This window comes from Zingiber officinale, chromosome 4A, assembly GCF_018446385.1.
Source record: "Zingiber officinale cultivar Zhangliang chromosome 4A, Zo_v1.1, whole genome shotgun sequence".
In the NCBI taxonomy this organism is placed as follows: Eukaryota; Viridiplantae; Streptophyta; class Magnoliopsida; order Zingiberales; family Zingiberaceae; genus Zingiber; species Zingiber officinale.
In genome coordinates, this window is record NC_055992.1 from 63146536 (window position 1) to 63290714 (window position 144179).

General features: G+C 37.1%; 2 protein-coding genes across 3 annotated transcripts; one reads left to right on the forward strand and one right to left on the reverse strand.

The window, feature by feature from the left end:
• Window positions 1-16331: 16331 nt before the first annotated feature.
• On the reverse strand, window positions 16332-40906 carry LOC121972424 (NAD(P)H-quinone oxidoreductase chain 4, chloroplastic-like). Its single transcript, XM_042524094.1, has 2 exons — window positions 40711-40906; window positions 16332-17356 (listed from the first exon to the last, which is right to left on the reverse strand). Exons 1-2 carry the CDS (start codon window positions 40904-40906, stop codon window positions 16440-16442), a joined length of 1113 nt encoding a protein of 370 aa, XP_042380028.1. The 3' UTR covers window positions 16332-16439.
• An 8194-nt stretch (window positions 40907-49100) lies between these two features.
• On the forward strand, window positions 49101-91731 carry LOC121969958 (proteinaceous RNase P 2-like). 2 transcript variants are annotated; one of them, XM_042520292.1, is made up of 6 exons: window positions 49101-50074; window positions 71296-71397; window positions 71512-71687; window positions 73313-73433; window positions 91158-91226; window positions 91340-91731. In XM_042520292.1, exons 1-6 carry the CDS (start codon window positions 49160-49162, stop codon window positions 91577-91579), a joined length of 1623 nt encoding a protein of 540 aa, XP_042376226.1. In that variant the 5' UTR covers window positions 49101-49159; the 3' UTR covers window positions 91580-91731. The 2 variants fall into 2 exon arrangements, with proteins under 2 accessions (XP_042376226.1, XP_042376227.1); XM_042520293.1 differs by having other exon boundaries at window positions 91179-91226.
• Window positions 91732-144179: the final 52448 nt, after the last annotated feature.

Genomic DNA, 144179 nt, shown 5'->3' on the forward strand with positions numbered 1-144179 from the left:
ACTCGTAAAATAGATAAAATGATAGTAAAATTACATAAATTTATAAAATACATAATTTAGAATTATGTGTGATGTTGTGATGATCATGGCCCAAAAAGACCCAATATGATTGGTTAATAATGTGTTGTAATTCATAATATGGCCTGCGCGCTATTTTTGTGTTATGTGTGTTGTATTTGTTACGCGACCTGCGTGTCGTGCCTTCTTTTTTATATTCTGGTTGTAAAATAGTTTTAGACTTGAATGTAACTCGATTTTCACATTTGTAATGTACAAAATTGAAGCCGTGGAAGGTCCACTCAAGGAGGAGTTACGAGGAGGCTGAAGTCAACACATGGTGGTCAAAGAAGGCGCTTGATGAAGCGGCTAACCCTAGGCTGACCATCGAATCTTCTCATTGGCTTGAGAAGATCGTAGGAGGGCCATGATCTCATTATAATTTAATTAAATAGTTAATTAATTAATATATATATATATATATATATATCATTGCTCTTGTATGTGATGCATGCTAATTTAGTGAAATTAGTGCTTTTATGCGTATTTGATACACATCCTCGATTAGATTAGATCATAATCAAATCAACTCGAAAAATGTCTAACAAGTTTTGATACCCATCACTACCTCGATCATATGCTATTGTTGAATCTGCCAAAGAAGAGCAACGCATTTTATCTTGGTAGGGTGCGGAGGGACAACCTTGGTCCCGCCTATCAAAGCTTGGGTGAGAACAAACTCAATTAGATTGAGTCAAACTAGTTAACTCAACTGGATCGAGTAAACTATTGGAATATTCCAACAGTTGGAAAGATAGGATAAAGTGTTAGTTAGAGCCCTAGAGCCAATCATTTGATGATTATACGGACTCATGTATATCATATTCTTGTATATTAATAAAGGCATTTGTTTGGTTATTATACTTATTTATATTAGTGCCAAATAGACTAAGTATAATAGCGTCCTTGAGTAGAAGGTTCATACCTATATCAATCGATTAGTTGAATCGATAGTGAGATGATATAGGGAACACTACTTTAAATCATTCCTAGTCGAGTATTAGCATTCAGGGACAATGTTAATACAATAAGACTAGCATGTAGGTCAGCTCGATGACTTGATCTCACAAGTCATGGATATAGAGATATCAAGCTGACACATGGGTATGCATTAGAGAATGTATACTGAATGACCCGCCATGAGAAAGTATCATGGATCATTATATGAGTGTCATATACTTTCTCATGTGGCTATTAGTATGACTATTAGTCCTTAGACCTGAAGTCACCATGGATCCCTACATAAGGAGTTATGTACTTTAGTTTCGTCAAACGTCACCCGTAACTGGGTGGACTATAAAGGCGATTACTGGGTATGTAATGAATTATGCAGAGGGATGTGAGTGATGTAGATGGAATCTATCCCTCCCATATGACGGGAGCGACATCTGTATTCTTGATAGAGTGAGACCACTAAGTGCATGGTCATGCCCAAATGAGTCAACATTAGATGTTGAGCTCATTTGATCGAGTGAGTCTAACTTGGAGTTCAAGATTTAGATTGATTAGAGGATGACACGGTCTATGCCTCATATTGATCAATCTAGATGTCTAGGATAGAAGGACACTTGTCATTATTTTGTGAGTAGTCACAATTGGTAGTCACAAGGTGATGTCGGATCTCGACATTCTTGTAACTTGGGTAGTAATGATGTGTTGCTAGATACCGCTCATTACTTATGCTCCTAAATGGGTTTAGGGCATTGCCAACGTTACAAGAACCTATAGGGTCACACACTTAGGACAATTAGGTGGAGATTAGGTTCATATGATGAACCAAGAGGATTAGATTCATTTGATGAATCAAATTGGATTAAGAGTAATCCTAATTGGGCTAACTTGAGTTCGACTCAAGTTGATTCATGTGTTAAATGAGTCTAATTTAGATTTTGACTCATTGAATCAATTTAATTTAATGAATTAGATTCATTATATTAAGTTGGCTCGAATCAAATGGTTGGATTAGATCCACCATGGTAGAGATGGAGTCAAGTTTGACTTGACTTGAGAAGGAAGACCAAAGGTCAATTTTGACTTGACCTTTTTGCCACCTCATTGGTGAGTTGGCATTAGGTGGACCAATAATGATGTTCCACATCATCATGGGTGCCACCTCATGGAAGTAACAAAGCCACTCTCTTAATGGTTTCATATTAATTGCAATTAATGCAATTAATGTGATTTTATGGTTTCATATTAATTGCAATTAATGCAATTAATGTGAATTTTGAAATGTGGCCGACCATTTGGTTTTTGGGTGGAAAAATTCATTTTTCATTCACTTGTGTGCATCTTCCTCCTTCTCCCTCTCAAGCTCTCCCTCTCCCTCTCCTCCCTTGGCCGAACCACATAGGTGCTAGCACACCTTGGTTTTGGTCATCTCCATCTAGTGTGTCCGTGTGGATACTTCTAGAGGACCGGCACTTGACGGTCTTGATTTGGACGAGCGGGAACGCGAAGGGCATCGCATCAAGGGTAAACACTTTTCCTCATAGATCTAAGTAGTAGATCAGTTTTGAACTCGTACAAGAAATAGTTTTTCGAATTTTTATACGAATCTTTGCACGGATCTACGGCTTTGGGTCGCGGTTTTCGCGGCTCGAAGAACCCAACAGTGGTATCAGAGCCACGTGCAAAGACTTGTACGAGTTAGTTTTTGGTTTTTGGAAAACAAAAAAAAAACTTCTGTGATTTTCTATAAAAATTCAATTTTTATGTTTTTATGGGTAATTTTTCCTTATAGGCGAAGCACAAGTGTCTCGGCACTTGTAGGCTTCGGCTATCGGGAAGAATTTTTCCAAACGGCTTCGTTTCGACCCAAAACCATTTGGGACAGCGGACTCGGGTGCCTTTAGATCGCAACGGAGCAACTCACGATGGTTAGATCGTGGGTAGGGGCGCTGCCCCTAACCCCGCAAGGGGATTTGCTCCGCGATCGCTAAAAACGAACCCGTCAGGAAGATTTTTCCGAAACGGTAATGTCTCGGCCCAAATCGTTTTGGGACAGCGGGTTTAGGCGCTGTTGGATCGCAAAGGAACCCTTGCGATGGTTAGATCGCGGGTAGGGGCGCTGCCCCTGGGCCCCGCAAGGGGATCCCGAAACCGCTAAACGGGACCGCCGGGAAATTTTACTTGTAAAATTGTAAAAGTTAATTTTAAAATTATAGAAAATTATGAAAATATATAATTTTGAATTATATATATTAATTTGTGATAGTCATGGCCCAAAGCCCAATATGATTGGTTGTGTTGTAATTCATAATACGGCCTGCGTGCCGTGATGTGTTTTCGCGTGTTGTATTTATTTTATTATTCGCGACCTGCGCGTCGTGCCTCGTCTTTTATTCTTGTTGTAAATTAGATTTAGACTCGAATGTAACTCGAGTTTCAAATTGTAATGTACAAATTGGAGCGGTGGAGGGTCCACACGAGACGGAGTTCCGAGGCAGGCACGAGCAACACAAGGTGGTCAAAGGGAGGCGCTTGGAGAAGCTGTTGACCCTAGGTTGACCAATCGATCTACTCATTGGCTTGAGAAGATCGTAGTAGGGCCATGACTAAATCACAAATAGATTAATTAATTAATTATTATGTATTTGATGCATGTTTAATAATTAATTAATTAATTAGTGCCTTAACGATTAGATTAGATCTAAGTCGTGCACATGATGTACCCTTGCGATTAGATTAGATCTAAGTCGTGCACAAGATGCATTCTTCTCGATTAGATTAGATCTCGATCGAACCAACTCTAAAATGCCTAACCGTGCCGTGATACCTATCACTACCTCGATCACATGTATTGTTGAATCTGCCAAAGCAGAGCAATACATATTATCTTGGTAGGGTACGAAGGAACAATCTTGGTCCCGCCTATCAACGCATGGGTGAATACAAACTCAATTAGATTGAGTATTCATAGTTACTCGGTTGGATCGAGTCAACTATAGGCATTTTTCCAATAGTTGGAAAGATAGGTCAAAATCACATCTATATTAACTCTCGGGCGTATTAGCCAAAGCTAACTCGAGTTTTAATATAAATGCGGATATTGATTCTATAAACAAGAGTTGCATAGAGATGTAATTGGTAATCGTTACCTACCGATCATACTAAGCCTTGGGCGTATTAGCCAAAGCTAACTCAAGGGTTAGTATGATGTGGATCTTGTCCCACAAGAATTATAGAATTCAGTGGGAGCATCATTTAATTAAAGGTCTAATTAAATGATTTTAAAAGAATATGATAATTATTTCTGCATTTATTTTTGTTGTAGAATTGCCATGACGTCGAATACGAACATTTTCTCCCTGCGATCTGTCCTTAAGAAGGACAAGCTCAACGGAGCAAATTTCCTGGATGGTACAGGAACCAGAATTGTTCTCACTCGGGAACGTAAACTGACGTTGGAGCGGCCCATTCCGGAGGCTCCTCTGCCAATGCCGAGGTGACAAAGATGCTTACAAGAAGCATCAAGATGGCGATTAGATGTGTCATGTCTAATGCTCTCGACCATGAACTCTGAGCTTGAAGCAACATGAGTTAATGGGTGCTTCGATATGGTTGCACATCTTTGTCAACTATATCAAGGACAAGCGAGACATGAGAGACTTCAGGATACCTGGAAGATCTTAAGAAGAGAAATAAGATTTCTACTTGGTATACATGTTATAGAAGTCAACCTCTATTTCTTCATCGTGGGTATTAGATACCGGATGTGCTTAGCACATTTGTACTAATGTACAAACGCTGAGAAGCAGGGCATTGACGAAGGGTGAAATAGACCTACGAGTAGGCAATGGAGCACGAGTTGTTGCTATTTCTGTAGGAACTTATCATCTATCTCTTCCCTGGCTTGTACTAGAATTAGATGATTGTTGTTATGCTGCCTTGACTAAGAACATAATTTACATTTCTTGTTTGGACAAGAAAGGGTTCTCGTTATAATAAAGAACAAATGTTGTTCATCTATTTAAACGATATGTTCTATTATAGTGCACCTTTAATAAGCGGACTCTATATTCTAGACCTTGAGAGCCCTATCTATAACATAAATACCAAGAGGTTCAAGTCAAATGACATGAACCAAACCTATCTGGCAATGTCGCTTAGGTCATATAAATGATAAGCGCTTATCCCACTCCATAAAGATGGTTTCTTTGGACTCATTTGATTTTGAATCATATGAGATATGTGAGTCATGCCTACGAGGCAAGATGACCAAGACCCCTTTAGTGGGCATAGCGAGAGAACCGATTTGTTAGGACTCATACATAGTGATGTATTCAATGTCGTTGCTAGAGGCGGTTATAGGTACTTCATCACATTTTTGATGATTTGTAGATACGGTTATGTGTACTTGATGACACATAAGTCGAATCCTTTGAAAAGTTCAAAGAATTCAGGAATGAAGTCAGAACCGACTTGGCAAGAGTATTAAGGTACTTGATCAGATCGAGGTGGTGAATACTTAAGCCATGAGTTTTGTGACTACTTAGTGAGTGTGGGATTTTATCTCAACTCACTCCTCTGGAACACCACGGTGGAATGGTGTATCCGAAAGGAGGAATCGTACCTTATTAGATATGGTACGATCTATGATGAGTCACACGGATCTTCCGACATATCTAGGGATATGCTCTAGACACGGCACTTTCATACTCAACCGAGTTCCATCAAAGGCCGTGATAAAGACACCATATAGGATATGAACTGGGAGATGCCCGGTGTCTTTCATGAGGATTTGGGGTTGTGAGGCTTACGTTGACGTCAAGTCTCGGACAAGTTAGGACCCAAATCCGACAAGTGTTTTTCATCGGATATCCCAAGGAAACTAAGGATATTACTTCTACATTCCCAGGCAGCACATGGCTGGGGTCTTTCTAGAAAGGGATTTTGTTTCTAGAAAGACTAGTGGGAGCACGTTCGATCTTGAAGAAGTTCAAGATGCGAACAATAGCACTGATGCCTCGATGAAAATTGAACTGGAACCACAAAGTGTTGTGGATGATGTTGTTCCACAAGGAGTTGAGGAACAACAACCAGTTCAAGTAGACATACCTCTTCGCAGGTCTGATAGGGTACATCGTCAGCCTGAGAGATATTCATTTCTCTTGTCTGACCATGATGACATTGTGCTCATAGAGGATGAGCCTACCACCTATCAAGAAGCTGTGATGAGACCAGATTCTGAGAAATGGCTAGAAGTCATGAGATCCGAGATAGAATCCATGTACACCAATCAAGTATGGACTTTGGTTGATCCACCTGAAGGGGTAAAACCCATTAGGTGCAAGTGGGTCTTTAAGAGAAAGACTGACATGGATGGACTTATCTATAAGGGTCGCTTGGTAGCTAAAGGTTTCAAGCATATTCATGGTATTGACTATGATGAAACCTTTTCTCCAGTGGCGATGTTTAAGTCCATTCGGATCATGCTTGCTATTGCAGCCTACCATGACTATGAGATATGGCAGATGGATGTCAAAACCGCGTTTCTGAATGGAAACCTACTCGAGGATGTGTACATGACACAACCTGAGGGTTTTGTAGATCCACATACGAGTAGTATGAGACCAGATTCCATTTATGGCTAAAGGCCATTCTCGGAGCTGGAATCTTCGATTCGATGATGCGATCAAACAGTTTGGTTTCATCAAGAATGAAGATGAGCCTTGTGTCTACAAGAAGGTTGTAGAAAACATAGCTGTCTTCCTCATACTGTATGTGGATGACATACTACTCATTGGGAAGGACATCCCTATGCTTCAGTCTGTCAAGACATGGCTAGGGAGTTGCTTCTCAATAAAGGACTTAGGTGAGGCATCTCGTATTCTTGGGATACAGATCTATAGAGATAGATCTAAGAGATTGCTTGGCCTAAGTCAGAGTACATATATTGACAAGGTACTCCTTCGGTTTGCCATGCAGAACTCCAAGAAGGGATTTCTGCCGATGTCACATGGCGTGAGTCTTTCGAAGACTCAAGGTCCCTCTTCTAGAGAGGAGAGAGACCGCATGGATCAGATCCCTTATGCCTCAGTCATAGGATCGATCATGTACGCCATGCTGTGTACTCGACCTGATGTCTCGTATGCTTTGAGCATGACGAGCAGATACCAGTCAGATCCAGGTGAAAGTCACTGGATAGCGGTCAAGAATATTCTTAAGTACTTACGAAGGACTAAAGAATATTTCTTGATATATGGAGGCAATGATGAGCTAGCTGTAAAGGGTTACAGTGATGCCAGCTTCCAGACCGATCAGGATGATTATCGATCGTAGTCAAGGTTCGTATTTTGCATTAATGGTGGTGCTGTGAGCTAGAAGGATACAGTAGCTGATTCTACGACAGAGGCCGAGTACATTGCTGCATCAGAGGCAGCAAAGGAGGCAGTTTGGATCCGCAAGTTCATCACTGAACTTGGGGTAGTTCCTAGCATTGCTGACCCTATTGAGCTCTATTATGACAACAATGGAGCTATAACACAGGCGAAGGAACCTCGCTCACACCAGCGGACCAAACACATACTACCGCGCTTCCATCTCATTCGAGAGATCAACGAGAGAGGAGATATGAAGATTTGCAGAGTACCTACAGAGGCTAACATCGTAGATCCCTTGACCAAGGCTTTGGCACAGAGGAAGCATGATGGTCTCACTAGGTCATTTGGGCTTAGAGCCTACACTGATTGACACTAGTGCTAGTGGGAGATTGTTAGCTAGAGCCCTAGAGCCAATCATTTGATGATTATACGAACTCATGTATATCATATTCTTGTATATTAATAAAGGCATTTGTTTGGTTATTATACTTATTTATATTAGTGCCAAATAGACTAAGTATAATAGCGTCCTTGAGTAGAAGGTTCATACCTATATCAATCGATTAGTTGAATCGATAGTGAGATGATATAGGGAACACTACTCTAAATCATTCCTAGTCGAGTATTAGCATTCAGGGACAATGTTAATACAATAAGACTAGCATGTAGGTCAGCTCGATGACTTGATCTCACAAGTCATGGATATAGAGATATCAAGCTGACACATGGGTATGCATTAGAGAATGTAAACAGAATGACCCGCCATGAGAAAGTATCATGGATCGTTATATGAGTGTCATATACTTTCTCATGTGGCTATTAGTATGACTATTAGTCCTTAGACCTGAAGTCACCATGGATCCCTACATAAGGAGTTATGTACTTTAGTTTCGTCAACTGGGTGGACTATAAAGGCGATTACTGGGTATATAATGAATTATGTAGAGGGATGTGAGTGATGTAGATGGAATCTATCCCTCCCATATGACGGGAGCGACATCTGTATTCTTGATAGAGTGAGACCACTAAGTGCATGGCCATGCCCAAATGAGTCAACATTAGATGTTGAGCTCATTTGATCGAGTGAGTCTAACTTGGAGTTCAAGATTTAGATTGATTAGAGGATGACACGGTCTATGCCTTATATTGATCAATCTAGATGTCTAGGATAGAAGGACACTTGTCATTATTTTGTGAGTAGTCACAATTGGTAGTCACAAGGTGATGTCGGATCTCGACATTCTTGTAACTTGGGTAGTAATGATGTGTTGCTAGATACCGCTCATTACTTATGCTCCTAAATGGGTTTAGGGCATTGCCAACGTTACAAGAACCTATAGGGTCACACACTTAGGACAATTAGGTAGAGATTAGGTTCATATGATGAACCAAGAGGATTAGATTCATTTGATGAATCAAATTGGATTATGAGTAATCCTAATTGGGCTAACTTGAGTTCGACTCAAGTTGATTCATGTGTTAAATGAGTCTAATTTAGATTTTGACTCATTGAATCAATTTAATTTAATGAATTAGATTCATTATATTAAGTTGGCTCGAATCAAATGGTTGGATTAGATCCACCATGGTAGAGATGGAGTCAAGTTTGACTTGACTTGAGAAGGAAGACCAAAGGTCAATTTTGACTTGACCTTTTTGCCACCTCATTGGTGAGTTGGCATTAGGTGGACCAATAATGATGTTCCACATCATCATGGGTGCCACCTCATGGAAGTAACAAAGCCACTCTCTTAATGGTTTCATATTAATTGCAATTAATGCAATTAATGTGATTTTATGGTTTCATATTAATTGCAATTAATGCAATTAATGTGATTTTATGGTTTCATATTAATTGCAATTAATGCAATTAATGTGAATTTTGAAATGTGGCCGGCCACATGGTTTTTGGGTGGAAAAATTCATTTTTCATTCACTTGTGTGCATCTTCCTCCTTCTCCCTCTCAAGCTCTCCCTCTCCCTCTCCTCCCTTGGCCGAACCACATAGGTGCTAGCACACCTTGGTTTTTGGTCATCTCCATCTAGTGTGTCCCTGTGGATACTTCTAGAGGACCGGCGCTTGACGGTCTTGAGATCCAGCATCATTTGGACGAGCGGGAATGCGAAGGGCATCGCATCAAGGGTAAACACTTTTTCCTCATAGATCTAAGTAGTAGATCAGTTTTTGAACTCGTACAAGAAATAGTTTTTCAAATTTTTATACGAATCTTTGCACGGATCTACGGCTTTGGGTCCTTCGGGGTTTCCGCGACGCGAAAAAGCGGTTTTCGCGGCTCGAAGAACCCAACATAAAGTTCGCATTTATACTAAAACTTGGGCGATTTAGCCAAAGCTAACTCAAGTTTTCTTATAAATGAGGGTCTTTATTCTATAAACAAGAGCTGCATAGAGATGTAATTGATAATTAGTTATCTACCGATCATAGTAGGTCTTGGGCGATTTAGCCAAAGCTAACTCAAGGCATAGTATGATGTGGATCTTGTCCCACGAGTATTATAGCTACTTGGTGGAATCTAGTAGTGTGGTTTGACCATATCCATGACTTGATTCTACAAAGACCCTATAATTCAGTGGGAGCATCATTTAGTTAAAGGCCTAATTAAATGATTAGAGGAATATGATTATTTATTTTTCTGCATTTTCTATTGTAGATTACCATATCGTCAAACACGAACACCTTCTCCCTGCATTCTGTCCTTGATAAGGACAAGCTCAATGGAGCTAACTTCTTGGACTAGTACAAGAACCTGAGAATTGTTCTCACACAGGAACGAAAATTATACGTCATGGAGTAGCCCATTCCCGCAGCACCTCCTGCTACTGCCACGCGAGCTGACCGTGATGCTTACAAGAAGCATCAAGATGACGTATTAGATGTGTCCTGTCTTATGCTCGTGACCATGAACTCTGAGCTTCAGAAGCAACACGAGTTGATGGGTTCTTATGATATGGTTGAACATCTTCATCAACTATATCAAGGACAAGCAGGGCACTGGAAGAGCAACTGCAAAGGATACCTGGAATATCTTAAAAAGAAGAGAAATAAGATTTCTACTTCAGGTATACATGTTATAGAAGTCAATCTCTCTATTTCTTCATCGTGAGTATTAGATACCGGATGTACTTCTCACATTTGTACTAATGTACAGGCGCTGAGAAATAGCAGGACATTGAGGAAGGGTGAGATAGACCTACGAGTAGGCAATGGAGCACGGGTTGCTGCTGTTGTTGTAGGGATTTATTCTCTATCTCTGCCCTCTGGGCTTGTACTAGAATTAGATGATTGTTGTTATGTGTCTGCTCTTACTAAGAACATTATATCAGTTTCTTGTTTTGACAAGAAAGGTTTTTCATTTATAATAAAGAACAAATATTGTTCAGTTTATTTAAATGATATGTTCTATTGTAGTACACCTCTGATGAACGGACTCTATATTCTAGACTTGGAAAACCCTATCTATAACATAAGTACCAAAAGGTTCAAGTCAAATGACATGATCCAAACCAATCTCTAGCACTGTCGCTTAGGTCACATAAATGAGAGTCGCTTATCCCAGCTCCATAAAGATGGTTTGTTGGACTCATTTAATTTTGAATCATATGAGACATGCGAGTCATGCCTACTAGGCAAGATGACTAAAACTCCCTTTAGTGGACACAGCGAAAGAGCGACAGACTTGTTAGGACTTATACATAGTGATGTATGTGGCCCTTTAAATGTTGCTGCCAGAGGTGGTTATAGGTACTTCATTACATTTACTGATGACTTCAGTAGATATGGTTATGTGTATCTGATGACACATAAATCAGAATCCTTTGAAAAGTTCAAAGAATTCATAAATGAAGTACAAAACCAGCTTGGCAAGAGTATCAAGATGCTTCGATCAGATCGAGGTGGTGAATACCTTAGCCATGAGTTTCATGACTATCTAGCTGAGTGTGGGATTCTATCCCAACTCACTCCTCCTGGAACACCACAGTGGAATGGTGTATCCGAAAGGAGGAATCGTACCCTATTAGATATGGTTCGATCTATGATGAGTCACACAGATCTTCCTATATCCTTTTGGGGATATGCTCTAGACACAGCAGCCTTTACACTTAACCGTGTTCCATCTAAAGCTGTGATAAAGACACCATATACGATATGGACGGGGAGAAATCCTAAGATGTCCTTTATAAGAATTTGGGGTTGTGAGGCTTACGTTCGACGTCAAGTCTCGGACAAACTGGGACTCAAATCCGATAAGTGCTATTTTGTAGGATATCCCAAGGAAACAAAGGGATATTACTTCTACATTCTCAGTCAGCATAAAGTGTTTGTGGCTAAGACTGGGGTTTTTCTAGAAAGGGATTTTGTTTCTAGAAAAACTAGTGGGAGTATGTTCAATCTTAAAGAAGTTCAAGATATGAACCATAGCACTGAGGCCTTGATGGAAGTTGAACTGGAACCACAAAGAGTTGTGAATGATGAGATTGTTGCACAAGGAGTTGAGCAACAACCAGTTCAAGTAGACATATCTCTTCGCAGATCTGATAGGGTACGTCGTCAGCCTGAGAGATACTCATTTCTCTTGTCTGACCCTAATGACGCTATGCTTATTGAGAATGAGCCTACCACCTATCAGGAAGCTGTGATGAGACCAGATTCTGAGAAATGGCTAGAGGCCATGAGATCCGAGATGAAAACCATGTACACCAACCAAGTATGGACTTTGGTTGATCCACCTGAGGGCATCAAACCCATAGGGTGTAAGTGGGTCTTTAAGAGAAAGACTGACATGGATGGACTTATCTATAAAGGTCGCTTGGTAGCTAAAGGTTTCAAACAAATTCATGGTATTAACTATGATGAAACCTTTTCTCCAGTAGCGATGTTTAAGTCTATTCGGATCTTGCTTGCTATTGCAGCATACCATGATTATGAGATCTGGCAGATGGATGTCAAAACCGTATTTCTGAATGAAAACTTGCTGGAGGATGTGTATATGACACAACCTGAGGGTTTTGTAGATCCACAGCATACTGGCAAAGTATGCAAGCTGCATAGGTCTATTTATGGACTAAAGCAAGCCTCTCGGAGTTGGAATCTTCGATTTGATGATGCGATCAAATAGTTTGGTTTCATCAATAATGAAGATGAACCCTGTGTCTATAAGAAGGTTGTAGGGAACACAGTTGTCTTCCTTGTGTTGTATGTGGATGACATACTACTCATTGGGAACGACATCTCCTTGTTGCAGTCTGTAAAGTCTTGGCTGGGGAATTGTTTCTCAATGAAGGACTTAGGTGAAGCAACCCATATTTTAGGCATACAGATCTATAGAGATAGATCTAAGAGATTGCTTGGCCTAAGTCAAAGTACATATATTGACAAGATATTACTACGGTTTGTCATGCAGAACTCCAAGAAGGGATTTCTGCCGATGTCACATGATGTGAGTCTTTCAAAGACTCAAGATCCCTCTTCTAGAGAGGAGAGAGACCGCATGGATCAGATCCCTTATGCCTCAGCCATAGGATCTATCATGTACGTCATGCTATGTACTCGTCCTAATGTCTCGTATGCTTTGAGCATGATGAGCAGATATCAGTCAGATCCAGGTGAAAGTCACTGGATAGCAGTCAAGAATATTGTTAAGTACTTGAGAAGGACTAAAGAATATTTCTTGATGTATGGAGGCGATGACGAGCTAGTTGTAAAGGGTTACAGTGATGCCAGCTTCCAAATAGACCAGGATGATTATCGATCGCGATCTAGGTTCGTGTTTTGCTTGAATGGTGGTGCTGTGAGCTGGAAGAGTTTGAAGCAGGACACAGTCGCTGATTCTACAACAGAGGCCGAGTATATTGCTGCATCAAAAGCAACAAAGGAGGCAGTTTATATCCGCAAGTTCATTACGGAGCTTGGGGTGGTTCCTAGCATAGTTGATCCCATAGAGCTCTATTGTGACAACAATGAAGCGATTGCATAGGCTAAGGAACCTCACTCACACCAGCGGACCAAACACATACTACGGCGCTTCCATCTCATTCGAGAGATTATCGATAAAGGAGATGTGAAGATTTGCAGAGTACCCACAGAGGCTAACATCGCAGATCCCTTGACCAAGGCTTTGGCACACAGAAAGCATGATGGTCACACTAGGTCATTAGGCCTTAGAGCCTACACTGATTGGCACTAGTGATAGTGGGAGATTGTTAGTTAGAGCCCTAGAGCCAATCATTTGATGATTGCTATATGGACTCATTGTATCATATTCTTATATATATAAATGCATTTGTTTATAGTTATTATACTTGCGTGTATTGGTACCAAATAACTAAGTATAATAGCGTCCTTGAGTAGAATGTTCTTACCTATATCAATCGATTGGTTGAATCGATAGTGAGATGATATAGGGAACACTACTCTTAATCATTCCTAGTCAAGTATTAACATTCAAGGACAATGTTAATACGACGAGACTAGCATGTAGGTCAACTCGATGACTTGATCTCACAAGTAATGGATATAGAGATATGCATTGGAGAATGTATACTGAATGACCCGCCATGAGAAAGTATCATGGATCGTTATATGAGTGTCATATACTTTCTCATGTGGCTATTAGTATGACTATTAGTCCTTGGACCTAAAGTCACCATGGTTCCCTACATAAGGAGTTGCATACTTTGGCTTCGTCAAACGTCACCCGTAATTGGTGTTAGAATTTTTCGGGCCACGAAAACCGCTTTTCGCGTCGCGGAAACCCCGAAACACCCTAGCCAAGGATCTCGTGCAAAGAAAAATCCGATTCGAAAAATTCCACGTATTTATATCATGCTTAATACCCGAATATGTTAGATCTACTCCTAGATCTATAGTTTAAAGAAAAACTACCTTTGATGCGTGCCCTTCGCTTATCCCGCTCGACTAAGGTTGAAGTTGGATCTAGAGGGCACAAAGTAGAGCCCCTCTATATGTGTCCACACAAGCAATTAGGTGGAGAAGATGACCGAAACAAGGTGTGCTAGCACCTATGTGGTTTTCGGCCAAGAAGAGGAGGAAGAGAGGGAGAAGTTGCCGAGAGCACCAAGGAAGAAGAAGAATCAAAAAATTGAATTCAAAAATTCAATCAATCCACCATATCATGTGGCCGGCCACATAAATGTCATTAAGTGGGCAATTAATGCTCTTAATTGCCCCCTTAATGTGGTCGGCCACTCATGGGTAACCTCCCATGAGGTGGCAAGCATGAGGTGGCATGGTGATGTGTAGCATCCCCATTGGTTCTCCCATGCCACCTCATCAAATGTGGTGGCATCCAAGTCAAGTCAATATTGACTTTCAACCTTCCTAATTTGGCCAAAGTCAAACATGACCAAATTAACTCCCTTAATTGATTTATCCAACATTTGGATCATACTTGAGTCTAACTCATAGTCAAGTCAAACTTGTGGATTTAGGTCAAGTCAAACTTGCCTTTTATAGACTTTCCATATTTAGCCAAGTCAAACTTGACTTCATCTTTCCTCTTGGTTCATCATATGAACTAGTCTCCATCTATTGCTCTATGTGTGTGACCCTATAGGTTCTTGTCAACGTTGGCAATGTCCCTAAATCCAATTAGGGACATAAGCAATGAGAGGTATCTAGCAACACATCATTGCTACCCAAGTTACAAGAATGTTGAGATCCAACATCACCAATATGACTAATAATTGTGACTCTCACAATATGTGACATTGTCCTTCTATCCTTGATATCTAGATTGATCTTATATGAGGCATAGACCGTGTCATCCTCCAATCAATCTAAGTGTCTTGAACTCCAAGTAGACTCACTATAATCAAATAAGCACAATATCACATATTGCCTTATTTGGGCATGGCCATGCACTTAGTGATCTCACTCTATCAAGACTATGATATCACTCCTATAATATAGGAGGGATAGATCCCATCTACATCACTCACATCCCTCCGCATAATTTGTTACATACCCAGTAATCGCCTTTATAGTCCACCCAGTTACGGGTGACGTTTGACGAAACCAAAGTACATAACTCCTTATGTAGGGAACCATGGTGACTTCAGATCTAAGGACTAAAGTCATACTAATAGTCACTTGAGAAAGTATATGACACTCATATAACGATCCATGATACTTTCTCATGGCGGGTCATTCAGTATACATTCTCCAATGTATACCCATGTGTCAACTTGATATCTCATATCCATGACTTGTGAGATCAAGTCATCATGTTGACCTACATGCTAGTCTCAATGCATTAACATTGTCCTTCTATGTTAATACTTGACTAGGAATAATTAAGTGTAGTGTTCTCTATATCATCTCACTATCGATTTAACTAATCGATTGATATAGATATGAACCTACTACCCTAGGACATTATTATACTTATTTATATAGCACAAATACACACAAGTATAATAATCACAATGCCTTTATTTATATATCAGAAATATATGTACAAGAATATGATACAAAGAGTCCAAAAAGTAACCATCACATGATTGGCTTTAGGGCTCTCACTAACAATTGGGTGGACTATAAAGGCGATTATTGGGTATGTAACAAATTATGCAGAGGGATGTGAGTGATGTAGATGGGATCTATCCCTCCTATATAACGGGAGTGATATCATTATTCTTGATAGAGTGAGACCAATAAGTGCATGGTCATGCCAAATGAGTTCAATATAACTCATTTGATTATAGTGAGTCTACTTGGAGTTCAAGATTTAGATTGATTAGAGGATGACACGGTCTATTCCTCAAGTTAATCAATCTAGATGTCAAGGATAGAAGGACTGTTGGTGCAACATCCCTCAGGTCAAGGTTGACCTGGTTGACCAAGCTTGAGTCTTGGTTTGGGTATCGATGTTTGACAATGCAAGGTTCTAAAAAACTCGAAATGTATCTGATTAAAATTGAGATTTTTAATTCATTTAATTCTTTTGCATTGTTCGGCGTTTAAAAGCGGAAAATAAAAAGACAAAAAAATTTGATTTCCATATTTTTAATGAAAGACTATCGATAAAAATAATTAGATAGTATAGCTTGTACCCTATCAACTGATAACGAGAGAATGAAATCGGGATAAATACCAGTCCCTAGTATGGGTAAAAAGATACATATTGAAACAAATAGTTCTCGTGGTCCAGAATCCAAAAAATTAGAATTTGTAACATGAAATAACTTGTATCCATAGAACATCTGACGTAACATAGATAATAAATAAATAGGAGTTAATATCATTCCTATTGCCATTACAAAAGTAATTAGTATTTTTGACATTAAAAGAAATCTTTTACTAGTAATTATTCCAAAAAAAATTAATGATTCTGCAACAAAACCACTCATTCCCGGCAATGCAAGAGAAGCCATTGAAAAACTACTGAACATGGTAAAAAGTTTTGGCATTGGGATCGATACCCCCCCCATTTCGTCGAGATAAACAAGACCCATTCTATCACAAGTCGTTCCCGTCAAGAAAAAAAGTGCAGCACCAATAAATCCATGAGAGAGTATTTGTAAAATAGCACCATTGAGCCCGATTCCAGTTATGGAACCAATTCCTATAATTGTAAAACCCATGTGAGATACAGAAGAATAGGCTATTCTCTTTTTCAAATTCCGTTGACCGAGAGAGGTCGAAGCTGCATAAATTATTTGAATAGTTCCTATTATTACCAACCAGGGAGAAAATATGGAATGAGCGTGGGATAATAATTCCATATTGATTCGAATAAGTCCATATGCTCCCATTTTTAATAAGATTCCAGCCAGAAGCATACATGTACTGTAATGTGCTTCTCCATGGGTATCGGGTAACCAAGTATGTAGAGGTATAATCGGTAATTTGACGGCATAAGCAATAAGGAATCCAAAATATAATATTATTTCCAATGCCACAGGATATGATTGATTAGCTAATTTTCCAAAATCTAATGCCACAGGATATGGTTGATTGAAGAAGAGTCAAGTAGGTCAAGGATGGCCGGATACTTGACTGGGAAGTCTTAACTGGGATGTTAGGCAGAAGGAAAGACCTAGTGAGTGAAGCTAGGCAGTGAGGAAAATCCTAGTAAGTGAAGCTAGGTGAAAGTCCTGGTGAGTGAAGCCAGACAGAAGAAAATCCTGGTGAGTGAAGTCAGGTGAAAATCCTAGTGAGTGAAGCTAGGTGAAAGTCCTGGTGAGTGATGCCAGGCAGAAGAAAATCCTGGTGAGTGAAGTCAGGTGAAAATCCTAGTGAGTGAAGCTAGGTGAAAGTCCTGGTGAGTGAAGCCAGGCAGAAGAAAATCCTGATGAGTGAAGTCAGGTGAAAATCCTAGTGAGTGAAGCCAGGTAGAAGAAAATCCTGGTGAGTGAAGCTAGGTGAAAATCCTAGTGAGTGAAGCTAGGTGAAAGACCTGGTGAGTGAAGCCAGGCAGAAGAGAAGTCCTAGTGAGTGAAGCTAGGCAGATTGCAAGTCCTGGTGAGTGAAGCCAGGCATGGGGAAATCCAGATCGGTCAAGATTGACCAGACATCTGGTGAAAGTCCAAGTAGGTCAAGGGAGTGACCGGATACTTGGCATGATGAAGGAAAGTCCAAGTAGGTCAAAGGATTTGACAGGATACTTGGCAAGAGGAGAAAAGTCCAAGTGGGTCAAAGGGATTGACCGGACACTTGGTGAGGAAGTCCTAGCAGGTCAAGGGAGTGACTAGATGCTAGGCATTATGTACCAACAGGTCAAGGTTGACCGAATGTTGGTTTGAGAGGCTTGGGACTTGGTTTTGGGCAAAAACCAAGAGCTGGATCGATCAGTGGATCGATCCAGGCTTTTCCCCAGCGAACAGAAAGCCTCTGGATCGATCAGTGGATCGATCCAGGCCTTTCCCAACGAATAGAGAGCCTCTGGATCGATCAGTGGATCGATCCAGATGTCCCAATCGATCAACCGATCGATTGGGACGCTGCTGGTTCGCGCGATAAGCGCTGGATCGATCCGTGGATCGATCCAGGAGTTTTCCCAGAGCACAGAGGTGCTCTGGATCGATCCGTGGATCGATCCAAAGCCTCCCCGATCGATTGGGAGCTTTCGAATCAATCGGGATCCGACCGTTGCATCGTATTTGAGCTGCAGGCGTGCGATGGCTGCAGTAGACTTTTACCGATTCATCTCAGATCTTCACCGGCAACTTCATAGAGCTCTCTACGCCAGTTCTTGAAGGATCTTGGAGTTTCTTCCAAGTCAAGAGGCGGCTCTATTGCAAGAAGAAGAAATATAGGGTTAGGGTTTTTACTGCATTTCTTGTAAGTTTTTGCTTATTCTTTACTACCCTTTCGTTCTTCTTGTATTGAGAGTCTTGTAGGGCTTCTCCGCCTTCGGTAGTTACCGAAAAGGAGTGTTTATATAGTGGAGGGTGTGTGAGTGTGTGGATCCTTGGACTAGTCACCTCCTTTGGAGGTGGATACCAAGTAAATCTACCTTGTTAGCGTTGTATGCATTTGTTTCTTGTATTTCCGCTGCACATCTCTGAAGAAACAAGCAACGCCAAACACACGAGCACGCGACAAGCTATTCACCCCCCCCCCCTAGCTACTTTTCGGTCCCAACTAGTGGTATCAGAGCGAGACCGCTCTTCACCGGAATCATCGCCGGAAGGGTCAAGCATAACAAGAAGAGCTAGAGGGTGAAGAAGTTGAAGCAAAATTGTCAAAGTCAAAGAAATTCAAAAGCTCAACTTCTACAATGGAATTCTGAGATGGGCTCGGACTCGACACGAGGGTGGCTCCACCATACACTTCCACGAGCTTCGATTCTTGGAAATCAAGAATCGAAAATTTTCTTATGATGGAGATAGAGCAATGGTTTGCTCTTATGGAAGGCTTCAAGACTCCAACAAACTCAAAGGGCAAAGTTCTCAAGAGGAGCAAGTGGAGCCAAGAGCAAGTCCAAAGGTGCGAGGCCAATGACAAAGTGACCAAGCTTTTAGTCAATTTATTGCCAAGCACCATCCTTTGCAAAATTGGAGAATTTGAAGATGCAAAGGAATTATGGAGTAAATTGGCCAAGCTTCATGAAGAGGTCACCTCCACTGTACAAGAGCAAGAAGAATCCAGAGAGGGTGACTCTTTGGAGCAAGACCAAGAGGAGGACTCCGAGGTTGAGAGATGCTCAACCTCCAAAGAAGAAGTCCAAGAAGAAGCTTCATCTTCAAGGGAGTGCAATGAAGAGAACAAGGAGGGAGCATACTCCTTGTTCCATGTACAAGATGATGAAGCCTCCACCTCTAGGATTGAGGGGGAGTGTAGATCAATGAACCCGGAGCAAGAAGAGGCCTCCACATCCGGGTCAAGTGAAGAAGAAGAAGATGGTGCCACCTCCAAAATTCAAGAAATATCAAATGGAGGAGCAAGTGTCATTCCTACACAAGAAGGTATAAATGTTTCAATTAAAAATAAAAATCATATAATATGTTTTGAGTGTAGGGAAAGTGGGCACTACAAGAGCAAGTGTCCCAACTTGGCCAAGAAGAAGGGTCAAGTGACACAAAAGGGCAAGGAGAAGCCCAAGGAGACCACCCCCGGGACAAAGAAGAGTAAGGAGCACATTGTGTGTTTCGTGTGTCAACAAAAAGGGCATTATCGAAGCCAATGCCCCAAGGGGAAGAAGATGATCAAGGCTCAAGGAGGCACTAGTCAAGGGGGAGCCTCCAAGGTAAAGAAGAAGGTAACATTTATTGAGTCTACCCCATTACGTTATGGTAAAAAGCATGTTAGTTCTAATTTTTATCATTTTAATGCAATTTACCATAAGAATAGAAAGCATGAGGGCATTAAGGAAAAGCATGTGGCCCTACATGCCAAGACTACCCAACCTAAGGTTAGGAAGATAGATAGACATTTGGGCAAGAAAACTAAGGATAATAGATACAAGCCCAAGAATAAAAAAGCTCATGGATCAAATGAAAAATCAAATACTAAGGACTTAGTAAGGGAAAATCAAGTCTTGAGGTCAAGACTTGATAAATTAGAAAAGCCCCTAAAAAGATTGGAAAATATCCTATTAGGGCAAAATGAGCATAACCTAGGTTTAGGGGTACAAAAGTCATCCAATGACCATAGAGGTTTGGGATACAAACCCAAAGCTAAAAAGGATGTGTCTAGTTATCATAGGGTTCCATATAGGTATGGAACAAACCCTAAGTCTAGAGGTCAAGTCAAGGATACAAGGGAAGATATCCCTAGAAGTATCTTTGCAGCCAAAGTGACTAAGACTTCTAAGAAGTCTAAGAAAGTCACTAACAAGGTCACAAGGGAGGCTATCCCTAGAGTTGACCTAGAAAACGTGACCAAGGCTTATAAGAAGCCCAACAAGGTCACTAGGAAGGTATCTAGGGAAGTTATCCCTAGTGAGTACCTAGAGCATCCAAGGAGCACCAATAGGTGTTGGGTTCCTAGGAGCATCTTCTCTTCCCCATAAATGGGTTAGAGAATGTCAACTCCGATTAGAAGGGTAGTTAACCCAACTTTGAGGAAATTGACACTCAAGGAGCATTTTCAAGGTTTTTGTTAACCTTTGAAAATGAAATGGAATTATTATTTACTCCTTGAAAGAGTAAAATGTGCCTAATGGTGGAAAATTGATTTTATCTTAAAATGGCATAAATTGGGAAAACCTAGAGAGATACCAAGTTGAGATTTTGGTATTCTCTTAAAAATTTAAGGCAATCCGGGCCTTGATTTATGTGATTACTCTTGAGGAAAAATGGAATATGCCAACAGTTGAGGATATGCTTAATTTTTAAGTGGCATAAACAAATCAAGAGAAATATAAATGTCAATTTCGATTTTGGCATTTCTTTGAAGCATTTAGGGCAATCTAGGTTTAACGTTTTAAGTTAAAACAAGTTGAATATTTTGAGTTAGCTAAGTGGTTAAGGATACTTAGATAGGTAATCTAGGTATATTTTATTTATGCTAAAACCTTGCCATGATTATTTGCCTATCATATGTCATGACATCATGTCTATTTTTTCATTCATGACTTATTATGAAAAATATAAAAATACCATGTCATGTCATACATACATCATGTAATTATAGGAATCTTTCTTTTGAAAGCTATTTTTTTATGTATGCCATAACATTATCATGCATTATGTTTAATTCCTTAAAAGCAAGGACAAATGTCATTTATCAACAAGTGTTTTTAACAAGTGTTTTCAACAAGTGTTGTCAACAAGTGGTATTAACAAGTAACATCCTAAGTGGATGTTCAATAACCACTCAAAATGCCTAATTAGATATGCATGATCCCTAGATTAGGGAAAAACCAAAATTTACATCTCACAAAGACCTATAAGATGACTTGTATGTGTTTTGTGTACAATAGATACAAGTGAGATGTTAGGATGATGAACAAAACTCAAAATGTTGATTTAGTGCATTTCTTTGAGTTTTAAATTCATCAAAACACATAGTTATGTGTGTTCCCATCATTGGGAAAGCTAATGTACAAGTCATGTGCATTAAGCCAAAGGAACATGGTGGGATATTGGTTTTGAAAATGTTTTAAAAATAATTTTGGAAAACCTTGGTGAAGGTTATCTTTTGATAGTAATCACCATTGAATAGTTAGACACAAACTTGAAGAAAACACTAAAGTTTTTGCAAGTTCTCAAGTTTGTGTCAATCTTTGAAAATATGATATATTTTCATAGATAACTATTTTCCCATGATAAATTATACCTTAAATAATGTCTACACAAATTTTTACGATTTTTGGAATTTTGTAGAATTTTCTAGGGGTTTCTGAAATTAGCTTAAATTGAATTTCAGCAATTTCAGGCCTTCAATCGATCCGTGGATCGATTGGAGTGCCTCAATCGATTAGCCGATCGATTGAGAAGGCATTTCTCGTGAGCAGAAGCTCGCTGGATCGATCAGCCGATCGATCCAAGAAGACTGAATCGATCAGTGGATCGATTCAGCAGGGTTCAATCGATTGGAACCCAACTCCAATCGATCGAAGATGCTGATTTTGGCTAGGAAGGTCTGATTTCAGCATCTTTGAACCTATTTTAGTCTAGGTAACCATTCTAAACCCCTGAAAATACATTTTTATACATAAAAAGGGTGTTTTCGTGTGGAAAACAAGGATGGATTGGTTAAGGAAGGCTAAGTTGAAGTTTAGGTTGAGGTTTGTTTCAAATTTTGAATATTGGAACCTCAAAATTTCTAAAATTGGGTTTCCTAAAGTTTTAGGGATTCCAAGTCATTGTTGGTGCAATGACAGAAGTTACCACCATGTCTTTAGGGGGAGGGACTCTTTAAAGACATGAAAATTATTTTTCATGAACTTTGGAAGGTGGTTAACCTTCCGTTAAGAACATGCTTAAGGTTGAGCGTTTGAACTTTAATGGGGAGTGGATATCCTCATTGTTCAAGTGGTTTCAAGTGGATAATGCTCAAGGATGGGCATTTGCCTACATTGGGGGAGAATGTAGGGTTAAGGATAATGAAGGGTATGGGACCTTCATTATCATGTTAATCACAACGAGTAAAGTTATGAACAACGATGAGCAAACTCTTCAGGGGGAGAGTTTTCAACAAGTGAATTTGTTGATGTGTGTCCAAAAATGGGGCATGGTTTGATGTGTGCCAATAGGGGGAAAATGAAAGGGAGTAAGTTAGGATTTTATTACCTAGAGGGAGTTTGCCCTCTTAGGGGGAGAATGAAAGGCTTAACTTATGTATTCATTACCCAGTGGCATGAAGCAGGTTTAGGCTATGGGATTAGCCTAACTTACATGTGGTATTGTAAGTGATAGTGTTGGTATTGTCAAACATCAAAAAGGGGGAGATTGTTGGTGCAACATCCCTCAGGTCAAGGTTGACCTGGTTGACCAAGCTTGAGTCTTGGTTTGGGTTTCGATGTTTGACAATGCAAGGTTGATTGAAGAAGAGTCAAGTAGGTCAAGGATGACCGGATACTTGACTGGGAAGTCCTAACTGGGATGTTAGGCAGAAGGAAAAACCTAGTGAGTGAAGCTAGGCAGTGAGGAAAATCCTAGTAAGTGAAGCTAGGTGAAAGTCCTGGTGAGTGAAGCCAGGCAGAAGAAAATCCTGGTGAGTGAAGCCAGGTGAAAATCCTAGTGAGTGAAGCTAGGTGAAAGTCCTGGTGAGTGAAGCCAGGCAGAAGAAAATCCTGGTGAGTGAAGCCAGGTGAAAATCCTAGTGAATGAAGCTAGGTGAAAGTCCTGGTGAGTGAAGCCAGGCAGAAGAAAATCCTGGTGAGTGAAGCCAGGTGAAAATCCTAGTGAGTGAAGCTAGGTGAAAGTCATGGTGAGTGAAGCCAGGCAGAAGAAAATCCTAGTGAGTGAAGCTAGGTGAAAGACCTGGTGAGTGAAGCCAAGCAGAAGAGAAGTCCTAGTGAGTGAAGCTAGGCAGATTGCAAGTCCTGGTGAGTGAAGCCAGGCATGGGGAAATCCAGATGGGTCAAGATTGACTAGACATCTGGTGAAAGTCCAAGTAGGTCAAGGGAGTGACCGGATACTTGGCATGATGAAGGAAAGTCCAAGTAGGTCAAAGGATTTGACAAGATACTTGGCAAGAGGAGAAAAGTCCAAGTGGGTCAAAGGGATTGACCGGACACTTGGTGAGGGAGTCCTAACAGGTCAAGGGAGTGACCAGATGCTAGGCATGATCTACCAACAGGTCAAGGTTGACCGAATGTTGGTTTGAGAGGCTTGGGACTTGGTTTTGGGCAAAAACCAAGAGCTGGATCGATCAGTGGATCGATCCAGGAGCTGGATCGATCAGTGGATCGATCCAGGCTTACAAATGCCCAATCGATCCACCGATCGATCCGAGCTTCTGTTCGCGGAGCCTCATCGGATCGATCGGTGGATCGATCGGAGGTTCTGATATCGATTGGGGCGGCTGATTCGCGATAGCTGGATCGATCGTGGATCGATCTAGGTGTTTTCCGATAGGCGCTGGATCGATCCGTTGATCGATCCAAAGCCTCCGATCGATTGGGAGCTGAATCGATCGAGATCCGATTGCTGCGTCGTATTTGAGGCTGCGCGTCGATGGTGCGATGAACTTTACCGATTCATCTCAGATCTTCACCAGCAACTCCACAGAGCTCTCCACGCCAGTTCTTGAAGGATCTTGGAGTTTCTTCCAAGTCAAGAGGCGGCTCTATTGCAAGAAGAAGAAATCTAGGGTTAGAGTTTTTACTGCATTTCTTGTAAGCTTTTGCTTATTCTTTACTACCCTTTCGTTCTTCTTGTATTGAGAGTCTTGTAGGGCTTCTCCTCCTTCGGTAGTTATCGAAAAGGAGTGTTTACATAGTGGAGGGTGTGTGAGTGTGTGAATCCTTGGACTAGTCACCTCCTTTGGAGGTGGATACCAAGTAAATCTACCTTGTTAGCGTTGTATGCATTTGTTTCTTGTATTTCCGCTGCACATCTCTGAAGAAACAAGCAACGCCAAGCACACGAGCACACGACGAGCTATTCACCCCCCCTCTAGCTACTTTTCGGTCCCAACAAGGACAATGTCACATATTGTGAAGAGTCACAATTAGTAGTCACAAGGTGATGTTGGATCTCAACATTCTTGTAACTTGGGTAGTAATGATGTGTTGCTAGATACCGCTCATTACTTATGCTTCTAAATGGGTTTAGGAGCATTACCAACGTTACAAGAACCTATAGGGTCACACATAAAGGGCAATTAGATGGAGATTAGGTTCATATGATGAACCAAGAGGATTAGGTTCATGTGATGAACCAAATTGGATTAAGAGTAATCCAAATTAAACTAATTGAATTGGACTCGATTTGATTCATGTGTTCAATGGATCTAATTTAGATTACGTTTCATTGAATCAATTTAATCAATGAATAAAGATTCATTATATTAAATTGATTTGAATCAAATGGTTAGATTTGATCAACCAAGGGAGATAAGAGATTCAAGTTTGACTTGAGTTGAGAGGGAAGATGAAGAGTCAAGTTTGACTTGACTACATGCCATGTCATTTGTGACTTGGCATGGGCTAGCCAATGATGATGTTCCACATCATCAAGGCCATATAATTAGTATTCCCAATGTGGCCGGTCATGTGAATGGAATAAGATTCATTTGACATGGAATGCATTAAATGCATTCAATGTGGCCGGCCATATGAATGGAATAAGATTCATTTGGCATGGAATGCATTAAATGCATTAAATGTGGTCGACCATATGTAGGAATGAGTGATTGTCATTCATTTTTCATCGAATTGAATTTTTCTTCCTCTCTTGAATTCCTCTTGCTCTCCCTCTCCTCCTCCTTGGCCGAAACCATCAAGAGTGCTAGCACACTCTAAAGGTTTTTCTCCACTTTTTTGTCCTTGTGGATACTTGTAGAGGAGTGTTCATTTGACACTCTTCGAGATCCGGCAAGAACTTTGGACGAGCGGGATACGCGAAGGGCATCGCTTCAAGGGTAACTTCTTTATCATTTAGATCTAATGTAGATCTCGAGTAGAAAACATGTACAAGTTTATTTTATTAATTTCGCACGGATCCGGTGGCAAGTTTTTCGGGGTTTCCGCAACGCGAAAAAGCGGTTTTTTGCGGCTCGAATTGCTTACATCCTCCCCATCGGAGTCAATGCTATTATTATTTATGTGACCGAAGAAAAATCAACTATTAATTTGTCATAAAGCTAGGAAAACCCCCCTCTTACAAATTATTGAAATTATATACGTCCACACTATCATGGCATACAAAATTCATGGTGTTTGAGGTAATTTTATTTGCTATAAAGTTAGGTTGACAAAATAAAATTAATGGGAAAAACTTCCTCTTACAAATGATCGAATTTATATACATCCACACTATTGTGGCATACAAAATTCACGGTGTTTGAGGTAATTATAGGTTGACAAGATAATTAGTGGGTAAAACCCTCCTCTTACAAATGTTTGAATTTGTATACGTTCACACTATCGTGGCATACAAAATTCACGGTGTTTGAGGTATTGGTGAATTTAAATGATATTGTTTGAGGAATCAATATTATTTTAAATTATAAAGTTTTGACCAAATATTTGAACGAAGACAGACCAACTTTTAATTTTATTCGTCATAAAGTTAGGTTGACAAAATAATAAAATTAATGTTTAAATTTGTATACGCCCACACTAACGTGGCATACAAAATTCACGGTGTTTTGAGGTGTTGGCAAATTTAAATGATATTGAGGAATCAATATTATTTTAAGGTCTGGATCAAATATTTTGTGATTCTTAGAATTTCAAATAGTTTTCAATCCTCTAGCTGTTATATTAGAGAATACACTTACAAGTCCCAATTATATTAATTGGAAACAAAAAGTAGACTGTCCTCATAATATTGAGAACAATAAATGTGTATCCTATTCATTAGTTGTAGAAATATGTTTAGTGGTGTTATCTACCGGTACCTGGTGTGTAGATACGGGAGCCACTGATCATGTCTGCAATTCATTACAGGGGTTCTAGGAAATCTGACAACTACATGAAGGGGAAATTACCGTTTATATGGGCAATACTATGAAAGTGGTGGTCGTTGCAGTGAGAGATGTTTATTTAGGAATAAAATATTAATTTTGAGAAATTATCTTTATGTACCAAGTTTTAAAAAGAACTTGATTTCAGTTTCTAAATTATTTAAGGATGGATATTCTATTTCTTTTGATGACAAAATGGTTGTCAAGAAAAATAGGAAGATTATCTGTTTTGGTACATTGGTTGGCAATTTGAGAACTCTAAATCCAATAACTCCCACGATGCAACAAAAGTAAATTAATAACACGTCTTCTAATTCTAATAAGAGAAAGCAACCTTTGAAAATGAATCAAACATATCTTTGGCATCTAAGGCTAGGTCATACTAACTTGAGTAGGATTCAAAGGTTAATAGGCGATGGAATTTTGAGTTCATTGGTGGTGGAAAACTTTCCAACCTGCAAGTCTTGCTTGGAAGGAAAAATAACCAAGAGACCTTTTAAGGCTAAGGGGTATAGAGCCAAAGATGTGTTGGAATTGGTTCATTCTAATTTGTGTGGACCTATGACTATCCAGGCAAGAGGTGGTTTCGGATATTTTGTCTTTTTTATAGACAACTATTCGAGATACGGGTATATTTACTTGATGCACCGCAAGTCTGAGTGCTTTGATAAGTTCAAAGAATACAAGGTTGATGTGGGGAAACGTAATGGTAAAAGTATCAAGACACCACGGTTTGATCGTGGTGGAGAGTACCTCTTAGGAGAGTTTAGGAGTTACTTATCAGAGGTCAGGATTCAATCCCAACTGTCTGCACCTGGTACACCCCGATAAAATGGTGTAGTAGAACGAAGGAATATGACTCTTATGGAAATGGTTAGATCAATGATGAGTTATTCAGATTTACCAAATTCGTTTTGGGGATATGCTTTGGAAATGAAAATATACATTCTGAATATGGTACCTTCTAAGTCAGTAAGTACCCTCTACTCCCATAGAATTATGGAATGGACGTAAGCCTAGTCTGAAGTATATTCGGATTTGGGGTAGTCCAGCACATGTGCTAAAGGGGGACACTGATAAGTTGGAATCATGAACAGAAGTTCGCTTGTTTGTGGGTTATCCTAAAGGAACGAAATGTGGTTTATTTTATAGTCCTAAAGATCAGAAGATCATTGTTAGCACCAATACCCGATTTTTAGAAGAAGACTATGTTATGAGACACAAGCCCATGAGTAAAATTGTTCTTAAGGAAATAAGAGAGGGTACGTCTAATCTAATACCGATAGTACAAGATGAGATACCACAAGAAACTACAACACGTGTCACAAATGATACACAATTACAGACAATGCCTCGTCGTAGTGGGAGGGTTGTTAGGCAACCTGAAAGATTCATGTTTTTGGGAGAGTCTTCAGACTTGATCCCAGGTAAATATGAACCTGATCCCTGAACATATGACGAAGCACTCCAAGATAAAGATGCAGCATCTTGGCAAGAAAGTTCATGGAGCATGAAAACAAGTTCTAACCACACTACAAACATGAGCATGTCATATTAATTTCATATCTTGTCTTAAGGAGGATCATGGCATGATTAGTTTAGGTTTAACAATTTTCCTAGGCCCCTAATCCTATCATGGCCGAATGCTTATGAGCATGGAATAAAGTTCAACCCAACATATAAACATGAGCATATCATATCAACTTCATATCTTATCTTAAGAAAGATCATGGCATGCTTAGTTTAGGTTTTAAAATTTCCTAGGCCCTTTAACCTACCATGGCCGAATGTTTATGAGTATGGAATAAAGTTCAATCAACATATAGGCATGAGCATATCATGTTAACAACTCTCTCATCATAAGGTACATATCATAAAACAAAAGGAGCATACTTGGTTTGAGTCTTAACTTACCTATTTCCTTTATTCCCTTTATTCATGCTTGGCCGAGATTCTAGGGACATGACTCTAAGTTCTAACCAAACATTCTAACATATAAACATTAGATAAATCCCCTACCATAAGATACATGTTACAAGAAACATATTGAGCATGTCAAACTTGGGTCTTCACATTTCCTAGGTCCTTCTCTTTTTTTTTTTTTTGTCTTAGCCGAAAATTCCATGAAGGTATCCTAGGTTTTTAGGCAACCTAATCTCATAGAAAATACATAAGCTATTGTACCACAGGTGAGGGGAAACTTACATAGTTTTTCGCTTGTTGTTCCTTAAGAAAAATAATACCCTTGTGAGGAGGAAGAAGAACTTCTCTTCCTAGTTTTCCCTTTTTGTTTTCTTCTTCTTGTAAGAGGTAAACCTTGAGATTCCTTCTTGGAAATAAGGTTTTCTTAGAGAGGAAACCCTAACTTGACCCTTGAGAATGAGAAGGAAAAGCTCCAAGTTTCGGTGGAGAAGGAAAGAGGAGGAAGAAGGAGGAAGAAGAAGAATTGGAAATTTTCTTTCTCTTTTCTCCTCTAAATCCTATTTATTCATCATGAGAGTGAATTATGTCTTCATTAATCCCTCCCTTAACTCTTCTATCCCTTCCCTCTTTGATTCCCACGAAAATGAGAAGAAGAAAAGGGGAGGAAGGCAATTTGCCTTCTTCTTGCTCCCTCTCTTAAACAAGAGGAAGAGGAGGTAAGCAACTTGGTTTTCTCTTGCTCTTTTGCTTAGTTTTTTTTTTCTTCTCACCTTTAACTACAATTTTCATTCCTTTCTATCCATATATTATTCATCATTCTAGTGGTTATCATACATCAATTTATCTCTATTATTTGTGGGAGGTTCAAGGTTCAAACTTTCACCTCTCTCTCTTTTTATTTCTATTATTCCTTTTTGATTCCTCTTACTTTTATGCTCTAAAGAAAATAACACCCATATACTTATCTTATAATTTCATGGGTGTTACAAATCTGTTGTTAGTTTTCAAAAATCAGTAACACTAGCAACAATGTATTGCTAATTTTTGAAAATCAACAATAATATGTTCTAGTTTTTGACAATCAGCAACACTAGTAGCACATGTTTTCAAAAATTAGTAACACCAGCAATAATGTGCATCTCATTGTTCAACCAAAATTAAAAGTTATGGTCTCTCAAAATTATAACTTATAGTTGCAGTAGCTATAATTTTGTACTTACTACAATGTGTTGCCTATCTTCAAAAGACCAGTAATATTGTGGTGTTGATCTTTTGAAGACCAGCAACCATCAACTAGTTTTATTTCAAAAGTGACTTATGGATCAAGAGATGTTCGATTCACTCCAAATAAAGTCTTATGTGTTTGGCTTAGTCTCCTTATTACATCCATGCCATCAAACATCATCGTGATACACTATATTGAGAGTAATGATAGTTTTTAACTCAATTTAATTATGATAAATTTTTTCAATATGAAGACCAGCAACAACATTGTTGCTGACTTAAACTTTAAGAGACCATAACTTTTGACTTCAATTGAACCATGAGACTCATAATATATCAAATCTAAGCCCATTTAGATATCTTTAATTTGATTTATTATGAATTTCATAATTCAATACAAGTTAAAAGTTATAACCTCTCAAAATTTATCCAGCATACACATTGTAGCAGCTACGAAATTGTAATTACTACAACTACAAGTTTAACTTTAAGAGGACATAACTTTTGATTCAAACTAAATCCTTCAATGTACTATATATAAAATAGAAGATCTTTGAATGAACTTTAATTTGATATATTGTGAGTGATGTAGTTCAATACAAATCAAAAGTTATGCTCTCTTAAAATTATAACTTATAGTTGTAGCAGCTACAATTTCATAGTTGCTACAACATATTACTGGTTTCTTAAAGTTAGTAACACGAAGATTTTCTGGTCTTTTAAAGATCAATAACACATTATTACTGATTTAAACTTTGAGTAATCATAACTTTTGATTAAGATTGAGCTATGAGACGTACAATATATCAAATCAAAGCTCGTTTAGATATCTTCGATTTGATTTATTGCTAGTTTATTAAGATCTACAACACTTTGTTGCTGGTTTCTTAAGATTAGCAACATGAAGACCAATAACAACATTGTTGTTGGCTTAAACTTTGAGAAACCATAATTTGTACTATGATTAAATTACTCGACACATAATATCTAAAATCAAAGCTTGTTTAAAGATATTTGATTTGATATATTATGCATCCCAAGATTTATTCTGAGACAAAAGCTATGACCTCTTAAAATTTATCTAGCATATACATTGTAGTAGCTACGGAATCGTAGCTACTACAACTATAAGTTTAACTTTAAAAAGACATACTTTTAATTCAGACCAAATCATTCAGTGCATAATATATCAAATCGAAGATTTTTGAATGAGCTTCGATTTAATATATTATGTGTCTTGTAGTTCAATCCAAATCAAAAGTTATGATCTCTCAAAGTTATAACTTGTAGTTATAGCATCTATAATTTCATAGCTGCTACAACATATTGTTGGTTTCTTAAGATCAACAACGCAAGGAGTTTTTAGTCTTCTAAAAATCAACGACACATTATTGTTGAATAAATTTTGAGAGACTGTAACTTTTAACGAGATTGAACCATGAGACATACAATATATCGAATCGAAGCTCATTTAGAGATCTTTGATTTGATATATTATGTATCCCATGGTTTAATCCAAGTGAAAAGTTATGGTCTCTCTAAGTTTAAGTCGACAATACTTTGTTGTTGGTTTTCTGAAAATAAACAACATGTTGTTGCTAATTTTCTTAAAATCAACAACATGTTGTTGTTGCTTTCTTAAGATCAACAACACCTTGCTGATGGTTTCTTAAGATTAATAACATGAAGACCAACAACAACATTGTTACTGACTTAAACTTTGATAAACCATAAGTTTTAACTGGGATTAAACCACAGGATGGACAATATATCAAATCGAAGATCTTTGAATATATCAAATTGAAGCTAGTTCAGAGATCTTCGATTTGATATATTGTGTATCCTAAGATTCAATCTGAGTCAAAAGTTATGACCTCTCAAAATTTATTTAGCATACACATTATAACTACTATGAAACTATAGCTGCTAAAACTATAAGTTTAACTTTAAGAGGACATAACTTTTGATTCAGACTAAACCATTTGATGCACAATATATTAAATCAAAGATCTTTGAATGAGCTTTGATTTGATATATTATGTGTCTCGTAGATTAATCTGAATCAAAATTTATGGTCTCTTAATGTTATAACTTGTAGTTGTAGCAGCTACAATTTCGTAGTCGCTACAATGCATTACTAGTTTCTTAAGATCAGCAACATGAAAAGTTGCTGGTGTTGCTGATTTTCAAAAACTTCAACATATTATTACTGGTGTTGCTAATTATCGAAAACCAGCAACACATTGTTACTAGTGTTTGAAAACTAGCAACACATTATTGCTGATGTTACTGATTTTTGGAAACCAACAGCACATTGTTGCTAGTGTTGCTGATTGTTGAAAATTAAAAACACATTATTGTTGATTTTCGAAAACCAACAACACATTGTTGTTGGTGTTGTTGATTGTTAAAAACTAGCAACAATGCACATTATTGCTAATTTCTGAAAACAAGCAACACATTATTATTGGTGTTGTTGATTTTTAAAAATCAGCAATATTGTGCTACTGAAAAATTAGTAGCAATATTATGTAGCTAATTTCGAAAAATCCGTAACACAATGTTGTTGCTTATTTTTAAAAATTAGTAACACAACAAAAAAAACTAGAAACATATTGTTACTGATTGTTGAAAACCAAAAACACATTATTGCTGATTTTCAAAAATTAGCAACACATTATTGCTAGTGTTACTGCTTTCGAAAACCAACAACAAATTGTTGATAGTGTTGCTAATTGTCAAAAACTAGCAACAATACACATTATTACTAATTTTTTAAAACAAGCAACACATTATTGCTGGTGTTGCTGATTTTCAAAAAGTTAGTAGCAACATTGTGTAGTTGATTTTAAAAAGAACAATAAAAAGGAAGAGAAAGAAGAAAAAAAGGAAGAGAGAAACAAGTAAAAAAGAAGAGAGAGCCTATGTTGTTCGGACATTTTCAAAACAACATACGTGATAAGAGAAAACGCATACTCACCTACGTTGTTTGGAAAATTATCGTTGATATATTGTGTGTCCCATATTTTAATCTCAGTTAAAAGTATGATTTCTTAAAGTTTATGTAATATACCCAAAAATGTAGATAAATATGTAAATAATTAAAATTTAACATAAATAGATTATTTTAAGGAAAAGAAATATATTTTAGTGGATAATTTATCCAGAATTAAGATGATATGCATTTATAGAATTTATTAGAATTTTTCTGGATTTTATAGAAATTATTTTAGTTTTTCTGGGGTAAAAGAAAATCCTGTTTAAAATATCCATTTAAAGGAGGAGTTGATTGATTATAAAGTTAGGTTTTTCTTTATTAAACAGTAAGTTAAGAAAAGCCTTGCACGTGGCTCTGATACCACTGTTGGATTTTTCGGGCCGCGAAAATCGCTTTTCGCGTCGCGGAAACCCCGAATCACCCATGCCACTGGATCTCATGCGAAGGATAGATTTCAAAAATACGAGTACGAGTTTCAAACTATGATCTACAGTAGATCTACAAAGGAAAAAACATTTTATACCTTCGATGCGTGCCCTTCGCGAATCCCACTCGTCCAAGGTACGCCGGATCTCGTGATTGTCAACGTAGACAATCCTCTAGAAGTATCCACACGAACAAGATGTGTTCTCTAACACACAAGGATGGAGAAGAGAGCACCACAAGTGTGCTAGCACTCTCTAGGGCTCTCGGGTAGGATTGGAAGAAGAAGAAAGGAAAAGAAAAGAACACACTCCTCTAAAATCTCTATGTGACTTTCACTAACCTTTCTTCTTGGATTAGATTTACTCTCCTTTCTTCTCCCTTGCTTGAAACCCACGACCAAGAGAAGAGAAGGAGCAAGAAGAGAGCTTAGGAGGAGGAAGATCACTTGAATAAGAGTTACACTTGCAAAATGAAACTCTTTTCATCTAATTAAGTGGTTTGTAACCTCCATGGGATACCAAGAGTCACAACTCTTGGTAACTCCCATGAGGTGGCACTTCACTTAAGTAACCATGATGATGTGGAGCATCATCATTGGTCCACTTAATGTCAACTCACCAATGAGGTGGCATAAAGTCAAGTCAAACTTGACTCTTCATCTTCCTCTCAAGTCAAGTCAAACTTGACTTAATCTCTCTCATGGTTGATCTAATCCAACAATTTAATTCAAGCCAATTTAATATAATGAATCTAATTCATTTAATTAAATTGATTCAATGAGTCATAATGTAAATTAGACTCATTGAACACATGAATCAACTTGAGTCCAACTCAATTAGCCCAATTAGGATTATTCTTAATCCAATTTGATTCATCAAATGAATCTAATCCTCTTGGTTCATCATATGAACCTAATCTCCATCCACTTGTTCTTTGTGTGTGACCCAATAGGTTCTTGTAACGTTGGCAATGCCCCTAAACTCATTTAGAAACATAAGTAATGAGCGGTATCTAGCAATACATCATTACCACCCAAGTTACAAGAATGTTGAGATCCAACATCACCTTGTGACTACTAATTGTGACTCCTCACAATATATGACAAGTGTCCTTCTATCCTAGACATCTAGATTGATTATGTGAGGCATAGACCGTGTCATCCTCTAATCAATCTAAATCTTGAACTCCAAGTAGACTCACTCAATCAAATGAGCTCAATATCTCATATTGACTCATTTGGGCATGGTTATTCACTTCGTGGTCTCACTCTATCAAGAATACCGATGTCTCTCCCGTCATATAGGAGAGATAGATCCTATCTACATGACTCACATCCCTCCACATAATTTGTTACATACCCAGTAATCGCCTTTATAGTCCACCCAGTTACGGGTGACGTTTGACGAAACCAAAGTACATAACTCCTTGTGTAGGGAACCATGGTGACTTCATGTCTAAGGACTAGTAGTCATACTAATAGCCACATGAGAAAATATATGACACTCATATAACGATCCATGATACTTTCTCATAGCGGGCCATTCAGCATACATTCTCCAATGCATACCCACGTATCAACTTGATATCTCTATATCCATGACTTGTGAGATCAAGTCATCGAGTTGACCTACATGCTAGTTCTATTGCATTAACATTGTCCCTGAATGTTAATACTCGACTAGGAATGATTAAAAGTAGTGTTTCCTATATCATCTCACTATCGGTTCAACTAACCGATTGATATAGGTGAGAACCTTCTACTCAAGGACGTTATTATACTTTGTTTATTTGGCACCAATACAAGTAAGTATAATAACCAAAAACCAAATGCCTTTATTTATATAGAATATGATACAACAAGTCCAAAATACAATCATCAAATGATTGGCTCTAGGGCTCTAGCTAACAATCTCTCACTAGCACTAGTGCCAATCAGTGTAGGCTCTAAGCCCCAATGACCTAGTGTGACAATCATGCTTCCTCTGTGCCAAAGCCTTGGTCAAGGGATCTGCGATGTTAGCCTCTGTAGGTACTCTGCAAATCATCACATCTCCTCTCTTGATGATCTCTCGAATGAGATGGAAGCGCCGTAGTATGTGTTTGGTCCGCTGGTGTGAGTGAGGTTCCTCTGCTATAGCTCCATTGTTGTCACAATAGAGCTCAATGGGGTCAAGAATGCTAGGAACCACCCCAAGTTCGATGATGAACTTGTGGATCAATCGCCTCCTTTTTGCCTCGATGCGAATGCACTCGACCTGTTGTAGAATCACTCGTGTCTGCTTGAACTCTTCGGTGTGCACCACCATTAATGCAAAATACGAACCCTGACTGCGATCGGTAATCATCCTGATCGGTTTGGAAGCTGGCATCACTGTAACCCTTTACAGCTAGCTCATCATTACCTCCATATATCAAGAAATATTCTTTAGTCCTTCTTAAGTACTTAAGAATATTCTTGACCACTATCCAGTGACTTTCACCTGGATCTTACTGGTATCTGCTCGTCATGCTCAAAGCATACGAGACATCAGGTCAAGTACATAGCATGGCGTACATGATAGATCCTATGGCTGAAGTATAAGGGATCTGATTCATGCGGTCTCTCTCCTCTCTAGAAGAGGGACCTTGAGTCTTCGAAAGACTCACGCCATTTGACATCGGCAGAAATCCCTTCTTGGAGTTCTGCATGGAAAACCGTAGGAGTACCTTGTCAATGTATGTACTCTGATTTAGGTCAAGCAATCTCTTAGATCTATCTCTATAGATCTGTATCCCTAGAATGCGGGATGCTTCACCTAAGTCCTTCATTGAGAAACAAGTCCCTAGCCAAGTCTTGACAAACTGTAGCAAAGGGATGTCCTTTCCAATGAGTAGTATGTCATCCACATACAATATGAGGAAGACTACTATATCCCCTACAACCTTCTTGTAGACACAAGGCTCATCTTCGTTCTTGATGAAACCAAACTGTTTGATTGCATCATCGAATCGAAGATTCCAGCTCCGAGAATATGCAGCTTGCATACTCTGCTAGTATGCTGTGAATCTACAAAACCCTCAGGTTGTGTCATGTACACATCCTCGAGTAAGTTTCCATTCAGAAACGTGGTTTTGACGTCCATCTGCCAGATCTCGTAATCGTGCTAAGCTGCAATAGCAAGCATGATCCGAATGGACTTAAACATCGCTACTGGAGAAAAGGTCTCATCATAGTCAATACCATGAATCTGCTTGAAACCTTTAGCTACCAAGCGACCCTTATAGATAAGTCCATCCATGTCAGTCTTTCTCTTAAAGACCCACTTACACCCTATGGGTTTTACCCCTTCAGGTGGATCAACCAAAGTCCAAACTTGGTTGGTGTACATGGATTCCATCTCGAATCTCATGGCCTCTAGCCATTTTTCGGAATCTGGTCTCATCACAGCTTCCTGATAGGTGGTAGACTCATCCTCTATGAGCATAACGTCATCATGGTCAGACAAGAGAAATGAGTATCTCTCAGGCAGACGACGTATCCTATCAAACCTACGAAGAGGTATGTCTACTTGAACTGGTTGTTCCTCAACTCCTTATGGAACAACATCATCCACAACACTTTGTGGTTCCAGTTCAATTTCCATCGAGGCATTAGTGCTATTGTTCGCATCTTGAACTTCTCCAAGATCGAACGCGCTCCCACTAGTCTTTCTAGAAACAAAGTCCCTTTCTAGAAAGACCCCAGTCTTTGCCACAACTACCTTGTGCTGACTGGGAATGTAGAAGTAATATCCCTTAGTTTCCTTGGGATATCCAATAAAGTAGCACTTGTCGGATTTGGGTCCTAACTTGTTTGAGACTTGACGTCGAACGTAAGCCTCACAACCCCAAATCCTCATGAAAGACACCTGGGCATCTCTCCCAGTCCATATCCTATATGGTGTCTTTATCACGGCCTTTGATGGAACTCGGTTGAGTATAAAAGCTGCCGTGTCTAGAGCATAGCCCCAAAGGAATGTCGGAAGATCTGTGTGACTCATCATAGATCGTACCATATCTAATAGGGTACGATTCCTCCTTTCGGATACACCATTCCACTGTGGTGTTCCAGGAGAAGTGAGTTGGGATAGGATCTCACACTCTACTAGATAGTCACGAAACTCATGGCTAAGGTATTCTCCACCTCGATCGGATCGAAATATTTTAATACTCTTGCCTAGCTGGTTCTGTACTTCATTCTTGAATTCTTTGAACTTTTCAAAGGATTCAGACTTATGTGTCATCAAGTACACATAACCATATCTACTGAAGTCATCAGTAAATGTGATGAAATACCTATAACCACCTCTAGCAGCGACATTGAAAGGGCCACATACATCACTATGTATGAGTCCTAACAAATCAGTCGCTCTCTCGCTGTGCCCACTAAAGGGATTCTTGGTCATCTTGCCTCGTAGGCATGACTGGCATATCTCATATGATTCTAAATCAAATGAGTCCTGCAAACCATCCTTATAGAGCTGGGATAAGCGCTTGTCATTTATATGACCTAAGCGACAGTGCCAGAGGTAGGTTTGGTTCATGTCATTTGACTTGAACATCTTGGTATTTATGTTATAGATAGGGCTCTCAAGGTCTAGAATATAGAGTCCGTTCATCAGAGGTGCACTACAATAGAACATATCGTTTAAATAGACAGAACAACATTTGTTCTTTATTGTAAACGAAAATCCTTTTGGGGCCAGGGGTAGCACCCTAACCCGCGATCTAACCATCGCGAGGGTTCCATTGCGATCTAACAGCACCTTAGCCCGCTGTCCCAAAAAATTTTGGGGCGAAACTTTGCCGTTTTGGAAAATTCTTCTCGGTAATCAAAGCCTACAAGTGCCGAAACACTTGTGCTTCGCTTCTACGAGAAAAATACCCATAAAAACTCTAAAAACCATAAAATTACAAAATATCACAGAACAAAATTTTTGTCATAAAAACAAAAACTAAACTCGTACAAGCTTCGCACGTGGCTCTGATACCACTATTGGGTTTTTCGAGCCGCGAAAACCGCTTTTCGCGTCGCGGAAACCCCGAATCACCCATGCCACTGGATCTCGTGCGAAGGATAGATTTCAAAAATACGAGTACGAGTTTCAAACTATGATCTACAGTAGATCTACAAAGGAAAAACATTTTATACCTTCGATGCGTGCCCTTCGCGAATCCCGCTCGTCCAAGGTACGCCGGATCTCATGATTGTCAACGTAGACAATCCTCTAGAAGTATCCACACGAACAAGATGTGTTCTCTAACACACAAGGATGGAGAAGAGAGCACCACAAGTGTGCTAGCACTCTCTAGGGCTCTCGGGTAGGATTGGAAGAAGAAGAAAGGAAAAGAAGAGAACACACTCCTCTAAAATCTCTATATGACTTTCACTAACCTTTCTTCTTGGATTAGATTCACTCTCCTTTCTTCTCCCTTGCTTGAAACCCACGACCAAGAGAAGAGAAGGAGCAAGAAGAGAGCTTAGGAGGAGGAAGATCACTTGAATAAGAGTTACACTTGCAAAATGAAACTCTTTTCATCTAATTAAGTGGTTTGTAACCTCCATGGGATACCAAGAGTCACAACTCTTGGTAACTCCCATGAGGTGGCACTTCACTTAAGTAACCATGATGATGTGGAGCATCATCATTGGTCCACTTAATGTCAACTCACCAATGAGGTGGCATAAAGTCAAGTCAAACTTGACTCTTCATCTTCCTCTCAAGTCAAGTCAAACTTGACTTAATCTCTCTCATGGTTGATCTAATCCAACAATTTAATTCAAGCCAATTTAATATAATGAATCTAATTCATTTAATTAAATTGATTCAATGAGTCATAATGTAAATTAGACTCATTGAACACATGAATCAACTTGAGTCCAACTCAATTAGCCCAATTAGGATTATTCTTAATCCAATTTGATTCATCAAATGAATCTAATCCTCTTGGTTCATCATATGAACCTAATCTCCATCCACTTGTTCTTTGTGTGTGACCTAATAGGTTCTTGTAACGTTGGCAATGCCCCTAAACTCATTTAGAAACATAAGTAATGAGCGGTATCTAGCAATACATCATTACTACCCAAGTTACAAGAATGTTGAGATCCAACATCACCTTGTGACTACTAATTGTGACTCCTCACAATATATGACAAGTGTCCTTCTATCCTAGACATCTAGATTGATTAATGTGAGGCATAGACCGTGTCATCCTCTAATCAATCTAAATCTTGAACTCCAAGTAGACTCACTCAATCAAATGAGCTCAATATCTCATATTGACTCATTTGGGCATGGTTATTCACTTCGTGGTCTCACTCTATCAAGAATACCGATGTCTCTCCCGTCATATAGGAGAGATAGATCCTATCTACATGACTCACATCCCTCCACATAATTTGTTACATACCCAGTAATCGCCTTTATAGTCCACCCAGTTACGGGTGACGTTTGACGAAACCAAAGTACATAACTCCTTATGTAGGGAACCATGGTGACTTCAGGTCTAAGGACTAGTAGTCATACTAATAGCCACATGAGAAAGTATATGACACTCATATAACGATCCATGATACTTTCTCATAGCGGGCCATTCAGTATACATTCTCCAATGCATACCCATGTATAAACTTGATATCTCTATATCCATGACTTGTGAGATCAAGTCATCGAGTTGACCTACATGCTAGTCTTATTGCATTAACATTGTCCCTGAATGTTAATACTCGACTAGGAATGATTAAGAGTAGTGTTCCCTATATCATCTCACTATCGGTTCAACTAACCGATTGATATAGGTGAGAACATTTTACTCAAGGACGTTATTATACTTAGTTTATTTGACACCAATACAAGTAAGTATAATAATCAAAAACCAAATGCTTTTATTTATATAGAATATGATACAACAAGTCCAAAATACAATCATCAAATGATTGGCTCTAGGGCTCTAGCTAACACGTTCGTCGGAGAACCCATCCTCTGGCCATCGAGAGCAGCATCCGCGATCACCTATGCGATCGTTGTGCCTCCGCGTGACTGCCTCCTCCGCGCGACCGCCACCTTCACGGACGTCGCGTCTCCTTTATTCCCGGTGATGACCTCCCGTCTGTCATCGTGCGACTACGCGGCCATCGTTGACGACGCTATACGATGACACCACTGTTGCACATCTCGGTGGACTGTCGCAGCCTCGAGCCACCGCGTCGCCTTCCATTTGCCTGTCGCGCGACGCCTCAAAGACCACACCGCAGCTTGTTATAGCCACCGTCCTTCTCATCGGATGCCATCGTCGGACGTCGTCAACCCTGTTCAAGTCGTGGCGTGCTGAGCCACCTCTGCTGCGACACAAGTCTCTTATCCCCATCGCTAGAAGTAACCATCGCCTCTTGGTGGCCGTGGGGTGTCATCTCCACGTGCAGCCGATGCCAGTCACCATAAGGAAGGTTGTCATGTCGTCGATGAAGAAGGAGAAGGAAACTACAGTCATGAGATGTTGGCTCGAGATAGACCTTTGACTGGAAGATTGGCAGCATATTCTATATTTAAAGCGGGTACTTCTTACTTTGTCTCTTTAGAGTGCATGAGCTATTTTTTGGATAAGAACCGTTTTACCTTGACTCCACTCTTATTTCCTTGCGCTTGATACTTTCACTCAAACCTTTGAGTTATTCGTTTATATATCCATACAGTCTCTTGTTGTCATCTATGATATTTAGCAGATACTGGATACCATGTTTGCATGTTTTGATTATTGTTTAGTTCTGTTCTGTGTTGAGCATGTTGGCTTCATGTAGTATATCTGATTTTTGTTATATATATATATATATATATATATATATATATATATATATATATATATATACTATTGCATTTGGTGCATCATATCATGGCAGACATGTCAACGACCAATTCTCCTTTGCGATCGAGAGAGTCGTTGACCAGGGCCGGTTGATGTCGCTTGTCCTGTCGTGTCGCACTCGGCCACTTCCAGTTGGTGGTAGCTGGAGTTGCGAGCAGCAGGGACCCCCTTCGCTGTGTCGAGAGTAGTGGCGGCCTTTGGGTGGTACAGTTGTCATTGATCCGGCCTCTTACCATACAGGGGGCGTGGTGCAGAGAGGTGGGCGAGGTGACCATCCATGCATATGCTGTTATTATTCTTGCTTTGGCTGCTAAAGTTTACATATACTGTTATTGCTTACTTCTGTTGCTGTGGTATATTTATGCTGCCGTTGCTTCTTGTCGTTGTTCACTTATGCTGATATGCTGCCGTATGTTGAGATATGCTCTCGTTGTAGGTGGTTAGACCTTGGGTTATTTATTGGAAATGTTTACATACCTTACGCATTCCCTCTATAGTTATGAGCAGTACTGTAGCATATTAGTTCTACTCCTGACATTCTATTACCTAGCCTAGGATATGGTTTCAGGTATGAGCATTGATTATGGTTTTATTTTGTATCTACTACTTCCCTTATGAGACTGTATACCTTTTTACATTCTCTATTTGTTTATTTTATGTTCATGCACTATCTTTCCTTACCCGCTGAGTTCCAATACTCACCACCCCGTAAAATGGTTTTCTTTCGACATCAACTTATTTTGTATCTGCACTATCTTTCTATTTGCACTATCTTTAATTTTTAAGTTTGTTCTCGGAAGGCGCTTTGTTCGCAAATTCGACATCAACAAAGCGCCTTCCAACCCAGTTTTCTCAACAACTTCATCCTCAAAGTCCCGGAAATGCCTCCTAGGTATACCCTACCTCAATATGTATCTTCAATACTTAGTTTATATGCATTTTTTCTTGTTTATTTATGCCTATATGTATATCAAATTAGGAAAAGATGACATGTTGCCCCTAGCACTAGTAATGCTCCATCTACTGATGATAGGTTTCCCACCGAGCGGCTTAGGCTAGATTTCATTAAGCATACATATGTTCCATTGAAATCTAGGCACTTGAATAGGATTTTTTTTACCCAATACTGCACCCCTATTATACAAGTCATTGAGCATTCCCAGTTAGAAAAATTGGTTTACTGCAGTCATGCAGTAAATCTAGATTTATGTGTTTAGTTCTATAATAATTTAGAACGGATAGATGACATAACCTACTCCACCAAAGTTAGTGGAAAGGATTTTCACTTTTCCCTTACTTTATTATATACTAGCCTAGGACTCAGGACATCTGCATGTCAATTTTTGTGTTACCGTAATAGGGATCTGTCATTTGGTGAGCCCTACTCCCATATTACATTAGATATTATCTACTTGTATTTTTTTGGGGAGGAGAGAGTACCTACAACGACTGACTTTAGGTTACTCTCCCTCAGGGTCTAGGACTATATGCTATATTAAGTCCTGACTACATGCATTTTGCAGATCACATCTCGCGACATTATGATCATGTGACCTTCCCACTCCTTCTTTTTGTATGCCCTCTGTCAACGTCTAGACATCGACATTACATTACATATGTTTCATAATGTTATACATGCATCCGGTCTTATCACTAGGTTTGAGGTCTGCATGCCCTATTGTCATATTTTGACATATATATTTTCGACCTTAGAGATAGATATGACCCAGGGGAGGACTACTTCCCTTAGTGTATATGACGAGTTTGGTCAGCACCAGCTAGCATTAGTGCATATAGACATCACAGCTCAGGGGACTCTAGCTTGGAGAGGTGCGCCTTAGCCAGCCATACCAGTCGGAGCCGAGGAGGAGTTTCCACCTTTTATTCCAGCCGAGGGAGAGGAGTGGCCAGAGTTTATGGCTGAGGAGATGTTTGGGTATGCTTTGACTTTGGACCAGCCTTCGACCTCGACCCAGCCCTCGACTTCTCTATCCGTCAATGATCGACTCGCTCGACTTGAGGAGTCCTCCGCTCAGCTTCGACAACCAATCTCGGATGGATTCAGCACACTTTGGGGGGAGATGATCATTGGATTTACTTCCCTTCGAGACGACATGACCACCAGATTTGAGCAGATTCTTCAGGCTCTGCGCACTCCTGAGTGACCCTTACCACCACCTGCTGACGATGATCATCAGACTTGATCATGTTACATACATTATTATGCATTGTATATGACTTGACTCACTATTTTCAATTAGTTGTTCTTCAGTATGATTGTTAAAATTAATTAGGAATATGTTTCATAGATTAGGATCAATATTTTTAATATTATTTTCAACATTTCCAAATTCTATGGTAAAATTCTTTATTTATTTTTCTCAAAATTTCCTTATTTTTAGAATTTTCAAAATCAATTTTAGCCTTGGCTTAGATCGAACCCATAAGAAAGCATGCTCCAATAGATTTAAGACTTGAGTATCTCACTAACATATTAGGGTTATCTTGTTTGTGTATTCCAAACTTAGAAAGGGGTGAGATGCATAGGCAGCTTACCTTGACTTAAGATGCTTATATCAGTGCATGAACATAAGTCTGGGCGTTAAATATCAAATCTACAGCAACCAGGTTAAGTAATCTAGGTTAGTCTAACACTAACTGGATTGATAGACCTAACCTAACTAACTAAGTGAACACTGCTATTTTCTGATAGTTAATTAGTAACTAACGGTTAGACAATTAAGAATAATTTATAGCTGATTAGATTATTTTAAAGTAATATCAGGTTCAGGGGGAGGAAAAATAAGTCAGTAAAATTTTGAAAACATTCCATTAAAAAAATCCATTTTTAAAATTATTACATGTCTTAAAAACTTATTTTGAAAATTGTCTCAAACAATTTTTAATATTGCAACATTTAGTATTTTAACATTTGTCTTGGAGAACTTTAACCTTAATTTTTTTAAAGTTTTTTTAGGGAGAACTCAACATTTTCAATTTTTTTTGAAAAACTTTAAAGTTTCTAAAGTTAGTAGATTTTAAAAGTATTTTCAACCTTATTTCTCTTGTGGAAATACTAATATCCAGTGTTTTTAAATTTATTCTACAAAATATCTTTAAAATCTTTTTCTTTACAAGATATCTTGAAACACTTTAAAAAAGTTTTTGAAAAGGTTCTTTTCAAAATTTATTTTTATAATTTTTAATAAGTTATTTTCTTTATCATTTTTTTTAAAAAAATGATAAATGATTTCAAAACTATCCTTGCACATATATGTTGTCAAATATTTTTGAATTTTTTTTTTTGTTATACATCCCCCCTCCCCTCTCAAAGTAGTCCTAAGACATATTGCCAAAAACTATTTTCTTACTTTTCCTAACAATTTTTTTCTGTCTATTCATGCTTTTTGATGAATGTTAAAGGGGGAGGGTTAAAAGGTTAAGTTGAAACAAATCAAAATCCAAATAACTTAAATCAAATCATGTGTCTATTTATACTTGTATTTTTTCCCCCTAACTTAATTCAAGTTGTCATTGCATCAAAAAAGGGGAGATTGTTGGTACGGTTTGCACTAATGGTCTAACCCGGATTTTGATGAATGATAAGTAAGTTAAGTTAGGTTCCGTTGTGATTTAACCACTTGATTGAGTGTGCAAGAAATCCAGTTAGGTCGACGGGTCGACCAGATAGCTGGTATGAAATCTAGCGAGGTCAACGGGCCGACCAGATAGTTGGTACAAAATCCAACTAGGTCAATGGGCCGATTAGATAACTGGTACAAAATCCAACTAAGTCGACAGGCCGACCGGATAGCTTATACAAAATCCAGCTGTTAGTACCCTCAAGGTTATTTTGATGTGATGAAATAAGTTAGGTTACGTCCTGTTGTGTTTAACCCTGTGTCTAAGTGTGCAGGAACTCAGGAGCACAGGATGTCAAGCAAAAAATGCAGCTAGCGAGAAGGACGGTACGAGAGAGAGCCGACGGGCTTGGTGCATCTAAGGGACGAGGTGCTGCAGAATAGTACGCAGGCGGACGAGAATGAGACACGCGACATTTCCGAGGGACGAGAAGATGGAATGGAAGCTTACTTAAGAAGAAGGCCGGAAGTTGAGTTTGGGTGAGCCCTATTCCAAATGGTCGAAATCACCCAAGCGAGCGGAGCCGGAGCGGAAAACCCGGACCAATGCAAGTGAAACTAGAGTAGGAGACCGGGACTAAAAGTCAACAAAATATTGAATTTTGTGCTCGGGGCACTCAAACCAGTCCGGGGCGCCCGGACCAAGTCGGGGCACTCGAACCAGCCTAGGGCCCCCGGACTCCGAGCACCCGGAACCCTTCCGGGTGCTCGGAACCCAAGTTTTATCAAGATCGACGTAAACATTGACTGACACATTGGGGATAAGGTTTTATCCTATTCTAGGCGTCTGGAATGCTTCCAGGCACCCCGAGCAGGGGCTATATAAGCAGCCCTGCTCCCAGAAGTTAAGGACCATGAGAATTACAAAGAAACATCACTTGTGCACTTTTAGTTTTTTGTTTAGCTTCTTTTCTGTGCGTTCATTGCTGTAAGAGGCTTCTCCGCCTAAAGAAGATTTTTTTGTGCTCTTTTTCACCTTGGATTAACAACCTCCCCGATTGTAACCAAGTAATTCGCTGTGCCTCTTTCTTTCCAATTTTTTATTATTCTTTTATGCAAGTGTTATATTAAGTTATAAGTTCGAGGAAGGTTTGTTTTGCCTGTTTTGTGCAGAGGTTATTCACCCCCTCTCTAGTCAGCCACCAAGGGTCCTAACACCAGCTAGGTCGATGGACAGACCAGATAGTTGGTACAAAATCCAGCTAGGTCGACGGGCCGATCGGATAGCTGGTACGAAGTTCAGCTAGGTCAATGGGCGATCGGATAGCTGGCACGAAGTCCAGATAGGTCAACGGGCTAACCGGATGTCTGTCAAACTGGTAAGTTAAGGTAAGTCATTGGAGGAGAGTGACCAAGTGAGGACACACCCCAGTTGAAGGGACAGTAGGCGTTGGTCTAATTTAGATCTATTGGGATCCCTAAGTTGAGACATTGACTAGTTCCTGTCCTTCTAGGACAGGAACTAATTGCTATTCTGCATTATTATTAAATTGCCCTAATACTTATTTTGTAGGGTATTTTTGGACTAACATTATTTTACAGGGCAAAAGAAGAAAATTGCCTTTAGATGAACAGTGTCCGAAGGCGCCTTCAAGCATTGAAAGCGCCTTCGTACTGTTCATAGAAGACTCCTTTTATGGCTATGGAAGACGCCTTCCATATGATAAAATTTTGGCGTCACAGCGGATAAGTCCCAGACCATTTGGGATCAAACTTGTCTCATTAGAGGCGCCTTCCATGGCTATGGAAGGCGCCTTCCATGCTTTATTTAAGGTTGCTCACCCAATGCTTCTTTAATAACTCCTATACGAGCTACCGCGCATTCGATTGAACTTTTGACTACTCCAGGCTTCTGATATGACTTCTACAAAACTACTGCACCCCGATGACTACTCGGAGGACTTTCGATCATGACCGACAGAACAACATCAGCATGAGTGCTCCCACTTCGATCTCCAAAGTGTCGGTAAATTTTTTTTGTGTGTAATTAAATACTGCAAAAGGACAGGTGCAGGGTGTTGCACTTGTTCTAACTTTCCCTGTACTTCGATTCCCTCTTTTGGAGGTACTGGAAGAGGTTTATAGTGAATTACCCATTGATAGATCCGCGAGACCTGGGTCTTGGAGTAGGAGTCGTCGAAGGCTCCGAACCAAGTAAACCGATTGTGTTCCTCTTGTGCCTGCTTTTTGTGTTTTTTTTCCGATGTGTTTGCACTCTGATTTTAAAATGAAGAAAAGAGAATTTTTGAAAATCACGTGATTCACCCCCTCTCTCACGTACGTAATCGATCCAACAAAATATTAGGTTTAGGGTTTATCAGTCGATTGGTGACTTTACCAGTCAACTGGTGGGAGTGAACAAAGGGCTCTGTTCGCTCATCTAATGTGGAGCAGTCGACTAGTCCAGTGATCAGTCAACTGGTATCGAGCCATTGAGTTCTAACGGTTGAATTTCCACAGAGACCAGCCGACTAATGAAGTTGGCAATCGACTAGTAGCGGAAACACAATTTGTGTGTTTCCTCCCGAGCTCTATATATTAAAGCTCAGGGTGAATGACTTAAGTGACGAAATTAGAGGTGGTTAACCCTTAATTAGAGTCTCCAAGCTCTCATGATCCAAGTACTCTTGATCGAGGTTGTGGTAAGGTTTCTCTACCTACAAGGAGACTTGAGCTAGCCGGAGTTCCAAGGACTAATCCACCGACGGATAAAGATTGTCCACCTTATGGACACATCGTGGAGTAGGAGCTTTATCTTCAAACTACGTTAAGCAGACGTGTTAGAGTTTATCTTCTTACTTTGTGATTTCATTATTCTGCTACGCAACTAATAAATTGTAGGAAGACAAGGAAGAGGGTGATCGTCTATTCAACCTCTCTTATAACTGGACCAAGATCCTTAACAAATACAACCACTCTTCTTTCGATATACAAATAAAAAAGCATAGAACATCTATTATCGATCTCAAGCATATCAACGATAAGATTAAATAATACAAAGAATCTTGATCAAATGTATATATAGTCTTATTTTTTCCTCTAAAAGAAAATCTAATCTCTCATCCATCCTTTTTCATCTCAATCTTGATGATTTTCCTCCATTATTGTCCACCTTGGTATTTTATCAAACAATTACTAGTAAAAAAAAATAGAACCACCTTAATACAAGAAATCCATATCTTTAGTCCAAAATCAAAAACTTATTTCATCATCGGGGGCACATCAACACTCCTGTGACTGAAGTCACCCTTCAGCAAAGAATCAATAAAGTCAGTCTCATCCTCCAAAAATGCTCATTTTCCTCCTCTCATGATTAACTTCTTCAACTTGTCAGACTTTACCTCTGACAATAATAAGAAACTTAAAAAAAGAGATTAAATGCTGAAAAATGCAATGCAACGACATGAATGTCATGAAAAGAGAGTGAATAAAGTTGGGATAAAATGATGAGGAAAGATCACCCCGATGCCCCTTTTAAAATCGATAGAGTTGGTCATCGTCACCGACTTGCCGTGTCTCTTTTTTTTATGAAAAGTAAATTATCGTATATGGAGCGAAAGGAACGTACAATAACCTATGGCTCAAAGGTTCTCGCCCGTCATGTATAACACAACCTATGACTTGCTATGTCTCTTTGCATTGTTGGGTGGAGGCGAAGGAATGATGACGTAGAGTCACCGTTGGTGCTCCGATGATGAAGGAAAAAGAGATGAAAGAGGAGAGTTAGGAAATTAAGTTTTTTTTGAAAAAATAAAATAGAAAGGAAGAGAGATTTTATGGGTAAGGAAATAGGATGATATATAATTTAGTTAATTTCAAAATGAATTTATTTTTGGGTAATATACAAAAATCTGCTAGGTTGTTGGGTAAACTATCATTATTTATTTATCAATGATATCAAAATAAGCTCATTAAATCTAATTTAATATTTAATTTATTTTTTACTTTAAATAACAGCCATCGTTTCATTTACCTTTTCTAAACCTAGGGCCGTAGTGTTTTTTTCTCTCTCTTTGTTTTTTTTACGCTTTAAAAGGCCCTCATTTACATTTTCTAAACGGAAAAGCCTCCTTAGGGTGCGTTGGGAGTTGGCCATGCTGCGACGGCGGCCCCGAAGATGAAGACGAAGAAAAGGAACGGCTCGCGCGAGGGGCAATTTCGTTACGCGCTAGACACCTGCTCTAAGAACGGAGATCTTTCAGGTGCACTCGAGCTCTATGAGACTGCCGTCGCCGAGGGCTTGCGGCTCTCTGCGTACCACTTCAATTCCCTGCTCCACATCCTCTCTTCCTCGGTAGAAAACTTGGACGACGAGTCTTCCAAGCAGTCTACTGTCGATACTGGCTCGCGAGTTTTCAACGCCATGATCGCTGCAGGCATCGTGCCAAACGAAGCCACGATCACTTCCATGGCCAGGATCGCATCCTGCCAACCCGATGGAAGCGGCGCAGACCTCGCTTTCGACCTCATCAGGAACATGAGGGAGAAGTACGCTGCCACTCCGAGGCTTAGGACCTATGGGCCGGCGCTCTTTGCCTTCTGCCGGCAATTGGAAGCAGAAAAGGCTTATGCGCTGGCGAATCATATGGTTTCATCGGCCATCATGCCGGAAGAGCCAGAGATTGCAGCACTACTGGATGTTAGCGCTAAGGTAGGAAGGGAGGGGAAAGTTTATGAGTATCTGCACATGCTGAGGAACAACGTGAGATGTGTGTCTTCTTCCACAGCTGGGATTTTGGAGGATTGGTTCAACAGCAAATCTGCAGCCGAGGCAGGGAGTTCTAGCTGGAGCACTGAAAGGGTTAAAGATGCAATAGTGATCAATGGCAGAGGCTGGCATGGCCTTGGGTGGTTGGGAGGTGGGAGATGGGATGTTAACCGAACAAGTGTTGGTGCTGATGGACATTGCGCAATGTGCTTCCAGCTATTGGACTGTGTGGATATCGCTCAAAAGGAAACCAAGGAGTTTGCAGATTCTGTGGCCAATTTGGCCATGGAAAGGGAAACCATGTCTAATTTCAAGCGATTTCAGGTAAATATCTGTGTTTCCTACTTCAAGTATTTTTTTTTTTTTCATAAGGACAAATGAGTGTATTCCTGTTAAAAAAACTTAAAAAATAAATCACACTATTCACATTATTCTGAAGAAAATATCAAGAAACTATCTCTTCTATCTATCTATCTATCAGCTATTTATAATTCAGTTCCATGGACGAACAATATCCACCATGTCAATATAGTTTGCATATTCACAGCAAACTTGAAAACAATACCCGGAGCCCCAACCAGTTCTTGAATTCACAGTAGAGATTAGCTTAATTCACACCAACCGGCCTGTCTGACGATCTGCAACTTTTGAAGCAGATTCAGACTCTTCAATAGGGAAAAGGTGGCTTTATATCTGAGTGCATTTTAGAAACAGGCTTCAGAAGCAACTCAGAAATTGCAACTCGGAACAGATTCAGGAGGTGTGACTGCCCCGGTTTCTATCACATCAATCATCCACATAGCTAAACAATCAGTTCAACATAGTATTCTTAACCTGGTGAACCAGTTCAGCACAGTATTTTGTATTTTCAAATTTTGTATTTCTGATGGACTAATCGCCCAGTCCCTAAAATTCTGTCATTCTATATATCAACAACAGCTGCAATTATTGCAACATTACTTGACTAGCCTTTCCCTTCATTCCTTGAAGGTTATATTCTTTCCATAAATGGTAAACTGTTGTACTAAAAATAGCAAAGATCTGAGACCAAAGGAAGTAAGTCTTGCTCATACCTGAATCTTTTCCATGTGCCATGAATAGGTTTCATGTGGAAAGCTACCCTCTATAGGAACATCCAAGAAATAAGTATCTATGCTTTTTTTCTCTTCCCTACATAGGCAGCAACAATTGTCAGATAAATATCCTATTGTACCAATCTGTCCATGGTGGGCAGTTTACCATGAAGTAGGTGTCACCAAATGAAAGAAAATCAGGGACAAACCCCTTGAACCACACCACCTCATACCAATCCACAGAACTCTCTTGAAAGTTGCAAAGAACAATAAGTACTTTTCAGTGAATAGCCTTTAAGAGCTGGAATCTAAATGAGTTGATCCTGTTTATGCAAACACAACGGTTTTGTTTTGAGTGTTGCCTCCCAAAATTAAAACTGCAACTAATGCAATTTATTTTTTCAGGAAATAATCATTAGGTGTGCTCCTGAATAGTATGTCAGCCACTTCTTCTCCCTAAGGTTCAAGCCAAAGTCTATAAGGCTTTTTTCCATTCCCTACCTTATGCCTAATTAATCTGATAGCTTGCATTCTAGCTTCCCAAAAGATACCTCTCCAACACCGTGAATACAATGGAGTCTTTATTCTCCAAAATTTTCTGTCTTTAGATATACAACATTTAGCCATATGAGTTTTAAAAATGAATCGGACCTGAGTCAACACGAAGAATATCGAGTTAGGGTTGGGAGTTTTAGAGTTTGGGTCAGATCGAATTGGACCTGAAATCTGACATGGTTTTTTCTTGGTTGGGTTGAGTTCGGTTCGGGTTGACCCATGTTGACGTGAATTTAGGATGGAATATAATTATTTCTACCATCTATGTGAGGGTAGAATTTCTACTGTAAAAATTCGGGTTGTGTTTAAATTAAAATATTATTATTATGTGTTTTGAATTTTTATTTAATTATTTTGTTAAAGAATAAAAGAATAATATCACATAGTAAAAAGATCGGATTGGTCGGATTCGGGTTTATAGTTTTCAGGTAGGTTCGGGTTGAGGTCGGGTTTGGGTTGAGATTCTTTTGTAATACCCTTGGTTTAACCTGACCCAAACCCACCCGAATTGACAATCCTATTTAGTCATGTGTTCCACATGCATGCATCATTCAAGGAAGACAAATCCTTTAATCTGAGTCCCCTATTTGCTTTAGGCTTTAGCAGACAAAGGCCATCTTATGCATCACTTCTTTTCATTCCCAATCAATAAAAATCTGGCCAATAGTTAATCCATTCTAGTGACATCCTTTTTGGTATGTTCAAAGCATGTTCAAAGCATAACACTAAAACTTGAATTTACCAAGCATCACTTTCCTAACAAGTTCAAGCCTCCCAATATAAACCTTTTCTCTTTAACCACTCATGGATTCACAATCCATCCTAGAAGAGGAAGATAATCTCTATACAACAATCTAGATAATAAGTGAAATGCCAAGATACCTAATTGGCAGAGAACCATATTGCATGCAAAATTTACTTCAAATCTGTACTTGTAATTCTTCACCATGCACCACAAAGTAAATTTAAGATTTCCTAACATTTGCCTTAATGCCACCATGATCAAAAAGGAAGCAAAGAGCAAATGTGTAATCAAAGGGTTTGCAAGATCGCCTGAACTTACAACTGATATGCCACACAGAACCTATATAGCATCATTAAAGAGGTATGCGAGATAGGCTATTCTTGCCTTAGTCCCTTAGTAATTGCAAATAACCCTACCAAACTTCCATTAACATTTATTGAAAATGCAGGGGAGGTGGTTCATACCTTTACAACAACAACAATAACAACAACAACCAAGCCTTTTCCCACTAGGTGGGGTCGGCTGTTTGAATCCTTTTACGCCATTGAGCTCTATCTCCTATTATATCATCATCTATATTTAAATATATTTTATCTTGTTTTATTGTTGCTAACCAAGTCTTTTTTGGTCTTCCTCTTCCTCGTTTGATATGCATATTTATCATAGTTTCACATCGCCTAACTGGAGCATTTATTGGTCGTCTAAGTACATGTCCGTACCATCTTAAACGTGTCTCTCGGAGTTTTCCCTCAATAGATGCAATTCCGACTTTCTCTCTAATGCTCTCATTTCTTATTTTGTCCATCTTTGTATGTCCACACATCCACCTTAACATCCTCATCTCTGCAACTCTCATCTTCTGCTCGTGTGCTCGAGTCATAGCTTAACATTCACCTTTAAGTTTAAGAGGTATTTTACGGTCACATAAAACACTCGACGCTCCCCTCCATTTCATCCATCCTGCTTGTATTCTATGTAAGACATCTCTCTCAATCCCTCCATCATTTTGTAAAAATGATCCTAAATATTTAAATCGTTCGGTTCCAGGCAACTCGTCCTCTCCTATCTTAACAATTGTTTCATTACTTCTAATATTGCTAAACTTAAATTCCATATATTCTGTCTTTAATCTACTAAGCTTAAAACCTTTCCCTTCTAGTGTTTCCCTCCAAGATTCTAGCTTAGCATTTACTCTTTCACGTGTCTCATCTACCAAAATAATATCATCTACAAACAACATGCACCACGGTACTGTGTCTTGAATGTGCGCAGTGAGTTCATTCATAATTAGTGTAAAAAGATAGGGACTTAGAGCTGATCCTTGATGTAACCCTATCAAGAAAACAAAGAGAAAAACAAACAACAAAATTTTCTTTGTGAAAACCGAGTTTAACCAACAACAAAACAAAGTCTCACCTAAGGAAAGAAACACATTGTGAATGTCAATTTTAAAACACATCGTAGGGGCTCCTCTAGTCGACTCCATCAAGTAGGATAAGACTTGATTATTGCTGGTTGTTGTATCCTTGGGGCTCCTCTTTAAATGATAAAAACAAAGAGTAATCTTCTCACACATCAATTCTCAACAATAATATTTGAGAGCATTTTTTGCATTATATACGGAAATGAAACAATAAATCACCCAACATATAAATAGCGGTCTAAAACTAGTGAAAGTGTGAGGACTCCTCTTTGGGAACCCAAGTAATAGAAATGGCGATTACTTCCTTAAGCGACAAAGAGGTTTTGAAAAAAAATCCACAATAGCTTTACTAGTTTCAACCTTATAAAGTTGTAATATTGTGGCACCTAATTCATTTTCATTTACCAGTAATATTGTGGCACCTAACAAAGAATTTAGAATTAAAACCATACACTTTAGGAGTAATGAGGAAAATAAATAACACCACGAAATTCTAACCGTCGAATCACTCAAGAACTAGTAATGAAGTGGATGAAACGAAGAAGAAAATAACCTCACATAGAGTAAAACTCACACAGAGCAGTAAAATTAGAAATTATATTAATTCAAAGATGATTAAAATACATGACTCCAGACTCCTTTTATAGACTGAACTCAATAGTAAATATGAAATAAATATTCTAAATAAACGAAATAGGCTAATCTAATAGAGATTATAATTATTCTCTATTTATTACCAAAATACCAAATAGAAAATATTAATCATCAAATAATAAAATATTAAATATCTGATTTGTTATAGATGCACTAATCTTGAATATTTTACAATTTAATTCCATTTATTGTAGATGCACCAATCTTGAGTATTTTTTTGTTCTTGAAGATTTTCAATTGCTTTCCTTCTATAACGGATGAATCGATTTGAAATTTATCTTCAATTTAATTTCTTCAAAATTATTTTCTTTTCTCTGCATTATTCTCTCCCATCGAGGAAAACTCAAATATGGACAAGTTGTCGACTATTATTTTTAGATTTTCATTTCTTAGCATAAGGAACAATTCAATAACTTTGCTCAGAATGTTTCTTTATTATTTTTATTCTTGGGACGCCCCTTCCAATGAGAAAGAAATTGATGCACTTTGTTTCTCTGTTTGCACTTTGATTTTGAAATATTCCTTTTTGGTCGTCCTTTCCTACAAGTAAGAGAATATCAGAGTTTCATATAGGGTGAGCATAATATTCATGTCTTCATTGAAATCATGCGGCATGAAGACAATAAAGATGACAATTCCGTAAAATCTATAACAAAATCAACATACAAAGACGAATGCTCGAACTTGTTGTAGCAGATTAGTATATCCTCTCATTTTAAAAGTGAACATGTGTTTAAATAGGTTGGAAAATTAAATAAACAAGTATTATAATCAATTTTTGTCACAATATGACCAAATAAAAAAAATATGTCCAAGCAGATTAGCATATCCTCTCATTTTAAAAGTGAACTTGTGTTTAAATAAGTTGGAAAATTAAATAAACAAGTATTATAATCAATCTTTCTCACAATATGACCAAAGAAAAAAAATATGGTATGGATGCATCTAATGTAGATGTGATGATGAAATTTGAATTAATAAGTACAATATGAAAATTTAGTGTACCATTAAATATTTTATATAACCATCACTCAGTGCAATTTCAATCATTGTATAAGTAGATATATTCTTAATATGCAAACAGGAGTTCTTCGTTTGTTATATAAATGAAAATCAAACATTTAATTCAATTGGTCGATAAACATCAATGATATAAGTAAATATGAAAGGAAACATACTAAGTGATTTGCAAATTTTTAAATTGTTATCTTGCATTACTAAATCATGATGCTTGTTGTGTTTAGTTTCTTTTAACTTCTCTAGGTAACATATATTGTCAAGAATTATGGAATGAAATTCTCTCACTTATTTTTTTATGCATAACAATGGGTATATATATATATAGAAACTGAAAAATTACTTGTTCATTGATTATACATAGAAACTGAAAAATAAAAAAAATAAATTAAAATATTATATTTCTAAATAAAGGGTTTTTCCATATCGGAATTTCCATGATAAGAGATTTCCCATACTAAAAGATTTCCATGATCAATTATCCTAAAATAATTAATCTTTCCAACACTCCCCCTTAAACTAGTGAATAGATATCATCCATTCCCAGCTTGGATATAAGTATAATCATTGAGAAATCGTGTCCATTAAGTCTCTTTGTGAACACATTTGCAAGTTGCTCCTTTGTAGACACATAGGGAGTGCAAATTAACTTGTTGTCTAACTTCTCTGTATGAAGTGTATATCGACTTCCACATGCTTTGTGCGATCATAAAGTACTGGATTGTGTGCAATTGAAATTGCTGCTCTGTTGTCACAGTGCATCTTTATTGGCGCCAACTCTGATATCTTCAATTCCAATAATAGTCTCTTGATCCACAAAACTTCACATATTCCATGAGCTAAGGCTCTAAACTCAGCCTCTGCGCTGCTTCGAGCTACCACATTTTGTTTCTTGCTACGCCAAGTGACCAAATTACCACCCACAAACGAGCAATATCCCGAAGTAGACCTTCTATCAGTTAGACTTCCTGCCCAGTCAGCATCAGTGTAAGCTTCAACTTGTAGATGTCCCCGGGTTTTAAACAGAAGTCCTTTACCGTGTGTTCTCTTTAGATACCTTAGGATCCGATATGCAGCATTGAAGTGTTTAGGGTTATGCATGAACTGACTTACCACACTCACAACATAGATAATGTCTGGTCGAGTGTGTGTTAAATATAAAGTTTTGGGAGGATCGAATTCACATCAGATTTATGTTTAAGAAGAAAAATCCATGAGACTCTAATGTAGTCATCAATGAAAGAAATAAACCACCGAGCTCCTATAATATTCAGTGTGAATAAAATAAAAAGGAGAACTTCTATTATTGCTAATTGGAAAGGAACCTCTATTGTGTTTGGCAAATTCACATACCTCATAATGAAAATCTTCTACTTTAACACTATTAAATAAGAAAGGAAACATTGTCTTTAAAATAGTAAATGAAGGATGACCAAGACAAAAATGTCGACGCCAAATGAGATTATTACTTGAAAATGACAAATAAGACTCTGAGAAAACATGTTTAACTATAGTTACATTGAGAAAGTAGAGGCCGCCCTTTTCCTTAGCAAGTCCAATCCTCTTCCCCGAAACTTGATCCTGAACAATAAGAGGGATAAAACAAGACATTACAATTCATAACACGGGTTAGTTTATGAATAGACAAGAGACTTGTGGACAATTTCAGAACATGGAGTACATCTTTTAATAACACGAATGGACTCAATTGAATGTGACCAGCACCCGCTACTGTAACAGAACCATCGGCAATAATAATTTTCCTATTGCTAGGACAAGGTGAATATGTTATAAAATGGACCGAAGGAGGTGTCTTGTGATCTATAGCTTAGTTAATAACCCAAGAGTCTTGTATAAATCGGTCTTAGACATGTAATCCATGAGAAAGAGACTTACCCGATAATGCTAATGACATAAGCCATTAGGTTGCTCTAATGACCCTAATAAACTTGGAAGCTTCTCATTCTCGGTTTGATTAAAATAGCCTAGAGAATTCTCTCTAGGAGGAGTTTTCTAGAATGACTTTTTTTTCGAGGAAACTTGATGAGCTTTTGTTGAAATTTTTGATCACCACGCTGACCCCATTCTCTGCTTGAAGTAGTGGGTTTTCAATGTAATTTCTAGCAACAATCCTTGGTATGTTTTGGCTTTTACTGTAAGTGCATCAAAGATTATCTCGAGGGTCGCTTTGAGATATATTCCTCATTTTGTTTCGGTTGGTATTCTCTTGTGCAACCATGACAGATCCTTCAGATGTTCCTGGATCAAGCATAATGCCTCTTTGACTCTCCTCAGTCCGAATCAATGCAATAACCATGGAAGATCTTCCTTGCCAAGAATTTGAATATGAACTTGATCAAATTCTACATTTAGTCTAACTAAAAAATCATACTCGATCTTTCCTAATAAATTTCTTCAAGACCACAACATCTTCAGGGTACTTCGTCTCAAGGACCCGATAATGATCAAGTTTTTGCCATAGATTTTGTAATATATTTGCATATTCTGTTATAGTTTTATTGCCTTATTTTACAGTTGAATACTTCAGAAGATTCCCTTAATTGTAGGGAATATGATTGATTTAAATTAGTTTGATTATAGAGATTGTTATTGATTGTAATTAATGATTAATAGACATACCATAAGTATAGGATCCTCTTTCTCTTCTTATATATATAAATACTTACATGTAAGCGGATTATTTTTTGATGAGAAATATATGATCTCTTTCTCTTGTACATGGTATAAGAGTAGAGTTCTCCTTCTTTGACCTAATTTTTTTGCTGTCCTCTATTGTTGCTTCCTGCTGCTGCTGCTATTGTCGATTTCGGCGCCGATGTTCTTTTTTTTGCCGATTTTGGCATCGACGCTATGTGATGCCAATTTTGGCACAATGTTCTTTTCTACTAATTTCAGCATCGACGCCCTAGTGCTGCCGATTTTGTGCAGACGTTCTTTTTTACCTTGAGTTCTTCGTGTGACCATGGGCCGTCCCAACACTAATTTTTTCTCATCTTCCGACACTTCGGTTATGACTGCTTGCGATTGTGGGTTCTTTTGGGGTTGTAATAGTAGTCGCGGTCGTGGAACTGATACCACTAGGAGTAGCCGTTCGTATGTTTACTGTGGCCGTTCCAATCATACCTTCGAGAAGTGTTGGATAAAGTTTGGTAATCCTGATTGTGAAGTTTGTTTTTTCTTCCTCTTTTATTTTCTCATCATTATCCCCTGCCCTTCTAGCCAATGGTACCTATTCTCCAATTACGGGAAGAGGTGTTGTCAAGCCCACTTCAAATATTACTTTTAATAATGTTCTCTTTGCACCTAAATTTCTTGTTAGTTTACTGTCCATAAGTCAGCTAACAAAAGCTCATAATTGTTCTGTATTTTTTTTATCTAGCCTAGTGTATTATTCAGGACTTGCATACGAAGAGGATAATTGGTGAAGGACATGAGAGTGATGGTCTGTTTATATTATCTAGATTTGGATACACCTATAAGTTCCTGGGCACCGTCAACAACTGTGCCTTCTTATCAGTGGCATTGTCATCTTGGTCGCTCATCTTCTTTTGCTCTCAAAAGTTTAGTTCTCGTTCTGTCTGATTTCCAGTATGAGTCTTATGAGTTCGACAAATACCATTGTACTTCTTTTCCTTCTAGAGTTGATAAACGTAGTTCTTTTGCTTTTGAATTTGTTCATTATGTTTGGGGACCTAATAGAGTTAAGTCTAGAGGAGGTTTTCAATATTTTATAATTTTTGTTGATGATTATTCTCGTATGAGTTGGTTAGATTAACTCAAAAATAGGAGTGAGGTTCCTAAGGTGTTAACATCATTTCATAACAAAATAAAAATTCAATATTTTGTTGCCTTACACATTCTTCGTACCAATAATACACTTGAGTTCACTCAGAAAAGAGTGTCTACATTAATTCTCATGATATAATTCATCAAATCTCTTGTTCATAGACTTCCAAACAAAATGGAGTTGTTGAACGCATACATCATTATGTTTTAGATGTAGCTTGTACTCTTCTTTGTCACATTCATGTTTTTAAGTTTCTGTGAGGTGATGCTGTACTCACAACTTGATTTCTCATAAATAGGTGGCCTTCTGCTGTGTTACATGGGGATATCCCCTTCTCGTCTTTATCATGATAAATCTCTTTTCTTTGTGCCTCCTCACATATTTGGTTGTGTTTATTTTGTTCATAATTTTACTCGTAGCTTAGATAAATTATCTCCTTGCTCGATTGAATACATCATGCTTGGATATTCTTGCACACAAAAAGAATATCATTGTCTTGTTACACTCACAAAATGCAGTTACACCTATGTTGATGTTACATTTTTTTTGAGTCCCAACCATAACATTAGCATCTTCTCCATTACCTATCCCACCATCCATGTCTCCCACTACAGATGCTCCGTCTCCTAAACCATTGAAGGTGCAAGATTCATATCGCTCACCTGCTCTTCCTGCAGATCCTGATGCTACTCACTCCTCCGATATTGATCTGCCTATTGCTCCTCATAGAGGAATTCGGTCTTGCACTACTCATCCTTTGTCTAATTATATTTCGTTTGATTACCATGGTCCTGCATTCCATGCTTTTGCTGTTTCTCTATCATGTACAGAAGTTTCAACTTCCTATTTATCAACACTTGGCTTGGCGAACTGCAATGGATAAGGAAATGTTTATCTTTATCTCTCGTGGTACTTGGGAGCTAGTGGCTGCACCATCTTCTGTTGATATTGTTGCTTGTCATTAGGTATTTACTCTAAAATTTAAAGTTGATGGTACTATTGATCGATACAAAACTTGTCAGGTGGCAAAAGAATTTACACAGACTTATGATGTTGATTACTTTGAGATCTCTCCTACTTCTCGCCTGAATTTTATTAGAGTTCTGTTCTCCGCTATCAATTAATCTTGGTCAATGTATCAGCTAGATGTGAAGAATACCTTTCTTTATGGTGATTTGCACGAAACTGTGTTTATGGAGCAACCTCCCGTGTATGTTGCTCAGGGGGAATGATACTATGATTCTTAAAAGGGCTATTTATGGAGCAACCTCCTACTGTGAAGAATGATACTATGATTTGTAGACTTAAAAGGACTATTTATGGTCTTAAACAAAACCCCAGAGCCTAGTTTGAAAAATTTAGTAATATAATTAGTATTATTGGCTTCAAATAGTGTAAATTGGATCATTATATGTTTGTATGATAGAGCATGAATGAGATTATTATTCATATTGTGTATGTTGATGACATCCTAATATCTGACAGTGATATATGTGAGATAGACGAAACCAAGAAGTATTTGTAGCGACACTTTGTGACAAGGGATATGGGACGTTCTAAATATTTCTTAGGAATTGAAATTGCTCACAACAAATCTAAAGTTTCATTATGCTAACGGAAGTATGTTATAGATTTACTCAAAGAAACTAGATTACTTGGAATGAAGTCGGTTTATACACCTATGGATATCAATTTAAGTGTTTGGGATAATATTGGAGAGTTCTTTGAGGATAAGATAAAATATAGACGACGTTGGAAAACTCATCTACTTATCAGTAATGAGACCAGAGATATCTTTTGCAGTTGGAATAATCACTCGTTTTATGGATAAGCTGAAGCAAGTTCACTGGAAAATTGCTATCAAGATTCTTAAGTACATTATGAAATCTCTAGGAAAAGTGTTGTCATTTAAGAGAAATAGGCATCTAAGGATTGAAGCTTATTCTAATGCCAACTATGCTGGATCTAAGATCGACAGACGGTCCACTTCTAGGTATTGCACTTATGAGGGGGAAATGTAGTAACATGACAAAGTAAGAAACAAATTGTTGTTGCTAGGTCGACTGTCGAAGTTGAGTACCGAGCCATGAATCACATTGTAACCGAGATGTTATGGCTGAAGAATTTGCTTGAAGAATTATGGTTTACCTATATTGAACCATTGCAATGTACTGTGATAACCAAGCTATTCACATTGCAAGTAACTCGATTTTTCATGAGAGGACTAAGATGACATTTGGTTTAGGGATTTGGGTTGAGGGAATGGAATAATAGAAATATAAAGTGTTTGGTTAATGTGTTTGAGAATAAAAATTTTAGAATCATTCCTAAATAATTTAGAATGGACAAAACCCAAGTAGAGTGGTGCGTTTAGAATTCATTCTTGATTCTTCACACCACGGGCGGAGTTCACAAAAAAAATATTATTTCATTTTTCTTCTAATAAAAGACTTTTTTTTTCCCTAAGCCATCGCTCCTTCCCCTCTTCGTTAATGATGGACGAATGACCACGTCATGTGTGACAACACTGTCGGCTCTCCGACGTAAGTTGTCGTAGGTTAGTAGCTCACAACCATTCGTCGTTGCCTCCTCTTTGTTTTGGCCGCCATCCCTTCCCATCAGCAGCTAGCCCCCTTTCCCATCTTCCATCGTCGTGTGCCAGGAATGCATCAAGGTCGAAGTACAAAGCCGAAAAAAAATCAAAACTTTGGCAGTGCGTTGCTCGAAGGAACCAAGAACATGTTCAGGAAAAGACTAAGGTGCCTTGTCTCACATAGAATTAGAGAGGGAGAGTGCAACAAAGGGAGAGGAGAGGGATGGGTTGGCGGAGAGCAGAGAAGGAAAGGGTTGATGCAAAGGAATGTTGTGTGGCAATTAAGAGGGAGTCAAATGGGGAAAGCAGCAGCAGAAATTGTCTTTTTTCATATATTGATTTATTAGAAGATCTTGGTAAAAGTTTTGAAGAATGAATTGATATTTGAAAAACGAATTGATACCTAATCCGAGCTTATAAACCAAACAACAACATCCAATGTCTAAAACCCATTTGCATTCCAGTCTACTATCAAATCACCCAAACCAAACACCCTCTAAGTATATTGAGGTTGGCTGTGACTTTATTCGTGAGTGTGTAATGAGCCAAAAAATTGTTATTTGATTCACATTATCATCCAACCAAGTTGCCGATGTCTTCACTAAAGCATTAGGAGGAAAACAATTCTCGAAACTGACAAGTTGGATATGATTGACATATATGCTCCAGCTTAAGGGGGAGTGTTGAATACTTTCGAAGATTCTCTTAATTGTTGGGATTATGATTGATTTAGATTAGCTTGATTATAGAGATTGTGATTGATTGTAATTAATGATTGATAGACACATTATAATTATAGGATTCTCTTTCTCTCCTTATGTATTTAAATACCTACATGTAAGTATATTATTTTTTGATGAGAAATATATGATCTTTTTCTTTTGTACAACAACTTTGGTCTTTACTTTGACTTCATATATATGGGTAGGCAGCATCTTTGGCTTTCGAATATGTTTGGTGAAGAGAATCCCATATATCTTTTGCAGAGGTGAGAAACATACACGTATTACTAATTTTTGGTGCCTTTGAACTCCATAACCAGGACATAATTATGGAGTCCTCTTCATCCCAAGCATCAAAATTTGGATCATCTTGTTTTGGTTCTACATCAAGAAGATGTCAAATTTTTCCATTAACTTTTAGGTAGGTATGAACCAATTGAGATTATTTTAGTAATTTGGTCCATTGAGTTTGTAAGAGTGGTGAATATTCTATAATTCAACGATAGGAAGATGGGATCTTATCTCTCCTTCATCAGATTGAGGGAGGTAGTTTGTTTTTGCAATCTTTGACATCATAGAATATTAAAAATACCAATTGTGAAAGTTGATATAACAAGAAGAGAAAATATATTGGTAATAAAGGCTAATAATAAATTGACAATGAAAGCTGACGAAAGAGCGAAAAAAGTTGACAACGAAGGCTAAAAAACTCCGAGGCACAATACCCTAGCCTTCTGATACCATGTCAAGAATTGTGGAATGAAATTCTCTCACTTATTTTCTTATGCATAACAATGGGTATATATATATACCTTGTATATTGATTATACGTAGAAACGAAAAAATAGAAAAAAATAAATTAAAATATTATATTTCTAAATAAAGAGATTTTTTATATCAGAATTTCTATGATAAGAGATTTCTCATATTAAAAGCTTTCCAAGATCAATTATCTTAAAATAATTAATGTTTCCAATGTATATTATGTGACTTAAAGTCATGATGAGTATTAGGCATATTAGACTTTAAAGAAGCTTCTAATATTGCATTATTAAAGAGCTTATCTAAAATATTATTGGACTTTTCTAAAATATTTTTCGAGGATTTCTCTAAAGTTGAGTTGTGAAGAGGTTTATTTGAACACATTTCTTTTATTTTAGCAACAAACTCATGGATTATAAGAGAACTAGTGTTTGTCGGTTCGAAGAGCTAGATACCTAGATTATCAAAAATAAATAAATAAATAAATAAATAAATAAATAAATAAACAAGAGAACTAACATGTAAGTAATGGTTTCAAAAATTAACTTCTTGTTAGATTCTTGTTGGGATATATCTTTTCATTAATTGTCTTTTCATTTCATGTCAATGTATGATGGGTTCTTGTTTGACTTGGTCTCTAATGCTTTGAACACATCGCTAATAAATTTTTGCAAGTCTATTAAGTGTAAATTTAACAAATATTATAGGAAAATTAATTGTCTAAGAGTTGGAATATAGAATTTAAGAACACTAATATTGGTACAATGGAGGTAAATTCGATGATTAGGAGATTTTTAATATTTTACGTGTATAAGAGACAATATGAGTAGAGTTTAGATAAGGATAATAGAGAATTCAGATTTTAAATTATGGTAAGGGAAGATTAAAATAAGAAATATAGTAGGTGTTGTTGTAGATAGTTCGCTAAAAGATAAAGTAGTAATTTAAAAAAGGATAGGATTATAACTGTGTGGTGGCAAAAGAAACTAACATATATGTATCTCAAGTAGGATTAGATGACAATACAAAATCTAACTTTTGGATGACCTAGATGTGGTATTACAAAACATTCCGCCAACCAAAAAGATTTTAATAGGGGGATTTAAATGGGCATGTTGGAATGAAAAATAAAGAATATTATAGAATGTATGAGTGTTATGAGTTTGGAACAAAAAATGAAGAATGAAAAATTATATTGAATTTTGCGATAACATATAATCTTATACTAACTAATATGCTTTTTTAAAAAAGAGAAGAATACTTTGTCACGTTTAAAAGTGTGAATAATAAGTTATAAATTGATTTTTTTTATGGTTAGAAAGAAAGATAGAAAGATTTGTAAGGTTATTTGGAGAAAACTTAACAACCAACATTTGCTAGCAATGTTGGATATGCGTCTCAAGTACAGTATCAATAGAAGAAAAATGTGCACGACTCTTAGAATTAAGTGGTGGAAATTAAAAGATGATAAACAAAATATATTTAAGGAGTATAGGAGTACAAGTATTAGGAGAAATATACAGCGATTCGAATACGACATGGGATAAGAAGATATTAAAGTTGAAAATAGTAGCCAAAAGTGTACTTTTAAAGGGACCTACAAAATAATATTGACGATGGAATGAGAAAGTACAAGAGAAAGTGAAGGAAAAATGAATTGCCTATAAGGTTATACACTTATAAGAACGAGGAAAACTTCAAAAAAGTATACAGTAGCCAAGAAAACAGAGAATGAAGCTAAAAATAAAACTTTTGAACGCTTATATCTAAAATTAAATTCAAAAAAAGGGGAAAGAGACATTTACATAAGCTAAAGAGAGAGAGAGGAAGACAAGAGATCTTATTCAAATAAGATGTGTTAAAAATACATGCAATAGGGTACTATTGATGATGAGGTAATAAAAGAACGATGAAATTGATATTTTCATAAACTTTTTAATGAAAGTTTAACTTAAGAAATTTATGTAGGTTAAATAAGTATATAAATTTAGCATAAGTACTTATATAAGAATAAAGGAAACATATAAAATTATGTAAACTATAGGGGTATTAAACTAATGAGTCATGTTATAAAACTTTTGAAAAGAATAATAGAAAAAAGTCTAAAGAAGGAAATCATGATAATCAAAAATCAATTTGGATTTATGCTTGAAAAGTCAACAATATAAGCTATACATCTTTTTAGGCAGCTAATTGAAAAGTATTGATAATAGAAATAAGATTTACATATGATATTCTCGATGTAGAAAAAGCTTATAATAGAGTTCCAAAGTAAATTATATAGAGATTTCTAAAAAAAAGAGGTGTTAGTATAACATATATTAACTAATTAAAGATATGTATGTGGATGTATTGATAAGAGTGAAGATGGATTAATCAAAACGTTTCCTATAAAGATAGGGTTACATCAAATATCAATTCTACGTCCCTATCTTTTTAAGATTAATCATGAACGAACTCACTAGACACATCTAGGATATGGTACCGCAGTGCTTCTTGTTTGTAGATGATATTATTTTGGTAGATGAGATGTATTAAATGCTAAACTCGAATTTTGGTGAGAAATTCTAGAAGTGAAAGGTTTTAGGCTTAATAGAGTAAAGACAGTATATGAAATTTAAGTTTAGTAATATTAGATGTAATGAGACAATTGTTAAGATAGGTGATGACGAGTTGTATGTAATTGAAAGTTTTAAATATTTAAGATCATTTTTGGCAAAAGGATGGAGGGATTGAGAGAGATGTCTTACACAAAATAAAAGCGGGATGGTTAAAATAGAGGAGAATGTTAGTGTTCTTTGTGATTGTAAAGTACCTCGAATACTTAAAGGAAAATTTTATAAAATGAAACTGAATGTTGTGTTATAACTCGAGCACATGAGCAGATGATGAGATTTGTAAAAATGAGAATGTTAACGTGGATGTGGGAACATATAAGGATGACATAAGAAATGAAAATATTAAAAAGAATGTTGGGATTACACTTATTGAGGGAAAACTTCGAGAGACATGTTTAAGATGGTATGAACATATACTAGATAACCGATAAATGTTCTAGTTACACGATTTGAAACTATGACGAATGTGCATATCAAATGAGAAAGAGGAGACCAAAAAAGACTTGGTTAGCAACGATAAAATAAGATGAAATATAAATATAAATAATGATATAAAAAGGGAGTCTTGGCAAAGGGGTAAAGTTGCTACTATGTTACGTAGAGGTCACGAGTTTGAGTATCAAAAACAACCTCTTGCAAAACAGGATAAAATTGTGTACAATAGATCGTTTCTTGGGAACCCACATTAGTGGGAGCTTTGTGCACTGGACTATCTTTTTTTTTATTAATGATGAAATAGTAACGGATAGAGCCCAATGACGTAGAAGGATCCCACCCCATTTAGTGGGATAAGACTTGATTGTTATGGATCATTCTAGTTTTGACAATTTCTTCATGGATTTATCTTAGCATTCTTATCTATACAGATTATTTTTTCCCCAAAACTCTAATAGAAAATGAAAAAATATAATCTTATAAAAAATTTTCTTTTAGCCTAATGACATGCAATGCCCATATAAAACTCTAAACTAATTGGGTTTCAACTTTCTATGGAATTATATCTTCAGCAATATAAATTCAAATCATCTAAAACTTTTATTTGAATTTTTTATGTTCCATCTTTTACTGTTCATTTATTTCTTTTATGATGATTAAAATTGCATTTCATATATTCAAATTTAGTTTATATATCTTAAAACGTTTGATTTATAGAGCAAGATTGACAAGGAATATAATACTTATTTTCGATGAATAGAATAATGTAAAAATATGACAAGAATATTTATTTCTTAACTTCATTTAGTATAATTTAAATGATAAGAACTTACAACTAACTCTTGGTGTAAATCTATAGTAAGGCAATCAAGAATTTAATTTTATTAAAAGTTATTTTAAGTTGTTAATTTTTATAGTTAGGTTGAACTTTTAAAAAAGTCGTTTCATTTTTTTATGAAAGCCTATTAGGTTTTTATTGGAAAAATTAGGATTTGGTTAGAAAAGTCTCTTATTTGATAAAGAATAGGCCGCGTCCTCAAACTATAAAAGGGGATTACGATCCCGTGTATTGATGACGTTTTGAGTTAATGCAATTTGCAATTTCCTTTTGGTGAGAATTGATAGCTTTCTTGTGGGTGAGGATGGTTTCTCTGTTCACTCCTACATCAAAAGGTATTAGAGTTTTCTTCTAGATGAGGATTGTATCTTTATCCTTCAACTGTGCTGTGCTACATTGGTATTAGAGCCAAATTTCTAATTCGGTATTCAATACTTTCCATTCATCTTAATTATTATTGTTTTTTCCAACCATCACTTTTTTTTTTCTCCCACCATCATCACCATATTTGTCATAATTTCATCCACGCCTTATTTCCTTTCTACACAATTGTTATTCCTGCTTTTGTGCTACTAATCCACCCACCACAATTTTATCATCAAGCAGTGTGACTTTATCTTCTCCATCCCTACTTTTATTAACATTTTCTTATCATCATCATCACACATCATTTCTTCCACTGCATCCTCCACCCATCTATTGCTATCTCCACCGTTTACTGTTTTATTCCACAACCAACCTCAAGTCCTTATTCTTTTCCATTTCGGGGTTCTAACTCTATGATCATCATTGTGCATCATCAGCTCCTTATTACCATCACTTTCGTTATCTTTGTTTCCTCACAATAACTACCTATAACATAGGAGATTACAAGTAAAGGAGATCAAATTTTCCCGTGAGTATCTTAACTGTTATGATTTCTTCCAACCATCACTTTTCTTTCCCCCACCACCATCATCCCGTTTGTCATATTGAGCAACTTTGTTTCATCTTCTCCACTACCACTTTTATTGAGATTTTCTTCTCTCATCGTCAACATTTGTTTCTTCCAAAACATCCTCTATCTATCTATTGCCATCTCCTACCACCATCAGCTTCCTTGAGTCAATTTTCAAAAATCATCATCAAGAGTTTTGGTTATTGCTCAACCTTAGTAAAATATATTTCCAATGACCATCCAGAAGAGTCCTCCGATGACACTTTATACAAGTCTCTTAATAATTTAACCTTAGAAAAATCTCTTGTTGACTTACCTCTTTAAGGTTAATGGACTTGATAATAATCATTACTTAGATTTTCATAATTATCAAAATAAGTTAAATGAAGAAACTAAAGAGTGTAATGCAAGATAACAATTTAAAAAGTTACAAATCACTTGACAAATCCTTTCATATTTACTTCATTTGGTGATATTGTGAGAGATTTATTATAAGGCTTGTTTATTTAACTTTCCAACTTATTTAAACACAAGTTCAATTTTCAAATTGGAGGATATGCTAATTTACTTGGAGAAGTTCGTGCATTCGTCTCCGTATGTTGATTTTGTTACCGCCTTATGGAATCATCCTCATCGTTGTCACCTTCACATTACATAATTTCATCAATGACATGGACGTCATTCTTGTCATACAACAAACTCAGATGTTTCCTTGTTAGAAAGGACGACCAAAGAAGATATTTGAAAGTTAAAATGTAAAAAGAGAAACAAAATGCATTTATTTCTTTTTCATTGGAAGAGATATCCAAAGAATTACTAGGAGAAGTTCAAACATTCGTCTCCGTTTGTTGACTTTGTTACAGGTTTTACGGAATCATTCTCATTGTTATCACCTTTACATTATATAATTTCAACAAAGACATGGACACTATTATTGTCATACAATAAACTTAGATGTTTTCTTATTCGTTGGAAAGGACGACTAAAAGAAGATATCTCAGAGTTAAAATACAGGGTTACTAAAGCAATTATTCCCTATGTTTAGAAAAGACGATCCAAGAACACCAACTGGTCAAGAGTTGAGTTTCTCTAAGTGGAGGAGAATAATGCAAACAAGGAACTATGTTAGCATCAAAAAGGTAATAATTAAAGAAACAAACCAACAATTATTTGGTTTGGCAAAAGAGGAGCCTCCACTTCACTATTATTCCACCTTCCCAACACATTGACATCAAAAAAGAAAACGGTCGAAGAGATAAATTAACATTGTGACTTAGCTGGAGAATAATGCAAACAAGGAACTATGTTAGCATCAAAAAGGTAATAATTAAAGAAACAAACCAACAATTATTTGGTTTGGCAAAAGAGGAGCCTCCACTTCACTATTATTCCACCTTCCCAACACATTGACATCAAAAAAGAAAACGGTCGAAGAGATAAATTAACATTGTGACTTAGCTAAAAAGTTGTCTCAGTTTCAAACTGCTCCACCTTCCCATTTGACGGAGTCGAGTTCTCTTCGGTTGAGGAGAATAATGCGGTCAAGAATTTAATTTTATTAAAAGTTGTTTAAGTCGTTAATTTTTATAGTTAGTTTGAACTTTTAAAAAAGTTTTTTAGGAAAGTCGGCTAGGTTTTATTAGAAAAATTAGGATTTTGTTAGACAAGTCTATTATTTTATAAAGAATAGATAGCATCCTCAAACTATAAAAAGGGATTAGATCTCATGTAGTGATCGCGTTTTAGAGTTAAATGCAATTTGAAATTTTCTTTTCTCTGGGTGAGAATTGGCAGCTTTCCTCTTGTATCCTTGTTCGCTCCGCTATGCTACATTAAAAGGTATTAGAGCTTGCTTTGGGTGAGGATTGTATCTCTTTATCCTTCTGCTATATTGCTTCATATAGTTAGAGGAAAATTATTTGTTACACTCTCACTAACACTAACATTATTAATTATACTACCTACATATTCTTTATAATATCAATATGATTGCCCTACAGGTTGGCACAGTTAGTATTTGCATGAGTGTTTGCTCCAATAGGTCTTATGTCAATTCCCAGCGGGAACAAAATACCTCGTTCGGTCCCTAACCTCCCCCATGCAAAGCACCAATGCGCTAGGGCAAAATGCCCCCTTGTGATTTACCTGCTCGAACCTTGTAATGGGCCGACAATCTGGGTTGCTTGTGGTAAGCAATATGACCTTTTGTTACAATAATATCAATATGATTAATAGATGATTTTTTATAACTTATAATAATAGGTATCTTCAATAAAATTGGTATATAAATCAGTCATTTTTTTTTCTATTTTTCTATTGCTTCTCTTATTAAAAAATAACATATATATCTTTCAGGAATAAAAACAACATTTTTAGAACTTTGCCTCGTCCCTTAGGCCTCGTTTCCTTATTGGGATAGAAAGCAATTTCCACAATCACCTGTTCAAATTCTGGATATTGATTAATTTGCACTTGAATCAAACTTTTTAGTGAAATGTAGCACCACTCTTAATAGTTACCTACAAATCCCATAGATCATCGAATAATGGGATGCTCATGGTGTGGAGTTGAGTGGAAGGGTTGTTGTATAAGATTGGATTGTAGGTTCATGAGATCCTAGCTTTATTAAGATCGTAATTAAGATTTGGATTGTTTAGGTCAAGTTGAACCATAGGATCATGAGATGGATTGCAGACCTAACAACCATGGCACAAATGGAACAAGGCACGCATACATCATAGTTGTAAATTTTAGTGGGTCTATCAAACAAAGTAGGGCTCAAGAACTCCACTTAACCGGAAACAATTCAAAATTCGTATAGAAACTAAATCAAGAACTTGATACCAAATTGATGCAGTAGGTAGATAATCTCAAACTTATAAAACTCACTAAGGGTATCTATATCATAAATTAAAGAATGTTCATTACATGGAGATCCATTTTTTTTTTATAAGCCATCATAAAGACAAGTCTCCTAAAGGTAAGGTTTATAACAAACTTCTTTTTCAAAACATACAAAACTTTAAAAAAATTTAATATTACAAAAATACAAAACCTAAATTTTAGAATAAATCCAAATTCAACCATGCTAGTAATTTTTTTAATGAAATCAAAGTAAATGGCACCCCAGTTTACTCTTAAAAGATAGTAACACTTGCTAGTTGTTGTGATGTCCAGAGGCATTTTATAACATCATGCTAAGTTAATTACTGCATATTGTTTTTTTCTATATGGTCATATGTACTTCCAGCATTTATCAACCAAGTACAAATTTTTGGAGGAACATTTTCCCAAAAAGAGAAGTAAAAAAAATGCCAAAAAGTGAGGATTTTTCTTTCTTCTTATATTTGTTTCCAAATATCCAGGAATGGTTGGAAGATAATAAGGGATGTGATGCTATTATTGATGGAGCCAATGTTGCACTCTATCAGCAGAACTTTGCAGATGGCGGATTTAGTTTGTCTCAGGTTTATTCCTTATTCTGATTTTGCAATTCGAATATACCATGTTCAAGTTCTCTTCTTACGTCGATTTTTAGATACTCGATATTTACTTTTGTGTCGTATTCCTAAATAGAGCAGTTAAATGATGTAGCTAGTGAGATTTTCAGAAGAAACAAGAAGAAATGGCCACTTATTATTCTACATAATAAGCGTATTCAAGCACTTATGGGAGATCCTTACAACAGGCAATTGTTGGATGCATGGAGATCTGAAGGAGCATTGTACATGACACCAAGCGGATCTAATGATGATTGGTATGGATCCTTGGTAATCTAGTTTGCCTTTGTGTCGTGCATTGCCATTATCATCAGTGGTCTATTTAATTATACTTGAATAGTGCAAAATACTGTGCTATCTTATTAACAATGGTAAGTATCAAAGGCAACAATATAGAGTGGTTTTAAAAGAAAATAAATGATCCCATGTGTATCAAGGGAGAGAAGGTGTTTGAGCATGCAATGATGAGTGTGCCAGATATTGTGTTATTAATAGTCTCCTACTAGCTAGATATTAGTGCTACTCCTCTGACAATCCATGAATTGGTTGTAAACAATGGTGTAGACTCCAGGCAACTACGATAGGTAATTATTAACGCACAATCCTTTGTGGTGGTTAGCAACACAATACATTTGGGAGAGAGGAGGAATAATCAAGGGAGAGAAGATGATTTTGACCATACTCATATTGCACTGGAGAGTACAGGGGAGACATTTAGGTCTCTTACAATGATAAAAAGGAAGGGGTATTTTACTATCCAAACAACCCTAACCCAACTTGACCTAGCCAATTGGGTTCAATTCAACCTAGTCTACTTTGGTCTTGTGTTCATTGTGATCACAAAGTATCTCTAAAGTTTAAAGATAAGTATTACAAAACGTTTGCTAGATTTGTTATATTATATGAAGCTAATATTGGAATTATGAAACGAGTATACGAGCAGAAGATGAAAGTTGCAGAGATGAGGGTGTTAAGGTCGATGTGCGGAGAGTATTAGAGAGAAAGTCGGGATTGCACAGGAAAAATTTCGAAAGACGCGTTTAAAATGATATGACATATACTTAGATGATCAATAAATGACCCATTTAGTCAATGTGAGATGGTGACAAATTCACACATTAATAGAGAAAGAGAGACCAAAGAAGACTTGGTAAGTAATTTTAAAATATGATAAACTTTATTTAAATATAGATGAGGATATAGTAAGAGATTGAACCAAATGACATAGGAGGATCCATATAACTGACCTCACTTTGTGAAATAAAAGCTTTATTGTTGTTGTCGTTGTCGTCAAGCCAAACTTAGGCTAAATGAGAAATTAAATAAATCCAAACCTTGTGCCTGTTGTTAATATCTAATCTCACCCCAAACTTTTGCCAAATAGAACTCAAAAATCACTATATCAGCTTATAAACAATTTTGTTCAGCCGTAAAATCCCAGTTAACCCCTAATTACGTATATCTTCCCCTAGTCAAACATCAGAAGATAACATGGTTTTGCTCTGATCGTAAAGAAGAAAATACTGGCTTTACTCTCTGGAGTAGCCTCTATCCAGCTATGGATCTCTATGTAGGGGGAGCAAGTTATAACTCTACAAGGCTCCATATGAACAACTTAAAATAAACTTAGTGAAGTAGAAATAGTAATGACACTGTTCAGTACAATCTATATAAAACATTACAAAAACAATTTAAGATAAGCTTAGTCTAAATATAGAGTGTTGTTTAACATTGTCAACAATTCAAATTTTTATGTGATGTTTTTTTATGTAATTAATCAACTTATTTTCTACAATGCAATTATTTCTTCCTAATTGGCGTACTTTTAAGTATATATTTGTACACAATTTTGTTGTTACAAAGTTACATTATTTGGAACCAGGTATTGGCTTTATGCAGCTGTTAAACTTGGATGTTTGCTTGTGACTAATGATGAAATGAGAGATCATATATTTGAGCTGCTAGGAAGATCCTTCTTTCCTAGGTGGAAAGAAAGACATCAGGTATCCATCCTCATATTGAACAGTAGTAGTTTACTAACAATGATATCAATTCTGTCATATGAACTTTGTAATGGTTTCCTCATAGTTTGTCTTCATCTGCACTAATACTATAACTATTAGAAGAGCAACTTGTATTAAGCCTAACTAGGGCTCACCTACTCAGATTTTTTCTTGTCATTCAACTCTACAAAATTGTTTATATTCACTCGTGCTAGTGTTATCATCCACAATGTAAACTTCCAGAGTCATTAGGCTGACTTTATATTGTTAGTTCTCAACAGGTCAATTATTTTATCCTGCAAATGTATTACATCACTTCAGTAGTCTATATTTAACTGCATTGACATTTCCATTTTAAAAGAAAAAACAGTGGCGTATTAATACAGGATAGTCAATGCATTTTTGGCTAATTTGGTAGATGACAATTTTCTCTTAACCAAGTAAATTTATGTGGAGCTCATCTATTTTTTTCCACTAATCTTTGAACCTCTCTTATAAAATGTTATCTCTGATGATATATCATGCAGTCAATTCAATAATATTTATGTGCTTATAAAATGAAATATGATCTTCATTTGATAGAAAAATAGAGAAGACGTTAGGGAGAAATATTATTTTAAAAAATCTTTGCATGCTGTGCGTGGTTAATTCATTAATGGCCTAATCCTTATGCAGCATGTTGATGCATATGGTGTTAAAAAATAACTAATTAGATCAACATTTATTATATTATCACGTGTCAATGATGTGTTGATATCTACTATATACATTTCAAATTAGTAAATATAATCACACAATAAAAATTAAAAATTAGATCTTTTACTTAATTAAATTTAACATTTTATGCAATTGATAATTCCATATAAAATATTTTTAAATAGATATAACCAATACATATAACAAAGGATACATACATTACATACAACCCATATTTAATGTCTTGTTCCTTGTCAATTTGTTGCTTGCTTGAACAAAGATGGTGTGATATTAAGCCAGTGTGAAGACACATGGTGTTAGTGGCATTGATTATTGGGAGGATTAAGAAGACGATGAGAGAAGACTTATTGAGAGGTATGACACTAGTTATTAGGATGGACGAGAAGAAGATGGAGACTTACCTAGAGTTTCAAGAGGAAGAAAATTCTCATTCCCCTTTGCTATCTTGACATAGCTGGTGGATGTAGACAAATCAGTTTGTATCAACATTGGTAGAAATCTGAAATGAGATAGTAGTTTAAAATTTCGAACTGTATTTGAGTTCTAGTTTATGACTGAAATTATATAATTTTAATATGGTATTGTGTCATGCCGATATGGTTTTGGTATATTTTAAATATAAAAAATAAAAATTTTAATAAAAAAATACAAAAAAATAATTTTTTTAAAAGAAGGAACAAAAATTGCGGGATTGTGGTGGCTCCGTAAGCCCACCAGATCACCACGGGATTGTGACGCCCTTGTGGAGGTCGTCGTGGGATTGCGGCGCCATCGTGACCTCGTGTAGGTCGCTGCGGGATTGAACAACCTTTGTGACCTGCGAAGGTCATCGCAAGATCGCGACCCCTAACCAACCTTACGGAGGTCGTTGCAGAATAGTTGCGATCCACGGTGCCTGTGCGGTGCTAGTATTAGTGTCGTTGGGTGGAACGATCAATTCTGCTCGTGCCGCCTCGACACAGTTTAAAATTTTAAACCATGCATTAGATTCTAGCTTCGTTTTATAGCTTGAAATAAGATCAAGTCGTTTAAAACGACCTATTTTGTCTTTAAAACTTATAACCAATTGACTTCTGAAAGGTGTAATTTATCTCTTAAAACTAACAAATTTTAGGAATAAAAAACATCTAGAATTTTTTAAATCCTAAAATTTAAAATGAATTTCTAAATTGATCCCTAATTTTGGAACCATATGATTCTCTCTCACCATGTAGACTAGACCTTAAGTTATTAGGACTTTCTTAGGTCGTTGTTTGTAACAAAAGTTGTGTTTGCTTTGTGAAGTTCATTGAGCATGACTTCTTTCATTCATTCCTTGGAGTACGCTTCCAATTTCCGAGGAGCTGATGTAGCTTCTTTGTGATTTTGTTCTCTTTTTTGTGGTCCCTTCCAATAAGTTAGAAAGGAAGGACTCGTGTGTGTAGTTCTCTTATGATAAAATCAACATAAAAAAAACATGGAAGTTTGAATATCTTGTAATGGTTTGGCATACAATTTAATTTTAAAATTGAACTATTGGTTAAATAAGTTTGAAAGACTAAATAACATTATAACTGTACTCACAATAAGAATGAATGTAAATCCCTCTATAGATTTCCTTATGAGATTTATAGGCTAATGAATGCATGGATATACCTTATATTGCTGTCTTCAAATGTAGGGGGTGCATTAGTAAATGTTTTTATAATAATCATTACTCAACTCAAAGCTTCTCCTAGTATTGACTACATAATCAATGTACAAAATGAAACAAATTGTCGTAGCGAAACTATTTTTGAAATTTGACATTTGTTCCCTAAGATTAAGATTGAGAAGAAGGTAAATACACTAAAATAAATTACCTTCATGGAGACATGCAAAGAAGTGAGTTATCTTTACTCCACATGGCCGGTCTTGTGGTAACCGGAGCATCGTCCCACTTGTGTAAGAGGAAGGAGAGGCTTTCTCATGTGATGAAGAGGTCAACAACCTAATAGGGTGGAGATAAGATGAAACAACACTAGGAAGAAGCACTTAATTAAGGCTATGAACACTTATGAACACTTTGCCATTAGCTAACCATTAAACTTCCCAATTGGATTAATACAACTCACACAAGATTCTTCTATAAGATCCTAACTCTACAAGCTACAACAACAACAATTAAGCCTTATTCCACTAGGTGGGGTTGACTATATGCCATTGAGCTTTATCTCCTATATGTCATCATTTATATTTAAATAAATTTATCTTATTTTATTATTACTAATCAAGTTTTTTTGGTTTTCTTTATTTGATATGTACATTTGTCATAGTTTTACATCGCCTAACTAGAGTATTTATTGATCGTCTAAGTATATGTCCGTACCATCTTAATGCGTTTCCCGAAGTTTTCCTAAATAGATGCAACTCGACTTTTTTTAAAAAATATTTTCATATCTTATTATGTCTATCCTTGTTTGTTTGCACATTCACCTTAACATCCTCATATCTGCAACTCTCATTTTTTGCTCATGCGTTCGAGTCATAATTCAATATTCAGCTCCATTTGACATAGCAGGTCTAACCACTGTTTTATAAAATTTTCCTTCAAGTCTTAAAGGCACTCTATGATCACAAAAAACACATGACGCTCTTTTCTCGATTTCAACAATTTCACTTGTATTCTATGTAAGACATCTTTCTCAATCTCTTTTTCCTTTTGCAAAAATCATTCTAAATACTTAAAATTATTAATTACAGATAACTCGTCATCACATATTTTAACAATTGTATCATTGCGTCTAATATTACTAAATTTAAATTTCATATATTCTGTCTTTACTCTATTAAGATAACTTTTCACTTATATCGTTTCCTGCTTAGATTTTAGTTTAACATTTACTGCGTCACATCTCTCATTTACTAAAATAATATGCAAACAACATGCACCGCAATATTATATCTTAGATGTGTCCAGTGAGTTCGTCTATGATTAGTGTAAAAAAAAAATTTTAGAGATAATCTTTGATGTAACCTTATCTTTATGGGAAGCGTTTCAGTTAATCCACTTGAAGTCTTTACTCTTATTATTACATCCTCATACATATCCTTAATTAGTTCAATATATGCTATTCTAATATCTCTATTTCTAGAAGTCTCCATAAAATTTTTCTTGGGACTTTATCATAAGTTTTTTCTAAATTGATGAATATCATAAGTCTTTCTATTTCTAATACTTTTCAATTAGTTGTCTAAGAAGATGCAAATATTTTATTATCGACCTTTTAGACATAAATCCAAATTAATTTTCGATCACCATAGTATCCTTTGTCATTTTTTTATTACTCTTTCTAAAATTTTATGGTATGACTCATTAGTTTAATACCCCTATAGTTTGCACAAGGTTTAAAATTTTTGCCCGTGCCTAGGTTTCGGTCCTGCATTGGAACGATAAGGTTTCGGTATCGTATGTGCTATGTCGGTATGGTTTTGATATGCACGTTTTTTTAATTAAAAGCACTGTTCCTGTTTCGCCTTCATCGTTGCTCCATTCTACCAGCGAACATCAGGCCAGCGAGGCTTCCATGGTGGTCGCGAGGCCTACGTGTGGCCTCGACGGTGGCGGCATCGTTGCTTGCGCGTGGCCTTGGTGGCGATCGCAAGGATCGTGTGAGGCCTTCGCGACGGCAAGGAGGTGGCTGCGAGGCCTTCTCGGCTGCCGTAACGATAGCATGTGGTCTATGAGTGGCCTCCGGGTGATCGCGACTCCTGGACGTGGTCTCGCAGCGCGAGGCCCACGTGGTGGCCGCGAGGCTTGCCCGTGGCCTCCGTGATGACCGGGAGGCCCACGCGTGGCATGCGTGATGCACGCGCGATGCCTGTGTGGCTGCGGTACCTCAAGTGTGTCGGTGCCGATTTCGGTTAGCGAGCTGAATGAATTTTTTTGCTCGTGTCGGGCAATACGACACGATATTTTGATTCTCGAGTTTGCACAATATTGTACGTCTTCGTTATTTTTATATAAGGGAAATAGAGTACTTACCTCTACTTATATGACATTTTTTAGTTATTAATATCAAGTTGAATAACTTTGTAAGTCATTCAATACCTTGTTTACCTAGACATCAACTACTTTTTTATTTCCTCATCATTTACTAGTACCATATTTTATTCATTTTTAATATATCTTATTTGGATAAGATCTCTTGTCTTGTCTTTCTCTCTCTCGTTTTAGCTATTTTGTAAATATCTCTTTCCCCTTTTCATATTCAATTTTTGATATAAGTATTTAAAAGTTTCAATTTTTGCTTCGTTCACTACTTTATTGACTTCTTTCTTAGCTACTATATATTTTTTTAAGTTTTCTTTATTCTTATATGTATATAATATCTTATAAACTGTTCATTTTTTTCTTAATTTTTTTATTCCACCATCAAAATTCTTTATTTGGTGATATATGTCCCTTTGACTCATCGAGTTTACTCTTGGTTACTATTTTCAACTTTGATACTATCTTATCTTATGTCGTATTCATGTCGCCGTATATTTCTCATAATGTCTGCTCTTACCCTCTCCTTAAATATGTTTTTTTTCTTATTCTTTAATTTCCACCACTTAATTTTAGGAGTTGTGTATATTTTTCTTCCATTGATACTATGCTTGAGGCGTATATCCAACACTATTAAGCTATGTTGGGTAGTTAAGTTTTCTCCATCTCTTGCAATTTTTACAGATCTTTTTATCCTTTTTTCCTAACCAGAAAATCAATTTGCGATTTATTATTTCCACTTTTGAACGTGACCAAGTGTTCTTATCTTTTTTTAAAAAACGTATTAGTTTATATAAGGTCATATGTTATCGTAAAATTCAATATAGTTTTTCCAAACCTATAATCCTCATGCACCCTATTTTATTTTTCATTTTATACTCCTATATGTCTATTTAGATCTCCTCCTATTAAAATCATTTCAGTTGACGAAATGTTTTGTAATACCTCACCTAGGTGTCCCAAAATCTAGAGTTTGTATACTATTGAACGTTCTTGGATTCCATGTTCCAGATCTTAGACAGTTAATTTTCTTATAGTATTTATTTTTATCCAATTTATAGTGTAAGAACTCTTGCACATTTAACACTATATTTATGTTTTCATGGAGATGTAGCGATTCTTACCGAGACGTTACAGTTGGACCTTGCAATATATTTTTTCTTGACAACAACCTAACATTAACACAATAGTTTGATGAATTCATTCATTGAACATTTGCTTGAAAGTCCATGCTGGCTAGCAACTTAATGCGCAATCCTTGCCCTTTTTCATCCGGGCTTGGTATCAATATTGGCGGGTTTATCCTAATTTTACAAGCTACTAGGATTATTCAGTTCCAACTTGAGATTGAATCTTAATCGCACAAATGTAACTAATTCAGTTCGCTAAATAATAAACTTTGTTATAAGCATAACAAATCTAGTTAGTTAGTCAGATATAAGCCAAACAAACTTAGATGAGATCAAATCTCATCCATTTGATCATAATAACTTGTTTGTTAGATGAGACTAAATCTCATCCATGTGATGTTACACTTGTGTTTGATCTCCATCACCAATTAATTATTAATCAATATCATTAACTCTTAATTATCCTTTAATCCTTCATCCAAGCTACAAACATCACATGCCAAGAACTAAAGGTGCATGTGGTTCTGTGGACTTTAGGACATAACGCTATGTGGCCTAGATGCAAAACCCATAACCCTGATGAAGTTCGACTTTATTGGTCTAGGCACACAAGCCAAGATGTATATCAACACTTCCCACTATTCCAGGATTTAAGTTCCACAAAAGGATTTTATAAAAGCATGTGACATTGCAGTTACCATGCAATTTGTTTCTCTATCATGTATATCACTAAATGTCCCTAAAATTTAGTGGGGTGCTGATCAAGAGATCACTCAATCCTGCCATAACCACTTGGACAAAAGAACAAGTTGAGAACTCTTCTCAACTAGCTTATGTGGACAAATAATTTGAGAAATCTTCTTAGTTGATTCCCACTGTGCTTGATTTAATTCATGTCGTCACCAATCAAGATCACATTATTAAAAGGATCTTCTAACTCAACAAATGATTTTCATAATAGGCTTAATTTTTAACTCTGGATTGTAGGTGAGGTAGGAGCTCTGGATGTTATTGTCAATGTAGGTGTTACTTTTCAATAATATACTAGCCTTTTAACTTGAGATAGTCTGTTTTTGGTTAATCCTTCAAAATTTTCTTACATTCAAGATTATATTCAATCAATTTGACTTTATAATAAGCATCATCCATTACAATGAATGAAAATGAGTTGCATTCTCTTTGATTTTATAATCTAAGTCTATTAGTGGGTCGAAGGGTCAACCTAGATTCTTTGTTAATACTACGTCTGCATAAATTTTCAATTATGATCAATATTTTGCTACACTTAAGATTTTTTGTCTTATAAATTTGTTATATAGATCATCATCAAAGCATGGTGGAACACATATTTCTCTAAGTTAACATTTTATTTTAAAACAACGTTTAACATATTGCTATTATTTCTTAGCAGATTTAATCATGGTTTAAAATCTCATATTGTGTTAGGCCAAATAGTTAAAACATATCGTTCCGATAAGTTACCGAAATTCGATACTATTGGGCACCGAGACAATGTCTTATGTATCATGTCAATTGTGTCGACAAGTATCCATTTATGTCAACATTCGACACCCCATGCCATGCGAAAATTAATATGTAAGTACCCTGTGGTAGTTTTGATATGATCAACCAAATTAAGTTAGGTCCTGTTATGTTTTGATGTCCTTGTGTCTAAGTGTGCAGGACTTTAGGACAGGAGGTAGAACGAGAGACGCAGCTAGCGAGAAGGAAGACACAGGAGAGAGTCGACAGACTTGGTGCGTCCGAGGGACGAGGTGCTGCGGAAGAGTACGTTGGCAGACGAGAAGGAAGCGCGCGGTGGTTTTGAGGGACAAGAAACTAGAGCGGAAGGTTGCTCGAGAAGGTCGGAAAATAGGTTCGGGTGAGTCTTATTCCGGATGGCCGAAATTACTTAAGCGAGGGGAGCTGAAGTGGAAGACCTAAACGAAAAGTCAACTGGATGTTGACTGTGGTCCGGGAGCCTGGAGAAATTCCAGGCTCTCAGACTTCGGGAGCCCGGATCTAGTCCAGGCGCTCGGACCATCTGGAGTGCCTAGGGCACCCTGGAGGCACCTTCGAATGCGGATCGGGTTTAAGCAGGTCCAGGCGCTCGGAGTGGATCTAGGCATCTGGACCAGAAAGTTTATCACAAAGTTTGCTATCGCGATCCATTGCGACGGGGATAAAATTTTGTCTCTCTCCAGACGCTTGGAACCCTTCCAGGCGCCCTGATTAGGGCTATAAATACAGGCGCTTGCAACCCTTCCAGGCGCTTGGAACCCCTCCAGGCGCTTGGAACCCTTTCTGTGCCTCTTCTTTTTAATTAGGTTCTTAATTCTTTATGCAAGTGTTTATTTTAATCAAGTTATAAGTTTCGAGGAAGGTGCTTTGTTTGAATTTATTGTGCAGGCTATTCACTTTCCTCTAGCTGGCCGCAAGGGACCTACAATTGGTATCAGAGCAAGGACGCTTCAAGAGGACTAACCGTCGATCGAAGCATAAGAGATGGTTGTGCCGAGCATTTACCCACCGAAGTTCAAGGGGGAATTCACGAATTGAAAGAAAAAGATGGAGGTATTCTTTAAGACAGATTTTGATTTATTACTGATTATGAAATTTGGTTTTGTAGCAACCGAGATTTGCTAAGGTACGCGCTTAACGCCTTTCCTAGGACTTTTGAATGAGTATTCTTAGTAGATGCATATTACATCTCCAAGGATCTAGAGGTAAGTACTTTAGAAGAATTATTTTCTACATTTGAAGTTAATGAAACTAGATGTGCATATCTGAAGGAGCCCAAGCATAACATTGCCTTAAAGGCAAAAATAGATGAACCAGAATCCGAAACGCCCCTCGACGATGAGGAAACGACATTCATGGTAAGAAAATTCAAAAAGTTGTTTAAAACGAGTAAGTTTAGTCAAGTGTAGGATAAAAGAAGCAAAAAAAAGATAAGATGTTACTACTGCGATGAAGAAGGGCACGTCAAAGACAACTGTCCCAAATTGAAAAACAAGGAGAAGAACAAGAAGCCAATCCAGTCAAAATATAAAAATTTAAAAGCGACGTGAGATGAAACGTCGTCAGAGTCAGAGATCAAGCCCAAGCTGAACTTCCGCAATGAGCATCGAGAGCATCGATGAAGGGGGAGCAAAGCAGATCTAAGGGGGAGCATCAGAAATCGACAAGGTAAGTCAGGTACGATCTCTACCTCCTGACTAGTTATTTAAATTCATAAAAATATTATCGAAAAATGCTTGTAAATTAGAAATTGAAAATAGAAAAAATAAAAAGGAAAATGATGAATTAAAACTAACCTTAGCAACATCTTGTCGATTAGAAGATTTTGACAAGATAAAAATTGAAAATGAAAAGTTGAAAATAGAAATAGAAAATTTGAAAAATTTTGCATACTCACATGTTCAACTAGCTTGAAATTATTAAGGACTTAATTGGTATTATAGATATCATAAGAACCAAATCAGAAAGGAATATATTTTGGATTCCAAGATCATGCTTAGGTTAAATTGTTATGCATGCCTTATTTTTTAAAGTTTTTTTTTGCTTATAAATAAATTGCTTTGCATGATTTTTGTTAGAAATTAATTAGAATTTAATTTTTCTGAGAAAGAGAATTTCATCACTTATCAATAGAAAAAATTTCAAATTTTTCTGACCATTAAATTATTTTGTATGAATTGTTTAAGAAAAATTATATTTGTCTATTTAAAAATATCTCGCAGAGTTATTTTTATAAAATATAATTTTATGTAGAACTTTATCATTTTCTCTATCTAAGAGAATTTTTTCAAAATTTTTTGACCATTGGTAAATTTTCTATAAATTATTTATCTAAATGAAAATTTTTAATATTAAAAACTCTCGAAAATATAATTTTTGAAAGTTTATTTTTTTTACAAAGTTACTTGCTATTATACATTCTCAGAAAATATTTCAAGATATTTCGAGATTAATAACTATTTTTAATCAGTTTCTTGAAAAATATGTCTTTATGTAGAAAAAAATTTATTTATGCTTAAAATAATATATATATTTTTAAAATTTTTATGTCTGCTTTATATATGACTATTCAACTGTTATAAAAATTTTCAAGATTTTTCCAAGTCTAAATTTTTTTTAATTAATTTTTCCAAAAATAATTTATTCAAATTTCCGAAATTTAAACTTCTTGATCTTTTCTGGATGATGGTCATTTTTTTTTACCTTTAGACTCTTGATTTATATTTATTTTAAAGTTGTTTTCATGGAATACCCCATTTTAATGTGATTAAAGGGGAGAATTAAAGATTATGGCTAGGGGGAGGGTATAATTTTTAAAACATGTACTTGCAATTTTATAATTGTTATTTGTTTGTTGAACTTAACTTGGGGTTGTTCACATCAAAAAAGGGCGATTGTAAGTACCCTTTGATAGTTTTGATGTGATTAATCAAGTCAAGTTACGCCTTGTTATGTTTTGATGTCCTTGTATCTAAGTGTGCAGGAATTTAGGAGCACAGGAGGTCGAGCGAGAGATGCAACTAGTGAGAAGGACGACACGGGAGAGAGTCGACGGACTCGATGCGTCCGAGGGATGAGGTGCTGCGGAAGAGTACATTGACGAACGAGAAGGAAGCGCGTGGTGGTTCCGAAGGACGAGAAGCCGGAGCGGAATGTTGCTCGAGAAGGCCGCAAAAGGGATTCGGGTGAGCCCTATTCTGGATGGTCGAAATCACCTAAGCGAGTGGAGCTGGAGCGGAAGACTTAGATGAAAAGTCAATTGGATGTTGACTGTGGTCCGAGCGCTTGGAGCAATTCCAGGCATCCAGACTCCGGGCACTCGGATTTGGTTCGGTCGCTCGGACCACCTCGAGTTCCAGGGCGCCCTCGGAGGCGCCTTCGAATGCGGATCGAGTTTAAGCAAGTCTAGGCGCTCGGAGCGGGTCCAGGCACTTGAACTAGAAAGTTTATCGCAAAGTTAGCTGTCGCGATCCATTGTGACGGTGATAAAATTTTATCCCCCTCCAGGCGCCTGGAATCCTTTCAGGCGCTCTGATCAGGGCTATAAATACAGTCATGATCCCATAAGCTAAAGATAACACTTGAAAACGATTCCATTTGAGTTTAACTTTGTAATTGTGAGCTTTGACTACTGTAAGAGGCTACTCCACCTAAAGGAGATTTTTAGTGAGCTTTAATTTCCTTGGATTAGCAATCTGCTGAGTGCAAACCGAGTAACTCTTTGTGTTTCTCTTCCTTTTAATTAGGTTTTTAATTCTTTATGCAAGTGTTTATTTTAATGAAACTATAGGTTTTGAGGAAGGTGTTTTGTTTGAATTTATTGTGCAGACTATTTACCCTCCTCTAGTCGGCCGCAAGAGACCTACATAATGTAATGTTATTTTTTTATAGTTTGTTTCCATACAAAATAATATCAAAATGGTAGCATTCCAAATGAAAAGTAAACATATTAAACTTAACTATATAGTTGTCTTATTTTTTTCTTCTTTATCTTTTTCATCTCACCTCCAATTTACTATTGACACCATACATGCCACCATCAACACCATACATCTTTTTCTTTCAGTCAAATACTGAAACTTTGACATGGCTTGAGGTTTTGCTTGTTCAATCGAAGTCTTGTCATGATAGTCAAAGTAGTCTTCTATTTTAATTAACCATATATTAGAATCCATTGATCCCATCAAAAGTAGGGGTTTCTTTCCTATTAAATTTGTTGTCATATTGATTTGCTATATCAGGAACATGACTAAATGTGACTGAAGTTTTCTCAAGAAATAGGATAATTTAATAGTGGGTGAGAGTTTCTACAATACATTGAGCTTATAATAAATATTGATGTTTATAATAAAAGAACGATAAATTAGGCACAATAATGGAAGAATGATAACTAAACTAAATAAGCGTATTTGTACGTTTTTTCCAAAAGATGATGGTTCAACGAGGACAAGAAATAATGCATGATTTTTCTTCTTCTAAAGGATATATCATATTATACAAAAATAGTTTGTTGTCGGGATTATACAAAACTAATTGAATGTCAGAAATATAAATTACCAACTAAATAGACAAAAATAATTTTCAAAACTAGAGGTAACAATTCTATTGGGATTATGTGAACTAAGTTCGTTGGTCAAGTTGTTACAAGGTTGTGTCTGATTAAGTTGTCTGATTACATGTGTTCTTTCTCAAACACGTCCCAAACCTTAAGCTTTGTTTACTCTGAGATGTAGATTGAGGAAGGAAAGGAATCAATGGTGGAAAAAAAATCCCTAGGGAAATGGAAGAGAAAAGGAAAGGAAAAGAGGGAAGAGGACGGGAAAAAGAAGGTAAAGAGAGGGGAAAGGAAAAAAAACATGTTAGCAAGGCCGATTGATTGCAAGACCGATTTACCTTACAGGGTAAAGAGAGGGGAAAGAGAGGGGAAAAAAACACGTTAGCAAGGCCGATTGTAGCAATAGTACTTTGTGTTTTATTGTAGCTACACTAAGTGATTACTAGATTTTGGGGCTTTAGTCAAATCTAATTTAGAATGCTGCCATTGATCAAACTTGTCACACAATGGTGAAGAGACATGTAGAGGAGGCAATGTGTGGGTTGTGAAAGTGGCAGGAACCAAAGTGGGAGATTCAACGTTGGGATCAGAGATTGTTGCTTTTTGGTATGACCAATGGGGAGGTGCGCAAGGAGGTTATTGCTTGGTGTGAATCGTGCATGTTATGGGTTGTGTTGCTGGTCATGGAATCACAACGGCGGTATGCCATGGTGGGTTGAGTGGAGTGTGGATGTTGAAAGAGGATGTTTGGGCGGTAGAGTGGTTGCGTAATTAAAGAAACATATCGCTCGATCATTTTGTGTGTTCGCTAGAGGTGATTGGCAGTGCAAACCACATTATTGGTGGTATGAGATCTCTCTAAGGACATGGGATTAGAGGTGAGCAAAAGTTGGTTAAATCAAATAAACCAACCAAATCAAGTTTAAAAATTAGGTTCGGTTATTTTAGAATTTGGATTTTTTTCTAAAAAATTTAATTCGGTTCAATTTCAGTTTAAAATCTCTTATTTAGTTAAACCGAATAAACCAAAATTAAAAAACTAATCTGTAAAATTCCTAAATAAGTGAACCTATAACTCCTAACTAATTGGTAAATTGTTAAAAAATTTAGTTAAAAGTAAGTGAACTTATAAATCTTAACTAATCGGTAAATTGTTGAAAAATTGTGGTAATTCAAGTTTTGACGAAATAATTGATATTTTATCGGTTCGGTTCTGTTTTTATTGGAAAATTCAGTCAGTTCAGTTTGTTTGGTTTCGGTTAATTTGGTTCGATTAATTTGGTTAATTTGGTTTGATTTTAACTGAATACTCAGCCTTACATGGGAGGAGACTCTTTAAGGGGCTTTGGATTGAAGGAAGGTGGAGGAGATCTATCTAATGGATGGGTAATGGAAGGGGGCATGGATATGGTAAGTGGAATAGAAAAGTTTGCTATGACATTCTTACGTCGATACAAGGAACAAACTTTGAGTGAAAAATCATGTTGGACATCTTCGAGGGACAAGAAAAAGATAGGAGCAAGATATCATCACTATTACTGAAAAAAATTAGGAATTTGACTTCGATATCATTTGATGCAACATGAAAAATCATCCTACACAAAACACACTCTCAATTCATCAAAGAGGTAAATATTATTAAAGAAAATATGAGACAACATAACTACTAGAAATCAGGAATTCAACTTTGATATCATTTGGTAACACAAAATATCATCCTGCATAAAACATAAACACAACTCTCAACTCACCAAAACGAAAATATTAAATTGAAAGATAAGCTAATACACAAGATCTTAACTCCTTTTTATAGAATTTAGATAAGATTAAGTCGTCTTATAAATGCCAGCTTATATCTAATGTTATAACTAACTTTTTAAAAGATCTAATTTATCTCTTAAAACTATAACAAACTCTTAAAGTTGATGTGGTGTAACCTTGTAGTTACGGATTCGAGTCGCGGAAATAATCTCTTATAATGCAAGGTAAGACTGCATATAATAGACTCAATGTGATGTGACCTTTCCATGGTGCCTCATATTGCACCAGACTGCCTTTATAACTATAACAAACTCTTAACTACTCTTAGAAATTAAAACCATACAGAATTTACTCTAAAATATATAAAAATTAAATTTCTAAATTGATCCATAATTCTTCATCTGTTACTTTGTGTCTCAACGTTGCCTTAACAAGGAGAATGAAGATCAAGCATAATGTCTTGACGTGCTTTGCGTCGAAATGAGAAGTGGAATGTCTTGACGTGCTTTGCGTCGAAATGAGAAGTGGAATGTCTTGACGTGCTTTGCGTCGAAATGAGAAGTGGAATGTCTTGATGTGCTTTGCTTGCCGGTCAACTGGAAGATATGGACCATAAGTTTTGGTCATGACGATTGACATGACTCATACACACACACAAAATTGATATGTTGCTCAACGCCTCCTGCACGACCGTGAACGAAATCAGACGTGGGCTATTTGACATGGCCAAAATCTATTTTTTTTAATTCCTCTATTATCTGCATGTAATAACTTTTCTCTTTCTTTTTAAATTAAAATAAACAACTTTTTTCTCTTTCTTAAATTAAAATAAAATTTTATTTCTCTCTCCTATGATTGCATGCAATAATCACTTTGGTGCTGATTTTTAACTGCACCGTTATAGCAGCTACTACATTGTAGCTATTACAACATTGACGCATCAGTACCATAGTGATTGTTGCATGTAATTATAGGAGAGAGAAGATTGAATTATATTTTAATTTAAGAGGAAAGAGAAAAAAGTTGTTGCATGCATATGAGAGATTATAAAAATTACGTTTTGGCCACGTCAGATTGCCCATGTCGGATGTCGCTGACAACCACGTACTAAGCTTTAGGCAGCATATCATCTCTCTCTCTATATATATCACAGTATTAATTGGGTTAATTTGACTTGTTAGGAACTAGTTTAGCCTACATAATTCTTATCTAACCACTATCAAATACAATATAATCTCTCACTGCATAGGCATGTGTTTGCTAAAACTGAGACCGAATGGTTATTTGACTAAGTCAAAGAAATGTTTGAGCTGGTTTGTCTTCTCATCTTGTTTTCAGAAGCAATTATGTTCTTTGGTTATGACTACTAAGCCCATTACTTTAAGGAAGACTTGTCTGATTGCAGCTAATTGGGTGAATTTGGTTAAGTTTTAAATTTCTGATTCTATGATGTCGAATATGATGTAGGGGGATTTGAAGATTTTTTTTACTTTTTTTTGTTAAAATTTCTTTTTTTAGGGTTATTTTCGTCTTTTGCATCTTAGGGATTTGAATCTATTTAAATAATTGTTTAGTCGATTTTAGAGTTAGTTTTGGATGAATAATATTTTTGACCGTGCAATTTATTTTCTTTTTTTCTATTTCTTGGTATTTTTCCGACAAGTTTTAGATGATTGTTTCTGGCGTTTGTGTTCAAAGCAATAGAATCAATACCGTCTACAGGATAATCTCTATTCTACTAGGCGTTAGTTGGTATCAGAGCCTTAACAACTTCAATGGTTTGTGGTCATGGTTGTGATAGGTAAGTTCCGATTAAGGAAGCCTCACATCATAATCAAGCCTCACATCATAATCATAGCATCTAGGATATGAAGATTGAGGATTTATAGAGGCTAGTCAAAAATTAACCTAACGTCTGGTGGCGCGGGATTTTTATGATCATGTGATCTTTTATCGTGATTCTAGTTCCGCTTTTAAAAATCCATATCACAATTGTGCTCAGTTCCGAGAATGTCGTGGTCAAGAGGAGCACCATGTGAACTTTGATTTTTGGGTTGATCTGCCTAAGTTTTCTGGTACATTACAAGTAAAGGAATTCGTTGGTTGGATTAGTAAAGTGGAGAGAATTATTATTATCAAGATGTGCTTGTTTTAAATTGGTTGCCATCAAACTCAAAGATTGAGAATCAGCATGGTGGGAGCAATTGTGACATCACGTGACAGATAGGGCAAAGCCAAGATCACTGATTGAGGGAAGGTGAAAAAGAAGATGAAAAGCCACTTTCTTCCCTTTGGTTACACTCAAACTTTGTTCTAGCGACTTCATGAGCGAGATCGGTCGATGATTTAGTGGCGAGGAAGACGATGAATCCATTGATGAAAATATGTTTGGGGATGAGTAGAAGAAATTGATGAAGATGATGAAGACAGGAATGACTTGGAGGATGATGAAGTTCATCAAACTTCTCATCTTGACATAGATCATGATGAGCATGAGATGGATGATAACGGATTTGATGAAAATGTCATGGAAGAAGAGGATGATGATTGAAGAATCCAAATTTGAAAGTGGTGAGTTTGTTGAGCTCGTTGTAGATATTTTTATGCAGGGTATGAATCTTAGCAATGCACAAATTAAAATAAATGAAGATCTTGAAGAACTGCGTGAACTGGGCTTTGCTTTACGACACAGTGATAATAAACTTGCAGTAATTATAAGCTTTTCACTGCTGTGGCCAACTTAGGACATGCATTATGGGGAAGAATCCATTCGCGATTTCTTTTTTTGCATCGAGGAGAACAAACAACGCTCTGCAAGGCTCACAGCTTGGTTCCATACACTAGAAAATTATTTTATCCAGGAACTTGAAAAATACCAACAGCTTGGATTAAGGAATCTTTGTGCTTTTACTTAGTAGTCCTCTCCAACCACACGTGTGCTTCAATATAATGATCGTGCGCTGTGTTTATATTGAGAACCCACAAGTAGTAGAATTCTTAACACATTCTGAATTCACTCACACTATTGATCTGAAGAAGGGCTGATATTATCTGGACTAGCATGCAAGTGGATTTAGAAGTGAAGAAGGCTCTTGAATTAACAAACCATCAGTATACAAATCAATTTCATGATTAGATAGAGAAGCTATGGAATACAGTTGCTTGCAATAACGACAGTTCTTAACTTTTTGATCGCTAAAGGAATTGAAGATTGTGATTCTAATACATCAATAGATGTAACAGAAGCATTTGCTACATATTTTTTAAGTAGTCAAACATATTAGTTTATATCTAGCACTCACCTGTCCACAACAAAGGATTGCCGAGTTGATGGTTGAGAATTTTCCTCTTGGGCTACTCCTGATGTAGGATGATCTGAAGATTTTTTTTTCTTTTTTGTTAATTTTTTTTCCTAGAGTTATTTTTGTCTTTTGCATGTTAGGATTTTGGGTCTATTTAAATAATTGTTTAGTTAATGTTAGAGTTATAATATTTTCGATAGTGTTGTTTATTATTTATTTTTCCAAATTTTCTAGTATTCTTCTAAATCAATTGGTTTTAGTAGATTGTTTCCAACGTTCGTGTTTGAATCAATGGAATTAGTGTTTGAATCAACGGAATTAATACAACCCGCAGGATAATTTTCTATCCTGTTGGATGTCAGAACTCCTGAACTAGTCTCACTATAGTTAAAGTATTTATTTTTTTCTTTATTATTTCTTCAAGATCACCTATGGCTTAAAATTGATTAATATGTGACATGTGAATGAAGAAAGTAGGATAGCTCTGAGGATAGGAAATTAGGTTGTGTTATAAGCAAGGTCTGTTCAAATAACATTCTTCCTTGGCATGTCTTCCTTTGAGTGGCATTTGTTTTAGCTTGTTGATCTGTAACGATTGCTAGAATAATTATATTGACCGGTAAATGCTACAATCAACCTATTATTGCTTTATACAGTTCGCTCTATTTATTATATATGTTTTTGCATATATATTTGAGAGTAATAATTTTATTATGGAACCTAATCCAGGTCAGGTATACTTTTGTGAAGGGTAAATTGACTCTCGTGATGCCACCTCCATATTCTGTAGTGATTCAGGTAGCTTTTCTAGGCTCCTTCATAGAATCTCATTTTATTCTTAGAAGACTTTTGATACAAGTTTATCAGAGATTTCTGCAACTATACGCTGATCATCCATTTATTCTTTTCAGGAATCTGAAACAGGTTCATGGCACGTGCCATTAGATGAGATGTGCGACGATGAGAAACAGCGAACTTGGCTCTGTATTAGGAGACAAGGATCCACCCATGGTCCTTTGGAAGATATAACTGACAGTTTGGTTCAAACAATTAGTGAATCATCGATTATTCCACCCGAGTGTAGCAACATTTTCAATAATAGCACGAGGCATGTGACTGGTAAAAGAAAGGATAGATCTGATGGTCTCTGACCACCAGGCAGTAGATTATCTTCAAACTGTTGTACAACTTATTTATATGGAGTTTGATTTATCTGTTTTAAATTGGTTTTTGTTTAGAATATCAGCTGGGGAAGTTGAAAATTTGGTTGGAAGTTGTTTGAGCAGTAAGCCTGTTCTTCTTATCTTGATGCTCGTTTCTCTTGATGCTCGTTTCGCAAATCATACAAAATGTAAGACGATGGGTGCTGTTTGTCTTCCTTGTGCCCATCTACTTTCCAGCTTCGTAAGCATGTGCTTTCACATCCAGTCTTATGCAATCTTAGCTCTGGCTCTCAACTGTAATTTTAAGGGTCTTAAACATGTTCTCAAACTCATTAATGATTTAAATGCTTATGAACTTTTAAAACTTTAGCATGGGTAAGATCATACTGTGTTAAAAGTAAATGAGATTAAATTTTTATTTTTTTTCTAAATTAATAGGGGTATGAGTCGAGTTTTTGGATTAAGATTCAGGATTTCAGGAGGGTGAAAGTAATCTTATTGGGTCAAATTGTTTGATGTTTCACCTTTAGAATTGCTTAGAGCTATTTTGGTCAATGCTCAAAATAATTTGGAGTTTTTAGCGCATTTTCATAAAATAAAATGTAAAGTATGGTATCTGACTTGGGAATTTTTCAAAGTCTAAGCGAGTCCTTTGGTGAATTATTGTTGAAACATTCGGCAAAATTATTCTAACTTGGTAAAATTTATTATACTAACTTAAATAAATTTAAGTAAAATTTGTTAATTTAGTGAAAATTATTTCAATATTGTAGTAGTAGTTATGACCATAACTGACATGGAGCAAATACGGTAGTAGCATACTGATGTATTTTTAATATATCAATAATTTTGATTAAAATAAAGTAATTTTGCTTTATATTATAGCAATAAGGGCAGTAGTCACTATAATAATACTATGGTAATTTATGAAAATGCATAGCTAGTTTTACGTTTTCTCTATTTCAGTATTTTATTTTGGAATTATCCAAATAATATAGCTTTGCTGACTTTATTTTCCATTTTACCCTCCTACATCCTCCCTTCTTCTTTATTATTGTTCATTCGAAAATCAACACCATAACATCTTATTATCATCGTTCTCCTCTTTCGATCTCCTCTCTCTTTGCCTCTTCTTCTTTCTACTCTTGAATGCCAGCCCACCATGGAAGGTTATTTCGAGTTTTCATAACTGGGAGATCCTAATGGGCCCCTACATCAGTGAGGACGATTGAAAACCCTTGCAGGAGCGTGACTCCGGCGATGGAACCATCATGCTCGACTACTTCACGTTAGATTCACGCGAGCGCCGTAAGGGAGCCTCCTTTGATGGCTATACTAGGGTGAAGTTTTCTTCCCATGGGCCATGAGACATGGCTATGTGAAATCACACGGCCATGCCTCTTTAGCAGAGCCGAAGCAAAGTGAGGCCGTGTGAACCCACATAGTCATGCCATAAAGCCGAGCAAGCAAGCTCCAGCTGTGTGGAATCAACACGGTCGTGTTAATGAACCAGTGAAGAAGCAGGCTGTAGCCGTGTGGAATCCACACAATCGTGTGAAATTTTCAAAGATGAAGTAGGCTGTGGCTGTGTGGAACCCATATGGCCGTTCCACCAAACTAGTGTTTAACACGACCATGTCTTTTTAGCATTGTAGATCAAAAGTAAAATGACCATAACCTTTTGCTCGATTGGAGTTTTGGGCTAATCTTTATATCGAAATGTAGATAACTTCAAGATTTACAACTTTACTTAGACTTCAACTCGAGAATACCACGTTAGGATATGATAAAAGTCTCTACAAGTGAGACACGATCTTGACACACGACCATGTGAAATCACATGACCGTGGTGGAAAGCATGAGGGGCTGTGTCCTTTGCTATAAAGGGAGTTTTTCTCCCCTTTTCACTCATTTTTAACTTGGGGCTTGCCCCATTTCTTGGGGAAGGGTTCTCCCCTTTGGGAGAACCCTAGAAGCTTCATCTTCGCCGATCTGTCCACCTTGGGAGCAAGGATTACATCCAAGAAGACCGGTGCTATATGAATAAGCCTTCTCTTCTCTTCTCTTTATGTTTTGAGTTGTCGATTACTTTACTTCTTATCTCTTGGTTATATTTCCTACTCTATGGAGTAGATCCTCTAGATCTAGGATATTGGAGGTCGTTATAATGCGATGTAATGTATGAACTATGTATTTGGATATTTTCCTTATGCTATGATATGTTTTTTGTATGTGTTTGACAAAATATGTGTGAGGTCAATACATTTAGATGTAGAGTTTTAATCACCATGTAGAGGAAAAATCTTGAATTGAGACCCTAAGACTTTGTGATAGAAGGTATCCCACACTTCTACAGAGTTTCCTTGAAACAAAGATCGATTCTCTACTAGGGAGTTTAATTAAAGTTTTAGAAATTTTATCTAAATTAATATTAGGAAGTAACATGTGCAATCTAGCGATTGTATAACCAAAGGGCCCTATGATAGAGGGCATACCTTTACCGAACATTCTAGGTTATCTTTCTATTTAATTGTATTAATCTATCGTTAGAAAATAAATTGGATAACTCTAGCGATTGTATGACTGGGGGGGGCCTTAGTGTAACCCTTTTGTTGGTGCGGTTAGTACTAACGGTCTAACTCAAGTTTGATGAATGACAAAATAGGTTAATTTAGTTTCGTTGTTATCTAACACTCTAATCGAGTGTGCAGGAGAAGGCCAGATAGGTCGACGGGCTGACTTGATGTCTAGCACAAAGCCTAGCTAGGTCAACGGGCCGACCGGATAGCTGGCACGAAGTCCAAATGGGTAGATGGGCTGACCGGACGTTTGGCACGAAGTCCAACTAGGTCGATGGGTTGACCAGATAGCTGGTATGAAGCCCAGATGGGTCGAAGGGCTGACCGGATGTCTTACAGGTAAGTGAAGGTAAGTCACTGGAGGGGAGTGACTGTGAGGACGCGTTCTCGAGAAGAGAACATTAGACGTCGATCCGACTTAGATCCATTTCGGACATCTAAGTCGAGATCGTGACTAGATTCCGGTCTCGAGGAGATGGAATCTAATTACTATCCTTTTTATCATAAACTGTGCTAACACTCTGTTTTGCAAGATATTTTGCATTTATGCTTCGGACTAACATTTTCTTGTAGGGAAATGAAGTTGCTGGAAAATGAAGTCCGGGCGCCCGGAATGCAATTTTATCCACAACGTACATCGCCACGTGGAGATCACTGATAAACTGTGCTAACACTCTGTTTTGCAAGATATTTTGCATTTATGCTTCGGACTAACATTTTCTTGTAGGGAAATGAAGTTGCTGGAAAATGAAGTTCGGGCGCCCGGAATGCAATTTTATCCACAACGTCACATCGCCACGTGGAGATCATTGATTGGCTCAGCTACGTCATATTCAGGGCAATCGAAAGAATCCAGGCACCCCGAACCTCCTATATAAGGAGGGTAAAGGCTGGAGCTAAAGAACAACTTACAATATGCTCTTCTGTGCTCCTGCGATGCTACGAAAACTCTCCGACAAAGTGCTGTTTCTTTTTTCTATCTTTTTTATTGTCGATTTTGTTTTCCATATATAATTCTCGTACTTTAATTCTGTAATTATTTCTTCGAATTATTAGGGATTGCCCAACGAAAGCACTCAACGAGTGTGGGCCTTGGAGTAGGAGTCGCCGAAGGCTCCGAACCAAGTAAAACTACTTGTGTCATTCTTTTTGCTTTTGATTTTTTCGCTGCGTACTTTCGTTAAAATTTTAAATCAATATTCACCGCCCTCTATCGAATTCACGATCCAACAAGTGGTATCAGAGTAGGCACCGCTCTGATTTGGTGCAACAACTAATCACACAAGGGGGTGAAACCTTTTCATTTTTTTCGGTTTTCAGTATTTTCGTTATTTTCCAAATTGGTATTGTTACCTTTTTGGAAATATTTTCCGTTGCAAGTTAGCTGAATTGGTTCAACACCAATTCAGCTTTTATATTATTTTTATTTCTTCCCGCACTACTAATCCAAGACCAAGTCTTGGGATTTCCCCTGTCTATTTCTTTACTTGTGTGCAGGTTAAAAAATGTCTCAAATTGAAAGTTTCAGCACAGTACGCCCTCCCCTATTCAATGGGGATGATTTTCTGTACTAGAAGAAGCGGATGGAAGTCTACCTGAAGATAGACTTCGACCAATGGTTCAGCATCACCAGAGGCTACAACGTGCCAGTCGACAACTCCAGAATTCCACTGGACCCGGAACAGTGGACTCCGGGCATGAAGAAAAGGTCGTCAACGGACTTCAAAGCCCTCAACACCCTATAATGCGGACTGAAAAAGGAAGAGTTGAACAGGATAGGACCGCATCAAAACGTGAAAGAGCTATGAGACAAATTGATCGAGCTACACGAAGGAACTAGCGACGCTAAGGCAACAAAATGCGACCTCCTCTTAAATAACTTATTTAATATTAAAATGCAGGAAGGAGAAACGGCGAGTCAACTTCACGCGAGGATCAAGGACAACCTCAACGGACTCCACGCGATAGGCCATCAAATGGAGAACCGCGATCTAATAAAGTATGCGTTAAATACCTTTCCACGTAACACCTTGTGGGCATCCATTGTGGATGCCTACAAGATTTCAAAAAATTTATCTAAATTAAAATTAGATGAACTGTTTTGCGAATTAGAATTGCACGAGCAAACTAACGCCGGGACCAAAAAAGGTGTAGCCTTGTTTGCAAGTTCATCCAAGGAAAGGACGAAAAACAAGTCTGAGGTTGCGGATGAGTCTGACCAGGACTCTGAAGACGAAGAATACCTTGTGAACCTGATAAGAAAAATGTTCACCAGGAGGAAGAAGAGCTTCAGCAAGAAGGACCTGCAAAAGATCAACCCCCCAACCGAACTGAGGAATGTGACCTGCTTCGGATGCAACAAGAAGGGTCACTACAAGAACGAGTGCCCAAGGTCGAAGAGCGACAAGACGAAGACATCCAAGAAGAAAGCTCTCAAAGCAACTTGGGACGACTCTTCATCGGAAGAATCAGAGGCCGAAAACCAGAAGCACCAGAGTCACCTCTCATTGATGTCCCTCGAAGCAGAGTCGGAGGACGAATCAGAAGACGAGTCTGAACCCGAATCGAGCAACGAGTCTGTACTAATTTCCGAAGGTCTCGACGAGGTAAATTTTAATTTGAATAGAAATTTTTTAAAATTATTGCATGTTTAAATAGTAAATTAATTACATTAGAAAAGGAAAACAAATTGCTCCTTGAAGAGAATCAAAATCTCAAGGAGCAAATTACAAATTCAAATCCAACTCAAGACCTAACACTTGAGGACGAAAACTTATCACTAAAAATAGAAATTAATAAATTAAAAGATCTCTTAGAAAAATTTACAACAAGATCTAAGAATTTAGATCTAATTTTAAACAATCAAAAAGTAATTTAAAACAAAACTGGACTTGGCTATAAGTCAAGTTCACATAAAACATTTAAATCTTTAATAACCCAACACAAACAATCAAGTAAAGCTTGGGTTCCGAAAGTGTGTCTAACTACGCAAGTAGGACTTAACCAATACTATATACCCAAAGAAAAAATATATTATGTAAAATTGAATACATCAAATCAAAAACCAAAATACAAACCTAGACCAACAAATTCAAAATCTAAATACTTTAAAACCCACCAAAACTTAGAATATCATCAAGTTAATTATAATTATAAAAGTAACAGACATAAACCAAGAACTAAAACTCAAAAATAAAGGCCAATAATTTAGGGGGAGGCTCCAGAATAGCTGACACCTCCAAAAATAATCTACCCGACAGGATAACCGAAACTAACCTACTCGGCAGGGTAACTAGGACTAGTTAGAAAGGGACCAAGTTTAACTTCACCTATGGTACTGGTGAAGTTTTGGATGATAGTACATTAGGGAAGCTTAGTCTATGCATGTCTAAGAAGATATGGCTTCAACCTGGTGCATTTGACTAAGTGGAACTGACCGAAGTTACCCTTTATGGATCCTAACTAGTTAGACCAAAGTTTTGTATTAAGTTCAGTGGATAGGACTATTTGAAAAACCTCGAAGGCATGATTACTCTAATGATGCCCAAGTGACTCACCATAGCCTAGAAGTTTATCCAGAGAATGCCTATTTGTTGAGCCCAAAGCTAAACCTGAATCTAACACAAAGTTAAACCAAACCCTAAAACTGAACCTAAATTCATCTCACAAAATTATAATTGAATTCCCTGATTGAAAACGTAGATCGGGTGAGATGACTAAGGACTAAATTACTTAAAATTAAATCAAGATTAAATTAATTAAATAAAATAAAATAAAAATTAATTAAATTAAATTAAATTAAATAAAATAAATAAAATTAAAATTAATTAAATTAAATTAAATTAAATTAAAATTAAATAAAATAAAATTTAAATTATTTTAAAAATTATTTTAAAAACATAAAAAATGATTTTAAAAATCCTTTTAAAAACTTTAAAAAATTACTTTAAAAATTCTATTAAAAACTTTAAAAACTATTTAAAAAATTCTTTTAAAAACTTTAAAAACTATTTAAAAAAATCTTTTAAAAAATTTAAAAAATTATTAAAAAAATTCTTTTAAAAACATTAAAAATTATTAAAAAAAATCTTTTTAAAAACTTTAAAAATTATTTTAAAAACTTTAAAAATTATTTTAAAAATCCTTTTAAAAACTTTAAAAGTTATTTTAAAAAATCCTTTTAAAAACTTTAAAAATTATTTTAAAAAATTTAAAAACTATTTTAAAAATCCTTTTAAAAACTTTAAAAATTATTTTAAAAATTCTTTTAAAAAAAACTTTAAAAATTATTTTAAAAACTTTAAAAATTATTTTAAAAACTTTAAAAATTATTTTAAAAACTTTAAAAATTATTTAAAAAACTTTAAAAATTATTTTAAAAACTTTAAAAATTATTTAAAAAATTCTTTTAAAAACTTTAAAAATCATTTAAAAAAAATTCTTTTAAAAACTTTAAAAATCATTTAAAAAAAATTCTTTTAAAAACTTTAAAAATTATTTAAAAAATTATTTTAAAATTACTTTAATAATCATGTTAAAAAAAATTAATAATAATAATTATTATTTTACTATTATTCTTACCTCAACAAAATTAGAATCAAAATATAGACTAACCCTCAATTCCTACCTATTGTAGGAAACCAAGTGGATCTTAGACAGTGGTTGCTCTAAACATATGATTGGAGATCACACCAAATCCACACAACTTACCTACAAAAGTTTAGGAACACTTGCCTTTGGAAACAATGACAAACTCCAGGTAATTGGTATAGGTAATATTGAGCTTAAAATTGACTTCATTATTACAAATGTTCTACTTGTTGAAAATTTCAAGTATAATCTCCTATGTATCAGTCAATTGCGTGACACTAGGTATAAGGTTAGGTTCTTATCTTCAGAATGCTTAATCAAACACCTAGATAATCCTAAGAAAGGGTTTAGAAAAGATAACATCTATGCAATTAACTTAACCACTTCTTCAATAAAGTGTTATTTAACACAAAAAGGAGAAACTTGGTTATGACATAGAAGAATGTCACACATAAATTTCAGAAATATAAGTAAATTAAATGGATTAGTTAGAGATTTACCAAAATTACCTAACTTAGACTCAACAATATGTAATGCTTGTCAACAAGGTAAACAAACAAAATCTACTCACAAACCAACTAATCAAACTCAAACAAACTTTATACTAGAACTTCTACACTTAGACTTATTTGACTCTCATGGGGTCAAATCAATAAATGATAGTTTATATTGCCTAGTAATAATTGACGACTATTCTAGGTTCACTTGGGTAAAATTCTTAAAAAATAAGGATGAAACTTTTGAAATTTTTACAAACTTTTGCAAACAAGTTGAAAATGAAAAAGACCTTAAAATTAAAAGAATTAGGAGTGATAATGAGGGAGAATTTAAAAATCATAACTTTAATAAATTTTATCTTAAAAACGAATATCATCATGAATTTTCGTGTCCTAAACTCCCCAATAAAATGGAATAGTAGAACGAAAAAATAGAACTTTACTTGAAGCCTCTAGAACTATGCTGAATGAATATAATTTACCCAAGTACTTTTGGGCAGAAGCTGTCAGTACAGCCTGCTATGTGCAAAATATAACAACACTAAATAAAACATACAACAAAACTTTTTTTGAAATATATTGTAATAAGCAACCCAATATAAAATATTTTAAAGTATTTAGGTGCCCAACCTTTATCTTAAACACAAGAGAACACCTAGGAAAATTCATCTCTAAAGTAGAAGATGGAATCTTTGTAGGATATTTCCTAAACAGCAGGGGGTATAGAATATATAATAAGGTTACATTAAGAATTGAAGAAACTACTAATGTAAAATTTGAGGAATCCAAACAAAAACTAGAACAAACCCAACCTCAACCAATTGAATTTATTCAAGAAATAAATAAGCAAGAAGGTGTTAGCTAGAGCCCTAGAGCCAATCATTTGATGATTGTATTTTTGGACTTGTTGTATCATATTCTATATATAAATAAAGACATTTGGTTTTTGGTTATTATACTTACTTGTATTGGTGCCAAACAAACTAAGTATAATAACGTCCTTGAGTAGAAGGTTCTTACCTATATCAATCGGTTAGCTGAAGCGATAGTGAGATGATATAGGGAACACTACTCTTAATCATTCCTAGTCGAGTATTAACATTCAGGGACAATGTTAATGCAATAAGACTAGCATGTAGGTCAACTCGATGACTTGATCTCACAAGTCATGGATATAGAGATATTAAGTTGACACATGGGTATACATTAGAGAATGTATACTGAATGACCCTCCATGAGAAAGTATCATGGATCGTTATATGAGTGTCATATACTTTCTCATGTGGCTATTAGTATGACTACTAGTCCTTAGACCTGAAGTCACCATGGATCCCTACATAAGGAGTTATGTACTTTGGTTTCGTCAAACGTCACCCGTAACTGGGTGGACTGTAAAGGCGATTACTGGGTATGTAATGAATTATGCAGAGGGATGTGAGTGATGTAGATGGGATCTATCCCTCCTATATGACGGGAGAGACATCGGTATTCTTGATAGAGTGAGACCACGAAGTGCATGGCCATGCCCAAATGAGTCAATATAGGATATTGAGCTCATTTGATTTAGTGAGTCTACTTGGAGTTCAAGATTTAGATTGGTCAGAGGATGACACGATCTATGCCTCACATTGACCAATCTAGATGTCTAGGATAGAAGGACACTTGTCATATGTTGTGAGGAGTCACAATTAGTAGTCACAAGGTGATGTTGGATCTCAACATTCTTGTAACTTGGGTAGTAATGATGTGTTGCTAGATACCGCTCATTACTTATGCTCCTAAATAGGTTTAGGGGCATTGCCAACGTTACAAGAACCTATAGGGTCACACACTAAGGACAATTAGATGGAGATTAGGTTCATATGATGAACCAAGAGGATTAGATTCATTTGATGAATCAAATTGGATTAAGAGTAATCCTAATTGGGCTAACTTGAGTTGGACTCAAGTTGATTCATGTCTTCAATGAGTCTAATTTAGATTATGACTCATTGAATCAATTTAATTAAATGAATTAGATTCATTATATTAAATTGGCTTGAATTAAATGGTTGGATTAGATCAACCATGAGAGAGATTAAGTCAAGTTTGACTTAACTTAAGAGGAAGAGAAAGAGTCAAGTTTGACTTGACTTTTTGCCACATCATTAGTGAGTTGGCAAGATGTGAACCAATGATGATGCTCCACATCATCATAATTAATTAAGTGAGATGCCACCTCATGGAGGTTACAATTCTTCACTTTAATGGCTACACATTAATTGCACTTAATGTAAAAATGGGAGTTGCATTCTTTTGAATGTGGCCGACCACTATGGTGTGGTGTGGAATGAATTTTTCATTCATGTGTGCATTCACTCTCTCTTGTTCCTCTCAAGCTCTCCCTCTCCCTCTTCTCCTCTCTTGCCGTGACCTATCAAGGTGCTAGCACACCTTCATTTAGGTTTTTCTCCACATAATTAGTTCGTGTGGATACTTCTATAGGAGTATCTATTTTGATACTCTTGAGATTCGACACCGTTTGGACGAGCGGGAATGCGAAGGGCTTCGCTTCAAAGGTATAACCCTTTTCCATGTAGATCTAGGAGTAGATCTCGGTAGAAACCCGTATTCGTAGTTTTCGAAATTTTTCTTTGCACGGATCTGTAGGCTTTGGGGCTCTGGGGGTTTCCGCGATGCGAAAACGTGATTTTCGCAGCCCGAAAAACCCAACAGAAGGAACCAATGATCACGAAGAAGAAGAAGAACCTTTAGAAAATCAACCCCCTAGAACTATAAGAGTCAACCTAAATCATCCAATTGATCAAATAATTGGTGATCCAGACTTAAGGGTTCAGACTAGGTCATCTTTTAGAAACCTAAGTCAAATCTCTCTGATTTTAAAATGTCACGCCCCCAGAGGAGTCCCTGCCAAACGAAAATCAAACAGCATCTCCCCTGTACCGGTGACAATATGAAGCATACATACATACATCACAAAACATAAATATAAACAACATATTCATCAGCCCAAATGGCTGGAACATATATAAAATAGAAACAACATAACCACGAAATGTATCAAATTTATATATATGTCATAGTTTCGTAGACCACCAAACTATACAAATAAAGGACATCTGAAATAAAATTACAAAATATAAATACAACGAAAATAAAAGTAAAACAAACCAAGAAATCAGCACGTCGATATCTCTGAGCAACTCTATGAAAGTCCAAAATCAACTATAATATCAAAAGGATCCATGTGTTTGCAAAACTGGAGACCAAGGAATGTAGAAAGTTAGCCAAATGGCTAAGTCGATACTCAAGAAAGATGTGCATGAATTTAATCTTATTGAAGAAGTCAAAGAAGTAGAGTAAATCACAATCTTTTGTTACAACTTTAGGTTATTCTTAAAGTTCTACATTTATACATATATATGTATAATCATTCTCTCATTATCTATAATCAGGTAAGATTTTTATATTAGAGTTTAGGATCTTTACCTTATCATCACTTGTCATCATTAATAAAATCAATTCTTCAATCTTATTATTTAATCAATCGGTATACAAGTTATCATGGTAATATCGACATGTATATCCATAGTCTAAATCTGATAAATCAGCTAAAAAGTGAATCACCGGAGCCAATATCATCAGAGTGTAATATCATATGGATAGGCTAAATGCCTCATTAGAGTATAAAACTGTCGCATACGTCATCTGACGTACGGGCTATCAGCCCTCACCGGTGGAAGACATAATAAACACTGACCGAGGGCTACATCACGCCACCACGCCTCGGGTGCACGGTCAGGTACTCTGGACCGCGGGCCGCCGTGCTACCACAATAACATGTGGGCGGTCCAATACTCTAGTATGAAGCTCTGGTACAAAGCTAGGCTCATGGTCTCCAATTTTTAATATTCTTCATTTACCATCTTTCTTATTTCACTTTAAGGATTTCATTTTATCTATTTATTATAATTATTCTCTTTTCATAACAAATGGTCAATCAAGGTAATATTTTCGTATCAAGTCTGTTAATTTATCATTATAGGGTTCACAGATAAAAAGCTACAAGTATCAACATATAGAGTATCAAAAGCATGAAGTATGAAAGGTCAAGAAAGTCAAAAAGATAAGGTATCAACAGAAGAGTAATTCAGAATATTTCTTTCAGAATATTTCTTTAATTTTAAAAACAACCCTTCCCATATCAATCCCAATATGAACCCACATATGAACAAGAAATAATATCACTTATTTACCCTCCAATGATTTTAATATTTTAACCCATTTCGCTATTTAATATATCAGTTTAATCCCCATTTTGAAAACAATGATACAACATATACATAATACAATTTATATATTTATTCATGCACAAGGAAATATACAAGGGTAGATGTATCCACCTTATATACAGCAAAATCTGCGGGTGTCGGTAGGTCACCGCGCTCCACTCGAGCTCGTGTCTACAAATATAATACAACATAACTCAAATAGTCAAAATACTATCTAATAAGAACCCTGACATGAACATCTAAATTTTTTTATCTACAACTTTGATCTCGCTTTCTTGTACCATTTCACATTCCTAAAAGACACCTCCATTATCATCTAATTCTTTACCCATCTTAACCACAATTCGATCAACATAAGGTATATAAAATATACCTTCTATGGATCACTGTGGTTGCTGGAAGAAGAAGGCAACAACGAGGGTTTGTCGCTGGCTATCTCAGCTAGCTCCGGCGAGCTCCGGTGAACTCCGGCGGTGCTGTCAAGAAAAAGACAGCAACTAGGGCTGTTGGTTGGAGAAGACAAAAGGCAGCAAAGTGCTGCTGTTGGTGGGGAAAAGGAGAGAGCAACTAGGTCTTTGTTTTCCCCACCTTTCCTAGTGGTCCGGCGAGCTCCGGCACACTCCGAGGAGCTCCGACGATGTTGCCAAGAAGCAGGACAGTAGCAAGGAAGAAGAAACTTGTTGCTTGTGGCCGTTGGAGAAGAGAAAAGCAGAAGAGAAGGGGGTTGCAAGCTTGGATAAGAAGAATAGGGAGAGCCCTGTCGTTCGTCGCCGCTGGAGAAGAGAAATGAAGAAGAAGAAGAGAGGGTTTAAGGCTTCGGTGGAGAAGAGAAGAAAAGAGGAAGGAATAAAAAGGAGGAGGTGGGGGGAAGGGGCGTGCACGTGGGTAGGCATGGGTGTATTTGTTTTTTTTTATTTTTTTTAATACTTAACATTCTCCCCCACTAAAAGAAATTTGGTCCCCAAATTTAAGTAATTATAAAGCATTGATACCTGGGGAAAATAAATGAGGATATCCGATACGCATATCCTCCTCACGCTCCCAAGTTGCTTCTTGATCAGAGTGGTGCTGCCACCCAACATTTACGAGACGGAGGCATTTGTTCCTCAACCGATGTTCCTTGCGATCCAGAATACGAACAGGGAATTCTTCGTATGTCGCATCAGACTGTAGGGGAACTATAAGATCCTTCAAGACATGTGTCGGATCCGGAACATACTTCCGCAGCATAGAAACATGAAAGACATTATGTACTCCTGCTAAAGCTGGGGGTAACGCAAGTCGATATGCAACAGCACCAATCCGCTCAAGAATCTAGAAAGGTCCGATAAATCTGGGTGCTAACTTCCCTTTTAACCCAAATCTCTTAACTCCTTTTATGGGTGAAACACGAAGAAATACGTGATCACCTACTGTGAATTCTAACATTCATCGTCTTTTATTCGCGTAACTCTTTTGGCAACTCTGAGCAGTCAACAGTCTCTGTCTAATAGTTCGTACTAGTTCAGCATCCTGCTGAACACTCTGAGGGCCCAAGAGTTAACGTTCACCGACCTCATCCCATAAGATAGGAGATCTACATGCTCTGCCATAGAGTGCCTCAAATGGTGCCATTTGAATAGCAGAGTGGTAACTATTATTATAAGCAAACTCTACCAAATATAGATGGTCCTCCCAACTACCCCCAAAATCTAGCACACAAGCACGCAACAGATCCTCTAGAGTCTGGATAGTGCGCTCCGACTGTCCATCAGTCTGAGGATGAAAAGCGGTGCTAAAGCGCAACTCGGTTCCCAACGCCTTTTGGAAACTTTGCCAGAATCTTGAAGTAAAATGTGGATCTCTATCAGAAATAATACTGAGGGGAATACCATGGAGTTTAATAATCTCTCTGTAATATAACTCTACTAGACGATCTAGAGATTCTGTCTTACGAATCGATAAGAAATGTGCTGATTTAGTTAACCGATCGACAATCACCTAGATCAAATCATGTCTCCTCTGGGTCCTTGGTAACCCCGTGACAAAATCCATAGTGACATGCTCCCACTTCCATTCCGGCACTACAATCTTCTGAAGTAACCCGACCGGTCTCTAGTGTTCTGCCTTAATTTGCTGGCAAACTAGACACCGAGCTACAAAGTCTGGAATATCTCTTTTCATACATTTCCACCAATAGGATCGCTTCAAGTCTCGATACATCCGTGTACCACTAGGATGAACTACAAATCTCGATCGGTGGGCTTCTTGAAGGAGATCCTCCTTAACAGGATGTACCTCCGGAACACATAATCTGCTTCGGAATCGAAGAGATCTATCCATATCACGTGTGAATTCTGGCTTGGGGCCTAACTCCAACTCACTAGCTATAGATCTGAGATACTGATCTTCCATTTGACTTTCCTTAATCTCCACCAATGGGGATTGTGCGATCAAGGAGACCAGTATACCACGCTGTGTTTACCCTACTTCAGTTAAATCTAACTCTGAAAACTGTCTGACTAGATCTGTAACTGCCACCCTGTGAGTTGCCAATACTCCTCTAGACTTCCTGCTCAATACATCTGCGACTACATTAGCTTTTCCAGGATGGTAGTTGATAGTGCAGTCATAGTCTTTCAGAAACTCCATCCACCTTCTCTGTCGAAGGTTTAACTCTTTCTGAGTGAAAAGATATTTCAAACTCTTGTGATCGGTGAATATCTCAAAGGTAATACCGTAGAGATAATGTCTCCAAATTTTAAGGGCAAAAATGATAGTTGCTAATTCTAAATCATGCACGGGATAATTCTTCTCATGATCCTTTAGCTGACGAGAAGCATAAGCTACTACTCTATCATACTGCATCAAAACTGCCCCTAATCCTTGAATAGATGCATCTGTGTAAAGAATGAATCCATCATCTCCAGAGGGAATAACTAATACTGGAGCACTCACCAATCTCTGCTTGAGCTCTTGGAAGCTTGCTTCACAAGCCTCAGACCAAGTAAACTTGACTCATTTTCTAGTCAATCGAGTCAAAGGTGCAGCAATACTAGAAAATCCTTCCACAAATCTCTGATAGTACCCAGCTAATCCGAGAAAGCTATGGATTTCCTGCATTGACTTTGGTTGTTCCCATCTGTCAACTGCTTCAATCTTCTGGGGGTCTACTGAAATCCCTTTGCTAGAGATTACATGCCCTAGAAATCCCATGGAAGTAAGCCAAAAAGCACATTTACTGAACATCGCATATAAGCGTTCCTTCTGTAAAGTTTCTAGAACTATTCTGAGATGTTGTTCGTGCTCCTCTTCTGATCGCGAATATACCAGAATGTCATCAATAAAGACAATAACAAACCGGTCTAAATATTCTAAGAATACCCGGTTCATTAGATCCATAAACGCTGCAGGAGCATTGGTAAGCCCAAACGACATTACCAAAAACTCATAATGTCCATACCGAGTACGGAAGGCAGTCTTCTGAATATCCGTATTTCTAACTCGTAACTGGTGATAGCCTGATCTTAAATCAATTCTTGAGTACACACAGGTACCTTTAAGCTGATCAAACAAATCATCTATTCTAGGTAGAGGATACTTGTTCTTGATAGTTACAGAGTTTAACTGCCTATAATCAATACAGAGCCTCAAGGATCCATCTTTCTTCTTAACAAAGAGCATTGGAGCACCCCAAGGAGAAACACTAGGACGGATAAAACCCTTGTCTAGCAACTCTTGAAGCTGGATCTTTAGTTCCTCCAGTTCTCTTGGTGCCATCCGATATGGAGCTTTCGATATTGAAGCTGTGCCAGGAAGCAACTCAATGGCAAACTCTACTTGTCGCTGAGGTGGCAAGCCAGGAAGTTCTTCAGGAAATACGTCAGGATATTCATGTATTATGTGGACATCAGAAAGTTGGACAGAACTGTCCACATTGGAACTCACTAAAGACAAGAGATACCCCTTGCAACCCCGAGCCAACAACTACTGAGCCTGGAGAGCTGAGATAATAGATACCCCTTGATCATTGATCCCAACAAATTCCCATGACAATTGATCTAAGGGTTGAAAAGTCACCACTTTGGCTTGACAATCAATAGTGGCATGATGCTCTGAAAGCCAATCCATACCCAAAATAATGTCGAATTCAGTCATCTCTAGCACTTGTAGATCCACAGTAAGGATATGACTATCAAAATTTAAAGGACAACTCTTGACCTCCTGATCTGACATCAATACTCCACCTGATTGTGTCAATACTGATAATCCATAAGGTCGAAGGGATGGGACCCTCCCAATCTTGCATACGAACTCAGGAGAAATAAAATAATGCAAGCTACCCGTATCTATCAATATATTCGCAGGAATACTATAAACAGAAATAATACCTCGGATAACAGATCCTCCAGCTCGCTGTGCCTCCTCATGAGTCAAAGCATAAACATGTCCCGACTCAAGACCTAATGGCTGACCCCTCTGGATAGAAGAAGAGGGCTGACTCTGATCCTGCGAAGGCTGGTATGACTGGGTCGAAGGCTGATAAGATAATGGTGGCTGATACTGCTGGGGTGGAGGTAACAAGTACTGTTGGGGTGGAGGTAGCAAGTACTGCTGGGGTGGAGCCACCAAATACTGCTGGGATGGAGCTGGCAAGTACTACTGAGATGGAACTGGCAAATACTGCTGAAGTGGAGGTACTGAGTGATACTCACTCTCCACCTAGGACTACAAATGATAGAGTTGTGGCTGGTGAGCAGATGTGTAGGTGGGGGATTTCGTTGCTGAGGTTGTTGAGGTCTCGGTGGGCCTTTCTACTGCTGAGACTGTGGAGGTCGTGAGGTAGGTCGAGCCTACTGAGACTGTGATCCTCCTGCTTGATGTTATGCCTTCAAAATGTAATCTTTCTGCATATGTCCTGGCAGTTTACAGTAGAAGCATATACTCTTATCCAGTGGACATTCTGAGGCTAGGTGATTTGGTGCATCACATTGAAAACACTTCACAGATATTTGGCCCCGCTGTGATGGAACTGGGCGACTAGATCCCTATGTTACTTTGGCCACCTTTTGTGACCGTGAAGACTCTCTAGTCGTATCCTGGCCACGAGATCGACGACCTCGACTCTGCTGTCTAGAGTGTGAGCTCTGCGAGGTCTGTCAGTTGGCTTCTCTTTCTTGAGAGACTTGCTGCTGAGTCATCTCAATAAATATGGCTTGATCAAGTGCCTCTCGATAAGTAGTAACAGGAAATCCAGACATCCTGATCCGAATATATGCTGCCAGTCCCTGTGTAAAGTGAAACATACGGTCTGAGTCCTGAGCAACCATATGTGGGCAAAACTTAGCAAGTCTGCTAAATTATGCACTATAGTTTAGCACGCTTCGGTCACCCTGCTTGAGACTCATGAACTCCTGGCGTCGAGCAACACGAATGCTGCAGGAAAATACTGTCTCTTAAATGCCTCTCGAAAAGACTGCCAAGAGATAATCTGATCCCCAAAGACTATCTTTTGCATCTTCCACCATGTGGATGCTTGTCCTCGAAAATGATAAGCGGCTAGCTCTACCTTCTCTGTGTCTGAACAGGACATGTACCCAAAAGTGCCCTCAATATCCTCCAACCATGTACGCGCCAGCCAAGGATCAGTGCCTCCATGGAACAGCGTAAAACGGTCCTTTGCTGAACTAGCAAGCAAAGGAATACGGGCCTTTTCCATAATAAGTGATGTTGTAGGAATGGCTGGTACGACTACATGAGCTGCAACAAGATGAGGTTGTCCCTCAGTCTGACCATCGACTCCGATACTGGGACCAACTTGAGCTCCCGATATCAACTTAGATGGGGAGATAGGAGCCTCATCCAAACCATGATCAGTAGTAGTGGCACGCCGACATGCACGACCACGACCACTACCACTCTCACAACCATGACTGCAACTACGAGCACGACTACTGCCCCAACCGCGACCACAGGCTCGTGGCATTGCCTATAAAATAAGATGAAAATTTTCAATAATCAATTATAGTCAAAATAATTAAAACAAAGAATGACCCGTAAATCCTATAGCTCAGAGATATAACTCGACTTGTATAAAAATTCCTTTACTCGAGAAGTACATAAACTGAAAACAAAAATCTCGAAATAAAGTCAAAACTCACAAACAGAAAACGCAACCTTGCTCTGATACCAATAAAATTGTCACGCCCCCAGAGGAGTCCCTGCCAAATGAAAATCTGACAGCATCTCCCCTGTACCGGTGACAATATGAAGCATGCATACATACATCACAAAACATAAATATAAACAACATATTCATCAGCCCAAATGGCTGGAACATATATAAAATAGAAACAACATAACCACGAAATGTATCAAATTTATATATATGTCATAGTTTCGTAGACCACCAAACTATACAAATAAAGGACATCTGAAATAAAATTACAAAATATAAATACAACGAAAATAAAAGTAAAACAAACCAAGAAATCAGCACGTCGAGATCTCTGAGAAACTCTATGAAAGTCCAAAATCAACTATAATATCAAAAGGATCCCTGTGTTTGCAAAACTGGAGACCAAGGAATGTAGAAAGTTAGCCAAATGGCTAAGTCGATACTCAAGAAAGATGTGCATGAATTTAATCTTATTGAAGAAGTCAAAGAAGTAGAGTAAATCACAATCTTTTGTTACAACTTTAGGTTATTCTTAAAGTTCTACATTTATACATATATATGTATAATCATTCTCTCATTATCTATAATCAGGTAAGATTTTTATATTAGAGCCTAGGATCTTTACCTTATCATCACTTGTTATCATTAATAAAATCAATTCTTCAATCTTATTATTTAATCAATCGGTATACAAGTTATCATGGTAATATCGACATGTATATCCATAGTCTAAATCTGATAAATCAACTAAAAAGTGAATCATCGGAGCCAATATTATCAGAGTGTAATATCATATGGATAGGGTAAATGCCTCCTCAGAGTATAAAAATATCTATACGTCATCTGACGTACGGGCTATCAGCCCTCATCGTTGGAAGACATAATAAACACTGACCGAGGGCTGCATCACGCCACCACGCCTCAGGTGCACGGTCAGGTACTCTGGACCGCTGGCCGCCGTGCTACCACAATAACATGTGGGCAGTCCTGTACTCTAGTATAAAGCTCTGGTACAAAGCTAGGCTCATAGTCTCCACTTTTTAATATTCTTCATTTACCATCTTTCTTATTTCACTTTAAGGATTTCATTTTATCTATTTATTATAATTATTCTCTTTTCATAACAAATGGTCAATCAAGGTAATATTTTCATATCAAGTCTGTTAATTTATCATTATAGGGTTCACAGATAAAAAGCTACAAGTATCAACATATAGAGTATCAAAAGCATGAAGTATGAAAGGTCAAGAAAGTCAAAAAGACAAGGTATCAACAGAAGAGTAATTCAGAATATTTCTTTAATTTTAAAAACAACCCTTCCCATATCAATCCCAATATGAACCCACATATGAACAAGAAATAATATCACTTATTTACCCTCCAATGATTTTAATATTTTAATCCATTTCGCTATTTAATATATCAGTTTAATTCCCATTTTGAAAACAATGATACAACATATACATAATACAATTTATATATTTATTCATGCACAAGGAAATATACAAGGGTAGATGTATCCACCTTATATACAGCAAAATCTGCGGGTGTCGGTAGGTCACCGCGCTCCACTCGAGCTCGTGTCTACAAATATAATACAACATAACTCAAATAGTCAAAATACTATCTAATAAGAACCCTGACATGAACATCTAAATTTTTTTATCTACAACTTTGATCTCGCTTTCTCGTACCATTTCACATTCCTAAAAGACACCTCTATTATTATCTAATTCTTTACCCATCTTAACCACAATTCGATCAACATAAGGTATATAAAATATACCTTCTATGGATCACTGTGGTTGTTGGAAGAAGAAGGAAACAACGAGGGTTTGTCGCTGGCCGTCCCAGCTAGCTCCGGCGAGCTCCGGCGAACTCCGGCGGTGCTGTCAAGAAAAAGACAGCAACTAGGGTTGCTGGTTGGAGAAGACAAAAGGCAGCAAGGTGCTGCTGTTGGTGGGGAAAAGGAGAGAGCAACTAGGACTTTGATTTCCCCCCTTTCCTAGTGGTCCGACGAGCTTCGGCACACTCCGAGGAGCTCCGACGATGCTGCTGAGAAGCAGGACAGCAGCAAGGAAGAAGAAACTTGTTGCTTGTGGCCGTTGGAGAAGAGAAAAGCAGAAGAGAAGGGGGTTGAAAGCTTGGAGAAGAAGAACAGGGAGGGCCCTGTTGTTCGTCCCCGCTAGAGAAGAGAAACGAAGAAGAAGAAGAGAGGGTTTAAGGCTTCGGTGGAGAAGAGAAGAAAAGAGGAAGGAAGAAAAAGGAGGCGGTGGGGGAAGGGGTGTGCACGTGGGTAGGCATGGGTGTATTTGTTTTTTTTTTGTTTTTTTTAATACTTAACATAAAAACTGAACCCAAAACTGTAGCTGAATCATTACTTGATCTAGACTGGGTCATAGCTATGCAAGAGGAACCAGCTCAATTTGAGCGTAATGAAGTTTGGGACTTAGTACCTCCACCCAAAAATAAAAAAATAATAGAAACAAAATGGATGTTTAGAAATAAATTAAGTAAAACTGAGAAAATTACCAGAAATAAAGCTAGACTAGTTGCTAAGGAGTTTAGTCAAGTTGAAGGACTTGACTATGATGAAACTTATGCCCCAATAGCTAGATTAGAGTCCATTAGAATGTTATTCCATTATGCAGCCCATAAAGGGTTCAGGCTGTATCAAATGGACGTCAAATTTGCCTTTCTAAATGGGCTGATCAAAGAGGAAGTCTATGTAGGCCAACCACCTGGGTTTAAATGTCTAGATCACCCTGACTATGTCTTTAAATTAAAGAAAGCCTTATACGGACTTAAGAAAGCACCCAGGGCTTGGTATGAAAGGTTAACCTCTTACCTAATATCCAAAGGGTTTAACTAGGGTTAAATTGGCCCAACTCTATTCGTTAAATTAATAAAAGAGGATATATTTATAGCCCAAATCTATGTAGATGATATAATTTTTGGCTCAACTAATTCAGAATTTTTAGTTCACAAACTTAATGGAACAAGAATTTGAAATGAGTTTAGTAGGAAAATTAACTTACTTTTTAGGATTGCAAATCAAACAAACAAATGAGGGAAATTATATTTATCAACAAAAATATACCAAAGAATTACTTTAAAAATTCGGGATGGAAAATACTAAAGAAATAAAAACACTTATGGCAGTTAATACTATTCTAGATGACGTCCCAAATAGAAAACCAATTGACTTAATATTCTATAGGAGTGCCATAGGTAGTCTACTGTACTTAACTGCAAGTCGACCCGATATTTTATTTGTAGTGAGTATGTGTGCTAGATACCAAACCTGTGCTAAAGAATCTCATTTGACTCAAGTCAAAATAATCTTTAGATACCTTAAAGGAACAACAAATGTAGGAATTTGGTATCCTAGAACCAATAATTTTGAATTAATAGGGTATTCTGACTTAGATTATACTGAGTGCAAATTAGACCGCAAGATCACAAGTGGTTGATGTCAACTACTAGGTCCATCACTTGTCAGCTGGTTTAGTAGAAAGCAACACTGTGTTGCTCTGTCTACAACTGAGTCAGAATATATATAGCCATAGGAGAATGTGTTGCCCAACTATTATGGATGATGCACACTTTAAAAGACTTTAACTTAAACCTTACAAATGTAAAAGTATTAATTGACAATATTAGCTCAATTAATTTAACAAAAAATCCTGTGCAATATTCTAGAACCAAACACATTGAAATTAGGCACCACTTTATCAGGGATCATGTCACTAAAGGAGACATTGAACTCAAGTATATTGAGTTCAAATCTAATTTAGCTGACATATTTACCAAACCCCTTCCTGAAAGTGAATTTAGCCATCTACGTAGAAAATTAGGGATGTGTTTAATAGACTAGGATACTAAAATTGCAAAAACTATTTTCAAAAATAATATTTTCAAATTCTAGGATAAAATATTTATTTTTTTAAAATCTTCCATTTCTAGAATTTTAAATCAGTTTTAGCCTTAGACTAGAATAATTCCTTAGAAAGCATGTTCCCCTAGGGCTAGTACTTGAGCATCTCACCGACACCCTAGGATTCCCTTGTTTGTGATTGCCGAACATAGAAAGGGGTGAAATGCATAGGCAAATTGTCTGGACTTAAGATGCTTATTTTAGTGCATCGACATAAGTCTGGGTGTTAAATACCAAACAAACATTAATCAGGTTAAGTCATTCAGTTTAGTCAAACACTAACTGATCACAGTTAGACTTAACCTGACTAACCAAGTGAAAACCGCTATCCTCTCATAGTCAGTAAGTAGTTAATGTAACACCCATAGGGTCCCTAGAAATTTTACATGAATTTATGCATGGTTAAAAAGGTTTCATGTGGACTCTTCATTAAAAAAAAAAAGGAACCAAAAAAAGGCATGACCAAGGATTGAACCTTGGACCTCTTAGTAAGTGGTTCCATGTTTTAACCAGTAGCCCCAGCAGGGGTGTGTTGTTATGAAAAGAGGGAAATTATGATTAAAGGTAAGGAAAGTGAAGGCTCTCTTCACTAAGAAGGAGAAGTCCAAGTTTCCTTCTTCTTCTTACAATGAAAAGAGAGTTTTGCTTTCTCCCTTCATTTAGGATGAGTAAAAGAAAAGGGAAGGAAAAGTTCATGTTTCCTTCTTCCTTTCATTTGGAATAAAAGGAGAAAAGCAAAGAGAAAATTTCATTTTCTTCTCTCTTCCTCCTCTCTCCTCCTCTCCACCGAAACCAAGCTCCCTCTTCTCACCATTGCCGAGACCAAGCTAAAAGAAATCTTCTCTAGGAAAGCTTCACAAGCAAGGTTACTTCTCTTAGAGAATTAAGCGAGAGGAAGTAAGTATCCCCTCTCACCTGCAGTACAAGTAGCCTCTTACATTTTTATGCTTAAAATGTTTTGAAAAGAAACTTAGGGTTCGGCCATGAAAAGTTTTGAAATGAAACATGCTTGTTTATGCTCCTTCATGATACATGATCTCTTATATATTGTTAGTTAAGAGTTTTATAATTTATGTGGTATTAAAAGTTTAGAAACCCTACCTTGAAGTTTCGGCCAAGATGAGATACAAGGTCTAGGGCAAAGTTTTGAAATAAAAACATGCTTGTTTATGCTCCTTCATGATACATGATCTCTTATATGTTGTTAGTTAAGAGTTTTATGCTTTATGTGGTATTAAAAGTTTAGAAACCCTAACTTGAAGTTTCGGCCAAGATGAGATACAAGGTCTAGGGCAAAGTTTTGAAATGAAAACATGCTTGTTTATGCTCCTTCATGATACATGATCTCTTATATGTTGTTAGTTAAGAGTTTTATGCTTTATGTGGTATTAAAAGTTTAGAAACCCTACCTTGAAGTTTCGGCCAAGTTGAGATACAAGGTCTAGGGCAAAGTTTTGAAATGAAAACATGCTTGTTTATGCTCCTTCATGATACATGATCTCTTATATGTTGTTAGTTAAGAGTTTTATGCTTTATGTGGTATTAAAAGTTTAGAAACCCTACCTTGAGGTTTCGGCCAAGTTGAGATAAAAGGTCTAGGGCAAGGTTTTAAAATCTAATCATGCTTGTATATGCTTCCTTATGATGTATGATCTTTAATATATGGTTGGTTTAAGTTTCATGCTTCATGTTGTATTTAAAAGTTTAAAACCTTACCTTTAGGTTTCGGTCAAGAATGGATGAAAGGCTTAGGGAAAAATTTTGTAACCTAACTATGCTTGTATATGCTTCCTCATTATGTATGATCTCTAATATATGGTTGGTTTAAGTTTCATGCTTCATGTTGTGTTTAAAAGTTTAAAACCTCACCTCTAGGTTTCGGCCAAGGTTGAATTTGAGACTTAGAGCAAAGTTTTGAGATCCAACTATGCTTGTATATGCTTCCTTATGATGTATGATCTTTAATATACGGTTGGTTTAAGTTTCATGCTTCATGTTATATTTAAAAGTTTAAAACCTCACCTCTAGTTTTCGGCCAAGGTTGAATTTGAGACTTAGAGCAAAGTTTTGAAATCCAACTATGCTTGTATATGCTTCCTTATGATGTATGATCTTTAATATATGGTTGGTTTAAGTTTCATGCTTCATGTTGTATTTAAGAGTTTAAAACCTCACCTTTAGGTTTCGGCCAAGGTTGAATTAGGGTTTGTAGGAAGATCAAAACCCCAACCATGCATGATAATGACTCCTTATGATGTGCTATGGGCTTTAGGTCACCATGTTGTATGTTATATGCTAAATGTTGTGTGCACTTATGCCATCATGTTATGATTCCTTATGATATGCTTTATGTTATGTGTACTTATGCCATCATGTTATGGTTCCTTCTGATATGCTTATGTTATATGCACTTATGCCATCATGTTATGATTCCTTATGATATACTTATGTTATGTGCACCTCATGCTATCATGATATGTTTATTAAAGGCTTATGTAAGATGAAAAGCCTAAGAGATGCTTCCCTTAAGTTGGGATCAAGAGCACTTTTCATGATATGACAAAGAGATGCTTCCCTTATGTTGGGATTAAGAGCTCTCTTCATGATATGACAAAAATATGATACACCATGATATGACAAGAAACATGATAGGCTATGATATGATAAGAAACATGATATGTTATTTTACTTTTGTATGGCTTGTACCAAGGGTGAGCTCCACAAGCGCCCCTAGGTCGATGGTCTATGAAACGGGCCTAGTAAAAGGGATGAGCTCCTAAGTTGCCCCTAGGTCGATGATCTATGAAACGGGCTTAGTTCCTAGTAGGTTCAAGAGTAGCTACCTTGGATATATTTAGGATGCGCGCATTTATGTATGTATGTGGTACAAGCCGGGCCCTCATGTTGAGATTATGTTGAAGTATGTATATGATATATGTTTTCAAAAGGACATCTTGCATATACTCATTTCATGATACATGTTTTCAAAAGAACATCTTGCATCTACAAGTTCATGTTATATGGTTTCCTTTATGCTTATTTAAGATGCTCTTGAAAATATGTCTATGATGCTTATATGATCATGTTACTACTTTAAGTTTATGCTCTCACATGCTATGATATGATCTTATACTCTCACATGATATGATATGACTTTATGTTTATGCTCTTACATGATATGATATGACTTTATATTTATACTCTCACATGATATGATATGACTTTATGTTTATACTCTCACATGATATGATATGACTTTATGTTTATGCTCTCACATGCCATGATATGACTTTATACTTATGCTCTCACATGTTATGTTATGATTTACCAAATGAACATGTTACCACTTTATGTTCATGCATGATTCATGGTTTTTGTGAGTAGGAAAGGGACTTACTAAGCCTATGGGCTTATAGTTTTTATGTTTCCTTGTACTGCAGAAAAAGGAAAGGAATGGCTAAACTAAGAGGAGCAGCAGGAAGGGCAAGAGTGTGTGTGGCAGTGGCACAGTGGAAGAAAACTGCTTTATGCTTTTATGTTCTAAGTTGCATATGAACCATGTGTTGTCTTTATGCTTTGATAGTACTTGAACTAGTATGGATAGATATGCACTTATGTTCTCCATGTTTCATGCTAGTATGCTTATGATATCATGAATCATGTTTCAAGTAGTTAATATTAATTAAGTTGTATGCATGAATACTAGTATGTCTACATGTTCAATATGATAAGCATGATGATTAGTGTAGGAAAAAAAAACAAATAAATAACTGTTTCCGCTGCCATGATTTTATATGTATGCACGTATGACTGTAAGTAACCCCGTCCCTCCTAAGCAGTGGGAGGGCAGGCGTTACAGTTTGGTATCAGAACAGGTCTGCCTTTCCACTACACACACATCAAGCCTACATCCTGCCGCTCCAAGTAAGAACTTCTATGCCTACTCTATTTTTTTTTATGTATGATAAGGAATGCTTTAATTTAAGTATGCATGTCTACTCCATTTTTAATTATGATAAGTTACAGTTTTAGTTTAAGTATGCATGATGTTAGATTAGGAATAATAATAACTTATGCTAGCCTTGTTGTCATTCATGAAGATAAGCATGGCTAGAAGACGCAATACTAGAGCCGATGAGACAGTACCTCCACCTGATCTGATGCATGTAGTCACCGAACTTCAGCGTCAGGTCATAGAATAGCAGCAAATAATAAATACTCTGATGAATCAGTAAGGGAACCCTGTTACCCCACTAGGGAATCAGAATACAATGCCAGTCATACCTGCGGCTGCACCAGTGCCACCGACACCTGCACCACCGGTAGGCCCAACCCCAGTGGTTCTCCAGGAGGCATATCTGATTCAGTGGCAGAGGCTGAAGCCGGAAGCTTTCTCCGGTAACTGTGAGCCATGGGACCCCCAAGCCTGGTTCAAGACTGTGGAGAGCATAGTGGAGCTATTGGACTGGCCTGAACACGAGAAAGTTAAGTGTGCATCATTCTGCCTTACGGGCGATGCCAGAATGTGGTGGGACCAAGTTAAAGCAAAGAGACAAGTAAACCAAATGAGATGGACGGACTTCGAGACTGAATTTTTCGAGGAATTCTTCCACATGCATGTGACAAACAAGCACTACGACGAGTTCACCGAGTTTCGACAAGGTGACCTCTCAGTTAATGAAGCTGTGAAGAGATTCAACCGTCTAGCGCGCCTATGCCCAGAGTTGGTCAGCACAGAAAGAGAAAGGGTCAGACTTATACTGAAGATGCTCAGACCCGAGATAGCTCTGAATGTGGCCGGTGGAGTTAATAGACCGCAGACTGCCAAAGAACTAATTAGCAGTGCCCTGATCACCGAACACTACTTGAAGGCGCTGAACAAGGGCAAAAGTCAAGCCCAGCCGAGAGGACAGAAAGCTCAAAACACCAAAGCCAACTGGAAAGGAAACCACAGTGGCAAAAGAAAGCAATGGAACGACTCTAAGGGTGGTCCAGCAAGCAAGCAACCTACGTTCCCTCAGTGTACCACATATGGGAAGAAGCATCCGGGAAAATGTCGTATGGGCACAAATAAGTGCTACAACTGTGGATTGGAAGGACATATGGCCAGAAACTGTCCTACCCAGAGTCAGACACCTCCTCAACAGTATGTCCAGAACAGAGGTGCTCCCCCACATCTACACCTGATGCAAGTTGCGATAGAAGGTCCTCAGATAAGCCAAGGGAGATTGGAGGCCTCGCCAGTTACGATGAATGCCAGAATTTTCTCCCACACTAAGGAAGATGTGGCATATGCTTCTACTGTTGTCATAGGTCAGATATTTATTTTCAGTCAGCATGCTACTGTATTATTTGATACTGGGGCAACGAACTCGTTCGTCTCTACCCTGTTCACAAGAAAGATAGACATGCCACCCCAAGTCTTAGATTGCAAATTCTTAACGACCCTACCGTCGGGAGAAGTAATGCCATCTACTCATATGTTGCAAGCCGCGCCCATCAGAATCGCAGACAGAGAACTCTACTGTGATCTGATAGTGCTTGACATGTAGGATTATGATATTATATTGGGCATGGATTTCCTGAGCAAGTACGGTGCTTCGATAGAGTGCCATAAGAGAAAAGTGATTTTTCGGCCTGAAGCAGAACCGATGTTTGAATTTATTGGGAAACCAAGAGAAATTTGGTGCTACGGGGTCGAAAATGTGTCTGGACAGCTCTCTACCCTGACTATAGCACCGACGCTATTCGACGATATGTTGGGGAAGCAAACCCGTGACCCAAGCATCCAAAGGATCAAGCAAGAAGTCTTAGAGGGAAAGAATGATGGATTCCATATCGCTGACAGTGGAATATTATACCTCAAGGATCGCTTATGTGTTCCCGATGACTCAGAATTGCGAAAGAAGATACTGGAAGAAGCCCATGCAACACCCTATGCGGTGCATCCTGGATCCATCAAGATGTACCAAGACCTGAAAAAGAAATTCTGGTGGTTCGGTATGAAAAGAGACGTGGCTCAGTATGTCAGTACCTGTCTGACCTGCCAGAGGGTTAAAGCAGAACACCAGAGACCTGGAGGAGTACTGTAGCCAATCCAAATTCCAGAATGGAAATGGGAAGATATCTCTATGGACTTTATTTCAGGATTACCCAAAACGACAAACAGCTACGACGCTATATGGGTAATCATGGACAGATTAACAAAATCTGCCTAATTCCTAGCAATCAAGATGACCTATTCGATTGAGCAACTGGCTCAATTATATGTCAAGGAAATTATTAGATTACATGGGATTTCTAAGACCATTATTTCTGACAGAGATGGTCACTTTATTTCACATTTTTGGAAATGTGTTCAGAAGGCTCTTGGCACAAAGCTATTGTTCAGTACTGCCTTCCACCCTCAAACCGACGGACAAACAGAAAGGGTGAACCAAGTACTAGAAGATATGTTACGAGCTTGCGCCTTAGATTTCAAGGGGAGCTGGTGCTGATATCTATGCTTAGCGGAATTCGCCTACAACAATAGTTACCAATCTACTATTGGAATAGCACCTTACGAGGCTTTGTACGGGAGGAAATGTAGATCCCCTATATGTTGGTACGAAGGCGGTGAAAAGAAAGAGATGGGATTCCGAACAGATTTCATTGACAACACCACCCGTGCTATACAGAACATCCGCCAAAGAATAGAAACTGCTCAGAGTCGACAGAAGAATTATGCAGATAAGCGACGAAGGCCGTTGGAATTTAGTGTCGGGGATTCGGTATTTCTCAAGGTAGCTCTCATGAAAGGAGTGATGAGGTTCGGAAAGAAGGGAAAGTTGAGTCCACGCTACGTGGGACCATATCAGATTCAGAAAAGGGTCGGCAAGGTAGCTTATGAGATAGAGCTGCCTCAAGAGATGTCAGCTATCCACAACGTGTTCCACGTTTCGATGCTAAAGAAATGTATTCCGGGCACAGACCAAGTGATCGAGCCACAGACAGTACAAGTTCAAGAGGACCTAAGTTATGAGAGCCGACCGGTTCAGATATTAGACCGATATGTCAAAAGACTAAGGAACAAAGAGGTACCCTTAGTAAAGGTCCTGTGGCAAAATCAACGGTTCGAAGAAGCCACTTGGGAACGCGAAGACGATATGAAACGAAAGTAGCCAGAGCTATTTTAAGTTCGAGGACGAACATTTATGAGGTATGGGGGACTGTAACACCCATAGGGTCCCTAGAAATTTTACATGAATTTATGCATGGTTAAATAGGTTTCATGTGGACTCTTCTTTAAAAAAAAAAAGAACCAAAAAGAGGCATGACCAAGGATTGAACCTTGGACCTCTTAGTAAGTGGTTCCATGTTATAACCAGTAGCCCCAGCAGGGGTGTGCTTTATGAAAAGAGGGAAATTATGATTAAAGGTAAGGAAAGTGAAAGCTCTCTTCACTAAGAAGAAGTCCAAGTTTACTTCTTCTTCTTACAACGAAAAGAGAGTTTTGCTTTCTCCCTTCATTTAGGATGAGTAAAAGAAAAGGGAAGGAAAAGTTCATGTTTCCTTCTTCCTATCATTTGGAATAAAAGGAGAAAAGCAAAGAGAAAATTTCATTTTCTTCTCTCTTCCTCCTCTCTCCTCCTCTCCACCGAAACCAAGCTCCCTCTTCTCACCATTGCCGAGACCAAGCTAAAAGAATTCTTCTCTAGGAAAGCTTCACAAGCAAGGTTACTTCTCTTAGAGAATTAAGCGAGAGGAAGTAAGTATCCCCCCTCACCTGCAGTACAAGTAGCCTCCTACGTTTTTATGCTTAAAATGTTTTGAAAAGAAACTTAGGGTTCGACCATGAAAAGTTTTGAAATGAAAACATGCTTGTTTATGCTCCTTCATGATACATGATCTCTTATATATTGTTAGTTAAGAGTTTTATACTTTATGTGGTATTAAAAGTTTAGAAACCCTACCTTGAAGTTTCGGCTAAGATGAGATACAAGGTCAAGGGCAAAGTTTTGAAATGAAAACATGCTTGTTTATGCTCCTTCATGATACATGATCTCTTATATGTTGTTAGTTAAGAGTTTTATGCTTTATGTGGTATTAAAATTTTAGAAACCCTACTTTGAAGTTTCGGCCAAGTTGAGATACAAGGTCTAGGGCAAAATTTTGAAATGAAAACATGCTTGTTTATGCTCCTTCATGATACATGATCTCTTATATGTTGTTAGTTAAGAGTTTTATGCTTTATGTGGTATTAAAAGTTTAGAAACCCTACCTTGAAGTTTCGGCCAAGTTGAGATACAAGGTCTAGGGCAAGGTTTTAAAATCTAATCATGCTTGTATATGCTTCCTTATGATGTATGATCTTTAATATATGGTTGGTTTAAGTTTCATGCTTCATGTTGTATTTAAAAGTTTAAAACCTTTCCTTTAGGTTTCGGTCAAGAATGGATGAAAGGCTTAGGGAAAAATTTTGTAACCTAACTATGCTTGTATATGCTTCCTCATGATGTATGATCTCTAATATATGGTTGGTTTAAGTTTCATGCTTCATGTTGTATTTAAAAGTTTAAAACCTCACCTCTAGGTTTCGGCCAAGGTTGAATTTGAGACTTAGAGCAAAGTTTTGAAATCCAACTATGCTTGTATATACTTCCTTATGATGTATGATCTTTAATATATTGTTGGTTTAAGTTTCATGCTTCATGTTGTATTTAAAAGTTTAAAACCTCACCTCTAGGTTTCGGCCAAGGTTGAATTTGAGACTTAGAGCAAAGTTTTGAAATCCAACTATGCTTGTATATGCTTCCTTATGATGTATGATCTTTAATATATGGTTGGTTTAAGTTTCATGCTTCATGTTGTATTTAAAAGTTTAAAACCTCACCTTTAGGTTTCGGCCAAGGTTGAATTATGGTTTGTAGGAAGATCAAAACCCCAACCATGCATGATAATGACTCCTTATGATGTGCTATGGGCTTTAGGTCACCATGTTGTATGTTATATGCTAAATGTTGTGTGCACTTAAGCCTTCATGTTATGATTCCTTATGATATGCTTTATGTTATGTGCACTTATGCCATCATGTTATGATTCCTTATGATATGCTTATGTTATGTGCACCTCATGCTATCATGATATGTTTATGAAAGGCTTATGTAAGATGAAAAGCCTAAGAGATGCTTCCCTTAAGTTGAGATCAAGAGCATTTTTCATGATATGACAAAGAGATGCTTCCCTTAAGTTGGGATTAAGAGCTCTCTTCATGATATGACAAAAATATGATACACCATGATATGACAAGAAACATGATAGGCTATGATATGATATGACAAAAATATGATACGCCATGATATGACAAGAAACATGATAGGCTATTATATGACAAAAAACATGATATGCTATTTTACTTTTGTATGGCTTGTACCAAGGGTGGGCTCCACAAGCGCCCCTAGGTCGATGGTCTATGAAACGGGCCTAGTAAAAGGGATGGGCTCCTAAGTTGCCCCTAGGTCGATGGTCTATGAAACGAGCCTATTTCCTAGTAGGTTCAAGATTAGCTACCTTGGATCTATTTAGGATGCGCGCATTTATGTATGTATGTGGTACAAGCCGGGCCCTCATGTTGAGATTATGTTTAAGTATGTATATGATATATCTTTTCAAAAGGACATCTTGCATATACTCATTTCATGATACATGTTTTCAAAATAACATCTTGCATCTACAAGTTCATGTCATATAGTTTCCTTTATGCTTACTTAAGATGCTCTTGAAAATATGTCTATGATGCTTATATGATCATGTTACTACTTTAAGTTTATGCTCTCACATGCTATGATATGATCTTATGCTCTCACATGATATGATATGACTTTATATTTATGCTCTCACATGATATGATATGACTTTATGTTTATGCTCTCACATGATATGATATGACTTTATGTTTATACTCTCACATGATATGATATGACTTTATGTTTATGCTCTCACATGTCATGATATGACTTTATACTTATGCTCTCACATGTTATGTTATGATTTACCAAATGAACATGTTACCACTTTATGTTCATGCATGATTCATGGTTTTTGTGAGTAGGAAAGGGACTTACTAAGCCTATGGGCTTATAGTTTTTATGTTTCCTTGTACTGCAGAAAAAGGAAAGGAATGGCTAAACTAAGAGGAGCAGCAGGAAGGGCAAGAGTGTGTGTGGCAGTGGCACGGTGGAAGAAAACTGCTTTATGCTTTTATGTTCTAAGTTGCATATGAACCATGTGTTGTCTTTATGCTTTGATAGTACTTGAACTAGTATGGATAGATATGCACTTATGTTCTCCATGTTTCATGCTAGTATGCTTATGATATCATGAATCATCTTTCAAGTAGTTAATATTAATTAAGTTGTATGCATGAATACTAGTATGTCTACATGTTCAATATGATAAGCATGATGATTAGTGTAGGAAAAAAATAAATAAATAACTGTTTCTGCTGCCATGATTTTATATGTATGCACGTATGACTGTAAGTAACCCCGTCCCTCCTAAGCAGTGGGAGGGCGGGCGTTACAATTAATTGGTTTGACAACTTTTGTAATTTCAGGTTCAGGGAGAGGATTAATTATTTTTATACCTATTTTGAAATTAATTTTTGAAAAATATCTTCTTTTAAATAAATTTAACACTAACTAAGTGTTTTAAATTTTTTTTTGGACTTTTCAAACTCAGTTTTGAAAGTTAGACTTACTTAATTGGAATTTAAACTGGTTTGTAACTTAGATTTTTCATCTTGAAAATTATATTCTACTTAGTTTTCAAAACATATTTTTTTTTTTGAAATTTATTTAAAAGAAACTTAGTTTTGAAAACAGATTTTACTTAGTTGGATTTTAAAAAACTAAGTCTTGAGAAATAAAATCTTATTTAGTTTTGAAGACTTGATTCGAAAACTGGACTTAACACTACTAATATGTGTTTTCAATTTGCAAAACTTATTTCGAAAAACTAAGTTAAAATTACAAATTTCAAAGATAACTATCTGTAAGTCATCTTTCTAAAAGCACTTTTTTGAAAAAGATAAAAGCTTAAAACAAAACCTATCTGTCTATATTTCTAGCTTAAACTTCCCCAAGTTAATCTGACTTACATTTCCAGACTTTTCTAGACTTCCTTACATTTTTAAATTATCATTTGTTCTATGTTTATTTTTGATGAATGCCAAAGAGGGAGGGTTAGGTGATTTAAGTTAGTTAAATAACAAAATTTAAAACAAAGCTAACTTAACAACCTGATAAATGCTTGCTTTTACTTGCATATGTTTTTCACTAACTTAATCATGTTGTCATTACATCAAAAAGGGGGAGATTGTTAGTGCGGTTACCACTACCGGTCTAACTCAAGTTTTGATGAATGACAAAATAGGTTAAGTTAGTTTCGTTGTTATCTAACACTCTGACCGAGTCTGCAGGAGAAGCCCAGACAGGTCGACGGGCTGACCTGATGTTTGGCACAAAGCCCAGCTAGGTCGACGGGCCAACCGGATAGCTGGCATGAAGTCCAAATGAGTTGATGGGTTGACCGGACGTTTAGCATGAAGTCCAGCTAGGTCGACGGGCTGATCGGATAGCTGGTGCGAAGCCCAGACGGGTCGAAGGGCTGATCGGACGTCTGACAGGTAAGTGAAGGTAAGTCACTGGAGGGGAGTGACTGTGAGTGTAACGCCCGCCCTTCTTACCCAACCAAAGGCGGCGCTACGTTCTTTATACTACTTACGTACATGCTTTGGTTATACTATAGCAGCGGAAGAAAAACTTTTAAACTATTCATTTTATTTAAATAAGCATGATATCACAGATGAAATATGCATATATTGATTCTATAACTAATCATATTAATCTGTCTGAATCGTTCTTTGCCGAGCCACCACCACACACATCCTTATCCGCTCCTCCTGTTGCTCCTCTAGTTCATCCAGTTCTTTTATCTGCGGTACAAGGAAAGTAAGCTGTGAGCACTCATGGCTCAGTAAGTTCCTTTCCTACTCACTAAAACCGAAAATCATCGTATATTAATATCATGCGTAATATCATAAGCATATAACATACAAAGGTATCATATTCATATCATCATGGCATCATATCAAATCATTAGCTAATTCAAGCACATATGCAGGCAATGCATCATGAATTTGAAAACTTATACTTGTAAGTACTTGAAATTAATATCATCATCATTGGGGATCTCGGTTTGTACCACATACATCATACGTAGGTCCAAGGTAGCAAGTCTTGAACCCTACCATACATACATACTAGGCCCGAGTCTTACTCCATCGACCTAGGGCATCAGAAGCCCATTACTGACGAGGCCCGAGTCTTATTCCATCGACCCCGGGGCGTTTACGGAGCCCACCCTTGGTACAAACCATACAAAGTAATTTATCATGCATAACTATCATATCATATCCTTAACAATCTTTCATGCATTTCATTTTTCATTCTTCTCATTATGTATAGCATTTCATATGCTATTACATATCATGGCATTCACATAATTTCATTCTTCTCATTATGTATAGCATTTCATATGCTATCACATATCATGGCATTTACATATATTTCATTCTTCTCATTATGTATAGCATTTCATATGCTATCACATATTATGGCATTTACATAAATTTCATTCTTCTCATTATGTATAGCCTTTCATATGCTATCACATATCATGGCATAACATAAATTTCATTGCATAACATTTCCTAGGTTTCTTTCTTTCCTTTTTTTTTTCTTTTATTTCCTTCACATGGCCGAAACCTACCATCCTTTAGCTAGGTTTTTAAGTAGTCTAAAGCATGAAAACCTAAGTGAGTTTCATGGTAAAATTTACTAAGAAACAAACATATAAATTTAGTTCATGAACAACTTGGCCAAAACATACAAGTCTTTTAACATCTTTGTATCCTACCTCATGAGCATGTTTATTTAAATTTAAGGGTATTCCTAACCCTAAACCCCTTCTTGGCCGAAACATATGGGTGGGTTTCCTTTTAGTTCAAACATCTTCTAAGCAAGAAAACTAATTACATGGTCCCTAACATTTCATAGGAAGAACCTTGTACTAGTTGAGTAAAATAATGAATTTCTCTAGCCTCTTAAAAATATTTTTGGCCGAAATTCTAGGGTTAAGTGATCCTCTTATCAAGCATCATATAGGTATAAAAACATGAAGAAGAATCCTTTTCCATGGCATAGAAAATCTATCATTTAGTGAAGACTAGTTAAACATCACTAGATTTCGAAAGCTCTTCTTAACCGAATTTTCTCATACTTGTTTCTAGGTTTTAAAATTCTCATAAAATCATAAAAACATATAAAAAGCCTTGTACCACAGGTGAGGGGAAGCTTACCTTCTTCGCTTAAGTTTCCTAGAATTGAGAACTTGCTTGGACCTTTCTTCTTGCTTGCTAGGTTCGGCACCAATGGAGGGAAAGGAGTGGCTAGGTCTTTTGGTGGAGAGGGGAGGAAGAAGAAGCTTCTTCCTCTTGTGTTGCTCGGCAACAACAAGGAAGAAAGAAGAGGGAGGGAGTGAGGAGGAAGAGGAACTTCCTTCCTCTTGTGTTGCTTGGCAACAAGAAGAAGAGGAGAGGGAGGTCTCGGCACAAGAGGGAGGAGGAGAGGGAGAGGAGTGGAGGATGAATTTGAAGTCACCCCTCCATGCCTATTTATACTAAAATGAGGGGAGGAAATTTGACTTGATTCATCCTCCCCATTTATTCCTCTTCTTTATGATAGGAATATTCTAGAGATATGCCTTGTGAGTTCTCTCTTAATCTCTCTCTTTTCTCTCCTTTAATAAAATTTTCTATCTCTCCTCTTACAATATCCTCTCTTATCCCAATTGGTTAACACATGAATGCATCCACAAGAGAACCAAGGTTCAAAACTTGGTTATGCATATTTTTACTTCTTTTTCTTAAGTAGAAAGAATCCTTTCTTATTCTTAACTACTTAATCCTTCCTCTCTTTACTAATAATTCTCCTATTCCCTTTGGTATCCTATACATGTTCCCTACAAGAGATCCAAGGTTCAATCTCTCTTCTAACATTTTATTTTCTTTTACACATAATAATTCATATATATTATGCATAAATATTTCATACATGTACATATTATCTCTTATTTCTTTCTTTTGTCCACATTAATTCCATACATTTTTAAATCATGTATAGATGATTATATTCTCAACTTTATTTTTCTTTCATAAAGTTTTAATCATCTAAATTCATCTTAATATTTAACATAGAGTATTTACATCCTCTTTTCATTCGTACTCCCATTACCCTTCTAGGCTTTCTAGGGGTGTTACAGTGAGGACGTGTTCCCAGGAAGGGAATATTAGGCGTCGATCCAACTTAGATCCATTTCGAACATCTAAGTCAAGATCGTGACTAGATTTCGGTCTTAAGGAGACAGAATCTAGTTACTATCCTTTTTATCATAAACTATGCTAACACTCTGTTTTGTAGGATATTTTGCATTTATGCTTTGGACAAACTTTTTCTTGCAGGGAAATGAAGTTGTTGGAAAATGGAGTCTGGGTGCCCGGAAGGGATCTGGGCGCCCGAAATGTAATTTTATCCACAACGTCACATCGCCACATGGAGATCATTGATTGACTCAGCTACGTTATATTCAGGGTACCCGAAAGGATCCAGGCGCCTTGAACCTCCTATATAAGGAGGGTAAAGGCTGGAGCTAAAAAACAACTTATAATCTGCTCTCCTGTGCTCCTGCGACGCTGCGAAAACTCTCCGACAAAGTGTTGTTTCTTTTTTTTTGTCTTTTTTATTGTCAATTTTGTTTTCCATATATAATTCATGTACTTCAATTTTGTAATTATTCTTTGAATTATTAGTGATTGCCCAACGAAAGTACTCAACGAGTGTGGGCCTTGGAGTAGGAGTCGTCGAATGCTCCGAACCAAGTAAAACTACTTGTGTCATTCTTTCTGCTTTTGATTTTTCCGCTGCATACTTTCGTTAAAATTTTAAATTGATATTAACCCCCCCTCTATCGAATTCACGATCCAACACCTTTAACCAGACTTTCTAGAGTCCTTCTTTACTTAATAGCATTAGAACTTGGGTAAACTCTTCGGTGTGACTTGCATGGGGTTGTATCAGACTTTAGTTAGAATTCCTACATGAGTGTAAGCATGGAGTTAGGTAGATAAACAATGTATAGGGACATTAATTAGTATCATAACGAAACTAAAATCCAAGAATCGATCATCTTTTACTCACTTACGCTAATTCTCTCCCTCCCTTCTCTTAATCTCTCTCTCTTCTTCCCTTCTCTCCCTCTTTATAGTGTTTGTGAGCTATCTTTTAATTGTCTAGATAACTTGGCATGTGAAGTTAACTAGTGCTTAATCAACAATCTCTATAGGATCGATATTTTATTACTTGATGACACCTATATACTTGGGGGCACACATCAAGTTTTTGGCACCTTACCAAGGACTGTTCACATTAACATTAGCTGATTAGCATATGAGTTGTTTTATATATTTTCATTTTTCTTTTACTTTTATATTTTCTTTCCTATTTTCATTATACATTTTCCTTCTTGTCTTTAATTTTATATTTTTTGGCTTTCCTTATTTTTTTTAGATACCATGAGCACTAATATGTCAAGCAAGTCTTTGAGAGAATTTTTCACACCCATGAGCGCAAGAGCAAGATCTCCCATTGATGAAAATTATGATTTAGAAGATGATCAATTTGAGTTCCATTGTAGAGTGTGTGGTAGCTTGTCTCATCTAACTGTTATTTGTCACTTCTTCCATAAAGCTACTAGCTCTTCCACGGAACTTTAGTACTTATTCCAACCTCAATATCAACATACATATGAGCAAGTTCCTGATACTTATGGCTATGACTGGATAGATTATCAAATTCAAAACCTTCAACCCCAGCTAATTCCAGAGTAGAGTGAGCAGTTACTATCCCAACAATAGATCCCTAACCTACCTCAACATGACAATCAATTTTGGATGGATCATCAAAATTTAGGCTACACCTACATATAAAATGTTGAGCATATTTCCCAAGTAAATCAGAGCCTGTTAGAGTTTCATGATGATTCATCATTAAACGAACCACATCATTCACAACCAGATAAACCAACTAACTGGGAGGACTCCCAAGACCCAAATACTCCTGCTCTTAGTTAGATGGTGCAATGAGGGATCCTAGTTCTATGGAAGTTATAATAAATTTTTGATATTATTGTTGATCCTTTTATTGATGATATTGATATTAGTGCCCTCTTCACTACTTCTAAAGCTATTGATGTTGTGGATGAAAGTGTAGGGACTTTTGCTATGAAAGTAACATCCCAAGAATCACCTCCTTTGATCACACAACGAATTGATATTATAAAATTTGTAAGAATGAAATTGGTTGATGATATATGTGTAGGGGACTTGTGCAATGGAAGTAAGTTCCCAATAATCACCACTTTCAGAGGCACCACCACTTGAGATAGAGCTAGAGCCAATACAAGATATAGAAGTAACCACATCCACTTGTTTCAAACTTTTAGGTACATCTCAATAATCCAAGGTTAATAATTATTGTGATCTTTTAGAAAACTTCATAGAGGTACCTATGATTGATTTTATTGGATGTGATTCTATTTATGATAACTACTTAACTAAACTTGATATGGTTCTAGTTCTTACTTATTTAACATGTATGTGGGAGGTATGTTTTTCTTGTGGGTGTGAAAATTTTCAAGAGGCCAATAATTGGAAGCTCACACTGAACCACCTCCGATCGCCAGAAAGAACTTTCAAGGAGATGAAGAGAGCGGTGATACACTACATTGCTCTTATGATGATAGCTCTCTTCATAATAACATGGGTTATTGGAAGAAAAGTCTAGAAGTTTCTCACTCCAGTAAGATCATGATTTCGATGAGCCTAATGAGGTGGCTGAGCTAATGACCTTAAACAAATGTTTCTTAGGAGGCAACCCAAGTTCAATCTAGTTTTCATTTTAGTTTTAGTTTCCTTCTAGTTCCTTTTCTTTCTTCATAATAACCTTAATCCTGTTGGATCGAGTCGCACATGAGAGGGGGGGGGGTGAATCATGTGGTTTTTAAAATTTATTCTTTTCAGTTTTCAAATCAAAGTACGAATGTAATAGAAAAAGAATTTAGAAAGCGAAGTAGAAAAATAGGCAAGAAAGCATGCGTTCGATTTACTTGGTTCGAAGCCTTCGGCGACTCCTACTCCAAGACCTAGGTCCCGTGGACCTATCGATGGGTAATCCACTAAAATATCTCTTTTGGTACCTCCGGAAGAGGGAATCAAGTATAAAAAAGTTAGAACAAGTGCAACACCCTGCACTTATTCTTTTGCAATAGTTAAGTACACAAATTACAGTTTATTACCCAACACCTTCAAAGATTGTCAGCTTAGGCTCAGTGTCGATCAGTTCCTCAGCAGTAGTTGAGCACAACATCGTCATAGTAGAGTCACATCAGTAGTCAGAGCAGTCAGAACCTCAATCAGATGCATAGAAGCTTGTATATAAGTTGGTTTTTTGAAACTTGGTCAAGACTGCCTTAAATAGGGCATGGAAGGCGCCTTCCATAGGTGTTGAAGGTGCCTCCAATGAGAGAAGCTTTATCCCATTTTTCCTGTGCCTTATCTACACCGAGATCCAAATTTTATCCCTTGGAAGGTGCCTTCAAGCCATTGAAGGTGCCTTCCGTGAATTGTGAGAAGGGGCCTTCCAATGCTTGAAGGTCCCTTCGGGTACTGTTCATCCAAAAGCTTTTTGCTCCTTTTGCCCTGCAAGTTGTGTTAGTTTAAAACTTAAATATTTAACCTATAAAATAAAGTTAGCACAGTAAAAATAAGTAGTAATTAGCTCCTGTCCTCTTAGGACCAGGAACTAGTTAAGGTCTCAGATTAGGGATCCAAAATGGACCTAACTTAGATCGACGCCTACTGCCCCTCAACTGTGATGCGTCATCATCGAGTCACTCTCCTCCAGTGACTTACCTTTACTTACCTGACAAACATCTAATCCTTCAGACCTGTCTAGACTTTCTCTGGCTTTGCTTAGTATCTGACCAAGGTGAGATCTACTAAGACTTGCCTCAATACTAAGTTTAGCACAATAGATATAAAATGGTAAAGACAAAATAGTGTTAACATTATTAATAATTTGCTGGTCTGGTTGACAGCGCACGGTCGACCGAAAATCAGTCGATCACATATTACCTAAGGTTACCTTCCCGTAGGGTGCCTAGCTTTACTCACTAGGATTTTCATTGTCTAGTTTCACTCACTAGGACTTCCACCACCTAGCTTCACTCACTAGGACTTCCATTGCCTGTCTTCGCTCACTAGGACTTCAACTACCTAGCTTCACTCACTAGGGTCCGACTTCACTCACCAGGACTTCCACTACTTAGCTTCACTTACTAGGGCCTGGCTTTACTCACCAGGACTTCCCCTTGCCTAATCTCCAGTTAGGACTAGTCACTCAGTAGACTTTTTACCTGTCTATCCTTTGGTTAAGACTTACCCTTGCTAGTCATCTAGTCCTGACAAGGATTTTTTCTTCCAAACATCAAGTCTTGTTTGAATCAACCCTTGGTCAAACTAGCCAAACTAAGGTTCATTGTCAAACATCGAAATCCTAGAGGTCGGTTGCACCAACAATCTTCACCTTTTTGATGTTTGATAATTTTCTTAAGTTAGGCTTGGGTCTCTAAGGGTTAATTCTCAAAGTTTGAGAGATTGGAAATGTTTGGGAGATAAGAAATATTCTTAACTTTTCTAACTTAAGATCGTAACATTTCTAACTTAAGATGACTCTCTTCCTTTGACATACATCAAAAAGACATAACCTGAAGGTGCTCTCCATTAGGTTTTGCACCAACAATAATATTTGAAAGACATAGGTAAGTGTTTAAAAAACATAATTAAGATTTAGTTTTCCAGAGTAGTTGTTAAAAGGGTCTTTCAAAATTTTTTTAAGGTGGTGCAACAGACTAATTTTTAAAGTTAGTTTTCAAGGCAACTTTTTTAGCAACTTTTAACATTCAATTTTCAAAATATTTTTGAAAAAAATTCTTCTAGTATTTTTCAAAGATGCAATTTTCAAACACATAATTTTATAAGAATTTTGTAAAATATTTTTTAAGTTATTTTTAAAGCAATATTTCAAATAATGTTAAGAACTAAGAGTTTTGTAAGAGTAATTCATAAAACATTTAAAAGTAATTTTATTTTTTTTTAAATGGAGTTTTTAAGATTTGTAAAACTAATTGTTGAAAGAATTTTGAAAATTATGTTTAACTTTACACACCCTGAGGACTCTTTGTTAACTGCAAGGAAAACTTCCTATGTATCTAGGGGTTGGATCCAAATTAAAAGAATACCTAAGCTATATTTATAATTTTTTAAGTGTATTTCAGAATAATTTCAAAAGTTAAAAAAATATTTTTCAAATATTTTTGTCAAACAATTTTCAAAGTAATTTTTTTAAAAGGAATTTTTACAAGAATTTAAAAATGCTATGTTGACGATAAATTATCAAAATATTTTTCAAAAGTAAGTGATTAAATTTGTCTTTCAACTAAGTCTCCCCCTTAATCTGACACTTCCTTAGAAAACCTTTATTAACCACCTATGCATCTGGGGGTCTACAAGTTTATGGTTGTCTTTAAAGGATCGAGACACTAAGTATTGGTCAACAATCATTTAACTACATTCTAGATTTTTCTACTTAATGTTGTCTGAGGTTCTACTTGTAATCATGACTCAATTTACTTTTCCTAGCATCTCAACCATTCTAGATTTTTCAAACATAGTAATCTTAGGTGTTTAGAGAGATACTTAATATATATTATCTAAGACAGATATAATTGATTTTCTTTTTAATTCTATCTTAAATAATTCAAAATTAATCATGAATTAAATTTGATTAATTAATGTCTTGAATCATTAATTAATCATGGATTATTTAGTTATTCTGAATTTTAGATTAATATTGAGTTGTATTTAAGTAAAGTCTAATATTATTTTGATTGATCTAGTTAAATTGATTTTAGAGTAATAGAAAAGATGTTAATGTATTAAGTTAATAATGAGTTAATGGTTGAATTTCTGATTAACTTTTGAATTAGGATTAACTATAATTTAATCTTAATTTGAATTAATAAATAAGTTACAATTATTTTTGGATTAATATTGAATTAATTATTGAAAGTAATTAACTTGAATAATTTACAATAGTAATTAAGTTTATTAATTGATCAGAATGATTAAAATTTATATTATTGAATGCATTATTAAGTTAGGTCTAACTAATTAAAATTTGAGTTAATTGATTGTTACTTGAATTCATATATATTAATTTGAAATAATTAACTAAGATAAATACTTATTGAAGTTCAAATTTAATTTATGTTTGAATTTACATTTTATTTAATTAAGTTTTAGTTTTAGTTTTAATTTTAAGTTGATTATGTTTTAATTGATTTAATTATTTGTTAAAACCAGATTTAGGTTTAAGTTAATTAAATTAATTAAACTTTAAGTTTATGATTTCATTAATTTTTTTTAAAAAACAATTTTTAAAATAACATTTTAAAATAAATTTTAAAAAAATAGTTTACAGAGATTTTTTTTTAAAATAAAATTTAAAACAATTCATAAAATAATTTTAAATATTTTTTAATAATTTTAAATATTTTTTAATAATTTTTAAAATATATTCTTAAAGAATTTTTAAAATATTTTTTAAAATGTTTTTAAAAGAATTTTTAAAATAATTAAAAAATATTTTATAAACGGATTTTCAAAATAATTATTAAAACAATTTTTGAAGGATTTGAAAATTTTTTTTAAAGATTTTTAAAATACTTTTTAAAACTTTTAAAAAATATTTTTAAATAATTTTTAAAAAATATTTTTAAATAAATTTTTAAAAATATTTTATAAATATTTTTAAAATAACTTTTAAAAGATTTTAAAAATAATTTTCTAAAAGAATTTTAAAATAATTTTAAAATATTTTTAAATATATTTTAAAAGATTTTAAAAATACTTTTAAAATACTTTTTAAAATATTTTTAAATACTTTTCAAAAGATTTTGAAAATAATTTTTAAAAGATTTTTAAAATAATTTTTTAAAGATTTTTAAAAACATTTTTAAAAGATTTTTAAAATTTTTTTGAAAAGATTTTTAAAGGAGTTGTTGAAATACTTTTAAAAAGTTTTTTAAAATATTTGTTAAAAGATTTAAAAAATAATTTTTAAAAGATTTTAAAAATACTTTTTAAAATATTTTTTAAAAAATATTTTTTTAAAAATATTTTTTTTGAAATAATTTTTAAAATATGTAATACATTAATTAACATATGTTTTGTAAGATATTGAAAATTTTCATTAATAAGGTTTTTTGGGAAATAGTCTTATAGAATTTTTTCAGAATTTTTAGAAATTTCTTGAAAATTTTTCGAAGCTCGTACGACGAATTTTGCGGGGACGAATTTATGGGTTCGGATAAAGCCTATTTGGGATACCCTGTTTAAGTGAGGAAATGTTTGATTTATTTATATTTATTTTCTTTTTCTTTTCCAAACGCCGATCCCTAACCCTCTGCCCTTCCTTCCTCGACGTCAATACTCCCTTCTCCTTCCCCAAAATTCATCGACGATCGGCGATATTACTCTTCCCCTCTCGACGTCACCGGCGCAGGTAACCACCGGAGCTTTGAGGAGAAAACAAGTGGCTGATTCTTCTTCCTCACCTCTCGGTTTCCTCTCTTCCAATTGCCCTCTCTTGCGGATGACCCGACGTCAACGGAGGATAACTCTTCCCGATGGTCTCAGCCTCCTCATGCCGCCTGAGGGCCGTCACCGGAATCTTGAAGGAGCTGAAGCTATCCAAGCCTTCTCCAGTGGGTCGATCGCTTCCTCGACAATTTCTTGCGGGTGATCGACGGTGGTCCGGCGGAGGTAGGGCACAATGAGATTGGGATTGCGTCGCCCCCTAGCCGATTGACCTCCTTCAGTCCTCCTCTTGGATCTGATCACTGGTGCATGCTCTGTGTCCTTCCCTCAGATGGATTGAATCGGGCGATCGGGTTAGGTAAGTTTCCTTTGGACTCTAATGGATTCAAAGGTTTTATTGTTGTGTGATGTTCTTCTTGTTCTGGATTGGAGGAAGGCATCGGATCAAAGTATTGGAGGATTGCACTGTTGCCGATAACTGCCACTCCAATTCTTGAAGCTGTGGAGGTCACGGTTAAGAAGGTAAGGGGCTGTTGAGGTGAGTTTGGTACTGTGAATTAGGGTTTCAACAAATCCTTTGCTATATGATTGGATTTATGGATTGATTCTTGGAAGAATTGGTTGTGGGTATCCTTTATAGCTTCTCGGCAGTGAGTTGTAGGGTTGCTGAGCTACTGGAATTGCTGCCATACTTCAAGGTTAGTGCTTTTCTAGCGTTGTACCTTCGGTATTCTATTAGTATGATGCTAAATTGGATTTTCTATGGGTTATGGGGCTTTGTTCTGCTTAGATTTATGAGTAGTGTGATGTGGATTGGATGAATTATTATGGTTGGATTAATTGAGGTGGATGAACTATGTAGGATTGATTCTTGATGTTAGTTGTTGATACATAGAATAAATGATGGTGATAAATTGATTAAATGAATAGAATTAGGAATTTGGTTGAGATATGTTGATTTGGAGGAGTTTTGGAGAGGCATCATGTATAACCTAATCTAAGTAGGTTGTATTATGATTAAGGTTTATTGGGGGATTAATCAATAATCATACTTGATTAGAGTTTTTCTAATTAGGTGGGGGAGTTATTTAGTTAATTATTTTCTATGAAATTAGCTAAATACATCTAGTGATCGCAGGACTTGGATTCAGGACGAGTGTCTCGACGTGGGGTTTCTGGATCACGATCGACAGATTTAAGGCGGATATTTCTTCCTTGGCCTCTATGTAGATTTTCTTGTACTTAGTGCATGGTTGTTATCCGATGAATTAGACTGCTTTACCTTATACCAGGTTCGTTTGTTGACTTCCTGCTTGATATTTTTGCTTGAGCTTAGAGATGATCTAGTTATATCATATGCAGTCTCAGCACTTGATATCTACTCTCCTGTGATTGCACATGTAGAGTATATCTTGTAGGGATTATCAGGTTGTTGGTATTACCATACTGATTGGGTATATGACGTGGATTGTACGTAGGTTGGTATGCATGTACATAGGTTGATATGCGTTATAGGAGTCATCATGTTGACCGTACATTTGCATGTTGTATGTACACACATATTTGTTATGTACTTTTGGAGGAGTTGTGTTGATTATAGGTTTGTGATATATATATATATATATATATATACGTGTCTGATGTGTTTTTACTGGAGGATACATGTTGATTGTACTTATGTTTTGTGTACATGTGTCTCTGGAGGGATTATTGGAGATTTTTGGTTGATTATACATGTGTAGTTGTGTACATATGTTTGGTGGGATACATGGAGGTATCATGATGATTATATTCATGTTATGGGGTATTTATGTGGATTTGAGGGTTGCATGGATGATGACGGTGTTTGTATCATGATTATATATATATATCATGTTCATCATTCATTGCATCTGATGACCATTGTTTCCCTTGTGGTTGAGAGAGTCATCAGTCGATTTGGTTTAGCGCCGCACACTCGGCCACTCATGGGTATTGGTAGCTGGAGCAGTTGTCGCTCGTCCTATCGTGCCACCCAGTCACGAGGTTTTGTGAGATCCGACATTGTGAGCAGTCAGGGACCCTGATGCTATGTAGCTAGATAGCTACTAACGGACTATCCGCCTCGACCACTCTATTGTAGGCTGGAGGGTAGTACAGTCGTCACAGACCCAAGCCTCTCTCGGCTATACAGGGGTCGTGGTGTTCGGAGAGGTGGCGGGGGTGACCATGGAGCATGCATGCACTTTTTGCATATGATGCGCGGTGCATCTTTGGATGTTATATTTGTATACATGGCTAGTAGATACTAGTTGCATGTGATTTTCGTTGTTGCACTTGTTTGAGATATGATTGTTGCATATGGTTGCCATGCTGCATACATGTCATTATTTTACATGTATTTGTATTTGTATTTATATTGCACATGTATCATGGGTATGTCTGTTGCAGATCTGGTGAGTTTACTGATCATTGTACCATGTGTTGATTCCAGATTGGGTATGTATATATCATTATGTTAGTTGCGGTTTGTACAGTTTATATGTTAGGTTATTATGTCAGATATGTTTAGGTGCATTGATTTTGATAGTATGATCATTTTCTTTATTCCCTACTGAGACTATATACCTTTTGATCTCCATGTTTTATTTGTAGATCATGCACTATCTTTTCTATTACTCGCTGAGTTACCTATACTCACCACCGCATGTATATATTTATGTTTTCAGGTAGCTGGTAGATGGTTGGTGTGTTGCTTGGAGTATCCTGTCTGCCGAGCCCTACGTCACATCCGGAGACCATTTCAACTTTTTGGTATATGCTTTATTTGTATTTGGTATTTGTTGTATTTGGTGTGTTGTTGTATTTGTAGTTGTGGTTGTTGTATTAAGCCTAGATGGCTAGCAATGTGTTGATTTGTTTTGTATGAGCTTTATGTTATCATTTTTCCGCTGTGTTTTTAGTACAGCCGTGTGGGCTACTTTATATATAACTGCGTGGTTGTGATTGTTTCATTCCAGTCGAGTGGGCTGTGATTATAACTACGTGGTTGTGTTTATATATTCCAGCCGCATGTGGTTGATGTATATTTTGTTTGTAGTGATGCTTCATATTGTCACTGGTACAGGAGAGATGTTGCCGGATTTTTGTCTGGCAGAGACTCCTTTGGGGGTGTGACATGTTTAATTCAATTTTGATTTTAACCCCTTTTTTTAATTTTAATTTTAAGTTTTAAGTTTTTAATTTTAGTTTAAGTTTAATTTTAACTTTAATTTTATGTTTAACTTTTGAATTTTAGATTTTGGATTAAGATTCTTAGTCATCTCACCCAATCTATATTTTCAATCAGAGGATCCTATAATTTTGTGAGATGAATTAGGTTGAATTTTAGGGTTGGGTTTAACTTTGTGTTTGATTCAAGTTTAGCTTTGAGTTCAACAAATTGACATTCTTTGGATAAAATTCTGGGCTATGGTGAGTCACTTGAACATCATTAGAGTAACCATGCCTTCAAGGTTTCCAAATAGTCCTATCCACCGAACTTAGTACAAAACTTTGGTCTAACTAGTTAAGATTTGTAAGGGGTAGCTTCAGTTAGTTTCACTAAGTCAAATGCATAAGGTCGAAGCCATATTTTCCTAGACATGCATAGACAGAGTTTCTCTAATTTACTATTATCCAAAACTTCACCAGTATTGTTGGTCAAGTTAAACTTTCGTCCCTAATTAAGCTAGTTAATTACCAAGCCGGGTAAACTATTACTTTAGAGGCGCCAGCTAGTTTGGTGTCTCTCCTGAATTATATATTCTTAGGTTTTAGGTTTTGGGTTTGTGTTGATTTAATTTGGGTTTGTGTAGCGCTTGATCGGTCAGATAACTACTTTGTCCAGATTCATCTCCAAGACTGCCGACCGGAGCCTACTTTTTTTCAAAATCTTGCGCAAAGCCACTAAGTTTCACTGGGACGAAGAATGCGATCGGGCGTTCGAAGATCTGAAAACATACTTGAACTCTCTGCCTGTGCTAGCCAAGCCAGCTATGGGTGAGCCACTTTGTATCTATTTATCTTCAACTGAGCAAGCAGTCGGCTCGACACTAGTAAGGGCGAGCGGAGAAGAATCTGTATATTTTCTAAGCCATATTTTAAAAGATGCTGCTGTTGGGTTTTTCGGGCCGCGAAAACCGCTTTTCGCGTCGCGGAAACCCCGAATCGCCCAAGCCACGGATCTCGTGCAAGGTAAAACTTTCGAAAAATACGAGTACGAGTTTAAAACACGATCGACTCTTAGATCTACGAGGGAAAAATATTTACCCTTGATGCGTGCCCTTCGCAATCCCGCAACGTCCAAAGGTAGCCGGATCTCGAGACCGTCAAGCGAAGGGTCCTCTAGCGGTATCCACACGAACAAGGAGTGGTCTTCTACCACTCAAAGATGGAGAGGAGAACCCACAAGTGTGCTAGCACTTTCTAGGGCTCTCGGATTGGATCAAAAAAGGTGAGAAAGGAGAGAAGGGAAAAGGAACTCACACACTCCTCTAGTTACTCTCCTTTTGTGACCTTCACACCACCTAGTTGCTTAGAATCAACTCTCACTTCTTCTCCACTATGAAGCCACGACCATCAGCAAGCTAGAGAGAGGGAGAAGCACCCAAGGAAGAAGAAGCATTGAACACAATTCAATTACACCAAATGAAAACAACTCATCACTTAGTGTGGCCGGCCACCACATGTGTAACCCCCACATTAATGTGGCCGGCCACATTAAGAGGATTAATGGTGTGTAACCTCCATGAGGTGGCACACCATTATATAAGGGGATGATGTGGCATGCCATGTAGGATGAGTCATCCTCATGATGTGGCAATTCATCAAGTCAAAACTTGATGTGTCAACCTCTATTTGGTCAAGTCAAACTTGACCAATGCTCTTCCTTGTTGAGTTAAATCCAAGCTTTGATTCAAGTCAATTTTAATTTAATGAATCTCAATTCATTAATATAAATTGACTCATGAATCAAATTTAAATTAGACTCATTCAACAATTGAATCTAATTGAGTCTAACTCAATAAGTCTAATTTGAATCCAATCTTTGATTCATCATATGAATCTAATCCTATTGGTTCATCATATGAACCTAATCTTCATGCACATGTTCTTTGTGAGTGACCCAATAGGTTCTTGTAACGTTGTTAATGTTATAAACTCTTTTAGAAACATAAGCAATGAGCGGCATCTAGCAATACATCATTGCTACCCAAGTTATAAGAAATGTTGAGATCCAACATCACCTTGTGACTACTAATTGTGACTCCTCACAATATGTGACAAGTGTCCTTCTATCCTAGACATCTAGATTGATCAATGTGAGGCATAGACCGTGTCATCCTCTGACCAATCTAAATCTTGAACTCCGAGTAGACTCACTCAATCAAATGAGCTCAATATCTCATATTGACTCATTTGGGTATGGCCATACACTTCGTGGTCTTACTCTATCAAGAATATCGATGTCACTCCCATCATATAGGAGGGATAGATCCCATCTACATCACTCACATCCCTCTGCATAATTCGTTACATACCCAGTAATCGCCTTTATAGTCCACCCAGTTACGGGTGACGTTTGACGAAACCAAAGTACATAACTCCTTATGTAGGGATCCATGGTGACTTCAGGTCTAAGGACTAATAGTCATACTAATAGCCACATGAGAAAGTATATGACACTCATATAACGATCCATGATACTTTCTCATGGCGGGTCATTCAGTATACATTCTCTAATGCATACCCATGTGTCAGCTTGATATCTCTATATCCATGACTTGTGAGATCAAGTCATCGAGCTGACCTACATGCTAGTCTTATTGTATTAACATTGTCCCTGAATGTTAATACTCGACTAGGAATGATTTAGAGTAGTGTTCCCTATATCATCTCACTATCGATTCAACTAATCGATTGATATAGGTATGAACGTTCTACTCAAGGACGTTACTATACTTATTTTATCTGACACTAATACAAATAAGCATAATAACCAAAAACCAATGCCTTTATTAATATACAAAAATATGATATACATGAGTCCATACAATCATCAAATGATTGGCTCTAGGGCTCTAACTAACAGCTGAATCTCGCTACACTAGGCTCGAGAAGCTGGCTTTCACTTTGGTCCTTGCTGCTCGGCGCCTCCGTCCCTATTTCTTGGCTCATACTATCATCGTCCGGACGAATAGCCCATTGGGAAGAGTGCTGTTGAATCCTGAAGCGTCCGGGCGGCTCATCAAATGGACAACAGATTTGAGCGAATTTGACATTCAATACCAGCCCCGTTCGGCGATAAAGGCGCAGTCCTTGGCATATTTTATCACCGAAGTGCAAAAGGCCAGAGCCCGAAGCTATGTGGAAATTATTTGTGGACGGATCGTCCACCCGGCTCGGGAGCGAGATTGGCGTGCTATTGCTCCCCAAGAAGAGAAGATGCACTTATCCGTTCGGCTAGATTATAGAGCTACAAATAACGAAGAAGAGTATGAAGCCCTTATAGCCGGCTTACAGGCCGCCTGGCATGTGGGGCCGGACGGGTGACGCTGCATTCAGATTCTCAGTTGGCCGCTCAGCAGCTCTCTAGTACTTTTGAGATTAACAACGCTCAGCTCAAGATCTACGCTGAAGCCTTTGAAAAGCTCAAGGCCAATTTTAGAGAGGTCATTATCCAAAAGATACCCCGAGCGGAGAATCAGGCAGTAGATGAGTTAGCCAAACTCGCAAGTTCAATATCTCCAGTCGTCATCCAGCAGCCAATTGAACAAGTATCTTTGGTGGCGCACGTTGACCGGATGGAGGGCCTCTCATTTCTGAGCGATTGGCGGACATCCATCATGGAGTTTCTCCGCTCGGGTGCTACACCGTCCGATTGGGATGAAGCCCAGCTTCTGAGGAGGAGATTCGGTCGGTTCACACTTATTGGAGATCAACTCTACAAGAAGGCTTTCTCCCGCCCGCTGTTGAAATGCGTGAGCTCGGAAGACGCGGTGTACATCCTCCAAGAAGTGCATCAAGGATCGTGCGGAGGGCATCCGGGCAGACGATCGCTGGCTAAGAAGATCCTGCTGGCCGGATACTTTTGGCCAACCCTGCAAGCAGACGCCGCTCGGACCGTTGCGACGTACCTTTCTTGCCAAAAGTACCATAACTTCTCCCACTGACCGGCGGAGGAAATGAAAGCAGCTACCGTGTCCTGTCCGTTCGACCAATGGGGAATGGATATTGTGGGTCCATTTCCTATGGCGATCGGGTAGCAGAAATTTCTACTAGTGGCGGTCGATTATTTTTCCAAATGGGTGGAGGCCGAGCCGCTAGCCAAGATCACCGAGCAGATGGTCAAGAAGTTTATCTGGCAACATATCATCTGCCGGTTCAGCATCCCCCGTCGACTTGTTTCCGACAACGGGCGGCAATACGCGGGAAAGTTGCTCGAAGATTGGTGCAAAAGCTATGGCATCGAGCAACACTTCACATCCGTGGCGTATCCCCAAAGCAATGGTCAAGCCGAAGTAGCCAACCGGGAAATTCTTCGTATTTTGCGTGCTCGGCTCAACATTTGGGAGGAAGCTGGGTGGATGAAGTGCCGGGCGTCTTATGGGCCATCCGAACGACCCCGAAGGAGGGAACGGGCGTGACGCCATTCCACTTAGTGTATGGGGGTGAAGCAGTGATTCCAGTTGAAGTGGGCGTCGAGTTCGTCCGGATCCAGAACTATGATGATGACAACGCCGAGCGGAGGAACATGGAGCTAGATTTGGTTGACGAGGAGCGGGCCAAGGCGTCCGTCCGGCTGATGGCGTACCGGCAGAGAATGAAGCAGAATTACAACCGGTGTGTGATCCCTAGAGCATTCCAAGTTGGCAACCTTGTCTGGAAGAAAATAAGGCCGGTCGGCGACATCGGCAAGCTGGAGGCTCCTTGGGCGGGCCCCTTCAAAGTCATCGAAAAGCTCCGCTCGGGTGCTTATTATTTGGAGGATGAAGATGGACGGCGGCTAGATCGACCATGGAGCGCGAATCATCTCCAACCGTACCGAGCTGGGTGAGAGGTGCGCTGATGTAATTTTATATATGTTTTGGTCGCCTATGTCCTTGTAATGCAGGAAGCAGAAATGATAAAAGGATGGCAAATAGCTTCGCCGAACGGCAGTGTCAAAATTAGCCTTAAAGGCCGTCGAGCTCCGACGTTAAAAATCGAGAGACGAGCCGGCGTTTATAAACCCTTCGAGCGGAAGACCGTCGAGCTCCGACGTTAAAAATCGAGAGACGAGCCGGCGTCTATAAACCCTCTGAGCGGAAGACCGTCGAGCTCCGACGTTAAAAATCGAGAGACGAATCGGCGTCTATAAACCCTCCGGCCGGAAGACCGTCGAGCTCCGACGTTAAAAATTGAGAGACGAGCCGGCGTCTATAAACCCTCCGAGTGGAAGACCGTCGAGCTCCGACGTTAAAATTCGAGAGACGAACCGACGTCTATAAACCCTCCGGCCGGAAGACTGTTGAGCTCCGACGTTAAAAATCGAGAGACGAGCCGGTGTCTATAAACCCTCCGAGCGGAAGACCGTCGAGCTCCGACGTTAAAAATCGAGAGACGAGCCGACGTCTATAAACCCTCCGGCCGGAAGACCGTCGAGCTCCAATGTTAAAAATCGAGAGACGAGCTGGCGTCTATAAACCCTTCGAGCGGAAGA

Excerpts from the sequence above, each read along its gene's own strand:
- LOC121972424 (XM_042524094.1), bottom strand. The coding sequence starts at position 40,906 with ATGGGGATAAGAGACTTGTGTCGCAGCAGAGGTGGCTCAGCACGCCAC. Across the intron at positions 17,357-40,710 it reads CTGCGACAGTCCACCGAGAT|ATTTTGGAAAATTAGCTAAT; the intron begins GTGCAACAGTGG and ends CTGTGGCATTAG.
- LOC121969958 (XM_042520292.1), top strand. The coding sequence starts at position 49,160 with ATGAAGACGAAGAAAAGGAACGGCTCGCGCGAGGGGCAATTTCGTTAC. Across the intron at positions 71,398-71,511 it reads GCGGATTTAGTTTGTCTCAG|TTAAATGATGTAGCTAGTGA; the intron begins GTTTATTCCTTA and ends TAAATAGAGCAG. Across the intron at positions 73,434-91,157 it reads GGTGGAAAGAAAGACATCAG|GTCAGGTATACTTTTGTGAA; the intron begins GTATCCATCCTC and ends AACCTAATCCAG.